At 35.1% G+C, this 144,179-nt stretch overlaps 3 protein-coding genes across 4 annotated transcripts; 2 read left to right on the forward strand and 1 right to left on the reverse strand.

Annotated features, from left to right (window-relative positions):
• Window positions 1-4,839: 4,839 nt before the first annotated feature.
• On the forward strand, window positions 4,840-8,098 carry LOC120352839. Its single transcript, XM_039435129.1, has 3 exons — window positions 4,840-6,098; window positions 7,008-7,706; window positions 8,079-8,098. The coding sequence occupies exons 1-3, from the start codon at window positions 5,315-5,317 to the stop codon at window positions 8,096-8,098; spliced, it is 1,503 nt and encodes a 500-aa protein (XP_039291063.1). The 5' UTR covers window positions 4,840-5,314.
• Window positions 8,099-25,521: 17,423 nt separating this feature from the next.
• LOC111057088 (WD40 repeat-containing protein SMU1) lies at window positions 25,522-63,150 on the forward strand. The gene is made up of 10 exons (XM_022344554.2): window positions 25,522-25,669; window positions 26,273-26,339; window positions 27,098-27,241; window positions 28,600-28,714; window positions 37,692-37,880; window positions 48,512-48,744; window positions 56,956-57,179; window positions 57,806-57,907; window positions 59,013-59,349; window positions 61,950-63,150. Exons 1-10 carry the CDS (start codon window positions 25,644-25,646, stop codon window positions 62,046-62,048), a joined length of 1,536 nt encoding a protein of 511 aa, XP_022200246.1. The 5' UTR covers window positions 25,522-25,643; the 3' UTR covers window positions 62,049-63,150.
• LOC120352707 (signal recognition particle 19 kDa protein-like) lies at window positions 62,405-94,841 on the reverse strand. Of its 2 annotated transcripts, XM_039434606.1 has the most exons (5): window positions 94,734-94,837; window positions 88,579-88,627; window positions 87,009-87,215; window positions 85,878-86,028; window positions 62,405-63,718 (listed from the first exon to the last, which is right to left on the reverse strand). In XM_039434606.1, exons 3-5 carry the CDS (start codon window positions 87,213-87,215, stop codon window positions 63,573-63,575), a joined length of 504 nt encoding a protein of 167 aa, XP_039290540.1. In that variant the 5' UTR covers window positions 88,579-88,627; window positions 94,734-94,837; the 3' UTR covers window positions 62,405-63,572. The 2 variants fall into 2 exon arrangements, with proteins under 2 accessions (XP_039290540.1, XP_039290541.1); XM_039434607.1 differs by lacking the exons at window positions 85,878-86,028; window positions 87,009-87,215 and having other exon boundaries at window positions 94,734-94,841.
• Window positions 94,842-144,179: the final 49,338 nt, after the last annotated feature.

A 144,179-nucleotide genomic window follows, 5' to 3' on the forward strand; every position in this document is an offset into this window, starting at 1 on the left:
TTTCTGTTTGCAGACGTTCTCCTCTAAGAGAAGACACATGGCAAACAGTTTAATTATGGGTTTAAACGAGCTAAAATCACCACTTTCTTTACTAACTTTATCAAAAGAGGCTAGCATAAATGCTATATACTATGGAGCAGATTTGAGCAGCATACCAAAATCAATGCAAACTCAGATTTTAGAATATGGTGAAAATTGTGAATTACAACGTGCCTCTCGCAGCAGCGGCAGACGTAATGGTGCAATACTTTCTAAATTGTATGCCATATGTAAGAGACTAGATATTAAAGACCTCATGAGTATGATTGCTGCTGAACACTTGTCCTGAGCGGATGTAACAGCATTATATCTGCATAATCTTGACTTTGAAGAAGAAGAAGATGGTGTCGATTACATTACGTTTGACAAGCAACAGTGTATAGATCTAACCAAAGATTTCCATTTGCCATCATGTTTGGAGCACCAGGGATTCTGTCCCTTAAATACTCTAGTAACGTTCAAATGTCGTTGTCAGGATTTTTTCGATATTACATCGCATATGTTTAAAATTCAAAACAGGATTAGATATATCGACCCATTTATTTTAAGAGAGATTAACCCGGAGAGATATCGTTCATTTGATAGAAAACCCGAAGAGTATACGTTTGATTTTATTATGAGAAACCTTATGTATTTTCACTACCTAAGGTAGTGCAGACACACTAACGTGAAAATACTAAATTAAAAAATATTATCATAGCATTTTTTTTTCTAGTGTAAAATTAAAAAAACATGACACCAAATGAATGATGGACCTGTGTCGAATTACGAAAAGATATGGAAAGTTTATGCAATTTAATTAGAGATATGAAAATAACCTACTCGTCATATAGTATAGCATTGAATAATGCTAGAAGGATTGCTAACAGTGGTTGGTATCTACCATTCCGATTATTGCACGTTGCTCCATGTACATATGAACATATTCTTGCGATGGATGGTGAAATCTGGTATTGCAATTGCATCAAATTGACTTTCCGATTATACCACTTAAACTTATATTTCACTCAAAAGTATACACTAAATTCACCGTCGTTTGTGAATTTTAATTGGTGGGCAGGTCTTTTTCCAAGAAGCACACCCACAACAACAACAACAACAAATGGAAGAAACTTAGGCGACAACTACGAAAATTTACTCGCAGACATAGGTAAAATCTATTGTTTGAAGGAAGAACAAGTACAAGATCAAACGTTATCATTGTGTAATAATCTATTTTGTACAGAATAAAATACCATGACTTTCACAGATGTCAGCAGCAGCAGAAGAATTAGTCAGAGCGATTTCAGCAGAAAACGCATCACATAAATTTATGAGCTTACAAGAACTGATACCTGATCAGAATTACCCCATGATCAGTGCTTCTGATTTGAAAACACAACATGGTGATAGAATTCTAGTGAAACTTGAAGTTGGTGGCCACAACAAGTCATACGTTTTACCAGAACGCTACTTCAAAGAGAAAATGTTCAAATTAGACGAAAAAGATAATAAAATCGACATGACTGGTTATTCAATGTCTGTTCAACCATATGGTAGAACATTTAATATTAAAGTAAACCAGAGCGAGTGTACATCATCATCATCAACACAATAGAAAAAAAAAACTAAACAGGTAATAATCTTTTTTAATCTATTGTTACTTTGTATGTAAATATTGTTGCTGTATTATGTTGTTTCTCCCATAGGTAATTTGTAGTAGTAACTACAAATATGGCGCCAATTAAACGGAGAAGATTGGCGCAAACTGCAGAAGAAGAAGAAGATGGTGTCGATTACATTACGTTTGACAAGCAACAGTGTATAGATCTAACCAAAGATTTCCATTTGCCATCATGTTTGGAGCACCAGGGATTATGTCCCTTAAATACTCTAGTAACGTTCAAATGTCGTTGTCAGGAATTTTTCGATATTACATCGCATATGTTTAAATTTCAAAATAGGAGTAGATATATCGACCCATTTATTTTAAGAGAGATTAACCCGGAGAGATATCGTTCATTTAATAGAAAACCCGAAGAGTATACGTTTGATTTTATTATGAGGAACCTTATGTATTTTCACTACCTAAGGTAGTGCAGACACACTAACGTGAAAATACTAAATTAAAAAATATTATCATAGCATTTTTTTTTCTAGTGTAAAATTAAAAAAACATGACACCAAATGAATGATGGACCTGTGTCGAATTACGAAAAGATATGGAAAGTTTATGCAATTTAATTAGAGATATGAAAATAACCTACTCGTCATATAGTATAGCATTGAATAATGCTAGAAGGATTGCTGACAGTGGCTGGTATCTTCCATTACGATTGTTGCACGTGGCTCCATGTACATACAAACGTATTCTTGCGATGGATGGTGAAATCTGGTATTGCAATTGCATCAAATTGACTTTCCGATTATACCACTTAAACTTATATTTCACTCAAAAGTATACACTAAATTCACCGTCGTTTGTGGATTTTAATTGGTGGGCAGGTCTTTTCCCAAGAAGCACACGCACAACAACAACAACAAATGGAAGAAACTACGAAAATTTACTCGCAGACATAGGTAAAATCTATTGTTTGAAGGAAGAACAAGTACAAGATCAAACGTTATCATTGTGTAATAATCTATTTTGTACAGAATAAAATACCATGACTTTCACAGATGTCAGCAGCAGCAGCAGAAGAATTAGTCAGAGCGATTTCAGCAGAAAACGCATCACATAAATTTATGAGCTTACAAGAACTGATACCTGATCAGAATTACCCCATGATCAGTGCTTCTCATTTGAAAACACAACATGGTGATAGAATTCTAGTGAAACTTGAAGTTGGTGGCCACAACAAGTCATACATTTTACCAGAACGCTACTTCAAAGAGAAAATGTTCAAATTAGACGAAAAAGATAATAAAATCGACATGACTGGTTATTCAATGTCTGTTCAACCATATGGTAGAACATTTAATATTAAAGTAAACCAGAGCGAGTGTACATCATCATCATCAACACAATAGAAAAAAAAAACTAAACAGGTAATAATCTTTTTAATCTATTGTTACTTTGTATGTAAATATTGTTGCTGTATTATGTTGTTTCTCCCATAGGTAATTTGTAGTAGTAGTAACTACAAATATGGCGCCAATTAAACGGAGAAGATTGGCGCAAACTGCAGACGGAGAAGAAGAAGAGCAGCAGACAACACCTGTTGTTGTTAGTGGAGCAGGAAAGGATCAAACAGCACATAGATATAGTCCATTTAGTTTATTAGAGAATGAATTTAGAGGGTGTTTGAAAACGTATTACTATAACAATTATGCACACAGTAAATCCGGTCACGAACCATTTATAGATTACAATCCAATGTTTAATGGTTTAAAAAATTATATTTACAATTTATTAGCACACGAGTTTCAGACAAGCGGCACATTGAAGTTTAATATTGTGGTAGAATCTACATACCAGAAAATAAATAGAGACAGTCAAGAAGTTGTTGAGATAGCTGATGTTGCTTTTAAAACAATTAATTTTATAGTTACATCATTAGACAATTTAGAAAAACAGATTCGCGATTCATTTTTTAATTTACTTATAGAAGAGACAAATTACCAGGGTAAATCCAGTGGTTGGTCCTTACGAAATATTGACGGGTTAATGCTGAGAATAAATAGATACAGACCATTGAAAGAACCAAATGGTTCTTCATATATTAAGCTTCCCAACAGTATAACGTCTAAACATTGTATCATAAACCCACAGAATCAAACAGATTCTAAGTGTTTTATGTATGCATTACTAGCGCGACACATTAAAGGTAGTTGTAAATTTCGCGTTGATAATCGTTATTTTCGTTTATTAAACAACAGCAATCCAATATATAATTTCAACAACATTGATTTCCCAACCCCATTAAGTCAACTGGATAGATTCGAAAAGAATAACCCGACAGTTTCTGTCAATGTATACGGTATTGACGATAAAAATCTAATTTATCCGCGACGAATTAGCGAATCAATAAGACAGGACCACTTTGATTTGTTACTACTCGTTGAAAAGGCGGACACCGATGATGATGATGAGGAAGAGGGCGGGGATGAGGGAACAACTGATGTAGCTACATGTAAAGTAGAAACCAAATCACACTATTGTTTAATTACCGATTTTGAAAAACTTGTTAGGAAACAATTAACAAAACATGAAGGGAAAATAATAATCTGCCGTCGATGTTTCACGTATTATACCCGTAGTCGAGATGGAGAGAGACGAATGAAAGAACACGAAGAATTTTGTTCACAGCAGAAAGTAACCAGGGTTTCTATGCCAAAAATTCAAGAGGACGGTTCGCCGCCATTTTTAGAATTTAAAAACCCATTGAGAAAGTATAAACTACCCCTAACCTGTTATGCTGATTTCGAATGTCTTCTCGTTAAACCAACATCATCATCATCACCAGCAAACTCAGAGTCTGATGATAATGAGGATGGTGATGGCGATGATGGAGAAATTGATAGCACTGCACAGAGAAGGTCAAAGGGAACAACAGCAACAAAAATAAAGCACAATCATGTCGTCATGTCCTACTGTTTATATTTCGTTAGGGATCAAACACAAATACCGGACAGTTCGTCACTAACACAGAAAATACCGTCACGTCCTATACTGTATAGAGGAGAAGATGCTGCCATTCATTTTCTAACCACTTTAACCGAATATGCTACCCAGGTCATACAGTCGTTAGATGAACATCATATTGGCATGTACCCATTGACAAGAGAACAAGAGCAAATGCATTCTGATGCAGGATTTTGCGACGCATGCGAAAAGCCTTTTGAAAACGACAAAGTTTATGATCATTGCCATCTCACTGGTTACTACAGGACTGCTCTTTGCAATGCATGTAACTTACAAAGACAACGCCAAACATACATCACAGTATTTCTACACAATTCAGCATCTTATGACACCCACCTAATTGTCTCTGCACTCGGTTCTGTTTGTAGTAATAAATTAACCGTAATTCCTCAGTCAAGTGAAAAGTACATATCATTTACTATACAATTGTCCAATCGACTCCATCTCAGATTTCTTGATTCGTTCAAATTTCTACCCGATAGTTTGGATTCGTTAACCTCTAACCTTTTACAACCGGCTGGTTCTACACCATCTATTGAGCAAATAGCTGCTATTCTCAAACACACATCGAAACATTTCGAACATCAAAGTTTACCTCTTGTATCACGTAAAGGAGTTTTTCCATACGAATATTGTGATTCTTGGGCTAAAATGGACGAGGAAAGTTTACCACCTATAGAAGAATTTTACAGCTCTCTTTGTGATAGTACAATAAGTGCAGACGATTATCGGCATGCACAAACAGTTTGGAAACACTTCAATTGTCGCACACTTGGACAATACAGTGACTTATATTTGAAAACAGACGTACTACTCCTAGCTGACATAATGGAATCTTTCCGCAACATTAGTCTCGAGACTTTCAAACTGGACCCAGCTCACTATTTCACACTTCCTGGTTTTTCTTTTGATGCTATGCTTAAATACACTAAAATTAAGTTGGAACTTTTAACAGATTACTCGATGTACGCATTTTTCCATTCCTCTATTAGGGGCGGAATAGTTACGTGTGTTCACAGACATGCAGTTGCAAATAATCACTATACTGGTGCACCTTACAATACAAAAAAACCCAACAGTTTTCTAGCTTTTCTGGACATTAACAATTTATACGGGTATTCTATGTGTGCGGCTCTACCCAGAGCAAATTTTGCTTGGATGAGTCGAGACGAAATAGACAATGCTGTTGCCAACATGAAAAATTGGAGCAAGGACCAAACAGTAGGCTATGTTTTAGAAGTAGACATAGAATACCCAAAAGACTTGCACGACGCACACAACGATTTTCCTTTTCTGGCAAAAAATCAAAAAGTTTTCCCATCCAATCAGACTCGACTCATAACCTCACTTACAAATCACACAAATTATGTATGCCACTATTTACTGTTGAAACAAGCTATAGAACACGGATTGAAATTGACAAACATTCGTAGAGGCATTTCTTTTGAACAAATAGCTGCTATTCTCAAACACACATCGAAACATTTCGAACATCAAAGTTTACCTCTTGTATCACGTAAAGGAGTTTTTCCATACGAATACTGTGATTCTTGGGCTAAAATGGACGAGGAAAGTTTACCACCTATAGAAGAATTTTACAGTTCTCTTTGTGATAGTACAATAAGTGCAGACGATTATCGGCATGCACAAACGGTTTGGAAACACTTCAATTGTCGCACACTTGGACAATACAGTGACTTATATTTGAAAACAGACGTACTACTCCTAGCTGACATAATGGAATCTTTTCGCAACATTAGTCTCGAGACGTTCAAACTCGACCCAGCTCACTATTTCACACTTCCTGGTTTTTCTTTTGATGCTATGCTTAAATACACTAAAATTAAGTTGGAACTTTTAACAGATTACTCGATGTACGCATTTTTCCATTCCTCTATTAGGGGCGGAATAGTTACGTGTGTTCACAGACATGCAGTTGCAAATAATCACTATACTGGTGCACCTTACAATACCCAAGAACCCAACAGTTTTCTAGCTTTTCTTGACATTAACAATTTATACGGTTATTCTATGTGTGCGGCACTTCCGAGAGCAAATTTTGCTTGGATGAGTCGTCATGAAATAGACAATGCTGTTGCCAACATGAAAAATTGGAGCGAGGACCAAACAGTAGGCTATGTTTTAGAGGCAGACATAGAATACCCAAAAGACTTGCACGATGCACACAACGATTTTCCTTTTCTGGCAAAAAATCAAAAAGTTTTCCCATCCAATCAGACTCGACTCATAACCTCACTTACAAATCACACAAATTATGTATGCCACTATTTACTGTTGAAACAAGCTATAGAACACGGATTGAAATTGACAAACATTCGTAGAGGCATTTCTTTTGAACAAAGCAAATTTCTAGAACCATACATAAGTTTGAACACACAGCTAAGACAACAGTCTAAGAATAAATTTCAAAAAGATTTCCACAAATTACTCAACAATGTGATTTTCGGTAAATCGTGTATGAATTTATGGAAACAAATGGATTTAAAGTTGGTTAATAACGAGAAATCGCTATTGAAATATATAGCTCGTCCCTCGTTCAAAGATCGTTTGATTTTTGGTAAGAACATATGTGGTATTACTCTACACAAGGAAAATATTTTGCTAAACAACCCTATTTACATTGGTTTTTCGATTTTAGATTTGAGTAAAACAGTAATGTATTCGTTCCATTATGATGTAATTAGAAAGATATATGGTCCCAGTGCCAAACTCCTGTATCAAGACACGGATAGTCTGATGTATCTGATTAAAACCGCGGACTTTTATTGGGACATAAGGACAAATGAAGATTTGAAACATTGGCTAGACACGTCAAATTATCCTGTAGATCACCCAGCTTATTCAACACAGAACCGAATGGTGGTTGGTAAGATGAAAGATGAATTTGCTTCTAAAGCTCCTTATCAGTTTCTGGGTTTACGGTCAAAACTATGGGCGTGCAGATTGTATAATGAAATTATTGGTCAACAGCAGCAGCAGCAACATTTTGATAAAGAAACAGAAGATAGATTAGAAAATGAACGTAAAGTAGGTCTAATTAAAAAAGCAAAGGGTGTAAAACGATGTATTTTGTCACGCGAATTAACAGCACAACATCCAAAGTCTAATCAATACATTTCATTTCAAGACTATTTTAATTGCCTATTCGAAGGTACAGAGGTGTACAGAAGCCAGAATTTAATTAGATCGAAAAAACATAAAGTAATGACAATTTCACAAAATAGGAAGGCGCTTAGTTGTCAGGATGAGAAACGGTATATCTGTAGTGATAAAATTAGTACATTAGCTTTAGGTCACTATAAAATTCCACTATTAACAGAAAAAGAAGAAGAAGAAGAAGATTTGCCTGTTGTGTCTTCTAGTAGCGAATAATTTTGTATTTGTTGTGTTGCAGATGATATCAAAAATTATTAGATTAAATGTTGATGCTGTCGAAGTAAGTTACAATATTGATCAACAGTGTATGAGAATAAGACACGCAGATTCCGCGATTGTATCAGCTTGTGTTCAACAAGAAAATTGTGGAACTTATTGTGTTAAATTCATATTTAAAATGAATATAAATAGGTTATGGTTTGAAGTTGAATTGACAGTGAGAAAAGCAGATTTTACATGTGTTGAAACAATTGTAAAGTCAAACAGTGCGTCATTTTACTTCTCGTCATTTCTTTTGAAAGGTACATAATTATTTTAAAGTGAAAGTACTCATCAACTTCAACATTATAAAGACTCTATAGTGTGTGTGTGTTTATTCGTGTTTTATATATATAAGTCTTTTCACTTATTGTTGTATGTTACTAACAACACTGACACTATATTTGATTGTTACATTCAGAAGAAAATCATAATGTTTTGAAACAAATGTATGTGTTTTTTGTCAAATCAAATTTGTGTCTTGTATGTCACTAACACACTCTAGTGTTTCACATGTTTTAGAAAATCTTTCACATATTAAAATTGTTTGTTATAAGATTTGTGACTTGTGTTTGTCACTAACACACTCTAGTGTTTCACATGTTTTTAGAAATCTTTCACATATAGGTTAATAGCACTCTTACAATACACTCAATCATGTTTGTTTATCAAAAGAGTAATCGAAAAAGTTTTTGTGTGTGTTCATTACCATAATGTGTTAATAAAAAAAAAAATACATAACTGAATCACACTGGCTCTCTTTCTTTCTTTCTTCTCTTTCCTTACTCAAACTACACTAAAGACACAACTGAAAACTGTGTCAGTTGTAGAGGAAAATCAATATAGCAAGTTTGTCTTGTGACAGTTTTTAGATGCCCTACCCCAATGGGTGGGGGAAAAAAGGGTAGAAAAAACAAATTATTCATTCCAACATCAATTATTCAGCTTCCATTCCTGCTGGGCTTCTTGTTAGCCAATCAATAGCTACAAAGGTAAGTGCAAAAGGTAAGGGAAGATGCGGCGGGGGTAAATTATGCAACCCGCAGTACACCAAATCAATACTCTCAGTGTTCTGGGTCTATGCCCTTACAAACCTTACTGGGGGGGGGGGTAAGGTGGAAATCAATAGCTATTATATTTCAATAGCCTATTAGATGTACAACAAATATTTGTGTGAGTGTGTCTGTGAAATCAAATACATGCTCACTGAGCGCTGTGCGCGTGCTGTGTAATAGATGACGACTGTTACTACTTCTTAAATATTTAATTTCAATAGCCAATATCATATTATGTCTGTGAAATCAATACTTGGAACGTGTGTGCACCCCCTGGCGGGGAAAAGATTTGGTGGTTATGTTGTCTAAAATCTTCTATAGTAGTAGTTTGAGGATAGAAAAAAAAAAATGGAGGGAAATTTTGTTGTGGCGGGAGTGCGCGCACACCCCTGCTTATGGCGGGGAACAAAAATGGAGGGAACTCTATTTGAGGTTAGGAAAGATGGAGGGAAATTTTAGGCGGGAAAAGGTCAAATGACGTCACTGAACAGCTGCTGATGACGTCACGAGGTCAAGTGACGTCAATGATCAGCTGATGAGGGGGGAGGGGGGAGTGGGAGGGGGTGAAAACAGCTGATTTGAATCTTACTCTGTCCTTTTTATCCTACTAAGGCCAATTAATGGCCTATTATAAAAGACAAACAGTTTCATTCCTTTGTGACATGTAGCTTTCTGCTCTGACAACTCTAGAGCTGAATTGAGGCGGTAGCTGGAATAAGGGCCTATAAGCCAAAACCTTGTTTTGAGAAAACAGCCTCCAAAGTTTTCAGATTACCACAGAATTTTGAACTTTTTTCCTACCTACGGAAACCTTGGTTTTTAATCAATTTCATTTCTTTATAAACCTCATCAATTAAAGAGTTTAGAGACAGAATAACTTTGAATAACTCTAAATATGATATAAAAAAGGCCTGCATGGGCCCTTCTTCCAGAGAACAAATTTTTCATGTATTTTATTGTTCTATGGAAGAAGGGCCTTCAAACCAAATACTTATAACACTTGAGATTTTAGTGGGAAACAGTTATTAAAAACATTTTACTATGAAAAGAACACTTTTATTCAACTAATAAAATACTGTACCACATTTATTCTGTATAAAAATATTACTATTTTTTGTTTATTCAATATTACAACTTTCAAACAGATTGGTGTAAAATTCTTTACTCTTGTTCTTCAAATACACAAAAAGGTCAATCAATATACAATATAAAAAACATATTTATTCTGAATAAAAATATTACTATTTTTTATTTATTCAATATTACAACTTTCAAACAGATTGGTGTAAAATTCTTTACTCTCATCCTTAAAATACACAAAAAGGTCTTTAATATCTTGTACTTTAGATTTTTTGATAGAGCCTTTTGGAGCTGGCTCTAATGTCAACTCTGCTGGAATATGTTTGGCGTACTTGAATGGGTCAAGTATCATATTATAGGAACTTGATACAAGCAGCATGCCACAAGGTTTGTACTTGAGTATACAATATTTTTGAATTCTGAAGGAACTATTCCTACTTAAAGGCTTCTTTTCAAAATAAGGTATAAGAGCCTTGTCCCAATCAAAAACAATACTTTGATCATTACGTGAAAGAATGAATGGCGATGGACTCTTTCTTGCTGATACTATTCTTTCAATATACGTTGCAGGGACCTCTACAGTTTCTAGCTTTCTCATATTATTTCGAACTATCCCAAAATTTCGATCACATTGTGAAAATGAATGCCCTCAAACAGAAAATAAGTGAACGACCTCAACCTTGTAACTTTTGGAGAGCCATGAACAAAATCTAAATCTGTTGATATGAGAAGTTCTTTAATATGATAAGGTGAAGAAAAGGAGGATGATAAGAATAATGAGAAAAATAAGAAGAAGAAGAAGAAGAAGAAGAAGAAGAAGAAGAAGAAGAAGAGAAGAAGAAGAAGAAGAAGAAGAAGAAGAAGAAGAAGAAGAAGAAGAAGAAGAAGAAGAAGAAGAAGAAGAAGAAGAAGAGAAGAAGAAGAAGAAGAAGAAGAAGAAGAAGAAGAAGGGGAAGAAGAAGAAGAAGAAGAAGAAGAAGAAGAAGAAGAAGAAGAAGAAGAGAAGAAGAAGAAGAAGAGAAGAAGAAGAAGAAGAAGAAGAAGAAGAAGAAGAAGAGAAGAAGAAGAAGAAGAAGAAGAAGTGGAAGATGAAGGGGAAGAAGGAGGTGATGGAGTAGGAGGAAGTGTGAGTGTTAACTATTGTTAACTATTATTAGGAGGAGAATCTCTTTTTTCAGAAAAATTATGGTTTCCATATCAGGCCTGATCAAGAAATAGTTTTCTGGTTTAATCTCTCTAATTAGAAACTACAACAAAATATAAGGGTGAATATATATTAAAGCATGCATACTGCGTGGGGAATTTTCAGTAATTATTGAGAATTGTATTGAATACTTGCTCTCATATTGTGAAACACATACTGTATTTCTCATTTATAATTTGTGAGAGGAATTCTCAAATGATACTTGTTCTTTTATTGTTAATCTCTCATTCTTTATTTTTTATTTGTGAAAAGGAAAACCAACTCTTCATGATCCAATAATAATGTATTTAATAAAGATGAATCATTAATTGAAAAGTAAGATTATGAATTCATACTATAAGTACCCTACAATATATATTCCTTCTAAAAAAATGATAATTCTCTAAGACAAGTGGATTGGTTGAATGCCTGTTTGAAAGACCACGAAAGGATGACAACCTCTTCAACCAACTCGGAGGGCATTTCTATTCTAGAAATTAAACTCTCATACACTTAAAACAGGATAATGTGTGGTAAATTCCAATTTCTTCCAAACTCCACATTATTTTCCTATAATTGGAGAGAATAGTTGGGCATATTTTAAGATATTTTTTAAAATTTCAATTTATTCAGTTTATGATGCTTTTATGATGTGAGTGTTATACTATCACCCCATACTCTCTTTTGTTCCATATTGGGGCTTTCTATCACATATAATGTGAGTGATGTATATGTGATAAAAATTATTTTTCTAGATTGTGCCTTGGTCACTGAGTAGAAATAATTTTGAAACCAAAGTTCTTTATCGAAAATTCAATTGTTGATCAATCCAATTGATTAACAAACAAGATCATCAAATATATTATTATTACCATCTTCACGCTTACCATCTTCATCCATTGATTATCCACATTCTCCTTCCAAATCACTAATGGAATGCCCTGCACTAGCAACCTTTATTCTCTGCATCCGCTCTTGAATTCACTTTTATCAAATTAATCTTAGCTTTCCCTTTATATGTCTTCTGCATTGAGATTGGTATTAGAATCAATTTTGAAAGGATAGATATTGGTTGAGCTTGCAGAAGAATATCACAATGAACAAAGGAAACAGCTCAAATGTGTAAAACTTAATAAATAATGAGAAAGCTCAAGATAACCATTAAAGCATTCAAGCCAAGTCTAATTATTATGATGATAAAACAGTGATTGGAAAAATATAGGCCTATATTATATCATTCAAAACATTACTAGGAGAAATACATTCAGTACCTTTTTTTAACTTTATATAATTGTTGAGATATTAAAACTTTGAATAAAAAACCTCCAGTAGAAAACCTTTGAAGCCATTCATCTTTTCAAATGTTGCCAAATTAAATCAGAGAAATCTTCTATAATAATTTGCTATATTAATTCTGTGATTGAATCTATTAATTCCTTATAGAGTATCTCTTCTCACAGTATCAAATGATAGTTCTCTATCTCCAAACCGGTATGCCCTCACATTATTGAGCATTCTGGAAGATCTAAGAGTTCAAAAGTGGATTTCTAAAAAAAATTAAGATAAATATTGTAGTTGTTGGTGGTACTTGAAATGCATGTTAAACAGCTCATCAGTTAATAATAGTCCAGTCACGAGATAGTGAAAAAGGGCAGTTTTGATAATTAATTCCGAAAACACAACATTTTTCGGGTAATGATTCTGGAGTATTGGATATCTTTACAAAAGTTGACCTTATTGATTCTTTCAAAACTCTTCTCAAGTGAGAGAAAAATGAGTATATTGTGATTCCAGGCTATTAACTATGTATTCTAACATCCTGCAAAAATTCAGCTTCACCAATATTATGGATAGGGTGACTTATGTAGTTTAAATGAATGTCATAATAGTAATACATCAGCTTCTTCTTTCTTTTCTCATGATATCTTATTCTCTTCATCTCCTACCTATTTTTCTTCATCTCCAAACTTATTTTTCTTCATCATCAAGTTGTTGCTCTTCTTCTTTTTCGCCTTCTTCTGCTTCTTACTATTATCTTTTTGTCATCATGCTCTATTATTTATTCTTCTTCTTCTACTCAAAATCGTCATTTTATTCTTATTATCTACTCATCTTCTTCTTTTTCTTCTCCTCTTCTTCATCATTCTATTCTTCCTCTTCTTCTCCTTCTTCTTTTTATTTTTTCTTCTTCTCATTGAAGAAAGAGAAGAATGGGAAGGAGTAGCAAGATAGAAATAAGAAGTGGTAGAACATGAAGAAGATTAGATAGTGGAAGAAGAAGGAAGAAATCTTCTTCTTCTTCTTCTTCTTCTTCTTCTTCTTCTTCTTTTTCTTCTTCTAGGAGGAGGAAGAGAAAAAGAAGAAGAAGGAGTAGCATATGAGAGAATTAGTGGATCATGAAGGAGGAGAAGAGGATAAGAAAGTTGAAGATATACTATACAATAGTGATAAAAAATAATTAATATTTAAAAGATGATGAGCTAAAAACTTCATATTTTCTTCTTCTTCTTCTTCTCTTTTTCTTATTCCTTTACTTCTTCTTTACATAGCATTCTCATTCTTACAGAACACAGAGTAATATAAATGATACAGTCATGATTCAGCTGTGAGTTTCCCAATCATCAGGAGAATGTTGGGATGAAATGCAAAGAAAACAGAAGGCAGTTGAATAATATTATTTATCACAATAGTCCTATAATTGCTATAATTGCTTCACATGTTGACAGGTGTCTGGTGCCGAGTTGACTGTGTGTGTGTGCATCTGTGTGGTGTGTGTGTGTGTGTGTGTGTGTGATAATGTGAAGGAGTGAGGGGCGACTACCTGTCAGTGGAGTGGGTGATAGAGTTGTTGTGAGGATGGAGTGCGGAAGGGGGGTGAGCGAGACCGGAGTAGGGTTCTGCGCGCTATCTACAATCTGGCAAAGGAACTACTCGATTACGCATGAACAGATAGTCCTATTCCGTTAGCCTTCTGTGCTATTATTAATTCTGTGATACCAGGTACGCGCAGTCGCCATTTTGAGTCACAGAAGAAGGAGCCAAATTCAAATTACATCCGTACGCTATGTTGTATGGTTTTGGACAGAATTTATATTGACATCACTGAAGGACTGAAGTGGCTTATAAAATTGATGAGAATATTTTTTCTAACAAGGATAAATTCAAAAAATGAATGTATTGTTCAAAACAAAATGAAATGATTTGTATAAAATTAAACAAAACCTGGTACCGTACAAAACTAGTCCAGCTACAGTCCTTCAACTCTGTGCCTCAACATTATTAGTTTTGGAAAGGTGCAGTCTTCAGAAAAAAGTTTCTATCAATCATAATTAATAGTCTACTCACTACTGCATGGATTATTATTAGATGTAAAAATTATCAATACCAGAGTATGGTAGGCCAGTAAATTATTTATATCAGTCCGATTTTGGATGAGAAAAAGATATAGGCCTAGGCTATACTACTGTAGCTTGCACAAGCTTAGAAGACTTGCCATTACTAGTGTTGTCACGATGTATATCGTAACTAGAGAAAGGAATTGAGTTTAGGACTCATTTATTTGATGCTCGGCTATCTTTGATAGAATCAAAGGGGTCAACGTGCAAGCCAGCCGCTGGCCTACCGCTCAGTGGTGCTGCGCATCCTCTCTCCCCTCCCTCTCGGTCACTGAGGGAGGCTCGAGAAACGCTAGCAGGAGGCAGTCGAGCTCAGAAACCCAGTGCAGGCAGTCGACTTCGGAAAGGAGTGCGAGCGGTCGAGTGAGGTGAGAAGGAAGCAGCGTGCAGCTAGCAACATCATGGTACGTCTCGTACCAGAGTGAATTCTGAATCCTTCAACGACTGGGAGTTGTGTTTGAGGCTAAGGACGATTAGTCTCGAACACTGTAAGCTCCATCGCTCAACATCCATTAGGACCAGTGCCGAACGACATTTAACCCGTTTAGACGACGGGCTACCAGTTTCGACCAATGGCGACACGTCAGGTTTTGGTCGAAACCTGACTCCCAATTGGTATACCACCAGTGGAGCATCGAGGTGCAAGAGGACCTCAAGGAAGGTGTGGAAAAGCCTTTCCCGTGACTCCGCGACCGATCCGAACCCCAGGAGAGGACCTGGTGCTCGAGGACTTAGACTCCGCGGCTGCGAGAGAAGTCCGGTGAACGGGCCCCCGCAGCGAGTCGATTCCATTCCGAATCGAAAGAGGACCTCAACTAAGGCCAGGGAAGGCCTTTGCGGGAACTCCGCGACTGATCCGGACCCCAGGAGGACACTTAGTGTCCGGCGAATCAGACTTAGGAAAGTCTGGAGCGCGAGCCGCCGCAACGCACTAATTCAGTGCGGAATCGAGAGAGGACCTCTAGAAAGGCTAGGGAAGGCCTTTACTAGAGCTCCGCGACCAACCCGGACCCCAGGAGGACAGCTGGTGCCTGACAACTAGGACTTAGGAAAGTCCAGAGTCCGAGCCGCCGCAGCGCACTAATTCAGTGCAGAATCGAGAGAGGAACTCTAGAAAGGCTAGGGAAGGCCTTTACTAGAGCTCCGCAACCAACCCGGACCCCAGGAGGACAGCTGGTGCCCGACAACTAGGACTTAGGAAAGTCCAGAGCACGAGCCGCCGCAGCGCACTAATTCAGTGCGGAATCGAGAGAGGACCTCTAGAAAGGCTAGGGAAAGCTTTTGCTAGAGCTCCGCGATCAATCCGGACCCCGGGAAGACACCCGGTGCCCGAGGACTAAGACTTAGACCCGACACAAAGACCTTTTTCACGACTGACACCGCAAAGTTTCTATTCCCTTCATTCCGCGACCAACCCTGTTTGGCAGTGCGAAAGCACGGCCCCTCTTTCCTAAAAGAGGAAAACATTTCTCCAAAACACTCAAGATCCTGTTTCAACCCCCGACTCGAACGAGGGTGGTTGACGGACGCCCCACCAAGACTCCCGTCCCCTGCCACGGCCCTCCCCAGTCGCCGACTGAGTTTAGCCGGCCCAGAGCGACACTGGGATCTCTAGTAGAGGAAGGTGTGGGCAAAAATCTACTCAGAGTGTATTGTAATAGTGAGTCTTCTAAGCCACTAGGATCGGTATTTTTTTAAGACAATATCAATATTCATTATAGAGAGTTCATGATATCAAGGAGAATTTGTAAGTATGCCTATAAACTAGGTAGGTAGTGATAATATTGTAAACCAAGCTACTGCTCAGCTTCAACACTTACCTATATGAGGTACCCTATAATAGGTATGGTAGCCTACAGTTTGTAAGTTCACATTACAATATTGTCAATTATCCATGTAATATTGTTTTGAGATGATCAATTAGTAAAATAGAAAAAGCTTTCAACGTAGCGAGTAATAAATTTTTGTGAAAGTACCTGGACAGTACCGTACCCAGTGTCTTTGACTCATGAAAAACAAATCAATATAATAATGCTCACAAACAGCTCATGTAAGAGTAAAAATGAGAAAATAGACCTTCACAAACAGACCGCATGATTGCATACCAGTCAGAATCAACAACCACGTGATACCATATGCAAAAGAGGCAAAATATGTGCCATTACTCTGGATGCCAAGCTTCGGTGGAGAAACCATGTTAAGAAAAAGTTGGATGAGCTCAACTACAAGTACAGTATCATAGAATGTATTGGCTGATAGGAAGGAATTCAAGCTTATCAATTTACAATACAGACAAATTCTAAGGCCTGTCTGGTTGTATGGTGCACAACTGTGGGGCTGTACAGCAGAGAGCAATATTGGCATCATCCAACGATTCCAAAACAAGTTTCTTCGAAATGCTGTCAATGCTCCATATTTCATCAGGAACGCCGACCTTCATAGGAGACAGTCAAGGAGATGATTGTAAAAACAGCAAGGACCTATGAAGAGGCTCTAAATGACCACCAAAATGTTGAGGCAATCCAGCTTTTGGACAACTCAACATTAATGAGGAGATTGAAAAGGAAGAAGCCAACAGATCTGGTGTAAACCACCAGGAGTGCTTAGTGAAAGTGGAAAAAATTAACATATCTATTTAGTGCAGTTATTATATTATGATGAGCTAATTACAACAAGGAGAAGCTATTACAAAACTCTCTTGTAAAATGAATTGAAGTAATTATTTAGGATAGAAATAAACTGATCGTTAGTCCTAGTACTAGTAACAGTGATATTCTATTAAAAAAAATAATTAAACTGTTATGTACAAGACTTTAATTGCTCAAACTCTTTTAAGAACCTTTTCAAAAAACCAATAATCTTGGAACTGAATGCTCCACTAATGGCTACAGACCTAGAATTACTATCTCATTTTCTTTGCTTGATTTATAAATAGGAGTGATTTTAGCTTCTTTCCAGATGAGAGGAAATTCATTGCTTCTAATTGACAAATGAAATATTCACAATAATGGTAAAATAGTTATTTCTTCAATTCTTTGATGAAAAATGGGTGTACCATCTGAACCACTACTTCTATCATTCTTCAAATATTTGAAAGGTGAAAGCGTTAACTACATCTATCTCACTCACTTCTCCTAAATTGAAACCTAATGTTTGAAAAATATCATTATCTTTGAGTAAATCTTCAATATTACTATTGTAATATTTACTATAATATAAGTTGCAGCTTCGTTGTGAACTAATTTGAAAACTTTTTGTGTAGTTGAGAAGTTGATATTGTGGTAATAATTCATATTGAATGAAAAAGACTAAGAAATTGTCAAAAAACCACTGATTTATTGATAATTAGAAAGACCGGTTTCGGTTATTACACCATTGTCAATCTCTGATAAACTCAATTCTCTGATAAACTCGAAAAAAATTCTCTGATTTTATCTCTGATAAACTCGTTTATCAGAGATTGACAATGGTGTAATAACTGAAACCGGTCTTTCTAATTATCAATAAATCAGTGGTTTTTTGACAATTTCTTAGTCTTCTTCATTCAATAATTTGAAAACGGTTTGACTCATTTTAGTGAAAAAAGTAACTGAGTATTTATAAAATAGGATTATAGTACCCTTTACTGACAAAGCAATACAAGCAGTTGAAACGAATGCTATGCTATGACTCAAAATGGCGACTGCGTGTACCCAGTCTTTATAGTTCCTTAAGTTACACCACAAACACTTACACAACAAACTCAAAAAAGTTTTCCATAACCTCTTTACGATGCGTGACGTCATTGCTGTGATGTCAAGATGGGTGGATTTGGCTGTATGTTTTGGCTTCATTGACTTTCAGTATGAATCACAGAATTAATAATAGCACAGAAGGCTAGCGGAATAGGACTATCTGTTCACGCTTAATCGAGTAGTTCCTTTGCCAGATTGTAGATAGCGTGCAAAACCCTACTCCGGACTCGCACACCCCCCTTCCGCACTCAGTCCTCACAAAAACTCTATCACCCACTGCACTGACAGGTAGTCGCCCCTCACTCCTTCACACTATCACACACACACACACACCACACAGATGCACACACACAGTCAACTCGGCTCCAGACACCTGTCAACATGTGAAGCAATTATAGCAATTATGGGACTATTGTGATAATAATATTATTCAACCGCCTTCTGTTTTCTTTGCATTTCATCCCAACATTCTCCTGATGATTGGGAAACTCACAGCTGAATAATGACTGTATCATTTATATTACTCTAGTGTTCTGTAAGAATTAGAATGCTATTAAAAGAAGAAGTAAAGGAATAAGAAAAAGAGAAGAAGAAGAAGAAGAAGAAGAAAATATGAAGTTTTCAGTTCATCATCTTCTAAATATTTATTATTTTTTATCACTATTGTATAGTATATCCTCTTCCTCCTCATGATCCACTAATTCTTATTTCTCTCATATGCTACCCTTCTTCTTCTTTTTCTCTTCCTCCTCCTAGAAGAAGAAGAAGAAGAAGAAAAAAAGGAAGATTTCTTCCTTCTTCCTCCACTATCAATCTTCTTCATGTTCTACCACTTCTTATTCTATCTTGCTACCCTTCCCATTCTCCTCTTTCTTCAATGAGAAGAAGAAAAAGAAAAAGAAGAAGGAGAAGAAGAGGAAGAATAGAATGATGAAGAAGAGGAGAAGAAAAAGAAGAAGATGAGTAAATGATAAGAATAAAATGACGATTTTGAGTAGAAGAAGAAGAATAAAATAAACATGATGACAAAAAGATAATAGTAAGAAGAAGTAGAAGGAGAAAAAGAAGAAGAGCTACAACTTGATGATGAGAAAAATAAGTTTGGAGATGAAGGAAATAGGTAGGAGAAGAAGAGAATAAGATATCATGAGAAAAGAAGAAGACTGATGTATTACTATTATTACATCATTTAAACTACATAAGTCACCCTATCCATGATATTGGTGAAGCTGAATTTTGCAGGATGTTAGTATACATAGTTAATAGCCTGGAATCACAATATACTCATTTTTCTCTCACTTGAGAAAAGTTTTGAAAGAATCGATAAGGTCAACTTTTGTAAAGATATCCAATACTCCAATCATTACCTGAAAAATGTTGCGTTTTCGGATTAATTATCAAAACTGCCCTTTTTCACTATCTCGTAACTGAACTATTATTAACTAATGAGCTGTGTAACATGCATTTCAAGTACCACCAACAACTACAATATTATCTTAATTTTTTTTTAGAAATTCACTTTTGAACTCTTAGATCTTCAGAATGCTCAATAATGTGAGGGCATACCGGTTTGGAGATAGAGAACTATCATTTGATACTGTGAGAAGAGATACTCTATAAGGAATTAATAGATTTAATATAGCAAATTATTATAGAAGATTTCTCTGATTTAATTTGGCAAGATTTGAAAAGATGAATGGCTTCAAAGGTTTTCTACTGGAGGTTTTTTATTCAAAGTTTTAATATCCCAACAATTATATAAAGTTAAAAAAAGGTACTGAATGTATTTCTCCTAGTAATGTTTTGAATGATATAATATAGGCCTATATTTTTCTAATCACTGTTCAATGTTCACTGTTCTAATCCAATCTCAATGCAGAAGACATATAAAGGGAAAGCTAAGACTAATTTGATAAAAGTGAATTCAAGAACGGATGCAGAGAATAAAGGTTGCTAGTGCAGGGCATTCCATTAGTGATTTGGAAAGAGAATGTGGATAATCAATGGATGAAGATGGTAAGCGTGAAGATGGTAATAATAATATATTTGATGAATTTGTTTGTTAATCATTGGATTGAACAACAATTGGATTTTCGATAAAGAACTTTGGTTTCAAAATTATTTCTACTCAGTGACCAAGGCACAATCTAGAAAAATAATTTTTATCACATATACATCACTCACATTATATGTGATAGAAAGCCCCAATATGGAACAAAAGAGAGTATGGGGTGATAGTATAACACTCACATCATAAAAGCATTATAACTGAATAAATTGAATTTTAAAAAATATCTTAAAAATGCCCAACTATTCTCTCCGATTATAGAAAATAATGTGGAGTTTGGAAGAAATTGGAATTTACCACACATTATCCTGTTTTAAGTGTATGAGAGTTTAATTTCTAGAATAGAAATGCCCTCTGAGTTGGTTGAAGAGGTTGTCATCCTTTCATAGTCTTTCAAACAGGCATTCAACCAATCCACTTGTCTTAGAGAATTATCATTTTTTTAGAAGGAATATATATTGTAGGGTACTTATAGTATGAATTCATAATCTTATTTTTCAATTAATGATTCATCTTTATTAAATACATTATTATTGGATCATGAAGAGTTGGTTTTCCTTTTCACAAATAAAAAATAAAGAATGTGACAGAATCCAAGGGCAGGGCAGTGGACTGTGGATGATAGTTGGTATAAATACCTACAATAGATCTTTGAATTCTGTACATAAAAATACTGATAGCTTTAGTGTGGTAAGTACACCATAAAAGACTAAATGAATCAACAATATAAGATTTAATAATAATAAGATGATAATAGTAGGCAGATGGCCACATACAAAAACTTGTATCAAGTATCTTGGGATCATAAAATAATGATAGGCAGGTGGCCACATACAACATTGAATCAAATATTTTGAGATCAATAAATTAATAATAGGCAGATGGCCACATACAAAGACAATTGTAAGTAGGTTAAGTCTTTGAATCCTTAAATAATAATAGGCAGATGGCCACATACAAAAACAATGAGTCAAATCTTGGGAAAATTACAACATGTGAAATAATGTAGAGAACTACAAAATTTAAAGAAATTAGGTCAATGACATTAATGACCATTGAGGTCTGACAATAACTGCAAAGGTATTAATGATAATACCTGAAATGAATATAATTTGAGGGCAATAATGAAAGTTATTACTAAGGTACAATAATAATGATTAAAAAATGACAATAAGCTGTAAAAAATGCTCAGCAAATAACATACATAAAAAATATATGTGGCATAGGCCTTCAGTGATTTTAATGTCAAGATAGACTTCGACCAAACAATTAATAGGCGTTACTGGCCTTAAAATATCCCCTAAGAGCTAAGGGTAGCTAATAAATATAATGAAGATTATCCAGGTAAATATAGGCGACATGGGCCTTCAATGAATTGAATGTCAAGACAGACATCAATTAGAACGAGTAATAGGCGACAGTGGCCTTCAATGAATCACTTGTAAAGCCAAGGGTAGCTGTCAAATCCAATAAATAAATAGGCGTCGGTAGCCTCAGTGAATCACTTGTAAAGCCAAGGGTAGCTGTCAAATCCAATAAATAAATAGTTGCTACTATTGAATACAATTATATAGGCGTCAGTGGCCTCAATGAGTTGAATGTCAAGATAGACATCAATAAAATAATAAGTAGGCGTCAGTGGCCTCAAAAAAATCACTTGTGAAGTCAAGGGTAACTGTCAAATCCAATGAATAAATAGGCGTCGATGGCCTTAGTGAATTGCATGTCAAGATAGACATTAATCAAATAATAAGTAGGCGTCAGTGGCCTCAATGAGTTGAATGTCAAGATAGACATTAATAAAATAATAAGTAGGCGTCAGTGGCCTCAAAAAAATCACTTGTGAAGTCAAGGGTAACTGTCAAATCCAATGAATTAATAGGCGTTGGTAGCCTTAGTGAATTGCATGTCAAGATAGACATTGATCAAATAATAAGTAGGCGTCAGTGGCCTCAATGAGTTGAATGTCAAGATAGACATTAATAAAACAATAATGATGTATACGTAAATGAAAATTGAAAAGAATGATTTACATAACCTGAATAAAAATTTGAAGAGGAGATGCGGCCAGGCAGACAGGCAATGACTCCGCAATACCAACAGGAACAGGACATCAGCAAGCGATGAAGTGATCTGGCCATGCTATGACAAGCATGAAAACGTCCACTACAGCAGGTGAATCCCCCAATGGAAAAGTAGGCTGGAGCGAGTAGAATTCCAAATGAATAATCCGATCTTCAAATTGTGGAATTTTTGGATTGATTTCCAAACAGTAGAGATGATGCACTTGAAAGTTTGAGGTTCACGAGGTGAAGCCAATTGTAGAAAAATGGCAACTGAAGCTTACATGAGGTTGCAATTTTTAGACAAAGTTAATCCAATTTTAACAGAGTAACTGAGTAAAGAACTCGATGAATAATTGAATCACACTGAAGAATAGAACAAACGAATTAATTTGAAGAATAATTCACACTTTAAAAGGGTTTTGTAGATCAAATGAATAGCGATGAAACGCTCACTCGCGGTTGCAATTTTAGACAAAGTTTATCCAAATTTAACAGAGTAATTGAGTGAAGAACTCGATGAATAATTGAATCACACTGAAGAATGGAACAAACGAATTAATTTGAAGAATAATTCACACTTTAAAAAGGTTTTGTAAGTCCGATGAATTCAGATGAAAGGTTTAGACCGAGCGCAGGAAGAACACACTCGACGACCTCCATGAATAGAATAGACAGGAAAAACTAAAAATGCTAGCAACAAAAACGAGAAGGTGGAAATGTAGCCACGTACGTGAAACGTCCACAAACGTTTGGTGAAAAAGTGGCAAATAACTAAAAGGTAAGATGCCAAAAGACAAGATTAAATTCTAAAAAATCGAATAGCACAAATATTAAAATTGCAACGGCAAACAATCCGACGAAAAAATACGAATAAAAGTATAGAAAACCAGCTGATGGAGCAGTGGCAAAAAACCGCGATTGAGACGTCACTGAACAGCGCAGACGCACAAAAGACACAGCGCGCAGACAGACAGACATGATGACGACATGATGTCTACGTAGTAGCGGAACGAATAACAAGTGAAACCGTTCCAATAAATGCTTTGTCAGATTTTACAGAATGAGAGATTAACAATAAAAGAACAAGTATCATTTGAGAATTCCTCTCACAAATTATAAATGAGAAATACAGTATGTGTTTCACAATACGAGAGCAAGTATTCAATACAATTCTCAATAATTACTGAAAATTCCCCACGCAGTATGCATGCTTTAATATATATTCACCCTTATATTTTGTTGTAGTTTCTAATTAGAGAGATTAAACCAGAAAACTATTTCTTGATCAGGCCTGATATGGAAACCATAATTTTTCTGAAAAAAGAGATTCTCCTCCTAATAATAGTTAACAATAGTTAACACTCACACTTCCTACTACTCCATCACCTCCTTCTTCCCCTTCTTCTTCTTCTCTTCTTCTTCTTCTTTTTCTTCCTCTTCTTCTCCTTCCTCTTCTTCTTATTCTACTACTTCTTCTACTACTTCTTCTTCTCCTTCTTCTCCTCTTCCTTCAGCTCCTCCTCCTCCATTTTTATCTTCATTTTATTCATCTCCATCTTATTCTTCTTCTGCTATTTCTTCGTGTCTTCTTATTCTTCTAGGAGGAGGAAGAAGAGGAGGAGAAAAAGAAGAAACAAAGAAATAGCAGAAGAAGAATAAGGAGAAGAAGAAGAAAATGAAGATGAGAATGGAGGAGGAAGAGGAAGAGAACGTGAAGAAGATGAAGAGCTGAGAATAATAGTGGAAGAAGAAGTGAGAATAAGGATAGTAATTATGAGAGGGAAAGAAAATGATCAGAAGTTCTCCTCTTTCTTCTCCTTATCTGTCATATCCCATCATCACTCCTCCTTCTCTTATTATTATTATTATCATTATTATCATCATTATCATCATCTCATCCTACTCTTTTCTACTAATGATCATCAAATAATATTTTCTTCTTATTTTTCTCATTATTCTTATCATTCTCCTTTTCTTCTCCTTATCATATTAAAGAACTTATCATATCAACAGATTATAGAAAAATATAAATTATATATATTCATAATTCAGCTCTAGAGTTGTCAGAGCAGAAAGCTACATGTCACAAAGGAATGAAATTGTTTGTCTTTTATAATAGGCCACTAATTGGCCTTTGGTTGTGCTTGCAATATTATTGTTGAGGCTTCCTCAGAAATGAGTTGAAAGCCTGGCAGGCTGCCAGATGCAGCTATAAAAAACCGGATCAAAAGACTGACACTCTCCTTCCATATTCCCATGCCAGCCCACTTTCCTCCTTCCACTCATTACAAGCCGTTACAAGCGACTGTTGACATGCTTATGCGATCTGGTGGGACAATGCAGAACTAACTTATGCGTGATATTATAAATGCACTACGTTGTTATTCTCATTATAGGAGTTTTCTCTGATTACAAGTAGCCCTATACAGGAAAGAGATAAAAAAAATTCGAGTTGAAAAGATTCAACATGAGAATCTCTACAACTAATGTTCAGTAACATTTTCACCTAAAATTGAAAGTAAGCTCAAAATTCGAGAAAATGTGATTATCCAATTGCAAACTGTTAATTCTATTTAAATGATTCACTATGAAGAGATAGCACCCCTCGTGTGTCTTCAGCGTTATTGCCCTGTCACCAGCTGGCTCAAATCTTTGAATAGTAGACTTGAGATGCGCGGGAACACTAGCGTCAGGTGATCAATTTTCATTACGGCAAGGAAAGTTGTGTGAGTGCGCCACACCAGATTTTTGTAGTTTAAATGCTAACGCCGTTCTCAGATCAATTATCGACAATCGAAACTGTCATTTGCTTTCGATGTATTGAATATCGATATCCAAAAAATTGTCCATCCTGAAGCCTGAAGACTTTTACAAAGAAAGTTAGGTTATATCGTAGCATCCTAAAAATCCTTATTGTGTGTAAACAATCTCAACTATACAGTTTGATTTGATTTTCTAGCAATAATGTCGATTGAAATAGAATCTGCTGAGTAAGTAATAACATTACAACATTTTTTAATAAGTAAGTTAGTATCAAGTATTTTGCTCAATAACCAAACCTTAAAGTATAAAAATGACGGCATCAATAATTAGGCTAAGTCTGACTAGTGTCTTATTTTATTAATTTGATGAATTAATAACTTTACTACAATAATGCCTTTTATCATATGATAATAAAAATACTGCAGTAATACATATAGAATTATTTTACTAATAATTTAGGCTACATTGTTTTGAAACTGCTCAATGTATGGAGTTAATGTTGGCCTATTCCTTTGGGTGTATAAATATTATGTAGGCTATATAAGATTTATAAAATGCTTATTCACTTTAAGTATTTTAGGTTTATCAACCTCACAAATCAGGCTTTTATGTAGCACAAAATAAGTTATATTTTAATAGTGCTTTTTGTTTTCACCATATTTTTTATGCTTATTGGACATTTTGCAATACAGTAATTCTAGGCAAAGTTGCCTAATATTTTCTCCATTATTTATAATAATTGAGTTTTATAATAAAAATGTTTTAGAAATACATCAATCAACATAATGTTTTTTAGTAACAATTCTAATATAGTTTGTTTTTTATTTCAGTGTCGTCAGATTGATTCAACAATACCTAAAAGAATCAAACTTGGTGAAGACACTGCAAACTTTACAGGTGAATGTTTGATTATTGTGATATCTAGGCCTATGCTTTTTTTTAGAAATTTGTGTTTCTTTATTTTTTCTGGGTATTTTCATATTGATTAATTCGGATGTAATATTGCCCGCAAAACGTAGTCTAAACTATTGCTCTCCTGTATTTTTCTTATAATTTGACATTCTCTATCAATCTCAAATAATCTTTGAAAAATTTCGTTATCAAAAAATAGTTTTGTTATAGAACAAGGAATTCAATTTCTACCTTTTTCTACGAGGGTAACCCAAATTATACTAGCAAAAAAGTATTCAATTCCCTCCCTCATGATATCAGAGATACCCGAACTGAGATATAAGCCGTTTTAAGAGTCGATTGGTGGCTGGTACAGTAGAGAAATGTTTCTATAGATGGGATAGCATTTACATCATTAATTTTTGTGATATTAGCTCAGGCCTACTTGGTAATTGCAGATTGGATATCACGAAGTCAATTAGTAGCTGATATGCGTGTGATGTTATTCATTGTTATAAAATATGTAATATGTTGTTTCTGTCATGTTTTGTTTGTTTTTTTAAATAATTGTTCAGCTGTATTCAATAACTGTAGTAGCCTAATAATTGTAGTAATAATAACTGTAGCTACTATTATATATATAACTCTAGTATTGTTTCGTAACATTTTTTGTATGTACCTGTCAATGTATTTGTCAAAATACTTATGGCAATAAAGAATATTATTATAATTATTAATTTTGTCCTTATGTTTAAATTTTTTAGGAAGAAACTGGAGTTTCATTGAATACAGTCGACAGTATCGATGGATTCGTCTCTGATATAAATAATGGACATTGGGACACTGTACTCAAAGCTATCCAATCCTTGAAACTACCCGACAAAAAACTAATTGATTTATACGAACAAGTAAGTACACATTATAGATCAAATTATTCCGTAATAATAATCATAATGAGTTTCTGTTCATGGCGTGGTCATAGGTATGGCCACAAGTGAACAAGTCAAGAACAAAAAAAACTCATAAGACAGGTCAAGAACAAAAATACATGTCAAAACACAAAGAGCAGCAGCAGAAGAAGCAGCAAGACTAATGCAAGAAGTATCCACCTACAGTCTGAGGATCACATTCATAGAACTCCCTCAGAGAATAAAAGGGGTTCTCCTGAAGGAAAGCCCTCAGTCTCCTCTTCAAGACCGTCTCTGGCAGAGTCCTAGCTGAAAGTGGCAGCTTGTTCAAAATTCTAGCTGGCTCGTAGATGAGGCTGCTCTGGGTCCTCCCTGTAAACGGGTCATTCACTATCCAACAATTCAACTACGTTGGGCCACCACGTAAGATCTTTTACCACTCACGCTCCGGATGGATAGTCGAAAATCCCCACTCATCTTCCAAATCGAACGTAACTAATCGGCTGACCTTGCGTGGTCAGTTGAGCAGTTTATCAGACTCGACAGCATTCGCCCCGCCTACAACAACCCCATTTATGTTCCTGCGTTGAATCGATGAACCTCAAGTTGTACAACATACCGTGTAGTGAATGGCCCGCTTGAAAACATTTATGTGACTTCATAGTTGAGATTACAGAGGTGTTGGTACTGATTGAAGAAGAAGATATTGAGGCAATTTTTGATAGATTGTTGCTAGAAGAATGGTAGATTATACCAATAGCATATAGTTGTTTGTTCATATTATCATCTCACCACATTATTCATGCGCTAGGACAACACTCATGAATATCATAGCGTGGATATACGCAAGTAGATATATTATCCAGCAAAAATTCCAACAGAAGTTCAAGTTATTCAATAATAGAACAAACATATTCTTCAAACCTCCAACATAATACACTATTAAACTATAGTAAAACACGAAACAAGTTGGATATCAATAAAAGTAATGAATATAGTATGATGTGGCTGGTTATTTCCAATTTCTCGCTTGATTTGATGCCAGAGCTCTTCAGATTGAACCTGATTAATTTCATATGGGACTTGGTATATCTTAACAACTGGATCTACGCATTTGAGACCAGCGGGCCATGTCCTTCGGAAACACAAGAATGACCAATGACCTCTGGGTATAGAAGCAAATGTTAACCTCATTCGGCTGCGGTCACACAGGTTATATGTAAAACTTCATATTAAACTAATATAAATAACTTTTGCATGCTTTGATTTGTTCGGCTTATTTATCCGATTCATCTTCCAGAATATGGAGTTTTGATTGTGACCTATTATATTGATAATACTTTTTTGTGTGACTGCAGGTTGTATTGGAACTAATAGAACTGCGTGAGTTGGGAGCAGCCAGGTCTCTGCTGAGACAAACTGATCCCATGATAGTCATGAAACAGCAGGAGCCAGAACGTTACATACATCTTGGTAACAAACTCTTTTCATCTTCCTTATAAAATAATATTTCAATTTTCTACAAAGATAAAGCCCAGATCTTTATTTTTAACATTGAAGCAAATAATATGTTTTAAATATGTTTAATCACAACTATTATAATTTCCATATTGGGGTTTCAATCATTCTTATCAATTCACATCTTGAACAATAATTTTTCAAACATTGTATAGTGTCATATTTCGCTATCTATTTTATACACTTGATTCATTATTCAATCTTGAAAAGCGCGATATTTCCAAAGTAAAAAAAGGGAAATATCGACAAGAAAATTTGCACGGGGGATCTATACAGCAAGCGATTAATCGATACGAAAGGAATGTGGAGGGAGATAATGAGTCATCATTTCTGAATTCTGAACAGGGTTGTGACTTCATTTACAAGTATTAGCTCAAGTCAGCATTCTTGAGAACTCGAGAACTTCAAAACATATCCGTATTGAATGAGCTTCAAGCATACATCCCTTCTTACTGATACTGTATCACTGGTACAATGATACCTTATGAATAGTTACATTTGGTAACCCCTTTTATAATGCTGATGTATTTGTTTATCTATTTCATTTACACATGTACAAAATCAAAACAATGATTGGGAGAGAAACAACAGAATTAATCCAAAACTTTTTCTCCCCCGAATTTAGATAGTTGATGAGCAGATCTGAATAAGGTTATGGTAATATCCGAATAAGGTTATGAATGGTAATATCTGAATAAGATCTGAATAAGGTTATATAATACTTCTTATTATATCTAACAAAAATTTACTGTCCAAATACATAAACAATAGAAATTTGTAATTTGGGTTAATTATAAATATAAAAAAATAAGTATTACCATAGCCACCTCTAATACAAGGCCCCGGCCTACGATATTGCAACGTCGCAGTGTAGGCCTAGAATCTAATACATGATTGGTAAAAAGATTTAAAAAATACCAGCTGATCTTTTTCACCAATCATGTATTAGATTCTAGGCCTACGCTGCGACGTTGCAATATCGTAGGCCGGGGTCTTATATTAGAGGTGGCTATGGTATTACACTACAAAATCCATTTAGAAATTGAAAAATATGGAAAAAGTTGAAAAATTTTGAGTTACAAAAACCACAAACACTATCACCATCAGAATAGCTGATTCTAATTTTATGTAGCTATGCATTGTTATTTACTAGCCATTAGTTTAGTTGTTTTTCGAGTCAGTCTGTTGCCAGAGCTCATAGAGCGTACATTGCTTTTTACTGTGTATTAGATGTATTAGTAGGTTGAAATAAATAATTCTTTTTTAAAAAGCCGGTTGGCGCCCGAACCACCCTCGCGATGTTGTTCGTTTGACAATATTAGTTTTTCGATTCATGTCGCGATCGCTTATTTCGACTTAGAAAAGGAAACTATCGGAGGACTTAGTGTGGTGAACCTTCAACTTCAACGAAACTTCTACACGGGATAACCACGCCACCGGACTTCTTCCATCTTGGTAACTCCTTCCAGAACTCTTTCATCCAACAACCGGAAGTAAATTCAGTTCCTACCATTGCTGCTACTGTAGGTAACGAATGAATTCTTCTACCTCAACTTCATTTTCTTCTGCTTCAACTTCCATCATCAATCCCTCCAAATCAGACTCTTCTACTATGGCAACTATTCCCAAACATCTGTTGGACTTCATACTCAAGTTCGATGGAACACCTACTAAAATTCCCAAATTTCTCAGATCCATTGAAGAACTTTTCGGACTCAACTGTAATGATACTATCGAAAAACTCAACGTGACCAAAACCACAGGCTTTTGTATACCGCTGCACTTCACAACTTAGAAGGCACAGCTGGTAGCATAGTTCAGAATAGTGAGTGCTCCAATGTAATCGAACTTATTCAAGTTATAAAAAAGCATTTTATGGATAAACGTACCGTTCCAGACCTCATAGCAGAGATTGCTATCATGAAAACTTTTCAACGTGAACATCCCCTTGACTTTCTTGACAGGCTAAACGAAACGCGAACCAGGGTAGTTACTCGCTACAAATTAGACGGTGTAATCCGGTCACTTACTCAAAAACCTTCTTGAACAACTTGACATGACACTTGTACAGTCACTTATTCACGGTGTTCATCCAACACTCGGAGCTCATCTCCAAGTCTACAAGCTCAAGAACTTGGACGAAGCCCGCGACACCCTTCGCAGTGATTGTAGTATTGTGCTCAATCAATTGAAATTTGCAGAATCTGTATCTGATAGTGCAGTGATCAATCCTCAATTTCGGCAACGTAACTTCTTTCAACCGCGATAAGAGTTTCCACAATTCAGGCAGTATTCACCTCAAAGTTTCCATCATCAGCCCTTCATGCACAATTTTGCTCCTTTTAACCAACATAGGTTTCAACACAACTAATTTCCAACAACCTCCACAAATCCAATCTCAACAGAATCTAGTACCATTCAACGCAAGATTTCAGCAGTCTCAAATTCAATATCTCCAGCCAAAATCCTTCAACAGTAACTCTCGTAATTTCCAAGGCGGTGCAAAAAACGTTCGACAGTCTCCAAATTGGAATTCTCAAAATACTTTCTCTATGTGTACTGGTTCAACCAATCGTAGCCCGGAACAATTCGTTCCACGATGTTCATTTTCTGGAAGGAAATAGCATTGATGAATCTTACGTAAATGACACTCCACTTGATGAAACTTATTTTATCATTCTATGCAAACTCAAATCGATTCTCTCACTTCAGCTGTAAACGAGTTGGCAGACCGTTTTTTAGGATTAGGCCCAGCTCCTTCGGGAGACCCGCCAAACAAATTCTAGTTTAAGATCATCAACAAATCCCTCCCGTACTTTGTTGATGATTCTAATCTAAAATGGCTTGTTGACACTGGATTGACGAAGAAATCCCGCTATTGTACCACCTGATTTGACTAGATTTAAGAAAGACTTTATCGTGAAGACATCTGCTGCTGAAAGAAAAAGAGACGAGCATATTTCTATGAACTCGTCAAAAGTGTTTCCAATGTATGCCAAGATTAAGATGTATTTTCTAAGAAGTATGACATTTTATTAGGACATGAAACTTTCAAGTGTACTCAATGGCAATGTTAATTTTAAGGATAAGACGTTAGATTATGATAATGGATCGAAAAAATTATCATTTGTAATGGATTCTAGTAGTAACGAAATTAAATTGAAATTTTATGTGATAACTGTCCCAGTTAGGTCTATTCCCAATGTAGGACGAGGATTGCTCAAACCTGTAACAAATGATGAATTTAGTATTGAAGAAGGTATAGTAGATCGTTAATGATGAATGTAAATGTCTAGCGTTTTCTCATGAACTCATGACCATCAGTCCTGAACCCATGGACAATAGATGAGATAGAAACTATTTATGACGGTTTGAGATATCGATAAGCGGTTTTCGCCATTCTTTTTTTCTTGAAATTTCGTATAGAAATCATGTATCGCATGACCACCTTCCTATTTTAAAAAATAAAGTTGCATTCAATATGGCGGATCCAAGATGGCGGACCAGATTTTTGAAGTGAGAGGGAAGTAGTATTTCTAATTTGAGTAGAATCCCCAATCACACCCACCGTAAAATAACCTTTGTGTATGAGATATTAAGCCGTTATCGGACTTTTCACCCACTCTGTATACAAGAAATTATAGGTACCCTCAAATTTTCAAGAAAGACGTTCAAATTGATATAGAAAAGTTGCTAAAGAACAAAATAATTCAACCCTCAAACTCCCCATGAAACTCTCCAATATGGGTAGTTCCCAAGAAAATGGATGCTTCTGGTCAAAAGAAAATTATAATGGTAATCGATTACAGAAAACTCAATGATGAAACTGTAGCTGAAAAATACCCTTTTCCAAATTTTTAAGATCTATTTGGAAAAATTTGCCGAGCTACGTATTTCTCGACGATAGATTTATATTCTGGTTTCCATCAGATTGAAATGGACCCAGAGTCTGATCAAAAACAGCTTTTTCAACAGAAGACTGCCACTTCGAGTTTCTAAGGCTTCCCTTTTGATTGAAAAATGCACCACCATTTTTTAAGCGTAATATGAACATACTATTTGCTACAATGCCGTAAATCATAAAGTAATTGAGGAATTCAACAATGAAATGAAAATAATACGATCAAATAATATGAAAATCAGTAATTACTTTAATTCATTGTGTAACGAATCAAACAGAATCATAATCCTCATTGTTATTTGACTCTCTCATGCTTTTAAATAATAAAGTTTCTGGTATTGTAACAAGTTTAGAATTTTGTAGATTGAATGAACTCCACTCTACTATTATTTCTCACGATGAATTTTTTCTCATGCATCGAAATTCGAATTTTAGCTTTATTTCAAACGATGTCAGTGTAATTTGGAAACTCATGAAAGTCCATTGTGCAATGTTAAAGACCACATTTCTTATTTCATTGAAGTACCGGCAATTTATGAAACATGTTTCCTGCTGTCATATCCTGTCATTCAAGAAAATGAAATAATAAAAACAATTGTACATCCTTCTCTTGTACTCCGTAATGATAAATTATTTTTTGGAACTTGCGAACTTATCAATGATAATTATTATTGTAGTAAAATTAGTCATATTGAAAACCTATATTGAACAATTGTTAGATGATAAGAGATTTAAATGGATGTAATGAATTAGTTTCAAAACAGGGATCTTCTTTAGTGAAATATATTAACATAATAAATAGTTTTATATTGTGTAATGTAAGTTCATGTATAATTTACAGTGCTGACAAGAAGATACATATGTCACTCTTTCCAAACAGAAAAACTAAATTGTTGAAAATTGATAACTCAGACTTTGATTGGATATTACAGACCAAATGAAGGGAAAATGAAGTTATTATACCAACTAAACTTATAGAAAATAAGAAGATGTCTAATTTTAGTTCTGATCAAGTACATACTGCAAACATAAAATTTCAACAACTTGATGTTAATGATGATTTACCTTTATGAGACAATAGAATCATCTATGTTGTTGTAATTACTATATTATTTATTTTAATTGTAATTTTATTGGTATTAATTTTTATTGAAAGAATTTGGCAGAAACTCTCCATTTCTAAATCAAATAATTGTAATTCTGGCGTAGATAACGATATTGTTAATACAGATTCCCAACAAATGTGTACAAGATTGCTATGTAACTAATACTTCATTTTTAAACTTGTACTTGAATTATTATTTTATTTTTGAAGCTGAGGGCAGCTTCACACTAAGGGGGAGGAGTTACATTTGGTAACCCCCTCTTATAATGCAGATGTAGCTATGCATTGTTATTTACTGGTCATTAGTTTAGTTGCTTTTTCGAGTCAGTCTGTTGCCAGAGTTCGTAGAGCATTCATCGCTTATAACTGAGTATTACACGCCGTGTCCCACGAAGAGGTTTACACGTTTGATTTTAAATTACGAGCCCATTCATGAACCGAACTTTTTTAAATTTTACACAGTTTACATAGTAGGTTCTGAAAATATTCTGGGAATATTTCAGCTCCCTAACCTTCGTAGAAACAAAATGGCGTCATATTGAAAATTTTACCCATTCGCTTCCTATGGAAACTACTTTCATGAGTTATAATCTGATTTGTTTACTACGTTGTGGTAGTCTTGGCTCATTTGATGGTACCATAAGTGGATCAAGCAATATTCCAACAAGATGGTGGACTATCTCATTTCGCATATCATGTTAAGCAATTACTAAATGACAAACTTCATGGCCGTTGGATTGGTCGTGGAAGTGATTTTTTTAGATTGGCCACCCCGATCACCAGATTTAACTGTTCGATACTCCTTTTTATGGGGTTACTTAAGGAAGAAGTTTAAACTCATAGCTTCAATAATGATAAGGAACTAAAACGATCAATAGAAGAGGAACTTCTCCGGATACCGCGGAGTTTCTTTGTGAGAGCTTACGAATAATTTCTTAAGCGCTGTTATCAGTGTGTTGCTGGATGGATGGGTTCCAATTTGAATAATTTTGGACTCAAATTTTAGGTAATTTTGGAGGTTTAGGTTTAGGCTATGTTCTAGATTTTTTTATTGAAAAGTCATATTACCTCAAAGTGCAACCAAAAAAATATTTTATAAAACAAAAACACTATGCCGCTATTTTGTTTCTACGGAGATTAGAGAGTTTAAATTTTCCCAGAATATTTTTAGAACCTACTTTGTGAACTGTGTAAAATTTGAAAAGTTTGGTGCATGAATGGGCACGTAATATAAAATCAAACGTGTAAACCTCTTCGTGGGACACGGTGTGTAATACTCAGTTATAAGCGATGAACTCTGGCAACAGACTGACTCGAAAAAACAACTAAACTAATGACTAGTAAATAACAATGCATAGCTAGTATTAGTATGTTGAAATAAATAATTTTTAAAAAAAAAAAAAAATTTGGTTATTCCAGTTCCTTAACTAATGATTACTTGATTAATATCCTAACCAATGATTATTCACACAAATATTTTGAATTTATTTACACTTTTTACTGTTTGAATATTTCATTGGAATAAAAACTTTTTTATCAAATTTTATTAATAGTGTTTCAAACCATATCAACTGGTTTATCTAATTAATATTAACAATTAGTTTATCAACTTTGTCATCTAGTTCATGATTATTGTAATTTTTTTCTCTTGATTACGAACTTCTAGTTAATGGATCTCTGATAACACTGTTACAACGGGTTGCACAAAAGTCTGTTAAATTATAATCTTTATTGAATTGCACGAGATCCAATCAAGCCTTCTTCTCGGGAAACCCTTCTTTCAATTTTACACAGTTTACATAGTAGGTCCTGAAAATATTCTGGGTATATTTCAGCTCCCTAACCTTCGTAGAAACAAAATGGCGGCATATTGAAAATTTTACCCATTCGTTTCCTATGGAAACTACTTTGATGAGTTATAATCTGATTTGTTTACTACGTTGTGGTAGTCTTGGCTCATTTGATGGTACCATAAGTGGATCAAGCAATATTCCAATAAGATGGTGCACAATCTCATTTCGCATATCATGTTAAGCAATTACTAAATGACAAACTTCATGGCCGTTGGCTTGGTCGTGGAAGTGATTTTTTTAGATTGGCCACCCCGATCACCAGATTTAACTGTACGATACTCCTTTTTATGGGTTACTTAAGGAAGAAGTTTAAACTCAAAGCTTCAATAATGATAAGGAACTAAAACGATCAATGGAAGAGGAACTTCTCCGGATACCGCGGAGTTTCTTTTGAGAGCTTACGAATAATTTCTTAAGCGCTGTTATCAGTGTGTTGCTGGATGGATGGGTTCCAATTTGAATAATTTTGGACTCAAATTTTAGGTAATTTTGGAGGTTTAGGTTTAGGCTATGTTCTAGATTTTTTTATTGAAAAGTCATATTACCTCAAAGTGCAACCAAAAAAATATTTTATAAAACCAAAAACACTATGCCGCTATTTTGTTTCTACGGAGATTAGAGAGTTTAAATTTTCCCAGAATATTTTTAGAACCTACTTTGTGAACTGTGTAAAATTTGAAAAGTTTGGTGCATGAATGGGCACGTAATATAAAATCAAACGTGTAAACCTCTTCGTGGGACACGGTGTGTAATACTCAGTTATAAGCGATGAACTCTGGCAACAGACTGACTCGAAAAAACAACTAAACTAATGACTAGTAAATAACAATGCATAGCTAGTATTAGTATGTTGAAATAAATAATTATTAAAAAAAAAACAAAATTTGGTTATTCCAGTTCCTTAACTAATGATTACTTGATTAAATATCCTAACCAATGATTATTCACACAAATATTTTGAATTTATTTACACTTTTTACTGTTTGAATATTTCATTGGAATAAAAACTTTTTTATCAAATTTTATTAATAGTGTTTCAAACCATATCAACTGGTTTATCTAATTAATATTAACAATTAGTTTATCAAACTTTGTCATCTAGTTCATGATTATTGTAATTTTTTTCTCTTGATTACGAACTTCTAGTTAATGGATCTCTGATAACACTGTTACAACGGGTTGCACAAAAGTCTGTTAAATTATAATCTTTATTGAATTGCACGAGATCCAATCAAGCCTTCTTCTCGGGAAACCCTTCTTTCAAATTAAAATTCAATAGGCTTTTTGCAACCGGGCCATCGGCTATTATATTCATTATCTTTTAAGTAAGCGTACTACCAAAAAGTATGTTGAAATAGTATAAGTAAATACTACCAAATAATAGTATTAATATAATATAGTATTAGTAAACATACTACCAAATAGTATAAATAAAATATTCATACTATGTAAAAATACTGACATTTTCTACCAACAACTTCAAATTGGCAGGCTAAATTCTTATAAAATTCACGCTTTACTAGTGTGCATTGGATTTTTTGGTAGTAGCTTAGCTATCACCATTGCAATCATATGTTTATTTTCAAATATCTGCGTTACTGCTACCAAATTTATTCGATGTCTTCTAAAAATGCTGTATTTTGTTTCTCTTGATAATCTATCTAGCGTATAATATATTTAAGTTCCAGTGCACTTGTTGTGTACCGTACCTGACTACCATGTTCAAAAAATGTCTCAACCTAGCTCGGTGAAGCCGGAAATTTGACTGCTTTATCATTATTTATTTATTGGATAGAGTAAACAATACAGTAGTCGGAAAAGAAAAATCAGGCTATTGCCCAAAACTTCTTTAATTTCCTAATTTTGTCTTACATTGTCCAAATATAATGTAGGTTATGTCCATTTCAATTCATACACTAAATCATCAATCTGAAAGTTATAAAAGTGTTCTATATAGTTTATTGAACTTCATCAAGTATTAGTTGTACTAACTTGCAACTTGAAGATTCAAATAATGATAGTATCGTGGAATGACATTGTAAAGTGAATGTAGAAATCTATGTGTGATTGTAGAAAACCTGCTGGCCAGATCGTACTTTGACCCGCGTGAGGCATACCCGGAGGGCGTGAGCAAAGAGAAGCGGCGAAACGCGATCGCTCAGGCGCTGTCCGGCGAGGTCTCAGTGGTTCCCTCCTCCCGTCTCCTCGCCCTGCTCGGTCAGGCTCTCAAATGGCAGCAGTACCAGGGACTCCTACCTCCAGGTAAAACAATCCTCAAGATTATTTTTTATAGAAATGAAATGGAATTATTACCCTTTTTTAGAAATCACCTTTTCATTCTCTATTACGAAACAATAATTTTCAAAAATTTTAAAACCATTGAAAATGTATAAAAAACACTTCTTAAAAAATGTTTTTTGGTCTTATAGCTTGAAAAAGTTTATTGTTTTTTTATGAAGAAGTAAAAGGTGATTTCTAGAAAATGGTACTTATTCCATTCTATTTCAATTAATTGAAGTATCTTTTTTATCTATCTACATATTTGATGAAACTCAAAATCAATTCGTGAATTGGAAAGGAACACCATGCTCAGCCTAAAACTGTTCCTTTTTCAAATTTGATAGAAATAGATCCAAAAGTAGTATTTTGATTCAGTTGTTACAAGGAATCAGATTTAAATGATTGGAAAGTTCTCAAAATTATTCGAATGTAGTAATATTCGATTTAGGTGTTGTAAGCAGTGAGTCGAACTGATAATTATTATTTTATTGGCAAGCTAATAAAGCTATTTGAAAAATTATTGAAGCGGTTCTTAGATTTCATAAGGCAATAATGATTATTTTTACTTGTAGTATTGGTTGTTTCACAACAGCATAACATCTATACTTTGTGAATTTGTTTACTGCTGTATACAATGTCATCTTTAGTATCTATATTTCCAGTTTCTCATCTAATTCTATTCTTTCAAAAAATGTCCATCCTAGGCTCATTAAACTACGAATTATTTATTCATTTTCATGTAAAACTGTTGTTAATTGGTGAATAAAATTTGATTTGATTTGATTAGCACTATCCTATTATATTAAACGAGCAATTTCTATATATATATATAATATATATATATATATATAATATATATATATATATATATATATATATATATATATGATTATTTATTGGTTAATATCGGGGGACCGAGCTTCGCTCTGGAGTGTAAAAGCATAGAAAATTGTTATATATGTTAAATAGAAAGATTGAATTTCATTTTCTCAGTCGTACAATTATTTTTACAGTTATATGAGGAGGCACAACAGGCTCATACCCAAAACTGTATCTTTTCAAATTTATACTACAGTCCAAATCAAAATCTAGGTTAAGCTACTATCACTCATCAAAATAACAATTTATTCACACTTCAAAAAAGAAACACATAATCAATTGCAAATATATATACTATGAATTCGATTTAGAATGATATACTATGTTTTTTATGATTTAAATTATACGATTGTGTGAGAGATGCCTTTATAAGTGGTTTGCTGTCTCCAGACATTCGACAACGTCTCTTGGAATCAAAGAAAGTCTTTAGATTTCCATGAAATAGTAGACCACGCTAGAACTTTAGAATCAGCATACCATGACTCACTTAGTTTCAACTCGTCCTCATTGCTACTCAACGCCGCACAGCCTGTAGTCAATCCTTAGTTGAATCTCTAACTCAGGCTGAGCCTGTTATTGCACAAGCTACTCAATCAAGAAAAAAACTCAAAGTATGTGATTACTGTGGCTTCAACTCACACTTCAGAAATGAATGCCCTGCTAGCAATATATTCTGTAGGAAATGTGGAATAAAAGGGCATTATGCAAAAATGTGCAGATCAAATCAGACCCACAAGAATGATAAACTAGTATCAGCAGCAGAAATCTGTAATTCATCACCTCCAGGACTCAGTAAAGCTACTGTACCGGCTTCTTTAAATGATTTTAGTGTAGCTGCGCTAATTGACACTGGCAGTTCCAGTAGTTCTGTTAATAAACAACTTGCAAAAGATCTGAAATTCAAAATTTACCCTCTAATGAACAAATTTGTATGGCTACTACCTCTCTCCTATCATCAGTTGTTGGACAATGCTCAGTTAACCTCTCAATTCTTGGCCACAAGCACAAAAATGTAATTCTCCTTGTTCTCAAAGATCTCTGCTGTTATGTATTACTCGGTCATGATCTATTGTCTAATCATTCAGGTATGTATATGTCTTTTGATGGAACAAAAGACCCACTATAAGTATGTGGTTTTGCCGCTGCTCAAGTCAAACCTGCTTCGCTGTTTCAGCACATTACTCCAAACACCAAACCTATTGCTGTAAAATCAAGACGTTACAATCAAACCGACATGGAATTCATTACTCAAGAGGTAGATAAACTAATAAAAGAAGGTATCATAGAGCCAAGTGACTCCCCATGGAGAGCTCAAGTGCTTGTTACTTCCAATGACATGGCGATAGATTACTCTCAGACGATTAACAGATTTACTCCACTGGACGCGTACCCCCTACCGAATATAGAAGAAGTAGTTGAAAAGGTTGCTAGATATTCTGTATTTATTACTATTGATTTTCGAAGTGCTTATCACCAGATACCAATTAGAAATTGTGACAAATTATATACGGCTTTTGAAGCAGCTGGCCGTCTCTATCAGTTTAAAAGTATACCTTTTGAAGTGACAAACGGGGTCGCTGCCTTCCAACGAGTGATTGATGATATCATTCAAAAGGAGAATCTCTCAAGTACGTTTGCCTATCTCGATGACGTTACTATTTGTGGAACTACAACAGAAGAGCATGATAGAAACTTGAAAAACTTTATGAATGCTGTGCACAAATACAAATTGACAATAAATATGGAAAAAAGCTCTTTTCCAAAATCAGAAATTAATCTCCTTGACTATATTATCAAGGACAAGACTATCCGCCCAGATCCTAACAGACTAGAATCACTGAAATCCTTCCCCCCGCCGACGAATGCAGCTTCAATGAAAAGAGTACCTGGTATGTTCTCTCACTATTCAAAATTTATTCCCAATTTCTCTGACAAGATACAGCCTCTAATTCAAACTACGTTCCCACTGAAACAAACTAAAATTTTATTGTTTGAAGCAATGAAACAATCTATACTCGATTCAATGGTAGTTTCCATTGATCCAGAAGCTCCCTTTGCTGTAGAAACCGATGCATCAAATAGTGCTATTGCTGCTACTCTATCACAATTGGGCAAACCTGTTGCTTTCTTCTCCCGCACCCTATCAGCAACAGAACGGCATCATCCAGCAATAGAAAAAGAAGCTTGTGTCATAGTTGAAGCCGTTCGTAAATGGCGCCACTTTCTTCTAATGCGACATTTCCAACTTATCACAGATCAAAGATCAGTCGCTTTCATATTTTCCAAACATCACCAGAGTAAAATTAAAAATGAAAAAATCCGTCGCTGGCGCTTAGAACTCTCCTGTTTCACATGTGACATCACCTACCGCCCTGGAAAAGAGAATGTAACAGCAGATGCTTTATCCCGAATGTGCGCTAACGTAACAAATAGAATACAAAACCTCCAGAGATACCATAAACACTCAGGTACAGCCAGATTTTATCACTGGATAAAAAGTAAAAATCTGCCATTCTCCCTTTATGAAGTACGACAGTCCTTAAATCAATGCAGAGTGTGTGGACTGTGTGCTGAAATAAAATCGAAATTTTACAGCCACAAAGGAACTCTGATCAAAGCTACATCACCATTTGATCGCCTCAACTTAGACTTCAAGGGCCCGATACCTTCAAAAACCAGAAATCATTACATTCTGACAGTGATTGATGAATACTCTAGGTACCTTCTAGCCATACCTTGCCCTGATATGTCTTCCACAACTGTTATTAAGGCCTTGGAAAGTATATTTTTTATGTTTGGAACACCAGCTTATATTAACTCAGACCAAGGACCATCTTTCATGTCTCAGGAACTCAAGAGCTACTTAACAATGAATGGGATTGCTTGCAGCAGAACAACACCCTATAATCCAAGAGGGAATGGGCAAGCTGAAAGATACAACGGGATAATATGGAAAACAGTTCAATTGACTCTAAAATCTAGAAAACTCCCAATCACTCACTGGTAGGACTGCCTACAAGAAGCACTCCATGTGATCAGGTCCCTACTATGTACATCCTCCAATGAAACTCCACACGAAAGAATATTCCGGTTTCCTAGACGAACAGGAAATGGCGGATCAACTCCATCTTGGCTCATCTCACCAGGACCCGTATTACTCAGAAAGCACGTGAGAACGTCGAAGTATGACCCGCTTGTTGAAGAGGTTACACTGCTTCAAGGAAATGGTGAATACGCTCACGTACAATTTCCAGATGGGAGAGAAAAGACAGTGTCTACGAGGGATCTAGCTCCCACTGTGCCCCTAGCCAGCTCGGAAGTAGAAGAACCACCATCATTTCCAGATCCTTCCAGAGTTCAAGAGCCAGAGTCGGAATCAAAGTCAGAAGGGTATTCCGGAATTGAACATTCAGTTCAAGAGCCAGACGTTAGTGAAGCTAACGGAAATCGAAGAAGCACAAGGACAAAAATCTGGTGTGGCGCACTCAGACAACTTTCCTTGCCATTATAAAAATCGATCACCTGACGCTAGTGTTCCCGCGCATCTCAAGTCTACTATCTGAAGATTTGAGCCAGCTGGTGACAGGGCAATAACGCTGGAGACACACGAGGTCTGCTATCTCTTCATAGTGAATCATTTAATAGAATCAACAGTTGCCAACAGTTTGCAATAGGATAATCACATTTTCTCGAATTTCAAGCTTATTTTTAATTTTAGGTGAAAATGTTACTGAACATTAATTGTAGAGATTCTCATGCTCAATCTTTTCCAATCGAAATTTTTTGTTTGAATTGTATCTGAAGCCTGATAATTGAAAATTTAAAATCAAACTTTGCATAGATGGGGTGGAGCTCCAGAAATTTTTACAGACATGGGACTTGTGGCAGTTGATGGAGCTTATTGATGACTATTTTAGGTACAACTTTAATCAAAATCGTTGGAGCCGTTTTTGAGAAAATCTCGAAAAACCCTGTTTTTGACAACATTTTTGCCATTTTAGCCGCCATCTTGGATCGCATTTGATCGAAATTGTTCAAGTCATTCCGTTAATTGGGAGATGAGATATCGTGTACACAGACGCGCGCGCACACACACACACACACACACACACACACACACACACACACACACACACACACTCACACACTCCAATACCCGAAAACCACTTTTGTGGACTCAGGGGACCTTGAAACGTATAGACATTTAGAAATTGGGGTACCTTAATTTTTTCGGAAAGCAATACTTCCCTTACCTATTGTAATAGGGCAAGGAAAGTAAAAAGGCTTCCAACTTATTTAAAGGACTATGAACATTGATTCTCCTAGGTGGAGTGGATGTGATGATATTGATCATATGATCTATAATCATATGCTCTAGTTACTAAGAGAATCAATTGCATGTTTTATTTTAGTTGTCATTAATGTTTGATAAAGCCTTGTTAATACATCAAAAGTTCCAATCTAGTTCACTAGTCACTAGGACTAACCATCTATTTTGTTCTCTTATTTTTTATCCTAAAATATGAATTTTTATTGTTAAAGTCTTCCATTGAAGCCAACAGTTCTAATCTATAATTTCTCTACTTTAAATTCTTTTGCTACACATCAATTTATACTTTTTTACTTTACTAGCACTACACCAAACTCAAAGGGCTTATAGGAATTTAATTTGTTGATTTCCTATGTTGAAATTGATTAAATGAAACTAGATGAATGATGAAATATTTCTAATGTTGGAATGACAAAATTGAACTCTGGATCAAATTTGAAATAAATTGTTACAATTGAAATAAACAAAGTATGCCAGTTTAAAACATCACAGGTGGCAATCAGATGATTCGTCACATTACCCCCCCGGGCAGACGATTTGGCCATCCGAAATTTTGAAGCTCTTTTTTTCCTGGAACAGGGTGGGAAGGCTGAGGTGAGTCGTCTTGAAGGATGTATGCTGGTTTCTCTGTAAATACATCACAGAGCACAGTAAATGGTGATCCAGGAATGGGTAAACGTTCCAATGAAAGAGAAGAATTCTCTGGTGTTATCTTCTAAAGATGGGTACCTTTGACATATTGTATATCCTTCGAAAACTCAGAGATGAATGATAATTGGTTGAGTTGAATTGGCGAAAGTTGATTGGTTGATTGTTGATTGGTTGAGTTTGTGGAGTTGATTGGTTGGGAAGCATAGACTAGAGGCTTGTGGTCTGTGCAGATAGTAAAGGGATGTCCTTCTAAAAGGTGGCGAAAATGCTGTACCGCTCTTAAACAGCGAGTTGCTAGCGATAGTATACTGGCCAGCAACTTTCTTTCAATGATAACTTTTTGAAGAGAAAGCAAGAGGTTGCCCTAGTATACTGGCCAGCAACTTTCTTTCAAAGAAATTTTTTTTGAAAAGAAAGCAAGAGGTTGCCATGTGCCTTAAAACAGTTGTAAGCATTCTCCAACTGAGTGGTTAGAAACATCAGTAAATAAACCAAGTGTTTAATTCTTGAATGATTACTCTTCTTTCCCATTCCTGAATTACATAGTACTGTCATTTATCCATACTTCATCAGGACATATTGCTCTCTCCCAGTCTAGATGTTTGGCGGTATTCAAAAGGTATTTTCTTTTTATTATGTTCACTACTTGATTGATTCTTCAGAAGTGTAATTTTCATTTTTGTAGAAATTAAGACTTGAAAGTGTTAAATGCAAAATTCAATCATTTTATAGTTTAATAAGAGTTTTAAAAATACATTTTTTTAGAGTTTGAAATTCTCGGCAAAAGTTATCCAATTGATGCTGTAATATTGTGAACTGTTCACGTTGAACAGAAATTTGTTCTTCATCCATCGTGGTGGATAACTTGAGTAACTAGGTAATTTTTAGGTAACTTTTACTCACATGAAAGACCTTTAAAAATGCTTTCTGTTGATCACGTCGGGGTCACCAATATAGGAATTCAATTTGTTGATTTCCTATGTTGAAATTGATTTAATGAAACTAGATGAATGATGAAATATTTCTAATGTTGGAATGACAAATTTGAACTCTGGATCAAATTTGAAATAAACTGTTACAAGTGATAAACAAACTATGCCAGTTGAAAACATCACAGGTGGCAAACAGATGATTCGCCACAGGCTTTGTTCTCTTCAACCTCCTTGTGAGTTCAGTTTTGTCTAGTAGTTGGATGACTTCGGTGTTGTCGTGTTGATGAATACGTGACTCATGATGGGCTGCCAGTCGTCTTATTTCACTGGTCACATAGGGGATGTGCAGATCTCGGTGCAAATCGCTGGTCCTTATGTACCAGGGCGCATTCACCATGTTCCGCAGTACTTTGTTTTGGAATGTTTGAATCTGATTGATGTTAGATGTTCTAGAGCAGCCCCAAAGCTGAATTCCATACGTCCAGACATGTTTTAGAATTTGTTTGTAAATCAATATTTTGTTGTCCAATGAGAGATGTGATTGTCGGCCCAACAGCCAATAGATTTTACTGTATTTGAGTCCCAGCTCGCTTCTTTTCATCTTGATATGCTCTTTCCATTACAACTTGGCGTCAAGAGTCATTCCAAGGTATTTTGCTGTGTTGCTGTGTGGTACTACATTCCCATTCTGATTTATTCAAATCGGATCATTGATACTTTTGTTTGTGATGTTGATTTCAATGGACTTCATCCCATTCAATTGAATTCTCCATTTTTTGGTCCAGTCACTGAGTTTGTTGCTCGCATTCTGTAGTTTTGTGGCTGCTTCTTGTACTGTTTCCCCTTCTGCCAGTATTGTAGTATCATCAGCAAAAGTAGCAATTGTCACTGTATCCAATTCAGGAAGATCGCTTGTGTACTGCACATAAAGAATTGGTCCAAGAACACTACCTTGTGGAACTCCAGCACTTATTTCCTTTAATTCAGAGACGTCGTCACCTTGTTTTACTCTGAAAAATCTGTTGGTTATGGATGATTTTAAAAGTTTCAAAAGTTGAGTGGGAAGAATTTTATGAAGTTTATTGATCAGTCCTTCATGCCTCACTTTGTCAAATGCCTGTGCAACATCAAGGAAGATTGCTGAGCCTAAACATTTTTCCTCTAATGAATTCTCTAATACATTAGTGATTCTATGTACTTGGTCCAGGGTTAAGTGCTTCTGCCTGAAACCAAATTGATGGGCTGGTATCAGATTCCTGCTACTTATGATGGGAGTTAATCTCTTCATTAGCAATTTCTCAAAAAGCTTTGAAATTACAGGTAGGAGAGATTTATTATATCTTCTTCAGGATCAATTTCTGATTGAATGTTGTTTGGCTTAAAAATTTCTTCTAGATGATTAGCAAATATATCTGCCTTTTCTCTGTCATTTCTTGCCCAAGTACCATCTGGTATTGGAGGGGATTGTGATATTCGTCGCTAAATTCTTTTTGTTGCTTTCTATAATGAATAATCTGTACTGGTATCAGCTGTCAAATTTTGAAGGTGAGTTATTAATGGATTCCTCAGTTAGCTTGTGTTTTGTTTTTCAAGATATTTTTGTCAGCAGGAAAACGAGACTGTTGCCATATTCTTCTTGCCCTTCATTTTTCTAAAACAAGTTGTCGAATCTCCAGGGGGTAATTGCATTCTTTTGTTTTCCTGGTGTATTGTCTGGTGTTTTTCCAGGCTGATTTCTGGATTTGCCACATGAAATAAATATACTATGTTTGCTACAATATTTGTTAATATACTATGTACTATTCTACACTTACAGGATCTATAGTGAGGTCCACGTTATAATGACAGTATTTGATCAACTTTGGTTTTGCTATCCTTGTCTATCATTCGACAAAGCCGGTGGTACTATCTTTTTCTAGGTCCAAAACGATGCCAATTATGTTTTTGACAGTGTAGAAATATTATTAATTAATGCAGAGAATCGGAATCGCTATTCTTCTATCTTTATCCACTGCCATTATAACGTGGACCTCACTATAGTTACTAATTTGGACTTTCTGAAGTAAAAATGTTTTCTAAAAAAAATATAAATAAACAAAAATAAGTTTTTCTTGCTGAAGTATTTTCTCGTGAGATCAGCTGAGGAATAACCCACACATGCACTCGCTCACTCACTTCCATTACGGTATCGACAGACGACAAAATTTCCAGATGTTTTTCCAAGGACGTATTTATCCTTTTAATGTCCTTCAGCGAGTTATCCCAGGGTTGAGACCCAGTGCAATAGAATTTTCATATCATAAACCTACTTTTTTCAAATTTCGTGAGAATCGTTAGAGCCGTTTTTGAGATCCGGTCACATACATATATATAAACATAAAAACATATAAACCGAAATTGCTCGTTTAATAGTATTTTAATAGTTTCAAACGGATCTCGAAAACGGCTCTAACGATATTCACGAAATTTGAATCATAGTAGGTTTATGATATAATAATTCGATTGCACTAGGTCTCATCCATCGGAAAACTCGCTGAACGACATTAAAAGGATAATTCATCCTTGGAAAAACAGCTGAGACTTTCGTCGTCTGTGGATGATAAAAAAGTTAGTGAGCGAGTGCGTCTCTGGAAAATTAAAATAATTATCTCATCCCCGAAATTCAAAAGCTGACTTATAGCCAGCTGTAAAATATAAACACGATAATTTTAAAGAATTGTGTTTATCAATAAATAAAGATAACGAGTAAAGCTTGGCGCCCCGATATTCTACGTTTAAACAGAAATCAATCAGCTTTTCGTTTAAAACCGGATGGTAACACATAATAATGGACACGTTAAGCGGACGGTCCCGCTTGCCTCAAAAACAGTCTTTAGGTAATGTCAGAGGCCCTGAAATTGATCAGGTGCGACCTGAAAACTGACACCAGACTTGAGCCAACCAGGTCACAAGATATTTATTCATTTATTTATTTATTTATTTATTTATTATTTATTTATTTATTTATTTATTTATTTATTTATTTATTTATTTATTTATTTATTTATTTATTATTATTTATTTATTATTTATTTATTATTTATTTATTTATTTATTTATTTATTTATTTATTTATTTATTTATTTATTTATTATTTATTTATTTATTTATTTATTTATTTATTTATTCATTTATTCATTTATTTATTCATTTATTTATTTAATACAGAACAACAAAGACTACAGGCATTGAGCCCAAAACAGTCTTCACTACCATTTACAATCGAATAAAGTAAGTTAATAAAAGAAATAAAAATAAGAGATACAGTACATGCAATTCACAAATACATAAGAAAGTTGATAAGTATGAGGACAGCATAAGTAATTGAAAGTAATTCGAGCATAAGTAATAAATACAGAATGAAGATAATAAGTTATGAAAAGAATACAATTGAGCATAGAAACAGGTTAAGGGAAAGCATGTGCCACTGTGGGAAGAAAATTGAGGAAAGCAGAGAAGAAAAAAGAAAAAGTTTTAACAACAACAAACAAGTATAAAAGTTAAGGGATTTATCATTCCCCCATCTTCGTCTTTGTTACCTAAACGTGAATACTTATTGGTTTATTTTTGTACATACCATACTCATTTTCTAATAATATTCTAGTGTTAAATTAAATAAAGTATGTTTAAATTCTCATTGCTTCAATGTCTGGATGAATGGATTTTGTCAATGTCCGGAAATCCGGGATTTTGCTATTCATCCATCCGGATGAATGAGAATGCAGCAGTAGATAAATTAAATTTTCTACCCTCGACCAGAGAAATTGATTGTTTGTTTTTAGGTACGACGATTGATTTGTTCCGCGGCAAGGCGGCGATGATCAGAGACCAGGAGGAGGAGAAGTACCCGACGCAACTGTCCAAGCAGATCAAGTTCGGCCGCAAGTCGCATGTGGAGTGCGCGCGCTTCTCGCCCGACGGCCAGTTCCTCGTGTCCGGCAGTGTTGACGGATTCATCGAGGTCTGGAACTTCACCACCGGCAAAATACGAAAGGATCTCAAGTACCAGGCTCAGGTAACCAACCAGACACCGTTCAATCCGATACTGAAAGCAACAGTGTATGGGCAGCATTGCTCAATTGGAGCTGTGAAGGAGTGATAAACCCCTTTACTGTCAAACTTTAACATATTAATTAAAGCTAGAATTTAATTGCTCATTAACCAAAGTGTTGGATTGCAGTAAATTACACTAAAATTACTCATTCCGTTTTGGGCTAGCGCCTGTTTTTCCATAGAAATATTTGTAATTCAGTAAGTTCAGTTTAGTATAGTTTTTTCGTTAACTTGTCTCTTTTCAATCCGTAGGTATAGAAGATTTGGGCTAGCACTTGTTTTTCCATTGCATACTGTAATCTTATTAAATTAATTAATTGCATTTCAATTAATTGCATTAATGTAATCTTTGTAATTCATAAGTTTAGTTTAATATAGATTTTCCGTAAAAAAACATTACAAATTGGCAAGACTGCCTGTCATGTTCAGATCATGGTTTATATCAGTGCTTGAATTTCTTTAAATTATTGTGTTTACCAGTTGTTTTACGGCGTTTTCTGAATTGGATGTGATTCACATACCATTTCTCACTGAACCTACCTGATTATTTCAGTATAATCCGTGCGTGAGTATTCTGAGTGCCGACTCCACAAGCACCTATACTGTATTCTTCACATAACATCTCTTCTTCCATAGATCAACACGATTTTACGTGAATATTATCACCTGCACAGCTGTTGTTTATCTCAACCCACCGGCCGGTCGACCCTGACAACCTGAGATGATCATTTGAGAATTTCCCCTCCTTGTGTACAATCAGGTGTGACGTCAATACAGAGGTCTGCAACAAGTTGCCCCTTCCCCCTGACAAGATTAATGCCAGCCATCGCATTACTGAAGAAAGCTGGTCAACTGTAGTTCGTTCGTCCAGAAGGAAAAAACGTAAACCACTTACTCCCGACATCATTGATCCAGATGATATCAAAGAACAATTGCCTCATCCCAATAAAGCAAACACACCAATAGCAGATAAAAAATCGAGAAAACTATCTAGAAGGGCAAAAATTGGGTGCAGGAAGGACGCACCATTGTGTGTTATGAGCAAGACTAAAGCACTATTAGTGAGTCGTTTTGCACCTATCACAACTAGTGATGTGGATCGGGAATATTCCCAGTGGGAAGGAACTTATGATTTGGCAATATTTCCGGGAATATTTCCGGGGCAAAGAGATTTTGGGAATTTATGGAAACTTATAAAATTGTTCTAAAAATGATTGAAATTGATCAATCCCACTCATATTTTAAATCAATAAATCATCATTCTATTTGATATTGATCAAGCTCAGTCACATTTTACATTGATATAATCAATAAATCATCATTCTTTGAGCCTGTTTTTGCTCACTCACTGTCTTTTAAATACTTGTATAGTCCAGTCAATGAAAGATTATAGAGGGAAATTTTTGGAACACAATTTTTGACTCCGTAGCTCTTTTAAGGGTAGTAAGGGGGTAAACATATCAAAAGTCCTCACTCCTACCTCCTGTGCTAAGGTGGGGGGGGGTGGTTTGCCATAATTTGTTTTTCTAACAATATGCGCCTTTCGGAAATTTTTGTCTAACACAATCATAATATTAAGCTCACAAATTATCTTACAAGTTTCATTTCCAACATTTTCCCATATCTCTCATAGTTTTCTAGGTATGAGCTCTCTAGGTATCACATTTTGAAGAAAAACCCTTCCGGCTCCGATTTTTTCATCTTTTTGGCCGTTTTTTTTTCATTTTTCACATTTTTATAACTTTTTAACGATTCATTGAAAAAATCTGCGCTAATCATGGGCTCATAGAGCATTATATTATTTCCAATTCCATCTATGGTCTCATTACTTTACGCATCTCCCAACGATTGTTGCAGCCGTTATGGTGTTGAGTGTGAAATCTTCAGTTCAACAACAATAGCTCAATTGCTAGGGAAATTGGCAGGGAATGTTTGGAACACAATATTTAACTTCGCAGCTTTGTTTGAACTAGTGAGAAGGTGAACATATCAAAAGTCCTCATCCCTCTACTCCTTGAGCTTAAGGGATGAGGGTAGTTTAAAGTTGCATTTTTTTATTTCTGGCTGACACGCATGTAACTGGGAAACAATGCATTTCAGCGACATGGCTAACTGAGTAAAAATGAAGCTAGATAAATTTCCAACAAGTTTTGTACAGTAGAGTTTTGTGATATCTTCTTTAGTTTTTGAGATATCAACTTTTAAAAGTATAAATTCTTTGAAAAGACAGTTATTCTTCCAACTTTTTACACTTTCAGGGCTTATTACTCAACAACAATGCATCGAAAAAATGTATTTTTTTACACAGGAGGTAGGTGTGAGGACTTTCAATATGATTACTCCCTTGCTATCCTTGAAAGAAGAGCTACGGGGTCAAAAATTGTGTTCCAAAATTTTCCCTCTATAATCTTTCATTGGCTAGACTATAGGAGTATTTAAAAGACAAGTTATAGAGCATTCAGTTCTCTTCAATTTAATTTATTATTTCATCATTTTATGCATTCCATAAATTTTTATAGCAGTTTTAGTGTTGAGTGTGGTAGGAGTGAGGAATTTTTATATGCTTACCCCCTCACTATCCTTAAAAGGACTGCGAGGTCAAAAATTGGGTTCCAAACTTTTCCCTCATCTTTTCCCTATATCTTTTTGAGCATTCGTTGCCCGGACTAGTATCTTATTACAAATTACCTAAGTGAGCCTCAATGACTCTTGAAAGGTTGTGAGCTTTGGAATTATTTTCTTTTTAATATTGAATTAAACTCGAGTATGTTCCTTGTTTTAGTTAAGCCTATTTTGCTGTATTTTATAATTTCTAATTTTTAGATTTATATTTTACTCTAATCTTTATTTAGGGGGTCAATTATTTCTGTGCGGAGAAATTGAATAAAATCATGCAATGAAAGTTAAATTACATTCAATACCTTGTTGACTTTGAATACCTGATTTACAGGCATTTATTAGTAAGTAAAAAAATCTTATTCAACTTGTAAGACATGGAAGTAGCATGATAATAGTGGTGAAATTGAATGATCTATTGAGTGCTCATGTCTCCTTTCAGTCTATGAACTTCAAATTACTGTTTTCTTTGAACTTATTACAATTTATAAATCACAACAACACTGGAAGTTGAAGAATTGTTGAAGGAGTCAGTTGGTTTCACTTTTGTCTCCTGCACAAAGCTCAAGTCCAAGTATCCTAAGTGCTATAGCTCTTTTCATGTTCTGGTCTGGGCTCAGTGTTTTCCGGAAATGTCAAGTCCAGATATTTGGCCAGAAGGAGTTCCAATACTTCCATTTTATGGTTCAATTAAAGACAGACTGCAAAAAGAGGAAGGAGATCAGGGACGCAACATCGTTCCCAACTTGTCTGTTTATGCAAACAATGAGAACCCATCTTTGGAAAAGAGGAGAAACGAGAACTCACAATGAAGTCCCTCAGTATAATAATTATACTATCAGAATGCACGCGGCTTGAGAACCAAGTCTTCTGAATTTCTCACATCTGCAGCTGCAAATGATTTTGATGTGGTGGCTATTACTGAAACATGGCTTAAGGAGTCTCATGTCAGTATTGATTACTTCCCTGACAGCTACTATGTTTTTTGAGCTGACAGAAGGTATGAAGTGGGAGCGAAGAGGCGGCGCCCTTATGACAGTTAAAAAAACCTTCAATGCTCACTGAAGGCCTGATTTGGAGTTGATACCGGAAGTGGTTTGGATAGAGATTAAACTGCTGAATCACCTACTTTTAATATCAAATCACTACTTTCCACCCTCATGTACTCCTGCAACCATGAGTACGTATTTCACTGATCTGGAAGAGAAGCTTAGTAACAGCTGCCATGAGATCATCATGCTTGGCGATTTTAATGCTGATTCAATCGACTGGGCTCACCTCACTCGAATTCCAACAGCCCACTTCTATGCCAAGCAGAAAGGAGAAACAGTACTACAGTTCATGGACTCCCTCTGCCTTGATCAGCTGAATACTCTTCATGAGAATGGTCGCGCACTTGACTTAGTCCTCACAAATACCAACAACATTAGTGTTACTTTTGCTGATGATTCTTTTGTGACTCCAGATGTCTATCACCGGCCTTCATCAGTGTTACCGAGTCAAATAACAACACCAGATAGAGCACCAACCACAATATTTATGATTACAAGAAAGGTGATTACTTTGCACTGTACAATATGATCAGAGACTGCTCGTGGGATGAGATTCTGAATGCAACTGACTCAGAATCGGGAGCTCTCAGGTTTAATCAGAGGATCATTGAAGTTATGGATGCCTGCATTCTCAAGAAGAACCTCTTACCATCAAAATATCCACACTGGTTCTCTCACACATCAATAAGTCTCCTTAAACAAAAGAAAAAGGCCCACTACAGATTCAAGAGAAGTCGACAACCTGAAGATTACAGCCGCTATTCTGAACTCAGGACCACTTTAAAACACCAACTCCAAGTCGACGAAAAGAGAATGATCAAAAAGGCTGAGAGTGATTTGATCTTCAAACCTTCCAACTTCTGGAAATATGTGAGCAATAGAAGAGCCGAATCTAAAAGTGCTCAAAATATCACTGTCAACGGTCAAGTCATTTCTGAACCAAAGCAGATGTGTGATAGTTTTGGTGAGTACTTTGCCTCAGTCTACCAGAAGCCCACCAATGTCACAACTCAACATGATTTTCACAGAATTGATGATAGAAACCAAACTGTATTTGGCACTCCACACCCACCTGTGATGATGTTATCTTGGGACTTAGAACACTGAAAGGTACATCATCTACTGGACTCTCTGGAATACCATCATTTGTACTGAAAGGAACGGCTGCCCTAATCGCTCCGGTGCTGGTAAGCCCCTTCAACCTCAGCCTATTGGAAAGGGTTTTCTCAGCCTCATGGAAAAAGGCTGCAGTCGCTCCAATTCGGAAGAAAGGTCGATCAACAGATGTTTCCAACTTCAGACCGATTTCTGTTCTTGATGCAGTGCCAAAGCTGCTGGAATTCTCTATGTACAAATACATCTACAACAAGGTGAAGCATACTATAACTGAGTCACAGCATGGTTTTCTATCAGGTCGATTCACCACCACAAACCTTGCAGGCTTTCTCTCTGAGGCTGGTCCAACTGTTGAGAATCGTGGTCAGGTTGATTTGATATACCTTGACTTACAGAAAGCCTTCAACAAAATGCCACACAAGATACTGATTTACAAGCTTCCCAAGTATGGCTTTGATGAGGCCATGACGCAGTGGATTCTGTCCTATCTTAGTGACCGCATATTCTGTGTGCGATTGCATGGTCTCAAATCAAGAGAATTCGTAGCAACCTCTGGTGTGCCACAGGGATCCATCCTCGGGCCACTGCTATTCAACATTTTTATGAATGATGTGGTTGACTCTCTACAGTGTAATGCACTCCTCTATGCCGACGATCTAAAGATTTATAAGAGTATCCAGTCTTCTTTAGATGCGTATTTGTTACAAGAGGACATAGAAAGAGTCAGCAGTTGGTCCAAAACCAACTTAATGCCCATCAACATTGACAAAACAGTTTTCATGACATTGACAAGGAAGACTAATCCATTATTCTATGCTTACATGATAGATGGAATACAACTGAAGCGAGAAAACACAGTGGTTGACCTTGGAGTTACATGTGACTCAAAACTTCTTTTCAACGAGCATGTTGACAAAACGGTTAGTTAGGCTCGGAGAAAACTTGGCATGATGAGCTGGATCACCAGAGAATTCAAGTCCCCACGTTCGTTTTGTTTGCTCTACTTCACATTAGTGAGGAATGTCCTGGAGTATGCCTCAGTGATCTGACAAAGAGAAAGAATCACTTGAACACAAAGAATCGAGGCTGTCCAGAGAAAGTTTATGTTGTGTGGAAGGTATTTCCCCCAGTTTCAAGGACTGCAGTTCCAGTACCGGGCGGAAGGCCTGCTATCTGACAAACTTAGAATCCTTGCAGTGGAGAAGGAGGAAAATTGATGCAAAGTTTTTCCACAAATCTTTGCATGGAGTTCAGGGACACTCTGTGGAGAGTGTTGGAGAGTGTTGGGATTGTTGTGCCATATCATGCGTTCAAGAGGCACCGACCCTTCAAGCCATGCATCAAAAGTGATGTCTCTCCAGTAGAAAGATGCACCGAGATCGCCAACATCTTGTCACCAGCTATTGACTTTTTTTACCACAAATCGACTTCACAAGGATGCTGAGTGCCCTTCGAGAAAGCTTTGACTGAACTTCAACTCAGCTACCATCCTGACGTGTGCAGCATACTAAGGCAATTTCTAAGCTGTTCTGCTGCACTAGATAACCATACAAAAAACAACTAATTGTTATAATGTATATCTTTGTAACTCACTTCTTGTTTTTTTTTTTTTGTTCAAATAAATAATCAAGCAATGATAGTATATGCCATGAGAGGAATTTGAATTGAATTAGTATTGAAACTGTGTCAGATTCTGTACATCAGATTTTTATTTTGTAAATTGCATTTTTCTTTTGAAATAAATATCTTTCTGTCTATATGCCTGTCTGAAACAAAATAAAACTCTTGAGTACATTATTCATTCATTAGATAAAAAAAGATCAAAATTGGTAGTACAAAAGCTAGCCCAAAACCTCTTCCTGAATTTATTTCATTAAATTGTCCAAAGTAGGTGATTTTTCGCCTTTTAAGTATAAAAGGTGAAAAAAATCAATCATAATTAAGACTATCCTTTTGATTTTCTCCAGTTATTTTTGGGCTAAACTTTTGAAGCGTCTTGGAATTCATCAATTTTGCTCGTAATATATCAAGCAATCTTGATTGTCATAAAACATTACAATGCTGAGACAAGCGTCAGTAAAAGATTTAAGATATCCATCCAGTTATGTAGAAAGCAATCACATTCGAAATAATAAATTTAATTCAATGTAAAAAAACAATTTATCACATAATCATTTACCAACCTAATCATGAAACAAACTAATAATAATAATAATAATAATAATAATAATAATAATAATAATAATAATAATAATAATAATAATTTCCTTTTTCCTTCGTCCTGGTACCCCCAGAAGAAGGGAGTTTATTATAGAAAATATAACAAACAAAAATGAAAAATACACTTATAAAAAGAAATCTTACAAACAAAACAAATGAAGAATAATAAAAAAAAGCAAGAATGACAAAAGATAAGAAGATTCCCCCCCCCCCTTCAGTAGAACATTTCAAATATTATAAACCAGACGAATTATAAATTCTCCAAAACCTTCTAAAGAAGGTTTGACTGGAGGAGTCAAGTTTTACATTATATTAAAAAAACCATAGGAATAGTACATTGATACAATCAATCAGTGATCCCAAAATAATAATTTTCAATTTAAATCATATCAAAAGAGAAATAGTTGTCAATCTTGGGTAGAAAAAAAAATTAATTGATACATTGATAATAATTCATTTAATTGTATTGTGTAGCAATAAAATAATAAAACAATGGGATTTCAGTTGTTGCTTATCACAAACAATAATACACAAGAAAAAAAATATAATATATATATATATATATATATATATATATATATAATATATATATATATATATATAATAATAATAATATATATAATAATAATATGATAATAATATGATAATAATACTGAGAGTCATGCCCACATAAGCGCTTAGGCTTGTGCGTGGGTAATGAGTGAGAGGGATGATGATGAGAGATTACGACTAATTTTTAGGTAATCGGGACCGACGACTTATCGTCTCCTCCGAGAGAACTAAACTCTTGGGTTTTCCTAACTCATCGATAATAAATCAATCGATGAATTCGTCAATTCAGTAAAAATGAATTTCCCTATCATACTTCACACCTGTCAAATACAACAATTCAATGATAAAAAGATAAAACTGGCGCACAAGCAAAACGCTCATGTGGGCATCATCCGCAAAAAAATACAATCATAAGACTGAAATTAGTCCATAAGACATGAGAGAAATTCCATAATATTTCATAGAAGCCAAGATAACTTTCATGAGAGTGAAAGTAGGGTTCAATAGTTGATTTAATGTGATAACATATTCAATAACGTATGTGAAAAAAGGTTGTTTAACCTTTTTAACACGATTCACTGGAGCAGCGTAGTAGTAATACTGTTATCTTATTTCAGGACAATTTCATGATGATGGAAGAGGCAGTACTGTGCCTGGGATTCAGTCGTGACTCGGAAATGTTGGCGAGTGGCTCGCAAGACGGCAAAGTGAAGGTGTGGAAAATCACGACCGGTCAATGTCTGCGCAAATTCGAGAAGGCTCACTCCAAGGGCGTCACCTGTCTTCAGTTTTCACGCGACAACAGTCTCGTTTTGACGGCTTCGTTTGACACAGTTATCAGGTTAGATTCAACTAATTATATTCTGACTCGTAACTCGTAATGTAACAAACAAAGATGCCGAAAGAATTTTTCAAACTTTTAATTGAAATCTTGCAAAAACAGTCTCGAGCTATTTATTTATATTTCATCTGACACTGTTATGGGGTTGGATCGAACAATATTGTATGACATATGAATAAATGTTCACAATCTTTAATAGTGCTCTATTATCTACTATCCATTTACATTCAACAGCATTTAGTCTTTGGTAATCTATAATATAATAAAGAAAAGAACTGGCTTATGCATGTAGAGGATAGAAAATACACGAATGACGAATTAACAGTCTGAAATACTGAGCTAATTAACTTGAAATTTTGCATATTCGTTCTTAATATTCACCGAGGAAGATTAAAGGCCTATTCTCAGTTCAGTACGTCAAGTTTTCAATTCGTCATGCTTCTAGTTCGAGAAAGGTAATAGATAAAATAGTGTATTCAACGGCTTCTACAAGCCCTTGCGGAGCACGGGTTACCGGCTAGTTAGTATTATGTGTAATCTGGGTTTTTGTCATTGTCTCAATTGATGAATCGTACTTATGGATAAATATTGTTTCGTCTCTCATTATTTCCAATGTTATGTTGCAGGATTCACGGACTAAAATCTGGCAAATCTTTGAAAGAGTTCAGAGGACACAATTCTTTTGTAAATGACGTCATATTCTCAAATGATGGCCACAACTTGTTAAGGTGACGATCCATTCTCTTCTTTTGATATGATAAATAAGATTCAAGTCGACGGTTTTGCATTTCTCTTTATGTTAAAATGTTTATATGTTGCGTATTTACGGCGAAACGCAGCAATAGATTCTCATGAAATTCGACAGGTATGCTCCTTTTTAAATTGCGCGTCGACGTATATACAAGGTTTTGGGAAATTTTGAATTTTAAGGATAATATAAAAGGAAAAGGAGCCTCCTTCATACGCCAATATTAGAGTAAAAATCAGACTATAGAATTATTCATCTTAAATCAGCTGTCGAGTGGATTATAAATTGCATGCAATTCAATATCTCAATGTAACGTCAGCTTAAAAATCAGCTGCTGTGTTGACTATTAATTGCATGCCTCATTGAATGCAATTTTTATGCACCATAAAATGAACTATTGATTGCATGCAATTAATTACTAAAATAACATAGTATTGTCTCTCGACCTTTCTCTGCTTTGAAATCGGGCTGACCTGTTGCCAGTATGTCTTGAAGGAGATTAGCTTTTGATGTTTGCATTTTTGATACACCAACCCCAACAGCCATTAGCCGTTTTCACACCGATATCTCGCCGGCACGACATACAGACAGGATTTAATCTGATGGACATTATAAGAGGAGGCTGTGGTTTATAACTGCGCGAGGTCTACTGTTCACAGAACTACTAGTACATTCTGGGAATATCAACAGTTTTCATCACTATATTTTTCCAGTAACATTCTGATTGGTGTTGTTATTGTATCGATTTTGTCGTCCACAGCCCAAAACTGTTACTTCCCCAAATTTTGATTTATATTGACCGACCAAAGAACTAAGTAGTAGAAGAAAACTTCAAGATTAAAACTGTCCAAAAACTGTGCCCAGACCGGGAATCGAATCAGGCACCTATCCAATTTAACTGCAATTTTTTATTAATCTTCCATCTATTAATTATTAATATATTTTTCACTGTGAGGTGATGGTGCATTATGATTCAAGCTATTATAAATATATTATTTTTTCACAGTGAACCTGACGGTGATGAATTTGAGGTGATTTATGAATCGAGCTACCATTAATGTAATATCGTTATGATTTGTTGACAGTGCATCATCGGACGGCACAGTGAAAGTGTGGAGCGTGAAGTCGACAGAATGCCTGAACACATTCAAGTCGCTTGGAGCCGGCGACATCACCGTGAACAGCATCCACCTGTTGCCCAAGAACCAGGAGCACTTTGTCGTCTGCAACCGCACCAACACAGTCGTCATCATGAACATGCAGGGCCAGATTGTCAGGTCGTTCTCCAGTGGTAAGCGAGAGGGCGGTGACTTTGTCTGCTCCACTCTCTCGCCCCGCGGTGAATGGATCTACTGTGTCGGTGAAGATCTTGTGCTCTACTGCTTCTCTGTATCATCCGGAAAACTCGAGAGAACTTTGAATGTGAGTATCGCTTTCTCATTGATAACAAGCAGGTAACCCGTGCTTCGCATAGGGGAAAATTTGGTGTTTTAAAATGCAATCTCCTTATGTCCTGAAAACACAAAAAATAGAATAATTATTCATCATTTTGTCAAAATTACGTGGATAATTTCTATCAGAGATGAATATTATTAGCAAAAAAACATGAGTTTGGTTGGTCTCGAACCCGCAACCTCTCATTAAATCAAATCAAATCAAATTCTTTATTTACACATTGTTGTACAAAAAAGTGAATTGTATCAAATAGTGTATCATCAAAAATAAAATTGAAACATATATGCCTTACAGTAGGCCACTACATCAATCATGTATATTATGAGTAATTTCTTATATTATTGTAAGGTTCCATTATAAAAAAACACTATAAAATGCCCATTTACCAAAAAATAAAAGATATCTTTTTTGAAATATCTGCGATTTCTACACTTTATTGCAGATGGCAGGTGATTAAAGAGCCCGATTCCCATGTAACCAGGCTTCTTCTCAAAAAGCCTTAACCTATGTGAGACAACACACAAGTTACCCACCCTTGTCTCTAGTATTGTGTTGGTGAACCTGTGAGTTTGTTGATAAATGTTCTTTATTATCATATGTTAGCAAGAGTAATTGATAAATATAGATGCAAGGCGCAGTCAGAATACCCTGAGTTACGAAAGCTCCCCACAAAATTGACCAAAATCAAGTCCAGCAAGGCATCTAACAGCTTTTTCTGTATGAGAAAAATGTTATCTAAATTTGTTTTACTGGCGCTACCCCAGAGTTCAATGCCGTAAACCAAATACGAATATATTAGTGAGTATTATAAAGTTTTTCCAGTACCAGGTGGAGTAATTTTGATTATAGTGCGTAACGAGAATATACTTTTTGAGATTTTACTAATGAGATTCTCTATATGCGGCACAAAAGTGAGCTTGCTGTCCAGTAGCATTCCAAGTATCTTCACTACATTCGAACTTTCTATAGGTTGAGATTCAAGAACGAGCATTGGCTGAAAGATCAAAGGCTTATTTTCAAACATAATCATATTGCATATTTGTTTTTATATACACTAAGGTTGATATCATTGAAATACTGGGCCACATTATTGCTATTTAGATTCATGTTCACCTCTACACTTCAAGACACTTATCGCTGAGTGGTATCTTCAGCATACAACTGCATACAACGTCATCAGCATATCATCAGCATAAAGAGTCACCCGTGCTACCAATTACGTCACGGAATAACTTAGGGAAAGCTCTGTTTGGGCTTTTATCGTAAACTTTGAATTGTAGTATGTTTTTATTATTAATTTTAAGATTGATTGATTAATATTAATGAAAATAGGCCTCATACCATCCACCGTAAAATTAGGTCTATCGATGAAACTAGGCCTATTACGATCCACAGTAAATTAAGAATCTTTATGCAAAATTTCAAGTCAATCAGTTTAGTTGTTCAAACGTGATGATGAGTCAAACATGTATTTCGTATTCCATACATGTAAAAGCTAATTCTTATCTTTATAATACTATAGATACCGTAATTTAATAGTCAAATTCTTGATTACATATTCTTCAAGATAAGAACAGTAATAAATGTCATTCATAATATTGGTAGCCTGGAAGATTTAAAATTATACAAATGTTGTTTGAAACGTAAAACCTCCCAGGTGGAAGACACTAAGCAAAACTTTTGTGACTTTGAGATTTTCCAATTTGCCCACCAGATTTTCATTTTTTAGTGCGATTATTATTTATTATTCTCATTATTGAGAGTTAGTTTGGAGAAAAAGTTAGTGCTGATTTTCGTAAGTTTTAAAAATTTCAATGACATTGGTCATCTAGAGCTGATTTTCATAAGTTTTAAAAATTTCAATGACAAAAATCTATAACAAGGTGAGATTAGTTTTGCTAGAAAGGTAACAAAATATACAATGGAAGAAGTTGATTGATTTCCTTTTGGTTTGAATGAGTATCAACCAGAAACGCCTTCTTTGTTAGTCACGCCATATTATTTTTCAGTTATCTATTTTAAAAGCCTTAATTCTTATATTGTTTTCAGCTCAAACTGATAAGTATTATTATTTAATTACAGTATATTATGTAAGATTGATTGTATAAAGAAAATGAATCCGATTATCACCATTTTTACAAACTCAGGAAATATTTTCTTCATTCGCAGCTTGAAGACATTTTCATGTTATCATAACTTAATCAATTCGTCTTTCCATACTGGTTTCGGTTTTGTACAATATCATAATATTTAATTTAATTTGCAATAATTTTATATTACGCTCAAGTTTTTTTCTAGCTCAAATCAAAATTAAACCCCGTGGATAGGAAATTGTCACGTATCATTCCTGTCTAAATGAAGTCTCTCTTATTCCTAATATCATATAAAAACATATAAAGCTCAGAAACTTAATATTGGAGTAAGATCTTTTCACAAAACCTGAGAAAATTATTCAAATGTCTTCAAAAATTATTGTTGGGCTACAGTGTAATTCTATAAAAATGATTTATTTTCCCACTAATGATTTACCAAGTATTAATTATTGTATTATCACATTAATATTACAGGTACACGAGAAGGATGTTATTGGAATATCGCATCATCCTCATCAAAATCTGATCTGCACTTTCAGTGAAGACGGTCTTCTTCGGTTATGGAAACCATAATTTCATAATTTATTTTTTATAAGACCTTGTGTGTATGAAAACTTGAATCTACCTTATTACATAATTCATTCACTGGCAGTATGTAATTTAATTTGTGTTAACTACAATAACTTTTGGATAGAATAAAACAAAAGAAAGATTTTTCTATTGAAAAGTGTCATTTGAAACTATATTGGTGAAATGATTATTATCATATTTCTTGTTAGTCTCTGATAGTATTTTTAATTTCTTATAGTGTATGACTCACATTGACATTGCAATCAATATAGCTTAGAGGATAGGTAGTATTGTTTTGAAGACTTTGAGATACTACCATATCAACAATGTTGTTAGTTTGATAGAAGTGACAATGGGCCATGTGAATAAAGTTGAGAATTTGCTTATACTTCTAAAATATTGAGCATAATATGCTTCATCTTCTATGAATAAATGTGAGCAAAACCTTTTGCTCATCAAAAAAATAGTTTGAGCATTTGATCAAAAGTAAAGCTTATGCTCAAGATTGTATGAATAAACTAGAAAAATTTGCTCAACTTTTGAAGCTATTCAACTATTCATATAAAAATGAGCAAATTCTTATGCTTCTACCTAATGCTCATGAACAAAACCTTATGCTCCATGCTCATGAGCATATGCACAGTTTTTATTCATACGGCCCATTATCTCAATTGAATTCACAATTTTAATCATGGATTGGCTCCCATTCATTAATCTTAATTCTTACAAATTGTATCATTAATCATTTGTGACTCTCAAGGAAAACTCCCTGCCGTGTTTGAATGTTGCAACGCACACAGAAGTCGGCCTGTCTTCATTTATGTATGCTCACGTCTGCATACAGACGTTTGATTTTCTCTCTATCTGTTGCTGCATGCATTCGCATTTAAGGTGGAATTCCTAAGCAACGATTAGCCGCGCTGTATTAATTGTAGTAGTCTATCATTGTATATTATTGTAGTCTATATAACATGTCGACTACAGCCCTTAATACAGCCGTCGTTAGAGTCGTTGCTTGAGAATTCCACCTCAGGGTGTAAACATAAAATGTACTCCATACTTTTGTAACATTATATTTCGGAATAAACTTGAATTCTGTAGAAAACCATTGTTTTACTGGAAATAAGATTAAAAATTGAAATTATTAAAACAAAAATAATATTATTTCAGATTTGTAACTATATCACTACAACACAACTCTTCTACTATTCTAGAGAATGAATGGCGAGTAGAAACATTGCGTTTTCATTGTATCATACTCCCAACCAACCTCATTTTGTTGATTCCTCATTTAAAACTCATAGGAACCTCAATAAAACACAAAGGGTTAAGAGGGAGGGAGGGCCGACTGCACTCTTCAGGTTAAAATAATGGCTGGCTGTCTAGCTACATTACTTTTTATCAAGTTAGGCATTCATGCACGGGAATCTATAAGTTAATAAATACAATAGAACCTTTTGGATAATGTTTTTATTTATATAATGAATATTTGTAACAAAAATAATGATAATAATAGTGGACTTATCGTCATCCTTTGCCCTTTTTCTTGGAGCCGCTGCTTTGGCTGCTGCTTCCCCCACTACTCTGCGTGCTCTGGTCGCTCCCTCCTTGTTTACTGGCTCGGCTCTTCAGCTTGGGAATCATATTGCACAGGTAGAGCAGAACCGAGTCTCCTAAACGAAACCGCAATAATTCAGTTGCTACAATAACAATGTTACCCTCTGAACATCACAACTAATGTTTCATCCTGAAGATTTTATTCTTGTAAGTTGTAGTGGGGGTGAAACGGTTGTAATAAACCACTGTACTTGAAATTGACACAACTATCAACTTATTACAAAAAATTAAGGACACTCAAATTGAAAAACCAGAGATTGTAAAACTCAAGTTCAATTTACTTCGTTTACAAATACAATGACACTCCCACACTATTACCAAGTGCATAAAAAAGACAATGGGCGCGTGACTGTGGATGGCTATTATGCCACCACTCACCTTCAATTTGTGGAATAAATTAAAATTGAACGTTTTATTAATTTTGAGCGAGAAAAATGAAATTTGAGACTGGAGAATGATATAAATGAAAAGTGAATTGTGACTTGTTTTGGCCCCTCCTTTTCGAGCGGAATAGATTTTTTTTTCAATTTCTATTGCAATCTAGTCTAAAAAGACTAATGAGCAATTTTTTCCTAATATAATAATGGGTTACATATTAATAAGATAGGTAGTTCTCACCAGGACTACTACTTCTAGCAACTAACTTGAAATTATTGACAAAAGATAATAATATTAATTAAGTTATGTATAGAAGATACACATTCACACTATCAACACTGCTCTGCTTTTGACACTTTCACTTCACAGCACCACACAATTCGAAGGGTTTGGTCCGCTTCAATCTGCGCTGCATATGTGTGTTGTCAAGAAGCTGAAGTAACGTCGACTTCTTTATTTTCATGCCGTTGGATCCTGTCTGCATGCTTGCGTGCGAAGCGCCCAATCTCTGTTGCAATGAACTCCACGTCCAGGTCTCTGTGGATGTCGACGTTCCGGCTGAATCTTGGAGCATCGACGATGTTCCTCAAAACTTTGTTGTGAATCGTTGAATTACATCAACATTGCTCTTGCTGGCACAGCCCCAGAGTTGGATTCCATACATCCATGTAGTAGCCCAGTCAATGAAGTGTTATAGAGGGAAAAGTTTGAAGACAAGTTTTGACCCTGCAGTTCTGTTTAGGGTGGTTCAAAGGTACCATTTTTTGGTTTCTCGCATATAAATTGAAAATTATGCATTTTACAGACATGACTATTCTATAAGATATTAACTTGAAGCTTACATAATTTCCTACAATATTGATCCAACAACTTTTTCTGTATCTCTTTCACTTTTCGAGATATCCGCTCTAAAATATGTAACATTTTTGAAAAAAACATTTTCCTTCAATTTTTTGCTCTTATAACTTTTCGAATATCGATGGGAAAAATCTATGCTGATCATGAGCCTATTGAACATCAAATTCTCTTCAATTTTATGTATAATTTCACAAGTTTACGCCCATCCCCACGAATGTTGCAGGGTTGCAGCAGCTTCAGTGTTGAGTGTGATATCTTCAGTTATGCAAAAATAGACCAATAATCGACAAAGGAATTTGGAGAGAATGTTCTGAACACAATTTTTGACTTTTCAGCTTTCATGGGACCAGTTAGGGGGTGAACATATGAAAAGTCCCCATCCCTACCCCTTGTGCTAAAGGGATGTGGGTGGTTTAAAAATTGAGCTTTTCAATGTTTTGCTTACACGCTCATATCTTGAGAAAAATGCGTTCAACTGACAAGACTAACTATTCAGAAATGAAGCTTGATAAATTCTCTACAATATTTGTTCTGTGGTGATTTGTGATATCTCCAACAGTTTTCGAGATAATTATACGCTCTTAAAAGTGTATTCCTTAGTCAATTATTGGTTTATGTTAAGAAGTACTATGCCATCTAGTAGTGATTGTGTCAACTACTTGAATAATTGAAAGGCAATTACATTCCCCTCCCCTCCTTTCTTGACCATGGCTGGGTGCGAACTAGACCAGTTCTCGTCTAGACGTCTCCAAGTCAACACATTCGTGTCATCTTGCGATCTTGTGTCATTTCGTGACGATCTCACCTCAACTTTCCGTAAGTTTTCTCACCTATGTTATTACAGTCATTGCTTACAAATTAGTAAACTCGGTCCTCCGTAAATTGTCATTGTGCTATCTCTCACATCATGGTCCAATCGCGGGCTATGGATAGAATTAGTAAGTTCGGAAAGTTGTGTTAGGTACTAACGTTTATAACTCGTGAAAAAGTGTATTTGTGTCTATCATTACTTATCAAAGTATTGGTTACTTGCTCAAACGAGCATAAAAGTGAAAAAGTACATACGTGGTTTTGTTTTCAACAAAAACATTACAAACGTTCAGTGTAGTGTTTGTTATTTCGTGATCAAGTTTCAAAGTTTTTATCGATCAGTGTTTCGATATTCCAACCGTGTTATTCAAAAAGAATACAAAAATCTGTAAAGATTACCATTTGTTTCACGTCGTTACCGGTATCGTGTCAAAAGTTATTGAATTTCACAAATTTTCCTGTTCTTGGAATTTGCATAATGACGCTTTCCACCATTACTTTTCGTTTTCGTATCCACCCGTGTTCGTGTCAATTCGTGCATCATCGCGATTCATCGGATCAACTCATCATCGGCAGACTTCGGATCTACATCTCCAGGTAAAGCACATCGGGTCAAGATTCTCCTTCCCCTCCCCTTTGTTCATCTCTCTAATTGCATTTCATTCCGTAGCACCTAAAAGCGCTGTTATGCCATTGTTTAGTTGCTCTCGCCAGCATTAGTTATTGTCATATGCAAACGTAAACAGATAACAGGTGTATGATCTGGATGTAAAGAGCAGTGGACTTTGGTAATAAATTAATGAAACAACTAAGAGTGTTATTTCTGAATCTAACCCAATCATACATAAAGTTTTAAATGATTGTTGTACATTCAAAATTGATCAGAAATTGAATGCAAAACGATCATTAAAGTTACTGGTAGCTAGATAGCTTAGGGAAAATTAATTAATATATGAATACTAGGAAAGGTCAATGCCAAATGAGAACAATAGGTTTATAATCATACACAAATATATTTTGATAAATCAAAGATTGGTGCAAGAAAAAACTTGAACATACAAAAGTTCTAGAAGTGCAAGTAAACATATACTGAGTCAAGAATGATTGTCAATAATAATGATTCAATTGATGAAATTCAAAAAAATTAATATCCACACTTTAAAATGTGATGTTTTTCAAATGTGAGCAATCACCAATCAATGTGATGCTAAAATTTCTAAATACTTCTGAGTTGTAGTTACAAGTAAGCAAAATTTCAAATAAAATAGATGAGAACTATAGTATTAGAAAATATTAAAAAGGATTGAGTGTGAAAACCTTCTAATAAAATTTGATATAAGTGATGTCACTGGAATGCAATTTTAACGAGAAATACAATACTGATATACAATCTTGAAAGTGACTTATAATGCAGTTATGACTTATAGTGCAGTTAATGAAAGTATAATTGAATCAAATCTAATTGTAAAACTTGAATTAATCTTCAAAATTGAATACGATGTAATATTTGAATACTGAGTCACTATGAGAATACTGAGAATACTAGTCAGAGAGAATTTGAATAGGAATGAAGTAGCTAAAGGTGATAAAATATCTAGTCATACACCAGATGGTTTCAATGATTTTTTTATTGACAGTATAGATGAAAAATTGCGTTCAATAGCAGATCCTGTCCATGACGTTTTTCATTATCTTGACAATTACAAAAATTCAATGCCAAACTCTTCAAAACCCTCTTTCTCTTTTCATCTTACTAGTGTTGAGCAGGTTCATAGTGTAATACTATCCTTAAAGAATAGTGCTTGTCTTGATGTGTATTGCTTGAATTCTTACTTGTTGAAACTGGCTTCTCCCCATATTTGTGAAGTTCTGTGCTCTCTGTTTAATGATTGTATTCTTGATGGCGTTTTTCCTAATTGCTTAAAAATTGTCAAAATAATTCCTCTTTTCAAGAAAGGTTCTGCAAGTGAGTATAATAATTTTAGACCGATTCTATCATTCCAGTTATTTCTAAAATCTTTGAGGTAATTTTGTATTGTCAGATTGTTGAGTTTTTTGAAAATAACTCATTGTTCTCCGATAGTCAATTTGGGTTCAGACCTAATAGAAGCACAAATACAGCTATATCTGAATTCATGGAAAACTGTATCTATTCTATTGATGAGAAGTGTAATCTACTAGGCAGCTTCTATGACATGAGCCGAGCTTTTGATACAATATCTCATCCCATCTTATTACAAAAGCTCAAATTCTATGGTTTTGATGACATGTCAACCAATTTAATTGCCTCTTACTTGAGTGATAGATTCCAATCTGTTTTTTATGATGGCTGTTTTTCTAATTATTTAAAAGTGTTATCAGGTGTTCCACAGGGTTCCACACTAGGTCCTATCCTCTTCATTATATATGTTAATGATCTTCCTGCAGCAATCAGTTGTAAAAATGTAAAACCATTTATGTTTGCTGATGATTTAGCTGTTCAAATAAAAAAAAATGGTCTTTCTGGTAGCTTACATACGGTTAATGAAATAATTGAAGATTGGACAGCTTCTAATTCATTGTGTCTTAATAAGGAAAAAACTCAACTTTTGGAATTTGGATTTAGATTGCAACCTGACAATGCAAAGTTTCTCGGTATTGCAGTTCAAAGCAATTTAAAATGGGGCTTACACATCAAAATATTATGTGGCAAACTGTCGAAGGGAATTTTTATGTTAAATAGATTAAAGTTCATTGTTGATAAGAGTGTTTTAATTTCAGTGTATTTTGCTTATCTTCATTCCCATTTGTATTATGATGTTGTTGCCTGGGGTAATGATACGAATGTAAATAAACTATTTGTGTTACAGAAACGAGCAGTAAGGGTCATTGCTAATGTGAATAGCCGTTTTCACTGTGTAGATTTATTTAAAAAATTCAAGATTTTGACAGTACCAGCTATTTACATTCTTGAATGTCTTATGTATGTAAAAATTAATTTAGCAAGTATTTCTGTAAATAGCAACGTTCACAATCATTACACTAGAAATTCTGAATCGCTTAGAGTGAACCAGTGCAATTATGCAAATACATTGAACTGTTTTAAGGAGTTCGGTATAAGAGCTTATAATAAGCTTCCTGCACATTTAAAAGAGCTAGAAGTTGGTAATTTTAAAAGAGCCATGAAAAAGATGTTAATAGAAATATGTCCATATAGAAAAGAGGAGTTTCTAATTTGAGGGTATTTTGTTTGATGTTTGTATGCTTGTGTTTGAATTTTTATTTCTATGAATGTAAATACTTTTTATTTACCATGTTAAATTTATTATGACGATGCTATGCATTTGTATATAAATGTTTTTTGCAATAAAGAAATCTTGAATCTTGAATCTTGAGATACTAAAGATAATATGTAGCCTAATGTTACAAAGATTCTTGTGAGTCCAGATTGGAGAATAGACTTAAGAACAAATTGATTGAGGCTGTTAAAATTGAAATGATTAACTAGAGTTTGTAAAAAAAGGCTTGGAATTGCCAAACGTTAATATTCATGATAAAAATTCTTACAAATCCAAACAAGGGAATGGAACTAAGAACCAAAATAATTGAAGCTGATAATTGTAATTGTTCTGAACAAAGCTCAGGCTAGAGCTACTAGAGGACTGTAATTTACTATTCAAATTATCAAATTCAAACAAGGAGCAAAATTTAATCTTCAATTTGAGCCAGGTTATTGGTACAGCTAAACTCTGCATTAATGAACAATAAAAAGAGCAAAAACTCACCAGATTTAATCCAATTTTGTCTACTTGCCCTTCGAAGCCTTTATTAGGTGTTTTGGTCAGATTTGAGGTGGGAAGAAATCTGGGAAAAAGATAGGTTTTTGCTTCCAGGCTGTTTTTTCACGTTCAACTTGCAGGCTGGTTCTGTACTATGTTTGAACGAAGCTCAAACTGATTCTTTATAAATTCAAAACTGATGCAAATTAATTCAATTTAACACTATTTACGCTGTTATATTTATAATTCACACACACGACACTTAAACAATCAATTACTAGAAATTTCCGATGGAAATTACATGACAAAATACAAATTTGCTCTTGCACAAGACGACGGGCTGATAAATCAAGAACAACGACTGAACAAGAATGACTCGGGCTTTTTTCTCCTCGACAAACCAAACAGCTGGACGATCGACACTAGCGCACAAGCCTGCTACGGGCAGAACTGTAGTCTGGGATTTGGCGCTAGAATTCAAAAAATGCTCTGGCCAGACCATACCCCCGCCTCTGAAAAACTATTTTTCAGCCAAGTTACAAAAACTGAAAAACCAAAGAAAGGAAAAAAAATCCAGACATGCCGAAGAAGAACAAAAAAAAAAACACCAACACAAAAAAAAAACAACACAAAGAAAAAATGCAACAAGCACAACAACTATTGAGTTGGGAGTGGATACAGTTTTGTAACTGGTCTTTTATAAATACCAGTTTTTAGGCGAACACTTGCCACTCAAACCTCGCCGTCACTTCCCGGAAACACCTGTTCGATGACAACCCAGTGGCCACTGCAATGGAGGTGTGTTTGGTTGGTCCACTACCACAACCGTTCCCACACCGATAGAAGTGGGTGATTTCAACCATTTTTTACGACTTTGGAGTTCGTGCAGGTACTCTCTTCTCCATCGGTTCCAGAACGATTGAATGAGTTGACCAATCAATTCATACCTGGTGAGACGATTCACAGGGACACTGTCCACGTCCCGCATGGGACAAACGACTGCCGACGCGAATCACACCTTTATCAATGAATGGAGACAGGCGATGAAGGCGCATAGAACAATCTTCTCCCTTCTCCAATTGCACAAATTCAGATGAAAAATGTATCTTCTGCACCACTTTACATAGATACCTCTCAGCAACATCGAAATCTGATTCCTCTGATTGGGGTAAGATTCGTAAGAATTTGAGAACAAGAATTACAATTCTCAAAAGACGACCATAATCCGAACAACGACCAATCAATGAATATACTGCATTGCTGTTACAATCAGGAGATTTTGTGACTGTCAACACTGATGGTTTTTTCGCCTCCGGTGGATCCACGATCTCTTCCATTTGAGTTCGGACGGGCCAATCGCATTCGTCCTCTGCTAACCATGATGGACCTGAGAGCCACAACGGAAAGTTCACAAGCTCAACTGGTGATAAACCTCTAGACAAACAGTCAGCGGGATTTTCAATTCCGGCAACATGCATCCACTCCTGTATACAAGAATCCTGTATTTTTGCGACGCGATTACCAACAAAAGTTTGCCATTTTGCGGATGGAGCATTAATCCAACACAAGGTGACTGTCGAATCAGAGAGTGCGACAATACGAGACACATGACAACGTTCACTAATAATAGTGACTACTGAATTCATGAGTTCTGCCAACAAGAGTGCCGCACACAACTCCAAACGAGGTATTGAAACAACTTTAGATGGTGCTACCTTGGACTTGGAACACAATAATACAACTCTTGACTCCTCGCTCTCCTTCTGCGACTTCACATAGATAACTGCACCATAACCCGACATTGATGCGTCACAAAAACCAATCAAACTGATGTGAGAATCCTGAAACAAACCAACGTGACGTGGAACAGCAAATTTTAATAATAGAGGCAACTCTTTTTGACAATTCTCCCAAAGAGTGCATATAGACTCAGGCGGCTTCTCGTCCCAATCCACTCCTAATTTCCACAGTTTCTGGACAAGACACTTGAGAAATACTGTAAACGGTGACAAGAGACCAAGAGGATCATAGATACGAGCCATCACTGACAGAATAGAACGCTTAGTAGCGACGACCTCACCACACTTGACGGAAAACTGAAACAGATCAGTACTAGGTTGCCAATTCAATCCCAAGATAGCCAAGGAGTTGTCTGCTTCGAAATCCTTGTACGAAAACGATTTCTCTTCCTCCGAGAATTTCTCCAGCATTGATGGTGAATTTGACGTCCACTTTGTGAGCGAGAAACCTCCTCCCTCAAACAGCTGCTTGGACTGATGATACAGCTCCGCGGCCTCTGACTCTGTGGCGACAGATGTGACTAAGTCGTCCATGAACATGTCTCTTGGTATTCTCGCCTTGGCTGCTGGAAAACGATTTCCATCCTCCTCTACAAGCTGGTGGACGGTGCGAAGTGCCAAATATGGAGAGCTTGAAACACCAAAAACAACACAATTGAGCTGATAAATTTCGATCGGATCCTCCGGCGAAAATCTCCACAATACATGCTGATAACGACGGCAGGAATCCTCCACTAATATCTGTCGATACATTTGTTTAATGTCGGCAGTTAGTGCGATTGGGAACAAACGAAAATTAACTAACAAAACAAAAATGTCAGTCTGCAATTTGGGACCAGAATGAAGAACCTGGTTCAATGACAAACCCGATGATGTTCTGGAACCAGCATCAAATACAATTCGGATGGGCGTGGTAGTGCTGCTTGCTTTCACGATGGCGTGATGCGGTATGTAGTAACCACCTCGGTCTGTCTGATCTGCTACAAACGACATGTGACCCTGACGCAGGTAATCAATCAATATTTCATGATATGAAATACAAGTATTGCTGTCATGCTCTAGTCGTCTCTCCAAACTCAGCAGTCGGCGTTCGGCGACAGCATACGAATCTCCCAAGCTGCTGGGCGGCTCTGCAAATGACAAGGCAACAACAAAACGACCAGAATTCACACGATGTACAGACTTCCGAAAATTTACCTCACACTCCAACTCGTCTGGTTTCAGTTGACAGCTTGGTGCAGGGCACGATTCCAACTCCCAAAAACGTTCCACAAAACTATCCAATGATGGACTACAGATGGCTGTAAAACAATTCGACACATTCTTTGTTGAAGTGAGAATCGGCGCTCTCCCCATCAGAATGTGACCAAAGACACTATTAACAGTCATCAATTCATGCGATTCACCTATACTAGGACTCCCACGTAGCAAGTGAGGAACTAACTCCGCACCAATGATGCCATCTATTCTACTAGGAAGGTAGAATTTGTCGTCAGCCAGTGTGAGATTTTCAAGATGATGAAGTTTGGATCTGTCGATTTCACAAGAAGGCAACTTGTCGATGATTCTATCTACCACTGTGGCATCCATCGAAAACTTGACAGTAGGATCCAACTTCGACTGAATCGACACACAAGTACGACCTCAAACTTCACTAGTACCACCACCGAATCCACGAACAACGGTTTTCATGGGCTGGAATGGTAGTCTCAAACGCCGACACAATTTGGCTGTAACAAAATGACACTGACTCCCGGTGTCAATCAAGAAACGAACATCACAAAGCTGACCATTACAATCTCGAATATGTGCAGTGACGGTCGACAACACAACGGTCGAATTTTCTACATCACTGGATGTAGAACAACAACTAATAGGTGATGTGCCACCTGCCTTGGAGTTCGACGAGGACGCAACACCTTCATTGGAACTTGATCTGGAAAAGTGCAATAAAGAATGATGAGATTCTCGACATTGAGCACACTGAGTTTTACTACGACAATTTTTACTCAAATGATCCACATCAAGACAACGAAAACAACAAAACTTTCCTTTAATCAAACAATAACGATCCCAAGGAGTCATTTTCAAGATACTAGCACAATCTACTAACCGATGACCCGGTTTTGAGCACTTCAGACAATTGGGATTTTTACTAGATGCATTGTTAGATGAATCATTGGATTGAACCACAAACACCTTTGATTTATTATCTTTTTTGTGCTTCATATTAAACGATTCAGTCTGTTTCTCATCAGAAGGAAGAGTCTTAATTTGCTTTTCAATGAATTTGACATAATCGGCATAAGTTGGCATAGCCTTGTCACGTACGGCCGATTCAAAATTTCTACGAGAACTTGGATCCAGCAATCTCAAGCCATGATAGAGGAATATCGAGTCTGACAAATCAGTGAGTCGCAATCTCTTCACTGCATTGATGGAACTGCAAAACCCATCCAAAATCGCAATACAACCTGCCTTTGATTCTGATTTTATTGGACGAAATTCAAAAATTTGTTTGAAATAGGCATCGACTTGCGCTCGTGGATCGTTATAGCGGGTCAATAATGCCTGCCAAATTATTAGATAATTATTAGCCAATGGTGGCAAATGATGACAAATATTTGCTGCTTGTCCAGTAAGTCTACTTACAAGATATTGGACCTTCTGCTGATCGTTCAAACTCTTGTTGTCATGTACCAATGCCTTAAATAATTCATAAAACACCGACCATTGAGTCTGGTTCCCATCAAATTTTGGAAGGTCGATTTTGGGCAGTACTGACTCGGACACGACCGGCTGTGCACTAGCTGCTGGAGCTGCCGAAGATTGAGCAATAGCATCAGTGGCCTCTTTCTGTTTGATAGTGTTAGCCGCTACTTCAATATACTGAAACAGATCTAGATGTGAGTCATTGAATGCTACAACATGGTCTTTATTCAACTCAAGTTCCAACTCATTAACCACTAATTCTGTCTTTTCATAATCCGAAATGGTCTGAGACACCCGAGGATACAACACTAAAAATTGCTCAGCAACTTTTGGATCAGAGACATTTTTAGACAGGTCATAAATTTTTTGCAATCTGGCATACAATTGTTCCAGTTTAGCGCGATGAACCCTGATTTGTTTCTGTAATTTTTCCTCCATCCTGAACTCATACACAAAACAATTCAGCCCCGACAATACAAAACAACAGACAAAAAACAAGAATGAGTTCAAAACTAAATGGAAGGGAGAATCACGACTAGTAAGTTATCAAAGTTAAACTTTGATTATCAATTCACAAGACAAGTTACTGCTGAAGACAAAACTATATGATTAGATAATGTTCTTCCAAAAACTCACAAACAAATGATAACTTGTTGAATTGAACAAACAAAATCATGCAGGTGATTAACCTTCACTAACATGTACAATACAAAATGGACAATACAAAATCCAACAAACAAATTCCTGAGAAAAGAGCACAATGAGCCTAGTTTCAGGAAAATTACAATTTTAACTGAAATAAATTTAATTTCAGACAAATACAAATTGACAAGAAACCTTGCTCCTGATATGAAGTGGTACTTGAGTGTTTTCAGAATGAATCAAATCCAAGAACTCAGGAGAATTACTGCTCCATTTATTCAACTTGATATAAGCACAGTTTAGAAGATCACAAAGTTGTGATTTTATTTCACAGATTTCTTCCAACGAATTAGCACCTGTGAGAAAATCGTTGTGATATATATCATCACGAATAGCTGCTGCTGCCAATGGATATTTATCTCCTTCATCTTTCGCCAGTTGAATGAGAGAACGTTGAGCAAGAAAACCAGACAGTTTCAAACCATATGTGATTGTTTTGAGCTCATAAACGACAATATCATCGGAAGGATCTTCACGAAACAATATGTGAAGGAAAGAACGATCCTCTTCATCAACGAGGATAGCACGATACATTTTCGTAACATCACACGTGAATAATACGAATGAGTGAAGTCTGAATCTAGTTAACACATCACATATTTCATTTAACAATTTTGGACCTGAATGAAGAACTTGATTCAACGAAATGTGACTCTTTTTAGCAGACCCATCAAATACAACACAAACCTTTGTTGTAGGTGATGACGGATTGAATACATAAAAATAAGGAATAAAATATTTACCTGGTTTTTTAGCAACTTCCATATGATCCAAAAGAAGATACTCTTCCATAAATGATACGCAATCAGATTTCAAACGAGCATCACGCTGCATATGACACTCCAACGACAGAAAACGATTTAAAGCAACATCATGAGATTCATGAAACTTGAGTTGATTAGTGTCAACTTTGAAAGGGAGACGAACAACATATCTTCCTTCAGTATCATGCGTGTGAGTTTCAGCAAAATGTTTCTCACAAAACTCATCATCGGGACTAGGAAATTTATGATTAGGAATTTCTTCACTTTCCCAAAACTTATGAACCAAATTATTCAAAGAGTTCTCAGAGGTGGGACACATCATTAATGCAGTCAATGACTGATTAAGAAGACCGGAATGGTTTGGAAATTCACCCAAAATAATGTCACCAAACACGGTAGGAATCACGCAAAACGAACACTCTTCACTAGATGAGACTTGACTATGATGACGTAATATTTTGTTGAATAACTGACATCCCAATAGAAGATCAACGGAACGTTGTTCATAGAACACAGGATCAGCAAGGTTGAATTTTTTCAACTCATTTTGCACTTTCGAACTGAGATAAATAGGGGGCAATGAACCAACTATTTTATCAATCACGTAAGCCTCAGCTTCTAAACGAGGGTGATTTGAGCCCTTAGGTTTCAACAAACATTTCACAACACCAGAAGAATTCCCTACACTCGAGGAATTCAAACCAGAGAAATTTTGTTGACAATCATGAACAGATAAACCAAGTTTCATAACAAGATCTTTTGTGATGAAATTGGCAGTACTACCAGAATCAATCATTAAACAAACACCAATAAACGAACCAGATGAATTTTCAATAACTTCTTGAGCAGTACCTAGAACAACACTCGTTTTAGGAATTAAACTAACAATTGATGACTTATCAATAACATTATCAGTGATACCACAATGCTTAGAAGAATTTGAATTCTCAACAACATTCATAGTGCTATCAGTTTGAGTGATCGAATCAACGGATTTCGATTTCAAAGCAACTTTAGAGATGTTATCAGTAGACTTCTGATAACGGCTATTATCACTACTATGAGGATAATGAAGTAATTTATTATGCATACGACCACAATAACACAACGATTTAGACTTGCATTGGTTTACAGCGTGAAATTTGGAGAAACAATTGAAACAGACTCTTAATGATTTAATAAATTCATTCCTAGCTTTTGGATCTCTTTTCAAGAAAGCAGGACATTTGAATAACGAATGATTCGTTGAGTTGCAAAATGAGCATTTTGTTTCAGCACTATAATTCAATTCACAAGTAACTAAGCTGCTTTTATTTCGAACACTGTTATCAGCCTGAGTAGATAAGACAACCTTTTTCTGAAAAGACTTATTTTTCGGCTTTTCGATAGATTTTTGTTCATTAACAGATGGCACATCAGATGCAGATAATTGATAAGATCCAACTCTCTTATTCACGAAATCAATCAACTGTTGACAAGAAGGAAAGCTCTTATCAGCTACCTCGAGCTCAACCGATTCAGGTGATATTTTGTCTAATTGACGAATAGCTAATGAGTACAAGATATAATCAGCCAAATCAGGAACTTTCAAAGATTTCAGAGTGGTAATACTATCACCTACTTTAACAAGAAAATCTTGAAGCGAGACCGCTAAATAATGAAGAAAGACCACTTAATTACTCTATAATAGTGCCAGCCTACACTTAGTTTTGTTCATTCGCTTATCATGGATCCGAGAAAGTGGTTGACTGCTGACAACGAGTTGGAAGTGAGGTTAAAAAACTGTATTGATTGGTATGATGAGTGTGAAAGTGCAATTAGGAAACCAACTCGTGAAAATTATAGTTTGGCGAAACAATTAAAAGACATTTTTCTAAGCATGGTTAATTTAAATGACATAAGAGACTATCTATGTTATTATCGTCCTCATAATTTGTGTATAGATAAGTTAATTAAAATTGAAGATGAAATTATGAATAGTTGTGGTGAAATGTGTAAATAAACTTTTTCTGTGTTCAAATGATTTTTCATTCCAATATTCCCACTCACTTTTTAGTTTAGTACTCGCTCAGAGCTAGACGTGTCAACAGCAACGTGTGTGGTGTGATCTTTTTTATACAGCCGAGACACGACTGTCTTCAAGTTGTAGGTACAACACGTGCATATTGTTAATTTATAGAACAGACACACATGTCAAACATCTGGGAAGCCATTAACATGCAGTGTTATGGTTTTTCAAAATTCAAAAAATTAACTCGTCTCTTGATGGGAATTTCATTTAACGAATTTGATTCAATTGCGAAGAATATTAAATTTTCAACAGGATGTCAAGATGTTGATTTACCGTTAACAAAAACAGAAAATGTACACTTTCCAATTTTATCTGAAATATTCGAATTGCTCTCTATACTATACTAGCAGCCATCTACATTATGATTGTACAAATGATTCAGCATTATCTGTTGTTAAAAATTCCGATGAACTTTGGAAATGCTTGTATGATATTGCAGATAAAAAATGTAAAAGAACTTAGATCATTGACCTCTCTCTCTGGATTCACTTTAATATGACAGTATAGACTTGAGAGAAGGAATCACTTTAATATGACAGTATAGATGTAGAGTGATAGGGAATTTCTCAATTCACTTTAATCTGTCAGTATAGATGTAGAGTGATAGGGAATTTTTCAATTCACTTCAATCTGTCAGTATAGATGTAGAGAGAAGGATTCACTTCAATCTGTCAGTATAGCATTAGATGTAGAGTGAAGGATTCACTTTAATCTGACAGTATAGCATTAGATGTAGAGTGAAGGATTCACTTTAATCTGACAGTATAGCATTAGAGAAAAGGATTCACTTCAATCTGTCAGCAAGGGAATTTTTTCCCCCTCAAAGGGAAATTTTTTTTTCCCTCACTTTCTCCATCCCCTCATCTATACTGGGCAAGGGGAAGGGGTTAGAGAGAGAGAGAGAGTGAGAAAGATATCTCTCTCTCTTTTCATCCCCCTCATCTCCACAGGGCAAGGGGAAGGGAAATCTATTTTTAGAAAGAGAGAGAGAGAGATATCTTTCTCTCTTTTCATCCCCCTCATCACCACTGTGCAAGGGAAAGGGGTTAGAGAGAGAGAGAAAGATATATCTCTCTCTTTTCATCCCCCTCATCTCCACTGGGCAAGGGGAAGGGGTTAGAGAGAGAGAGAGAAAGATATATCTCTCTCTTTTCATCCCCCCATCACCACTGGGCAAGGGGAAGGGGCTAGAGAGAGAGAGAAAGATATATCTCTCTCTTTTCATCCCCCTCATCTCCACTGGGCAAGGGGAAGGGAAATCTATTTTTAGAACACCCCCCACTCTGCGGGCGGGGGGAAGGGGCGGCGGGATGGACGAGAGGAGGGAGGGGGTTTTGGAGCAAAAAAGTGCGTTTGAACTCTTAAATCCCATCTACTGATCTAACAAATAATTATTAATCTCAAATCGTCCTTTCCTGTTTCCAAGTAGATTTCAACAAAGGTGAATTAACATTTCAATATACAGAACTCTTATACTGACAGATTACAATTTCTATGAGAGTTACAAGGTTCTGTTGAAATTAACACTACAATAGAACATTACTCCATCATTTTCAATGTATAATCTTATATTGTTATAGTTATAAGATTGTTATTCTTAGTTTGCAACACAATAGAAATAGAATAAAGTTAGAAATAAATGTATGAATAGGTAAATACATAAACAAATAGGTAGATTAATGAAAGTATTGAAGTAATTCCATTTTAGTAGCCTATTCAGTATTTTTCCTGAATTAACAATAGTCTATTACTTGATTCAGCATTGCAATCACTTTGAATCCCGAAAATGAAAATACTGTAGTCAATTTGTAAAATAAAATGAATTTCATCAACATTTTGTAAAACAATAGAAATAGAATACTGGTACTGTGAGATAATATACTGGAGATAATTATAATGAAGCAATATAATAGAGATAAAAATTGAAATGACAATGTGAATTATGTTTTCAGTACATTAATATTTTTTGTGTACATATTCTGAACAAAAACTTTAACTTCAACCAATATTTTAGTTTGTAGGATAGGGTTTCTCTCAATTAGTAGTTCATACTCTCTTTTCTTTGGAGGTATTTTATTTTTTATATGGGATGAAAAGAAAGCTGCGACAATCCTATTTTCTTCATCCTCCCATTTTACGAATTCTCTCTTGGCTTTGGATTTTGAAGGAGAATTGAGGATTTTGGAGATTTTGAGGGGGGATGCTTTTGGAGAATTTTCCTCATTCAATACTACATCATCTTCAAAGTTGTCAACTTCTTCTTCACCTGACGATTCAGCATGCCCCTGCTCCTCTAACAAATTGTCTTCAAGATTAGCATCTATCTTGTCGAGGGCGAGCCCCTTGTATTTGGAAGCTTCTCCCTTCTCCATAGCTAACAATAGCTTCACAATCTTCGAGGTTTGAAATACATTGTCAGGTGATCGGTATTCATTTCGATGAATGTTCACTGTATGACCCATGAACGAGGACAGCTGTTCAACATCTTGCTCACTCATATCAAACAGCTGTGAAATAGTTGCTAAATGCTTCCTCAAAGATTTCGACGAAAGTGCGTCGGGTGTCTTTAGGTTAGCTCTATTTGCATGGTCTTTCAAAACTTTATACCCAACAATTGGGCTATCAGATGCAAGTGTCGGGAACAGGTAAGGATTAGTTTCCCTTACAAAGTTGTCCCTAAATTCAATCAGAATTTTTATTTTTTCCTGAACATCAAGAGAAAATAATACCGGAGTGGTTCTTCTCTTTCCCAGTATTACTAATCTTTTGAATTTTTGCAAAAGTATTCTTTCAGACGGCTTTATCACATCCTCAAATTCTTCATAGCATGAATCAATTCTTACTGATTGGTAGAGCTCCACAGTGAGCCTTTGAAGCTCACCCACCTTTTTCCTACATAATAGCATCACTCTGCAATAGATGACCTCACTTAAAGTCTTGGAAGCCAACTCATTATTTGAGTCAATCTTAAGTATTTCTACTGCTCTATCCCCTTTGGCGATTAGATAATCTCTAAATTTTTTTAGGTCACTTGCCAGTGGCACAATAGTAATTTTGTTCATTTTATTTTGTTGAAGACAAGATGAGGCAGCATGGGAAAGTTCAACATTCCAGTTTGATACTATCAACATTCTAGTTGTTTTCAATTCCTCTTCAAGTTCAGAGGCCGTTTTGCCTGGTATGCAAAACCTCCTCTTCAGAACATGGAAGATGGCTATTCCACAACACTCGTTTAGAGAAGTGCCTATATTGAATTGAATTGAATTGAATTGAATCGCTGCCTTTATTAAAAACCTAGGAGGGCGAAGTTACGGCGCAGCCGGCCCTCTCTTACATTTAACCCTCCATACAATTCTAAGTTACAACTAAAACAACATCATAAACAATGAACTAAAGTAAAAGAAAACAATAACTTAGAAAACAAATTAACAAGAGAAAAAATATATGTATATATAAATATAATAATTATATTTATTTTTGATTATATTATAATCATTTATAATTATATATAAATATAATAAAAAAAAAAATAGAGAAAACTCGAACTCCTTTTGAATTTAAGTATGTAAAGGGGTTATGCAAAAGGAAGAAGAGAAAAGTGAATACAGTTGAGAATTTTCAGTCCAAATCCATAGATTATTCAGGTAGAAGAAAGCAAAGAAGGGAAAAGAAAGAAAAGAAAAAGGAAGGGAGGAAGAAGGAAGAAAGAGAGGAACCACACATACACACACACACACACACATACAGACTTGAATTACGGGTTAGGGAGCATTCCAGCCGAGTCCACCACCTCTGATCCACCGCAAGACAGCCGCACCGAACCGGCGATGCCCCTCAACTAGCTTCAGCTCAGCAGGCAAAGAATTCCATAAACTACAGGCTGTCACAAGGAACGACTTATTGAACATAACAGTCCTATGTGTTGGGACAGCCAGCAGATGTTCCTCCATGGCTAAAATCACCCAAGTAACGGTACTCCACTGCCAGATACTTAGGCGTTTTGGTTTTCAATATCTTATGCAGGAAGCACAAAGCATGATGTGATCTACTCTCACGCAGCTTCATGAGTTCAAGTCTGTTAAAGTATTTGGTCACATGGTCGTCATGTCTCAGGTTGAAGATAAATCGAACACAATAATTATGTGCACGCTGCATCCTCTGCAAAAGTTGAACTGTCATGTCAAGAGTCACAATGTCACAGTAGTTGAAGATTGGGAAAATCAGAGTCTTGACCAGCATAACCTTTGTTGGAAAGGGAATGAAGTCAGAGATCCTCTTCAATGTCATGATCCCCCCAATGACCCTGTTACAAGTCTGAGTCATGTGGCTGGTCCAGTCAAGAGTCCTTGTTATTGTCAGTCCCAAATTTTTCATGTCAGAACTGTATTCCAATTGAATGTTATTCAATGTTATGTATGGTCCATTAGATATGTCAATTGTGTTTAAAAGTCTTGAGTAACCTATCACTATAGATTTCGATTTTGTCTCGTTACTTTTCAGTCCATTATTCTCAGTCCACTGTACCAAACGAGTCAAGTCAGCATTGACCTCATCAACTGTGACGCAAAGTCATTTTTCTTGCAGTGTCAGTATATTTGTAAATCATCTGCATACAGGTGATGTCTGGTCTTAAGTAGAGTGCTTGTCACATCATTTATGTAAATGCTGAACAGTAGAGGACCCAATACCGAACCCTGAGGAACTCCTCTGTTCACTTCACGCCACCGTGAAGAGGCATCCTCAACTCTCACACACTGACACCGACCCCGAAGATAGGACCTCACCCATGCCACAGTGGAGTTGGAAAAACCCAATTTTCTGAGTTTGTAGAGTAGAGTAGGATGGAAAATACTGTCGAATGCCTTGCTAAATACTATTAGGACTAGAACTGTTAGCTCTCTATTATCCATGGCCCTACGGATGTTGTCAGTTACTCTGAGGAGTGCAGAGGTGGTGCTATGACCGCTGCGGATCCCCGATTGAAAGTCACCAATCAATCCAGAGCCATGGACGAATGTGCTCAATTGGGAGTGAACAATGATTTCCAGAGCCTTTGACAAGACGGACAATAAGCTAATAGGCCTGTAATCAGATGGAGAGAGAGGGTTAGGGATCTTGTTCAAAGGGATTACAATGGATGACTTCCAGTCATCAGGAAAAACCGACGTTAAAAGTGAGGTATTGATTAAATGAGTGAGTAAAGGAAGGATGAGAGGAAGGATAATTTTGATAAATTTGATTGGAATACCATCTGCACCAACAGCATTACTCTTTACTCTATGAACAGCCAAGAAGACCTCTTGCTCCGTGACATTGGAGAAGTAGAAATCCTCATTTGGATGACAATCAGGCAGAGAGTCAAAGTGAGCACGAGCTTGGTCCAAACTTACAGGGATGTCAGTGAAGAAATCATTGAGATCATCCAGCGAGTGAGCAACAGTCAGTACCTGCCTCTCCTTGCCAGCTCCAATCTCCCTCAGAGCACGCCACAAAGATGAAGTTGATGATCGCTTTGAGGAGATCGAGTTTCAGTAAAATGTAGCTTTAGAATTTCTAATTTTTTGCTTGCAAGAGTTTCTCAAACGCTTATAATGATTGAAATCATTGGGGCTTTTTGACGCTCTTGCTTTTTTGCACCAATAATCTCGATCCCTCATTAGCTGGAGTATCTCATCAGTGAGCCATGGAGCAGGATCCCTGGTTATTCTACGATTTTTCAAAGGAACTTGTTTTTCAAAAAGAGAGATTATATTGTGATTCAAAATGTTCAACATAACATTAACATCATTAGTATGGAATATGTGTAGCCAGTCAAGGTTAATTGCATCATTAAACAAGTTGTGGTAGTTAATATTCTTATAATCTCTATAAGTGATTATTTCAGGTTTAGGCTTAGGCCTCTTGATATTATAGACAAGGAATATCATATCATGTGCAGAAAGGCCTGGAAAAGGGATCTGCCCATGGCACACAGCTGACTTCTTATCAGCAACTCCAATAAGATCAAGCAATGTGTCAGAGGTGGATGTATGGTGCGTAGCTTGGAGAGGCAGCAAGGTCATACCATTCACAAAAAACATAGTGGTCAGTTGTATTTTGTCATGAGTATCAGGTCCAAGTAAGTCAGTATTGAAGTCACCCATGATAGCCACATGTTCATAGGGCACCATCAGCTCAAGTAGTGCTTCCGCAAATTCTGACATATACCCAATATGAGGCGACCTGTAGCAAACTGCTATTAACATGTAAACCTCAATAAACATGTATTCAGGTCTAGCTGCACGGGAGGTATCAGAGGAAAACTTATGAACAGGCAACAGAGAACGCTTGACAAACGCGGCAACCCCTCCCCCATTCTTGTGTAACCGGTCATTCCTAATGAGCACATAATCCTCGAGTGCAACAAGTCGATTAGGGATTGTCAGTTTTAGCCAGGTTTCAGATATAAGAATGATGTCACAATCTTTGCCCTCAAAAGTGTGCCTAAATTCATCTATATGGCAGAGAACGGATTGTGCAGTGACATGAGCGACTTTAAGACGATCAGGGAAAGGAGAGACAGCCTGCTTGAGGGCATCGCTGACACTCAGTGCGGCCGCGCCATCATCCTGCTGTATAGACAAGGTGGCTGCAACGAAGCAGCAAGGCAGAAGAGAGGGGTGAAATGGCGAAACAACAAGAAGATACAAAAAAGACACTTACCACATTCATACTGACACACACACACACACAAAGAAAGAAATGAGAGAAGAAATATAGAAATCATATGAGATAAAAGAAAAACAAAATCAAGTGAAGAAGTCGAGTGCTATGAACAATAGGATAATGCTGTATTAGATGGCCAAGGCGGTTCGGCTCCATTGATACAAGCATACTAATACTGTTAATCAAATACAAGTACCACAGGAATAGCGAATATTGAGAAGAAAAAAGAAGCAGAAGGCTGATAACTTAATCAAAATACTGTAATTAGCAAAATATTTACAGAGAGAAAAAAATATTTATATGCACATACATATATTATAGGCAACAAACTGAATACTGCTAGTGTATGAGCGGTTACTTATTTCCATTGTGACACAGAGAAATGAGAAGATCGCCATAAAAACATACTTAAACATATCCTAATATATGATAATAATAATAAAAGAATAAATAGTCGAAAATAATAATAGAAAAGTGAATAATGTTATCATGTACTCCTGACAAAGAGGTAAACCCTACCGATTAGGAAGAATTAGGACAGAGAACGGAGGCAACATATAAGTTAGGCGTAGTCATGATAATGGGATGAGAAAGACAACTAGATCACAATCACGTGAAATTCTACTCTTCATTCACACACAGAAATATAATGCAAAAGTAACATCAAGATAATATATGGATTTGACTGAATGGAAAGGTTCTGTTGAAGAGAAATGTTATACTGAATCATACTACATTCATCTATCCGACCGACAATAAAGAGAAATAAAGTAATAAAATTCTAAGAAAAAAACAAATAATAATAATAATAGTAATTAATGATTCATTGGATGAAATTAAGTGGACAGAGAGTATGAAATATGAAATCAAATGAATATGCTGTATATTGTGTTGAATAAATGGAACAAATAAATTAAATAAAATCATATCATTAATGGAAATTTAAAACTCAAAGCATAAAAAATACATTTCTCAGACATGGTTGGCTGCACTATGCTTTCTACCCTCAGTGTCAGTCCAATAAATAATTCCATCAAAGGACCATATGTTTTTATATCCAAATTTTTCAACCATTGGATTATATAATTGTATTCTTTGTTGTGTTAAGTCCTCCCTTATAACAACGCCAGTACCCTTGAGCTTTTTCTTCTGAGAGAAAACTGCATACCGTTGACGATAGCTAACGAATTTGACAGTGATGGCGCGGGGTCGGGGTGGAGGGGTGTTGGACGCGACGGTCAGCTAAAGCCCCACGCGATGCGAGGAGCGATCAATGTCTTGCAGCTCGATGTTAACACCCAGCTTATCTTTACAAACATCGATCACTAGTTGATCAGTATCTTCCTTGTTTGCTTCTGGCACTCACATTGTAAAGGTAATATGCACTCCGAATATGCGAATACAGTTTCTTCTTTGATACTGCTCTGAATTATCGGCACGATCGAACGATTGCTTGACTTTCTCATCACTGAGCTTAAGCTGCTCTTTCAACGATGACACTTCTTTTTGAAGATCCACTTTTTGAAGAATAGCAGACTTCAGAGATGCTGTCAACCCCTCAATGACTAGGGAAGACACGCCGGACACAATGTCTTTAACTAATTTGTTATATACATTGCTGTCATTTAGAATTTTAATCACGAAATTGTTCTCAATACCTGAGATAACAGCTGGTGATAGAAGGCGAGCCGGTTCAGAGGCAGAGCCTTGCTTCGAAGCCGTAGATGTTGTCTGCTGTGGCACCTTATCTTTCACAGCTGATGAGGATGACTGCGATGATGACGATGACTGCTTATCTGCTTTGCCTGACTGAGAACAAGTCACAGTAGTGTGTTTTGGTGAATTCATTATTAATTTTCGTTTTAAGACACAATTTGCAGCCACAACACGAAAGTAACAGGAATTATAAACTGACAATTTAATAAAACAAAGAAAACTGCACATGACGGTACGTATAAAAATTAAAAAATCCAACTTTTAACTAACGAGAATCTATGAAAAATGAGGAGCTCGAATCTGACACAGCCTCTACTCGGATTCTATCATTATCTGTGATATTACAAATATATTCGTAATACGTATATTCATAGCATATGTTGGAGATGCATATGAATTGTCAATTATATTGTACCCAGCCTCTATCCTTGCAGATGCTACAAGTGTTTCAAAACACTGGGGTCTTAAAGCATGGATCAAATTCCTGATCAACGGATCAATTTTCTTAGCAGTTATAAGCAGTCAGCCAAGCTTTCTCATTTTTCTTGAGCAAACTGCAAATTGATGCCTTTTATAGTGAGTTTGCATGAAATGAGAGCCATACTCACATATCAATGTGTCTTTTTGGGCTGCGATTGTTACCTCATCAGGCCTTATTATTGGAAAAATTTTCTGTCTTAATTGATGATCAGCTTTAAACTCATTTGTAATCATTGCAAGGCCTGCTGCCTGAGCTGCAGCCCTGGAACTTGAACCAGGGTTCAATGGGCATTGTTTTCTATGATTCCAGAGCGCAGATCTCTTATATAAACCTAAACAAAAAGTGCAAGGCAAAGGACCTTTTGTTTCGTTATCATCACTACTTTTTCAAACTCGACGAATGTTCCCAGTTTTGGTCGCAAGAAAGTTACCTTTTTTCCTTAGGATTGACAAGAGGCTTTTCCTTCTGCTACTATTTTTCTTGCAGCTCATAATTTGTTGAACTTCCATCTCTATTGAGTGGTTCCTTATCACATGTCAGGCAAAACCGGTAATCATTGTTTCACAATAAAACTGTAGTCTCTGTTTCTTACCAGCTTTGATGTTTTTTCATTTTCCTCTTCCCCCTCAATCTGTTCACCGTCAATGATTACAGAATGATCTTCACTGTAATCCTGTGAAGAAGCTAAAGGTGGTGGAGATGGTGATGTTGGTTGTGATGCAGTTTTGTTGATGAAATAGGCCTCATCTTCTTCATTAGTCAGCTGCCACGCATTGGCCAATGCTGCTCGCATTGCCATCTAGGGGCACAATCAGAAGTTGAAAAAAATTTCACTTGTATGATTAAATTTATTATTAATTATGAACTCTAAATCATAAGAAGGGTATAGCCCTTCTTAATATATTATATTATTAATTATTAGAAGGGTGGCTACAAGAAGTATGTTTTACCAAATGCTGCCACTTGTTTAGCGGGATGTATAGAATGATTTTAATTTTCAATTTTGATTCACCACCTTCTTACATCACTGGGATGAGTGGTAAATCAATCAGTAAATAATTCATTTGACAATCATCCTCTTCACTGGGAATTCCTCCACTGAATAGAGTGGATTGACCGATTCATTAAAAATAATTGACCAAAGCAAAGCTGAGGTCTTAGCTTCAACTTTATCGAATTTTGTATGTTTGTTTGTACCTCAGTATTGCAGTCGCAAGTATTAGTTATTGTCCAATAAAATATTTGGTATACAAGTACTTCAAAACAAGAGGCGTCGACGTATATATTATAGGGCTTTTTGAGGATAATACAAAAGGAAAAGGAGTCTCCATCGAACGCCAATATTACCATAAAAATCTGACCATAGTATCATTAATCATGAATCAGCTGTCGAGTGGATTATTGATTGTAATATTAATTACAATTAATATTAATTGGACGCATGCAATTAATTTCTCAATGTAACTTGGTAAAATTCAGCTGTTGTGTGGACTATTAGTTACATGCAATGAATGACGCATGCAATTAATAACTGAAAGTAACATAGTATTTTCTTTCGACCTTTCTCTGCTTTCAACTCGGGCTGACCTGTTGCCAGTATGTCTTGCAGGAGATTAGCTTCTGATGTTAGTATTTTAGATACACCAACCCTAACAGCCATTAGTCGTTTTCACACAGATATCTCACCGACAGTATGGACAGAGGAGGCTGTGGTTTAACACTGCGCGAGGTCTACTGTTCACAGAACTACTATTAATGTGATAATCTTTCTCTCCACAAAACTCTCTCCATTAATCATAAACACCTATGTCCACACTTGGTCGATGCACTTTACACATGCATTTCATCATTCAAATTTTTGCCTGATTTTAATAGGATGTGTGAAGCACTAGACAAAAAGCAAAATGAACATTGAGACAAAACGAAAGTTGGAACGAAAATTGTTCAAGATGGATATAGCTAATGATTGATCATTCTCAGGGAGAAAAAATTCCGAGTAATTAAATATAATGCTAGAATGTTTTTATAGATAAGATTTTACTATGCTACTTTATGTATACTACTGTACTTTATGTACGGTAGCGCACCGTCTCTACCGTCTTGTGGTAATAGAACAATAACAACAAGCTCTAGGAGGAATACACATTTCTGAGATAACTTACCTACTTCAATGTTTAATAATGCCAGAGCCTTCTTTCTCCTACTGCTCTCCTGAAATAAAGGAATAATGGGCTATTGTAAGCATTATGGAAGAACAGTTCTTTGTATCATTTAAAAAATTGGAAAACTTGTTTATAACATATCATTCAATCTATGTTAAAATTCACTGTGAATTCCAAATCGATTTTTATTAGGTAGAATAAATATAGATAACTATTGATATTAGTCATAGTACTCATGGATAAATCTGTAGAAATTAGATAAGTAGCCTACCTCTACTATGACAATGATTTCTGTTGAAGTATACAAAATTGGGCATTTTCTTTATTGATTTATTTCTAGTTTGTTATAGGTGTATATTTGCAAGGTGAATGATTAATCATCTTCTGTCTCCATTCGAAGGCAGCTTGTAGCCCAGTCAATAAAAGTTTTTTAGATCTGAAAATTAAATAAAAGCTGAATCTCTCACCATCGATAGAACCCTCCCAGAGGGTCATTCTCCCAAAAGTCACAAGAAATCCCCCTGGAGCTTACCCACCTAACCGGGCTGAATGAATTTGAAATTTATAATGGTAAAATTGGCAACGTTGCTGGCTGCCATAAGTTGCCACTGGCTGCCACTTGTAGGGTATCATGGAGAAATATACAAAAATATACATGGCTGCCATAAGTTTGGGAAGTTGATGGCTGCCATTATGATAGGACAATGGTACAATGTTAGCAAACTTTTCATTTATTGATATTATGACAATAAAAAAATATATAATATATATATATATATATATAATATATATATATATATATATATATATATATTTAGCTCTGGAATCTACTTTTTATTGTCATAATATCAATAACGAAAAGTTTGCTAACATTGTACCGTTGTCCTATCATAATGGCAGCCATCAACTTCCCGAACTATGGCAGCCATGAATATTTTTGTATATTTCTCCATGATACCCTACAAGTGGCAGCCAGTGGCGACTTATGGCAGCCAGCGACATTGCCAATTTTACCATCATAAATTTCAAATTTATATATATATATATATATATATATATATATATATATATATATATATTGTCACATTATTTTTTTCAATAACGGGTTGCCCTGCTTGGCTGCAGTTGATAGAGCATGAGTAATAAATTATATTATACCAAATTCTTACTGGCTGGCCCAGAAGCTCCCACAATTCTCTGCTCTTGCCGGTTACTGACGTTGGCTGCTCCAACAGTTCACAATTTCTGTTACGGATTTGTCAAAATCTGCAAGTATAGATGCGAGAATTTGAACTGCTACAACTTAATGCTATAAATTTGAGACTCTTCTGGTCATTTTTGATGATATTGGATAATTTATATAAATCTCAGGATTGTATTATTTCCAAAAGAATATAGTCAGATGTTGATCTTATTAATACTTCAATACTGGTAACTAGATAGATTAAAATGAGATTGGTCATGCATGGAGGTAGGGAAACAAATATAGGATACACCATAAAAATTTATATATGTTTATTACACAAAAATCAACAAATAAATAAATATAGATATGTATAGAGCAACAAGCAAAAATAGTAAAAAAAAGAACAAAATATATATCAAAAAAGAAAGTATCACAGATTTGCTCACTAGTTTTTTAGCACAAAAAGTTACCATGTGCTTCTTAAATCATTAACCATATGCATTTAGATTATGCAGCTGAGTTATCAACTTGCTGCTGCTTGTCGACAAAAATCTCAAATATATCTTCTTTCCAAATAATCAAAAGTAATCAATTGATAAATTATAAATCTCAAATATATTAATATATATATATATCTCTGTATATATCTCAGGGCTGAAGGTTCGGCCTCTGGTGGAAATTAGATAACATGGAATTCTGGTGGAATTCATCCCATGAACATGAGCTTCATTTATATCTTTATAATTTGCTAATAAATTGATGATTGAGTGAGCATATATATATTACAACATTAAATTAAAATATTTCTTTCATCTATGCATCCTCAAACATGTAAATTTGATATAGTTCTTAATTAGTAAAATATGTTTTTTGAACTTTTTAAGACTTGCGCAAGTTTTATATTAATTTCAATATTTATATAACCCTTCAACGATCTATCCTTTCAACTCTTTGTTTCACTCGAAGCACTGAGGGCGCCCTAGATTTATATATTTCTCGATAAGTATCACTCACATGCTGAAATTCTCAAGATGATGGTGGCGATCTGAACTTCCAGTCGTCTTGGATTTTCTGGTGGCTGAAGTCGTCGTCTCCAAGGGAATAAATAAATATCTAAAGGACTTACGCCTTAATACCACATCACTAAGCCTTATGAAAATTAATTGATGAATTTAACTTTAAATCTTTCAAACGTACAATTAAACAAAAAGGGACTTGTGCTCTATAAATTTAGTGGCATTCCATGGTGGCGTCTGGCAAGAAAGTGGGCTCTCATCTACCCCTATTCTCTAGGATCATACTTCCTTCTTCCAAATTTGCATATATTTAAATATTCAACTACTACACCGTTATAAAAATCAAAAAGTCCGTGCCAATCTGCTAGGCTATTATCTATATCTTAGGTATTACATTTTATAATTACTTGGAATACATCTGATACATGAACTGAGTAGTGATAACTTATAAATTCTCATCATTTATATAAATTCTGATGGTTATTCTTGATTCGGCTCATTATTGCCGCTCATCAACTACTGCAATTTGATTGGTTTATCTAAAAATTACACATGTTTCCATGCGCCTAATGAATATACATACTTCCTTAATATTTTTATTTATTTTATGTATTTTGTACATGCTCATTTTATACAATAAATTTTTATAAACTTTCTAAGTTGTTTTTCCTTTTACAATAGCATGTCATGTGGTTACCAAATCCTCTAGTTGAAAGCTATTTGTTTACAACAAAAATTTGCCAAAGGTGTCTGGCTAGATTTAAAATTACACAGCTTGGTCGATTATTCAGGTTGCCTGCCGACCAGTAAGTATTATAGCCTAACCTCAAAATTCCATTATTTTATATAATATAATGAATAGCAAATAAAATTCTTTCCTATTTGGATGTCCTAATTGTAGCCAGGATACCCATTATTATCTAATCTTTCATTTGTTGCTATTGCACCCGGCGAGCAGCTACATTGCAATAGAGCAGCTGTTTGCTCAAGACCCATAAAATCCTTTCATTTAGCAATTTTGCTTGCTAATAGAAAATAATCTATTACAATATATATATATAATACTGACAGAGGTCAATCATTTGGTAATAATTGCAGAAACAGGTTTCAGTATCGAAACAGTAAACAGTATTACAAAGGAGCACATTATGACAGCAGAGATCATTGGAATAGTTATAATAAACAGGATGTAAATTTCAGGAGACAGGACGAAAATGATCAAAATCATCATAAAATAAACACATTATACACAGTGGCACATGCAATAAAAACAAACCAACACCAACCTGCAGATAACCAACAACCAGAACAAAGCCACCAACGCAACAACCCGCCACCAAATAAAGAAATCAAACATGCATCAGAACCAGTCCATAAAAAACAACAACCTATATTAAGTCTACTATTTCCCCCCGAAGACCTAACACCAGCAACCAACCCACTACCGAAGACAATCTACAGTATCAACACAGAAATAATTAAGGTTACCAATAATAAAAACAAAAAATGATATACCGCTTCCATACACTGAACCTGTGCCCCAGCATTCAACCCCCCCACAGCAACCCAAGTTTGAGCAGCCACATGCCTCACCTACGCCCAAGCATTGTTGGATCCACCCGCGGCACACTAAATTCAAAGAGCAAACCGCCACCAAGGAAAGCAGGATGTGTGACCGACAGGATGACGTCAGAGTGGAGCATTGGATCCAACACAAGAAGGCCCACCAGAGGAAAAGACGAGGAAAGCCTCACATAAGAGGATATCGCCCCCATGCAAGGTTCAAACACCGTCAGAAATGCATCCAGAAACTGGACAACCATGGAAGGAAGGCAGCATGCAGACAACACCAGGATGAAGTAAGTAATGGGACCAACATGCACCCGAAGCACACGCGGTTCAAGCAAGCAGCTTACCGTAGTTATTGCAGTTATAGGATAAATAAAAGGAATATGCTCAAAGTAAATGGAAAATTAATAACGGATTCAGGCCTAGAAAATGATGAACAAAATTATTATATGGAACTATGGGATGATACACATCCCATCGAACACCACACAATGCAATTGTCTAGTTGACGAGTTATCCACTTCGACCAGCTAAACCAGTACCTAAAATAAAGAAATGGAAAATTTAGAAGCCATCTACACCTTCTTCATCACTCACAAACTAATTAAATAGTAATTATTCCAATTAAAAGCCAATTTACCGTGCAAGTCAAAGATCCCAAAATGGCGACAGATGAGTTAACAAGACTCCATTAGAATCGGTTGTCCACTGTTCCAAACCATCAACAGCCAGTGCCAAATGAATCATAACCTACAAAACTATCTTTTCCCAAAATATTCAAGTGTCTTAAAAATGTGAATTATATGTAAGATATTATAAAAAGTACCTTATTATTATCAATGTGTTATCTAAAGAGAGAAAATTATCTGCCAAATGATAAAACCGCATTGTTCAATCAAAGTATATTAAGCCAAACTTTCATGTGTTTTAATGAATAAGAATTTCTTGTTGATAAATTACCAAAGACTAGCTATTAATATTATTTATTGTGTCAACATTGTCACGTTATTTTTATAATTAAATAACGATTAGCCTCCTGCTTGGCATCAATCGGTAGAGCATGAAAATATTTTAATAATTATAAAAAATCAGGTTGTGGTTTTCAATAGGATACAGTCTCATAAAAATCTTTATAGGCCCAGATATGAGCTTCCACAATAATACTGATAATTTATTAAAAAAAATATATATAACACTTATCCTATAGTAGTGAGGAATAAAAATAAATCGTACACCATAAACAATTTGATACATATATTAACAAATATCTCAAAAAATAAATCAGAGCAAAAATATATAGAGCAACAGAAATATATAATATAAGACAAAACAATAATCGAAATCAATAAAATATCACAGGCTAATACTATTCTTTAAGTTTTATAGCACGAAACGCTACCATGTGCTTTCATTTTTATGATCATATGCAGTTATTTGCATGTAGCTGCGATATCAGCTTGCTAATACTTGTCGACTTGGACAATTCTATTTAGAATAAATTCTCATATCAGCATGACAAATTGACAAACTAGTAATCCCAATATATATATTAAATTCTATAGTTTCTAATAGATTCCTTTGTAATAAATATATTTTATCTCAGGGTGCGAGATTCGGCACCTGAAGGAATAAATAGAGCAATTCATCTAGTGAATCAGAGCTACATCAAATTATCGCAAATTATATTGCAGAAATCAATGATCATATGAATATTGTATTAACAGCCTAGATCTTAGACTTCTTTGATTGATGGATCTTTTTGGATATATGGATTGATTCGTTATTACCTAATAAAATACCTTTTATACTATATTTACTTGCACAAGTATTTTTACCAAATTCTTAATTTATAAAAAACCCTTTGGACTAGCTAGCTTTGATTCTATTTAATTTCGAAGCACTGAGGGCGCCCTATCACTATTTCAATATTTTTCACTCACGTGCCGGAATTTTCTTATGAGCTGCTGATGTCGATCCAACTCCTGGTGGTCCTGGATTATTGTAGCTGGAGTCGTCTCTTCCAAGGGGTTAAAAACTATTTGAAAATGACTTTTGCTTTATATGAGCATCACAAAGTCTTATGAGAAATTTAGTAATTCAATTTAACTTCAAATTATTACAAGGTACAGTAAGATATTACACTCTATAATTTTTGGTGACCTCTCATATGGTGGTAGTTGGCAGGCGAGTGGGGTTCTCGTTTCTCATTTTTACAATTTTCATTTCCAATTTCTAAATTTACATAAAATTTGAATATTAAAATTTATTACATTAAAATTTGATGCGCAAGATTGTGTAAGTCAGTATAAATTCAGCTCTACATTTTCAAAGTTTTTTTCAATTTTGGTGAATCGTGAATTAGTTCTGTGTGTCATATTACGTACCGTGTAGTGGTGGTTCATTGTTGTAGGCAATTGAATTCTTTGTAAATAGTGTGTGGGCACTCCTAACTCTAATTTTGTTTCTCACTGTGTGTTTAACCTAACTTTTGACCTGTTATTCTCAATGACTGCAACACTGTTGTTTTGTCAAATCACGCTTATTGATGCTGTATACATCAAAGAATGAAAACAGATATATAAATTGAGTGCAGCATGGTTTGTTCTTATCGGTTTCCGTGCTGTTGACTGATTCTCTGGCAGCTCAGCTGTATGAACTTTTGATTGTTGGTGAAATCTCTCGGTTTATCGCTTAGATAAAGTACCTCATACAACTAAGGACCTATAGATATAGGCCTACACCACAACAGGAGATTATAGTACAGGTAGTTTATTCTTGTTCCCGTTCATAGCATTTCGGCGTCGCTGGTTGCCGTGACAACGTAGTGCTGCGGAGTAGCGCTACATTTGAAAATTCGCATATCGGCGTCACTGGTTGCCATGACAACGTAGCGCCGCGGAGTAGCGCTAGATTTGAAAATCTGCTTGTCAGGCTGTAATGGATATACGCTTTTGACTTCAAATAGTTTATTGTTGTAAAGCCTATCAGCCTATAATCTATTGTCTTTACATGTGTGACAATCAACCTGTGTTTCTTCTTTTCTCAATTCCTTTCCTATATTTCCTTGCTGTTTCAGGAGCTTCCGCTTTCCCGTCTTGATCGCTCTCTTGGCATTTTTATTTCCTCTCTATTCCCAGTAACCCACATTATCAAAGCTCTTGTCATACCAGGCAATGAATTATTGAAAAGTTTCTTCAAGTTATTTTCGTGTTGGTGTATTTTATTTTTTAATTTGACACTGCAAAATGAGTAAAATGCTAACGAGGTCACTTTGCAGTGAGATTTCTAGATTGTCGAGTGAGGATGGTGGGCACCTGAGCGAGGGACTGATGCATGATGAGGTTATTGAGTTGGCCATAGAGTTACATGGCACACTCGGAGTCATTTCTTCACGCTATTCAAGTGACTCAATAGTTGACATTGTTCCTCATTTGATTTATACATTGAACCGTCTCGATGCCTGCTTGAAAACCAACTCGGATTTGCAGTTCAACTTGACAGAGGTTTCAGAGGAGAACTCTTATCTCAGGAAGAAATTAGATGAGGAGATACAGAGGAGAGTCCAAAGCTTTGAGGAGACTTTGAGCATTGAGGAGGAGTCTGAAAATGAAATAAAAAAATTGAGACTGAAGGTAAATGATTTGTTGGAGTCTGAGGATGAATTGAGGAAGATTATCAGAGAAAGAGAAGCCATAGTCAACGAAAACGGTGCACAGTCAGTAGTAAATGGACTAGAAACTGTTGAATGTAAGAGTTTTGTTAATGAGTCAACTCAAACGAAAACAAAGATTACATGTCTAGACTGCTCTAATCTTCAAAAAGAGTTGAAAGGGAAACAACTAGAATTGATGGAATTGAGACAACGTCGCTGGGAGGATGGGGTTGAGATGGAGGAGAGATTTAAGAGGGCTTTCTCAGGACTAGAAGCTAAGAACTTAGTCTCTGAATGCTCTGGTGTATCCGTTGAAGATGCTAACAAACTACAATCACAAAGTAGCAATCTTAGTAGAAGAACTCATGAAGCTAAAATAAGATGTTTCTCTGCCAGTCAGGGCAGGAGGGTCTCCAATATAATTCGTTCAAAGAGTGATTATAGAGTTTTCCATATGATGAAACCGGGCGCAAAATTTGAAAAGGTCACAGAAGAATGTGAGAGTATATGCTCTGATTTGGACAAGAAGGACCTTGTTGTAATTATTGCAGGAACTAATGATGTTGCCTGCAATGAGGCTGATAATTTTATCCGATTGTACAAACGGAGACTTGAGGGGTTACAGCATACCAATGTTTCAATTTTCTCAGTGCCGCATCGCCATGATCTTCCCAGTTGGTCTTGCGTCAATAAGGAGATACGGAGAACTAATGAAAGTTTGGAAAAATTATCAAAACACTTCTCTAACGTCCACTTTACGGATTTGAGCTCTTTGGGGCCGCGGTTCCACACTTCACATGGTCTACACCTGAACTATCGGGGGAAGAAATATATCAGTGAAATCATATTGGATATTGCTGCTTCAATCGGAACAAGACCTATATCAACCAATCCAACAGTTTTTCCTGTCTCAGTGAGCTCAGTGCTCCATTCTGGTCGGCTGGATTCTTCTGAAATAGTGGATAATGGTGTACTGTCGGCTGGTGAGTGCCATGAAGAAACTGATTTTTTAGAAATTTCCACATCAGACAAAATCTTGAACAAGACTGTGTAACTAAGACTGAAAAAGGTATAGAAGTCATGAACTCTGATAATAATAATAATAGAAATAACATTTGTTATAGTAGAAGAAATTCATCAAACAAATCAATAATAGGTAATTTGAACATAGACATGACAAAAAGTACTCGCTCTAGTAGAGAGGTGATTAATCTTCTTACCGCTTATAATTTCTGGTACATGGTTGATTTTCCTACTCGGATCACCGAAACTACAGAGTCAGTCATTGACAATGTTTTTACAAATATTGACAGCTCGATAATCAGTGTTTCTGGAATAAATACACAACTATCTGATCATGATGCACAGCTTGTTGAGTTAAAAATAGATGAGGCAAAAAACAGTAGAAAAGATAAATTTATATTTAAATATTGTAGAAGCTTCTCTGATGACAACATCTCTATGTTCATTTCAGCTTTAAGTCAGGAAACTTGGCTTGATGTATTTAATTCCGACGTCAAATGTAAATATGATACTTTCAATAAAGCCTTCTCCCATTACTTTAATACATATTTTCCAAGAAAGTTAGAGAAACAGAATATTAACCAAAAGTCATGGATAACACCAGAGTTGAAAGTAGATAAGGAAGAACTCATCCATCAAACCAATAGTGCAAGATTATCCAAGGATAGAACAAGAAATATTAATCTTAGGGAAAGATCTAGGATATTAAGGGCAAAACTAATCCAAAGCAAAAAAAACTATTATGATAACAAAATAAAAAATTCCAAAAATGTTATAAAAGAGACTTGGAGAATAATAAACACGGAGGTTGGAAATAAAAATAAACTTTTCAAAAACCTAACTTTAAAAAGTGGAGAGCAGATTTGTTCTAATCAAAAGAAAATATGTGAACTTTTCTTGAATTACTTTTCGAAAGAGGAAATAGATATAGGAGACTCTCAAAACTCAACACAAAGTGATGGTTTTGCAAATGTCATTAATCAAGAATTTAGATTCAAAACTATTGATTACATGAAACTTGATAAAATTATCTCTAGTTTGAAATGTAAGTACAGTGCAGGATACGATGACGTACCAATCATCATCATTAAAAAGGCCAAAAAAGTTTTGTTGAAGCCACTGCTACATCTGATAAACTCTTCTCTTATTACCGGAATATTTCCTGAGCAGTTAAAAATTTCAAAAATTATCCCAGTACATAAAAAGAATGATGAAAATGATATTAACAATTACCGTCTGATTTCTCTATTACCAGCAATTTCCAAGACTTACGAATGTGTAGTTTCTGACCAGCTTCTTGAATATTTGGAGAAAAATGAACTTCTCAACTCCTTCCAGCACGGGTTCCGTAAAGGAAAATCAGTCAAGACAGCAGCAACAAAATTTATCGAATCTGTCATTGACTCGATAGATAACTCGGAAAAAGCAGTCGGGATATTTTTAGATCTCACACAGGCTTTTGATAGCATTTCGCACAGGATTTTGCTTGGTCGTCTTAAAACTTTAGGGGTGACAGGTGTATCTTACAAGTGGTTTGAATCATACATCATGAACAGGAAAATGTTTGTTCAAATAAGTCATATGAATCACAAGGGATTCAGGAATACCTTCAATTCAAAAATGAGAACAAGTAGGTGCGGTGTACCCCAAGGCTCAATTCTGGGACCAATTCTCTTTATCTGTTATCTGAAAGGTATACCATATCTCGAAGGCAATAGTGAGCTAGTTTTGTATGCTGATGACGCAAACCTAAAAATATCAGCCAAATCCCAGAATGAAATTGAGATAATAGCAGAATCAAACCTCTCCACTTTGGCAAAACATCTGATGAACAATAAATTAATAATTAATATGAGTAAAACGAACCTATTGACATTTACTACACAGCAGGTAAAAACATTTTTTCCTTCAATAAATTTGGACAACAAAGTCATTTCTCAGTCCACCTCTACCAAGTTCTTGGGATTAACAGTAGATCAAAACTTGAATTGGACAGAACATGTCACAAGGGTTTTGTCACGGGTATCGAGTGGATTATATGTTCTTAGAAAAATGTCTCCCTTTTGTAAAATAGAAACGCGGAAAATGATTTATTTTGCCTACATACACTCTATAATATCCTTTGGTATAAGTCTTTATGGATCTACTTCAAATCAGAACATGGATTCAATTCTCAAATCACAAAAACAAGCTATAAGAATAATTTTACACCTAGACCCCATAGCATCAGTTAAAGAACATTTCGCTCACTTGAATATAATGACAGTTTACAGTCTTTACATCTTTGAGACAATTATGTGTGTGAAAGAAAATCTTGGAAATATTTTGACGTTAGGACATAATCATAGGTACAGCACTAGAAACAGAGATAAACTTTTACATTTGCAAAGCCATAGACTTGAGTTCTACAAGAAGAAGCCCACATACATAGGAGCCAAGTTCTATAACAAGCTACCGACGCGAATCCAACAAGAGCTGAATCCCAATAAATTCAAATTGGAATTAAAGAGATATTTAACTGAAAGAGCTCTTTATAATATCGAAGAATATTTGAATAAATGAGATCAGATCCTTTGAGTTGAATTGTATTGTATGTTTGTATTGTTGTATTCTGTAGATGTTTTATTTGTTATGTATTTTATTTTTAATTGTATCTAATCCCACTATTTGATTGGTGCATGCAAATTATTACAGTATTCATGCGCCCAGTAACCTCCTACTTCCTTAATACATTTAATTATTTTTGTTGGGGTTTTTAAATATGCTTTTTACATGCCAAGTAATTTTTTATAGATTATTAGTTGTTTTGTATCTTACAATAATTAGCCACGTGAGACTTTTAGTTCCTCAAGTTGCATACTGTTTTGCCACAATAAATTTTTGTCAAGGTGTTTGGTCAGATTCTACGTTGTATGACTCGGTTGATCGTTAGGTCGCCGATCAGTAAATGTTTTATGCCTAATCTCAAATTTTCAATATTTTATATAATATTATATAGTAGCAAAAATTATTTCCATTCCTCTTCGGCTGTTGTACAATTTAGCCAGGATGTCTGATATTATCTAATCTTTAACGTTATCATCTTTAGCGATATTAGCCTATTACTTCACTTACACCTATAAATCAATCAACTAGGGATTTTTATTTATCTACCCAAATTAAATATGTTACAACATAAAGCCCAAAATTAATTAAGAAAGAAAAATTAAATGTACAAGTCATGATACGATGGAGAAGCAAATAGAACTGTTGGATTTTTACAAGCCTGAGAATTATAGTGTTGTTGGGTTGGCTATGATTTTGCACCAATGTTCAAAAAACTTTGACGGCATGTTGCCTCAAAGAACCGCTTCCAGCTGAGGGCGGAAAGATTATTCAGAAAAGATGTTTACGTTTATGTGTAGAGGAGGAGATTATTCATATTTGTGTATTGTAGGTAGTAGGAGATGAGCCGATGTAAGGCGCATTATATTTGAATGGAATTCATTTGTTATTATACTTATTGTTGAACTTTTAGAAGACACGTTTCTCACTAGATTTATTAACAGGCTTTGTAACTTGTATGATTCCTGATCCAAAACCACCAGGATCATAAAAAACTATATTGTACTCCCAAATTATCGTTTTGTATCAGAAATCAGAGGGCGCATTATATGACGTTGTGTCTTAGCACCATAAAATAATATTGAAGAAAATAACTGAGCTTCAATAGAGTTGTAAAATTGAAAGAATGAATAGCCTAGTCAAGGTACCGCTCAAATAAAATCAAATATTATTTATGATAAAAAAGTAATCATGTTATCTATTCCTAGTCAAGGTACTGCTCAAATAAAATCGAATATTATTTATGATAAAAAGTAAACATGTTATCTATCAAGCGATAAGAAAACCATGCAAAATTGTAATTAAACAATAATGAAAATTCTTTGGCAGAAAATAAAATTATAAAGCAGCTTGTTTATTATTGGCAGATTATAAAAAAAAAGATTGCTTGTACAATTTGAGGTTAGAATCCTTTGTTTTGATTTAATACATCAATTGACAATTTATTGAATCAATATCTAACAAATCAGCTAATTGCTCAATCGACTAATATGAATTAAATTATAATTTTTACTCACAAAATATATATATTATATATTAGGGAAGGTTTATGTAATAAGATAACAACGACTATTATTGTTACTCGAATATTTATTGAAATCTAAAAAAGTATGAAAACCAAGAGTACACAAATCTCACATAAAAAATTGAATGTATATCGTATTATAGCTTCATATATTGAGATTCATTCATTGGAATGCTCTCAGGCTGTTGTCTAATTTATTTATTTATAAACTTTTATTTATCTTTGTATAACAAAGTTGGAGAAACCCTGAATCTTGAGTAACCAATTACATCATGTCATACTAAGCGATAAGCCAATCAGAGGAAAGCTTATAAATCGTTTAAGGAAGAGATGAAATTTTTCTGATAATTGCTCTCTCTGGATTGTGATCTCGACCTATGAGGAGCACATGGAGAATCGGGTCTTCCTTCCAATTAATTTTCAAAAGCATCAAGCCAATCCCTTTTTTAAATGTCAAGTATATGTAATTAACGTTTGATTATTTGTGAACTCAGTGTTAAAGAGTTTTTAATTGTAATTGAGAATTGCTCTCTCTGGCTTGTGATCTCGACCTATGAGGAGCACATGGAGTATCGGGTCTTCCTTCCAATTAAATTCTAAAAGCATCAAGCCAATCCCTTTTTCAAATGTCAAGTATTTGTAATTAACGTTTGATTATTTGTGAACTCAGTGTTGTTAAAGAGTTCTTAATTGTAATTTATTCCCGTAAATATATCTTTAATACTGATAGAAACTTGTAAGAAACCTGGACCATACACGAGCCATGCAGAGACAGAAGGATCCGGCTAATTAATTATTGGAGATAATAATTATTTTACGAGAACTTCGAGAACATCATTATAGTGAGTGTGCAAATTATCTTGAATGAGCTCATTTAATAATAAGGCCTTTATCAGTGAATTGGGGGATTAATTAAAGCGCTATATAAATTTTTTATTCAAATTTAAGAAATTCGCAATGTGTCGACCACTATCATATAAGTTATAAGAGCTCTTTTATGAATTCATTTGATGTATGTAGGAAGCTTATTTCCATGCACGGCATGAACACACAAACCCTGAGATTGTAAATTATTATTTTTATTAATTATTATTCATTGATCAAAGTATGTTCTGTTAAATCTATAGACTGAACAGGTTCCAAGTTGTTAAGTTCTGAACTGACTCGAAGTCCACGTACCAGTATAAAATATATATATATATATATATATATATATATATATATATATATATATATATATATATATATATATATATATATTTACAGCTCACAATCTTGTGAATGCTAATAAATCTTGTGATAATTATTCAAATATTAGAGAATTTATTCATTAAAAGAAAATTATATTAATCAAGAAATATTTTGTATATATTATTCTATGGGAATATATTTTATGTTTTATGTCAGCATACAAGATCTTAGAAGTTTTATTTTTTTCCTAATTCATCTCGTGATATACAGTTTGAGCTGTCTTGGTACCAAGCATTTTTAATCTGCAGCATATATGATTAAGGAATTAATTAAGATTGATCTTATTCAGAGCATTTACTACTTATCATCCTTTGAGAAAATCCTTTTGAGAATAATAAATAGAAGACTGTATTGAAGGTTGAATAACTCAATAGGAGAGGAACAATATGGTTTTAGGAAGGGCAGAGGCACTAGGGAAGCAATTGGCTTGTTAAGAAGTATTGGAGAGAGATTTGTAGAGAAATAGAGAGAGGTTTTTGTTACATTTGTGGATCTGGAAAAAGCATTTGACAGAGTCAGATGGGACCAACTTATGGATACTCTGAAAAGAAGAGTTGTGGAATGGGAGGAGAGGAGACTAATCAGGAACCTGTATGTCAACCAGACCAGCAGATTGAGAATTGAGGGCGAAATTGGAGAAGAGAGTAGAATAGGAAGAGGAGTGAGACAGGGATGTTGTATGTCACCAATCCTTTTCAACGTTTACCTAGAGGATATATTGCAGGAGTGTTTGGATGGCAAAAGAGGAGTCAGCATTGGAGGAAGACACATAGAGTGCATAAGATTTGCAGATGATATGGCAATCCTGGCTGATAGCTGGACAATGATGAATGGAATGTTGTGAAATGTGAATGAGGCTTGTGAGAGGTATGGAATGAGGATAAACGTCAGGAAGACAAAGTGCATGAGAATTGGTGCAGGGGAAGCAAGAATGGGGAATGCTGTACTGGAGGGTGAACAGTTGGAACAGGTATCATCTTTCAAGTATTTAGGAAGCATAATGGAAGAGGATATGAAATGCAACAAAGAAATCAAAGTAAGAATTGCTATGGCAAAAACAGCATTCAATGAGAAAAAGAGAATTCTTTGTAGCCAACTGGACAAGACACTAAGGAAAAGGCTAATAAAGTGCTATGTTTGGAGTGTGGCACTGTATAGTGCAGAAACTTGGACGCTGAGAAAGGAGAATAAGAGGAGGCTTGAGGCATTGGAAATGTGGATATGGAGGAGGATGGAGGGGATCAGTTGGAGGGATAAAGTTACAAACGAGGAGGTGTTGAGGATGGTTGGGGAAAGAAGGAGTCTGCTGGATGTGATAAAGGGAAGAAAGAGGAGATGGCTGGGACATTGGATGAGATGGCAATGCTTGTTGGTGGATGCCATGGAGGGGACCATTCAGTGAAGAAGAGGATGAGGGAGAAGAAGATAAAAAATGTTGGACGACATCAAGGAGGGGATGAGCTACTATGCAACGAAGTGACTGGCAGAGAATAGAAGAGAGTGGAGGGCTGCTGCCATATAGAAGGACCTGCTTACGAGCAGAAAACTACAGACAGACAGACAGATGATAGTAATACTATTCAGCCAGCAAAATCTCACTGATATTTATATTAATAAGTCTACAGTATATCATATAAGAATCCAGAGAACTTCAAGAACTGGCATTGTAAGTTTCAAGGAATTTTGAAAGGATAAATTGGTGCATACCTGTATTCATGACGAGCATTTTAAGGATCAACTAGAAAAACTATAGTTGATTTTCATTATTCTCGATTGAATATATGGTTACTGATAATCAGTCACCAACTATCTCTTTGACTTCCTTATTGGTATTCTTCAATATCTTCACAAAAGCAGCGGTAAGAATATTATTGATTGCCATTCATTGAACCCTATGATGATTCATTATATTTGGATTATTCATGCATCTACTACTGAGCTAGAGCTGTGGTTTGAACCCAGCATATTTGTGAGCTGGACGGCCTTAACTTTTTGCAAATTTATTTGAAAGCTAGGGTCTTGGCAATTGCTCCAGTATATATCAAATATACCGTACCACATAAGAATGGCACCACAAGCGTGAGGCATGATGAAAAGCTTACCTGCTCAACTTTACTATCAATGCTGAATAGAATTGTTCATAAAACTGAAAGCTGCAAGAAGCAAAATCAGAAGTTGATTCAACAAGGTATATCTGATGATCTATTGTAAGTTTCTGGCTAAAATAATTGAGTTGCTCTTCAAGTTGAAATTTTTCAAGCTGCATAAATACAGACAAACTGTATCACACGAGTTTGATAACATAATTCTCAATAATAGAGAAAAATTGGATGGAAATTTCCATGAAATTTATTGCAAAATTTTTGATCTTGATTCTTAAATCTAAATATTGTATGCTGACCAGGGTTATAGGCTATTTTAAATATAAGAATATTATTGATATTAAGGAAGATAAGGCCCTACTTAAAGTCTTAAGAGCTATATTAGTGGTAATTTTCTCTGTGTTTACTACCATACCTGAGTCACATCGACGGTCTATGTATGTGTATTTTATGTACATGACACTTGAAACTCTTAACACCACACAATTTTATCCGAAATAGGCACTGTCAATACGTTCATTTTAATATTCCTGAAATTTGGTAGTATACTTGGCGTCTTATTTGAAGTATTCCATATAATATCGTCACCATGAACCAGTCTCCGGCTAATTCACAAATTTCCTACTTTAGTGACCATCCCCAAAACCCTACAAACATGACACCAGCTGATCAACAACCGCAGGACAATGCAGCAGAGACTCCACGGGAGAGAGAAGGAGGCAGCATATGCTCCATCAATTTCGACCCGCAAAACCTAGCCCAATTGTCTTCTACTGGGATCGATAATGCTGTTGATGCTATAAATACCGATGAGAGACCAGCTGGTGGAGATGAAGGAGTGAGGGCGTCCAACCTGGTACCGACGTTTCCACAGACCACTCCAAGCGTCGCCGAGGGAACAGAGAATGCCGCCACCCAATCGCCATCCGATGTGGCCAGCCAATCACCATCCGCCACCACCAACCTGGAAAAGCACAATATTACATTAGACTCTTCAGTTGGCTATGCTACAAATCACCTGATGAACGATTCCTTGAGCGAATTTAAACTCATGCTCAACCAAGCCATAGCAGAGTTGATGAAAGAGATAAAAGCAAGCCAGGATAAAGGGGCAGAAAATACCAAAACCATCCAAAAGGACATCAAAGCTGTACAAGGAAGTGTGGAAAAAATGGAAGAGAAGGTTGAGGGGAAATTCTCTGAATTCAAGGAGGAAATGAAAAATATGATAGACATTAAAATAGATTTGCAATCTACAGTTATAAAAGAATTAGAAACCCGTATAGATGAAGTCACCTGTCAAGTAAATGAGCGGTTGGATGAGGTTCCCAAAGAAATGAAAAACAAGTAGGCATATTAGGCAAGGAGCTAAGTACCACTATCATGGGAGTCACAATGGAGAAAGTATTGGAAAATAAATGTGAGATAGAGTCAAAGGTGGAGGAAAATAATAATAAAATAGGAAAGATAACTAAAGAACAGAGTAACATGCAAACATGTATAGCAAACCTAACAGAAGAAGGAATGAAATCAAGGGAGAGATAAGGCATGTTAGAGAATGCCATAGGTGGGCAACAATTAAAGTTAACCAAATTATACAGTGAAATGAACAAAAATAAAAAAAACTATGGATAATAAATGGACCACAAATGGGGAAAGAGTCTCCAGAATAGAGACACACATGGAAAATATCCCAGCCAGCAGAATGCATTATATGCCAACTGAACTAGTAAATGGCACTCAGCTTTTCCAAAACCTTGGAAAATTTGATAACTCAAACCGATACATGCAACCTAGACCATTTGTTGATCAAATAAGAGCCATTCAGGAACTGATACCCACCTCTTGGCTAGTATGGCGTTTCCAATTGTCCAGTCTCCTACTCAGTGAGCCACTGATGTTCTTCCAGAGCCGGGTGCGAGATCTTAAGAGCCTGGAGGATTTCCTCTCCCAGTTCCTGCAACAATATTGGAGCAAGCATAAGCAGTTGGACACACTATCAGAAATTATATCATGCACATATGATAATAGAGGCAGACAATCCTATACAAAATTTGTGGCTAATGTAATGTATAGGAATTCTCAACTGGACGAATCTCTAGCCGACTCATCACTGGCCCACATATTGTTCAAAAAACTTCCTTTTTGTGTTTGCATGACATTAGCTGTGCCACCTATCTCTAGTTGCAAAGAGTTGATACAACGTTTGCACCGCATTCAATCAGTTACTTCTGAGCCAAACCACATAAATAATTGAGCAGGAAATTTTAATCACTCTCAACAAAATAATAATTTCAGACAAAATTATAATAACAAAAATCATATAGCAAATGCTGGAGCAAATGCGCGAAATACTAGATATTCTGAGAATACTGACAGAGGTCATTTGGTAATAATTGCAGAAACAGGTTTCAGTATCGAAACAGTAAACAGTATTACAAAGGAGCACATTATGACAGCAGAGATCATTGGAATAGTTATAATGAACAGGACATAAATTTCAGGAGACAGGACAAAGATAATCAAAATCATCATAAAATAAACACATTATACACAGTGGCACATGCAATAAAAACAAACCAACACCAACCTGCAGATAACCAACAACCAGAACAAAGCCACCACCACAACAACCTGCCACCAAATAAAGAAATCAAACATGCATCAAAACCAGTCCCTAAAAAACAACAACCTATATTAAGTCTACTATTCCCCCCCGAAGACCTAACACCAGCAAAACCAACCCACTACCGAAGACAATCTACAGTATCAACACAGAAATAATTAAGGAGTTACCGAAAATAAAAACAAAAAATGATATACTGCTTCCATACACTGAACCTGTGCACCAGCATTCAACCCACCCACAGCACCTCAAATTTGAGCAGCCACATGCCTCACCTACGCCCAAGCATTGTTGGATCCACCCACGGCACACTAAATTCAAAGAGCAAACCGCCACCAAGGAAAGCAGGATGTGTGACCGACAGGATGACGTCAGAGTGAAGCATTGGATCCAACACAGGAAGGCCCACTGGAGGAAAAGACGAGGAAAGCCTCGCAAAAGAGGTTATCGCCCCCATGCAAGGTTCGAACACCATCAGAAATGCATCCAGAAACCGGACAACCATAGGAGGAAGGTAGCATGCAGACAACACCAGGATGAAGTAAGTAATGGGACCAACATGCACCCGAAGCACACACGATTCAAGCAAGCAGCTTACCATAGTGATTGCAGTTATGGGATAAATAAAAGGAATATGCTCAAAGTAAATGGAAAATTAATAACGGATTCAGGCCTAGAAAATGATGAAAGAAATTATTATTTGGAATTATGAGATGATAAAAAGTGTGCAATAAAATTGAGAGAAAGAATGAGTTGCTTATTGAAAACGGGAGTATGTGATTGTTGTTTATTAACAGGTTATGTTATGGAGAATGTAATGAAAATGCTGATTTACTTTGTTATGATTATTGGAATGACTATGATGTCAATTGAAGAATGTGTTATTAATGCAATGATGGATGAGGGCATGCCATATGCTGAGAATATTAATTCTAGGATTTTCAAAGATACATTTATACCCAAGAACGTTCATAATACACAAAGTGAAGAACCTAGGCTATCACAGATAAGAGAGTTGATGGAGAATCGGTTGTCTGAACCACCAGACTATTTACAGCAATATCAGAGTTCAATGTCTCTAGCCTCAAGCTGTATTATCATAACATTCTAAGATAAGAAAAGTAAACAAAAATATTATGATGGAATTGTCGCTCACCTTACCAGTTGCCAAATACGTACCTATATCGAACACCACACAATGCAATTGTCTAGTCGATGAGTTATCCACTTCGACCAGCTAAACCAGTACCTAAAATGAAGAAATGGAAAATTTAGAAGCCATCTACACCTTCTTCATCACTCACAAACTAATTAAATAGTAATTATTCCAATTAAAAGCCAATTTATCACGCAAGTCAAAGATCACAAAATGGCAACAGATGAGTTAACAAGACTCTAATAAAATCGGTTGTCCACTGTTCCAAACCATCAACAGCCAGTGCCAAATGAATCATAACCTACAAAACTATCTTTTTCCAAAATATTCAAGTGTCTTAAAAATGTAAATTATATGTAAGATATTATAAAAAGTACCTTATTATTATTAATGTGTTATCTGAAGACAGAAAATCATGGTGTACCATTCATTTTATTCCCCAATACCATAGGATACAAATTATATATATATATATATATATATATATATATATATATATATATATATATATATATTTGTTATTTGTTAATTATCAGTATTAAATTATTGTGAGAGCTCCTGTATGAGCCTATTAGGATCTGGGTGAAATTATATCCTAGAAAACCACGACCAGATTTTATAGTTATTAATTCTCATGCTCTACCAATTGACACCAAGCAGGAGGCAAAGCATTATTCCATCAAAAAATAACGTTACAGAAACATGTTGTATCCAACGTGGGACTGATAATGAGAACAGAGCTCATTGAATGATTATTGAAAATAAGTCAAGACTATATATTGATGATAATAACTAAAGACAAGTCTAGGCATATTGAAATTTGTTGTGGATGGATAATAGATATAAGAGTAAATTGGGGAATGCAGGCAAGTTACAAACTACTGTTTGGGAAACAATAGCTTTAAACAAGAAGAAATTATTTTATAAAATTTCTACTATTATTGTGGAAAATATATTTTAGAGAGAGCTATTATATTTTATGGGCCTAAACTGCTGAAATTTATCTAGTCATAATTATTTTATATATAAGCCGGTTGGAGAACAGTATAAGCCACAGTTTGTAAGCTGATCAGGAATCAACATTCCAATATTGGAGTGCTAGGGCATTATAAAAGACTTAAGTTATAAATACCTTGATTAGGGTTATCCAAGCACTTTGCACACAACTGTTTCACTGTAAATCCTCATTTGTGTCCTTACAAAATACCCCTTGCCCATTATTCATCACTTTTAATTGGCATTTGACACACATTAGCATAATGGAACACACTCCCGCAAACTCTGAAGTTTCATACATGTACGGCGGTTGTACAGACCCCACTTTGTCGACTCCCAGCACATCAACCCCCTTCATGGTAGATGCCAATATGCCACGAGAAAGGGAACCAGGAAGTGTCGGGTCGATAGTTTTTGATCCACAAAGTCTGCAACCTCTATCATCCACTTGAATCGACGCCGCTGACGCACCATTGAACCAGAGGATAGCAGAGAATTACCAAGGTAATAATGGAACAAACTACCAGTATGTTCACTATCATGCTACAAAATTCCATGAGTAATATGATGCAGGAGATTAAAAAAGAAAACACAGCAATTGAAGAGTCAAATAAATAGGGTCTGAAAGAGGCAACGGACGCCATACAATCAATAGAACGGAGGTTAGATGCTATCGATAGCAAGGTAGAAAGTAATAGGGAGGAGCTGAAGGTAATGATAAATTTACAAAAAAAGAGTCAGGACAAAGTTACGGCAGGATTATCAGAAAGGTTAGATACAGTTACTTGTGAACTAAATGAAAGGATAGATAGTCTAATAATACAATCCACCGCACCTATTCAGGAAATAACAACCAGCATTAAAGCTGATTGCCAACAGGAAATCAAAAAACAGATTACAGCCGCTAACCAAAATATCTCAACTACAGTGGATGAAAATACTAATAGTATCACAGCTATGCAAAATAAACAAACCAGTATATAACACAAATGAACCAATTGCAAGGTAATCTTAATCAGAACACAGAAACATGTAAAGCTTTAAATGGAACTCTGCAAATACACAAATCCACTCTAACACAATTAAATCAAGAGGTAAAGACTAATAAAATTGCAAGTAATAATCAATGGCAGATGGCACATGAGAAAATAACAGCATTAGAAAGTCATATCCAGCAACAACCTCATGGAATTCAAGCAGACGGCATAAATCCACACAGTATACTGCAGGGACTGAGTAAATTAGATAATATGGATTGCCATTTGCAACCTCAACCATTCATTGACCAAATAAAATTAGCACAAACTCTTGCACCCACCTCTTGGGGTATGTGGTGACTCCATTTGACCAGCTTACTAAGTGGCCAACCCCTGATGTTTTTTCGGAGTAGAGCCCATGAGTTTACATCATTGGAGGAGTTTATTGCTGTCTTCCTGGAACAGTATTGGAGCAGAAGTAAACAGTTGGACATACTAGCGGATATCATATCATGCGATTTCAATCCTAATTTGGATGGTGCATGTACCACTTTCGTCACTGCCCTACAGTTCAAGAATTCTCAGCTGAACAAGCCGATAAACGAATCTGCATTAGCGAGTATTATTTTAAAGAAGCTACCTTATCAAGTTAGAATGGCGCTCACCACTCAACCCATAACTGATTGTAAACAATTAATAAATCATCTATATGGCATACAATCTGTGATGGCAATATCAAATCACCGGTCAGATCAAATAATGTATACACAGAATCAACATAATTCAAAAATTAATCAGTATGCCAGGCAAGTTTATGAATCGGTACCATATGATCGCTTCCGACCTACTCCTCAATTTGAACGCCGCTATGATCTTAAACAAAATAATAATTGGAATAGTAGAAATTTTCAAAATCGCCCAACAAATCTTTACTCACAGCAAAATAATCGCAGGAATTATGATGGCCGTGATCGATTAAACACAAATAATGGTTATACTCATAATAGTTACAATAGAAGCTATAACCTGCCACCACAACAAGTCAGCACAAATCACACCGCCGAACATGCAACTATAATAAACCCACAACAAGAGCATACTGATCATAGAGGTAATATATCACTAAACATAGAGAAGACTACAAATATACTCCCAATATAACACATACAAGCTCAGAAAAAATAGATAAAGAAAATAAAGATACCTCAGCCTCATATACCACCTTTGTGAACGACTTACCGAAATTATTATTAGAAGAACAGAAACCAACACCAAAAACCGCCGCCCACCATGCACATAAAACAAACCGCAAGCAACAACCCCTATTAAGCATACTGTTCCCCACCGACGATCCATCACCGCAGGAAGAGCAACCCACCACCAAAGAGTCACTACTAAAAATAAACAGTCGCCAGGAGGAGACCGCCACTATGCATCCACGCACAGGACCTGCACACGTGCATCAATGGACCCCACCGAGGCACACCAAGGACAGGAAGGACCGAGAGGACAGCATCCAGCACCGAAGGAGTGCCCCATTGCAAGGCCCAGAGACAGAAGTGCCCGAGGAGGACACTTGACCGACATCAGGACTGGGAGGACGGACTACAGGACCAAAAGAACCAGCATCGCAAGGCCTGGAGGCGGAAGAGACGAGGGAGGTACTGCACGTGCCGATGGAGGCCACATGCACGCTTCAAGAGGCAGAGGAGGACACCGAACCAGCACCGAGGAGGACAGGAAGGGACCACTGATGGCATGCATCCACGGCATATACGCTTTAAGGGAGCTGCTCAGTGATGTGACCAAAAAATGGACCAAATAAATGGGATAAATCCGAAACATGCGTGGATGATAATAATAAAGTGGACTACTTATGGAGATTGACAAAGGATAGAAGGTGTTTAATAAGATTAAGAGAAATAAGGGATTGTAATAAGAGAGTGAAAGTACTTGGCTACTATATGTTGAGAGGTGATATTATTAAAGAGATGTTAAATGTTCTGATATATTGTGTAATATTCGCTCTAGCTGTGATATGGATAAAAGACTGTGTTGTGGATATGATGGAAAATATTGTATTGTTGTTATTAAAAGAATCTACTATTGATGATTGGAAAGCTAATATTACAAAAATGTTTATTGTTGTGAGCGGGGGGCGTAAGCAGATAAGGTCTGCGAATTGTTGTGATATTTGAGAGTGTTTTTGGTGGATAAATTATAGATTATGTCGATATGTTGAAGAAAGAATTTGTATTAAAAACATTGTTGATTCTCAAAATATTTTGAATTCAAATTTGGGGCATGTGTACATGTTTGCACATATCAAAATCTGATGGGTAAATAAAATCCCTACTTGAAAGAAATTTATAGGTCTAAAGTGGAATAATAGTCTTGTATTGCCAAATGCAATAACATTTTTGAAAATTAGATAATATCAGGTATCATGGCTAAATTTAGAATGGCCAAATAGAAATGGAAATAATTTGCTACTTATATAATATTAGATAAAGTATTGGAATTTTGAGGTTAAGTGTAAAATATCTATTGATCGGCGACATAATGATCGATTGAGTCACATAACGTAAAATGTAGCCAGACACCTTGGCAGAAATTCATTATAACTAAATGGTATGCAACTAGAGGAACTAAAAATGCACATGGCTAATTGTTATAAAGCGAGAAACAACCTATAAACAATAGAAAATTGTATTGCATGTAAAAAATGTACTAAAACCCAAGATAAAAATAAATTAATGTATTAAGGAAGTAGGAGGTTCGTAGGCGCATGTATACTGTAACAAATTTGCGTGAACCAATCAAATGGTAGCAATCAATGGGCGGTAATAGTGAGCCGATTCAAATTTATTTGTATATATTTCTATAAATGATAAGAGTTTATGAATTATTGTTGTTCAGTTTATGTATTGGATATGGCCCGAAGATAGATATAATGTCAGATATGTGACATAAGTAATAATTTAATAGATTGGCATGAACTATTTGAGCCTTGAATGGCGTAGTAATGAATTATTTAAATTTTATGTAAATTTGCAAGTCGGAAATGAAAATTGTGAAAAAGAAAAGTAGAACCTGCCCACTTGCCTGCCAACCACTACCATGGAATGTCACCAAAATTTATAGAGCACAATATCTTTTACTGTACATTTTTAATGACTTAAAGTTTAATCAAATTATTAATTTCCCATAAGACTTTGTGATGCTATAGTAAAGCAAAAGTCATTCAAATATTTTTAATCCCTTGGAGGAGACGACTTCGGCCACAAATAATCCAAGACTACCAGGAATTCGGATCACCATCAGCAACTTATAAAAAATCCAGCACGTGAGTGATAAATAGTTAAAATAAGAATAGGGCGCCCTCAGTGCTTCAAGTGAAATAAGAAATAAAAGCAAGCTCATCGGAAAGGTTTCAAAAATTAAGAAATTAATAAAAATACTTGCGCAAGTCTTAAAATGGTATAAGAAATATTTTATTGAATAGGAACAAGTCAATTCATATATCAAGGGATACACCAATCAGAAGAATATTAAGTTCTAAGCTAGTAATACTAATGTTCACATGATCATTGACTTTATAATATAATTTGTATATAATTTGTAATAAAGCACATGGTAAAGTTTCGTGCTATAGAACTGGAAAATAGTACTGATCTGTGATATTTTATTTGATTTTGTTCTTGTTTCATTATATATTTTGTTGCTCTATATATTTTCTATATTGATCTGACTTTGAGATTATTCGTTTGATATATGTATCAAATTTTTCATGGTGTACCATTCATTTTATTCCCCAATACCATAGGATACAAATTATATATATATATTTTTTTTTGTTAATTATCAGTATTAAATTATTGTGAGAGCTCCTGAATGAGCCTATTAGGATCTGGGTTAAATTATATCCTAGAAAACCACGACCAGATTTTATAGTTATTAATTCTCATGCTCTACCAATTGATGCCAAGCAGGAGGCAAAGCATTATTCCATCAAAAAATAATGTTACAATATGGCTATATTTCAATAAAACCAGTTACAATATGTAATTCCATTGAAAAATTAAGAAATCAAAATGAATTGGATTGAAATTGGATACATGATATTCAGAAAAGAACACTAATAACAGTCCTTTGCATTCGCCCCCTACTTTCAAATAAAGACTGATAAACAAAGAACAAATTAGGAGAGAATAGTACATAATTTGTTATGGGAATAGAGATTACCAAAACTAGGAAAAGATAATCAGGAAGTACTTTCTTCAGAATAATAGTTGAGCTGCTATCAACAAAATTCTTTCACTCTGAAAATATGGGTAGATTCTTATACCTGTATAATTGAGATATTCTATTTTCAGTTGTCCAATATAGGCAGTTAGAAAAATATTCGATTGTAGGCTAACACAGCTGTGTTTGCTCATTCATTCGCCTCATCAGACTATCGCTCGACTTTTACTATTACAGGGAAATAACCCTGATGATAATCTTTCTCCACTGCAATTTGAAAAAAAAAGACTAGTAAGAGATAATCAATGAAAGAGAGCGAAAGCAAAATACCATTGTATATCTATCGACAAGCAGCATGAATCGATATTCCAGTGAATTTGCTTTCTCAATATTCTAACATATCATAATTAACCAAATTGTATAATGAAATAGTAGCCCATCCATAGAATACCATACGTTGACAACTGCTTTGAGTTTCAGCTAACAAATTGAAAACACATTCAAGTTACAGAAGAATACATCTCATATCACAATATTTCAAAATCAAGATAAAGTAGCCAAGAAACTCTCCAAGTCCTTATCGGTGTTGACAATAGAACTTTTTCCCTTTTCAACTGGCCTAACCTTTATATTGCCGGTTCTGTCACCCCACACATATTTTAGATTCTTTTCTTTTTGAATGTTTTTCATTTGCGATAGTATTTTTCTACGCAACCCAGTCAGTGATAAGTTTACAAAAACCGGACGCTCTTCAGTCTGGAAACCAACGTCACGAGTAGAAAGATTCCTCTTCAGTTTTTTCTTATCAAGGACTCTGTGCGCATCATCCCGTCGGACGAATTTCACTATGATACCGGGAGCGTGTTGCTTAGCCCCCTTAGGCAAGCGGTGGCAGCTGTCAATCGCCTCCGGACCAAGTTCCACTCCTACGGCCTTACATGTCGCCAGCACCAAGTCCCTGGTATTCTCTTCATGTGCACTAGGAATACCGTGAAACTCGAGCATATTTCTATGCCAATATTGTTCCAGCGAATCCACCTTATCATTTAACGTATTTATATTTCTCTTTAGTGTTGTATTTTCAGTTTGTAAGCTTAATATAGTTTCCTGTTGAGCCAATATAATACCCTCAAGCCTGATTAAAGTTTCATTATTTGTACCCAGTCTTTCAAGACATGACTCTAGCGATTGTTCCAATCTAGATTGACCCTCTTTAAGATTTTTATCAAGTTCTGCCAAGGCTGTCTTGAAACACACAGCTGATACATCTGACCGTATGCTACTGGTGGATGTTGTTTTTTTAACTGGCGATGCAACTGACTCATCATTTCGTTGGCTACGTGCTTTAGCTTGACATGGCTTACACGTCCACGCACTTGACACTAGAAGACAAGTCTAGAATTAGTTTCTAATTCGGAGTCCATTAATTTATTGCCACCAACACATTGTGCGTGAAATTTACCAACGCACACAGAGCAGGTCAGCTTGTCCCTAGCCTGTCGATTGACTGAAAATTTACATATTTCACAGTTACTCATTTTTCACAGTATCAAGATCTCGACGTTTAAGAAACGTTTAAGATAATTATAATGAAGTGATATAATAGAGATAAAAATTGAAATGACAATGTGAATTATGTTTTCAGTACATTAATTTTTTTGTGTACATATTCTTAAAAACTTTAACTTCAACCAATATTTTAGTTTGTAGGATAGGGTTTTTCTCAATTAGTAGTTCACACTCTCTTTTCTTTGGAGGAATTTTATTTTTTATATGGGATGAAAAGAAAGCTGCAACAATCCTATTTTCTTCATCCTCCCATTTTACGTATTCTCTCTTGGCTTTGGATTTTGAAGGAGAATTGAGGATTTTGAGGGGGGATGCTTTTGGAGAATTTTCCTCATTCAATACTACATCATCTTCAAAGTTGTCAACTTCTTCTTCACCTGACGATTCAGCATGCCCCTGCTCCTCTAACAAATTGTCTTCAAGATTAACATCTATCTCGTCGAGGGTGAGCCCCTTGTATTTGGAAGCTTCTACCTTCTCCATAGCTAACAATAGCTTCACAATCTTCGAGGTTTGAAATACATTGTCAGGTAATCGGTATTCATTTCGATGAATGTTCACTGTATGACCCATGAACGAGGACAGCTGTTCGACATCTTGCTCACTCATATCAAAACTTTATACCCAACAATTGGGCTATCAGATGCAAGTGTCGAGAACAGGTAAGGATTAGTTTCCCTTACAAAGTTGTCCCTAAATTCAATCAGAATTTTTATTTTTTCCTGAACATCAGGAGAAAATAATACCGGAGTGGTTCTTCTCTTTCCCAGTATTACTAATCTTTTGAATTTTTGCAAAAGTATTCTTTCAGACGGCTTTATCACATCCTCAAATTCTTCATAGCATGAATCAATTCTTACTGATTGGTAGAGCTCCACAGTGAGCCTTTGAAGCTCATCCACCCTTTTCCTACATAATAGCATCACTCTGCAATAGATGACCTCACTTAAAGTCTTGGAAGCCAACTCATTATTTGAGTCAATCTTAAGTATTTCTACTGCTTTATCCCCTTTGGCGATTAGATAATCTCTAAATTTTTTTAGGTCACTTGCCAGTGGCACAATAGTAATTTTGTTTATTTTATTTTGTTGAAGACAAGATGAGGCTGCATGGGAAAGTTCAACATTCCAGTTCGATTTCATTTCATTTTCATTTCATTTCATTTATTCAACTCAAAACAAAACAGATACAAAAATAATCATATACAATTTGTGATATATTATCCCTCTAGCTACAAGCTATTTGAGGGATTAAAAAAATTTATTAATAACTAAGTACAATGTTAAACTTATCCTCTATATACATTTTTCAACTGTACCAAGTATTTTCATTAAAAAAGAGACTAAGATATTTTTATTTTAAATTAAATATGTTCTTCTTCAACTTGCTTTTGTACTATTTCAATAGATTTTATAACCTAGACAGCTTCATTGATCCTTTCATAGCCTATTATTTTCCTTGACTCCTCTTTGTTAATTTGTTTACAACTTCAATTCCACTAACCAATAACACAACTAATAAACTGGATCTATGTTTGGTGGCCAAAACATTCACGTTTCATTCAGACTAATAAAACATCAGTTAAATATAACTTCAGGTAAGAAGTTCATACTGTATAATTATTTTATAACCTTCTTTGGCATCTCGATGAATGTATTCTAATTTTACTTTTAATCATTCATTCTCATATAGTATAATTTTAACTTTGTTTGAACATCACGTTTTCTATCTAATATTCTTAATTCTAGAGGTAATGCATTCAAAAGACATGGTATTCTGCATTCAGGGGCTCTTTTCCCATATGCGTTATTAAATCTTTGGGCTCTGTAGTTTCTATGTCTTAATCTATATTCAATTCCATTTATTTCTCTGTATTTATCATTAAATAATTACGAGATAAGTCAGTAAACTTAGCAAGAGCCTCAAATGTCATAATTCCCAGAAGCTGTCTTTCAATACCATTAAATAGGGTTCTTATTATTCTTTTTGTGGTATTTTGCAACGGCAGTTTTAAATATGTTGGTGCCAAATAGTAATAGATTCTATCTATATTCTAGTTGTTTTCAATTCCTCTTCAAGTTCAGAGGCCGTTTTGCCTGGTATGCAAAACCTCCTCTTCAGAACATGGAAGATGGCTATTCCACAACACTCGTTTAGAGAAGTGCCTATATTGATAGCATACGTTGGAGATGCATATGAATTGTCAATTATATTGTACCCAGCCTCTATCCTTGCAGATGCTACAAGTGTTTCAAAACACTGGGGTCTTGAAGCATGGATCAAATTCCTGATCGATGGATCAATTTTCTTAGCAGTTATAAGCAGTCTGCCAAGCTTTCTCATTTTTCTTGAGCAAACTGCAAATTGATGTCTTTTATAGTGAGTTTGCATGAAACGAGAGCCATACTCACATATCAATGTGTCTTTTTGGGCTGCGATTGTTACCTCATCAGGCCTTATTATTGGAAAAATTTTCTGTCTTAATTGATGATCAGCTTTAAACTCATTTGTAATCATTGCAAGGCCTGCTGCCTGAGCTGCAGCCCTGGAACTTGAACCAGGGTTCAATGGGCATTGTTTTCTATGCTTCCAGAGCGCAGATCTCTTATATAAACTATGACGTTATTCTTTATATTTAAATAACGATTAGCCTCCTGCTTGGCATCAGTCGGTAGAGCATGAAATATTTGATATAATTATATAATTAGGTTGTGGTTTTTTAATAGGATTCAGTCTCATAAAATCTTTATAGGCCCAGATATGAGCTTCCCCTATAACTCTTGTAATTCATTAAAAAAATAAATATATATAAATATGATACTTATACTATAGTGTTGAGGAATTAAAATAAATTGCACACCATAAACAATTTGATACATATATTGACAAATAATGCAAAAATAGATCGAGGCAAAATATATAAAGAGCGATAAATATAATATAAATAAAAATAGAGCAATAATTGAAATCAGTAAAAAATATCACAGGCTAAACTTTATACTCTAGATTTATGGCACGAATCATTACCATGTGCCTTTATCTTAAAATCATATGCATCCTTTTGCATGTGACTGCGATATGAGCTTGCTAATATTTGTCGACTTGGACAATTCAATTAAAAATAGGTTCTTTAAGATCAACTTGATAAATTGGCAACTAATAATCCAAATATATATATATTAAATTCTCTAGTACTTAGTAGATTTCTCTATATTGAATATATATTTTATCTCAGGGTGCAAGATTCGGCACCTGATGGAATAGGTAGAGCAATTCATCTAGTGAATTAGAGCTATAACAAACTATAGCAAATTATATTGCAAATATTAAAGATCATATGAATATGTTTTAATAGCCTAGATTTTATACTTCTTTGATTCAATAGAATTTTCTGAAATGTATTGATCCATTTTTTCCTTCAATAAAATACCTTTAATACTAATTTTACTTGCGCAAGTATTTTTCATTAAATTCTTAATTTATAATAAAACCCTTTCGACGAGCTAGCTTTGATTATTAGATAAATTCGAAGCACTAGGGCGCCCATCACTAATTCAATATTTATCACTCACGTGTCAAAAATCTTCTTATAAGCCGCCGATGTTGATCCAACTCCTTGTGGTCCTGGAATATGGTAGCCGGAATCGTCTCTTCCAAGGGGTTATAAAATTATTTGAAATTGAAAATGACTTCTGCTTTACAAGAGCATCACAAAGTCTTTTAAGGAATTTAAATATTTGATCTAACTTTAACTTTTACAATTTATAGCCAGGTATTACGCTCTAAAATATTTAGGGTCCTCTCATGGTGGCATTTGGCTGGCGAGTGCTGGTTCTCCTTTCTCAATTTTACAAATCTTATTTCCAACTTTCAAATTAACATAAAATTTGGATATCTTAGTCCTCCACCATTTAGGTTCAAATAGATCGTACAAAAAATATCAAATTATTACTTAGGTTGTGCGTTTAATAATTTCTTTGCCTTCGGGCCATATCTATAACATAGACTATACAATAATTTAACATAGATTCCGAACATTTATAGAAATATATATAAATATTTTTGAATTGGCCTACAATTGCCGCCTATTAACTGCTATTGTGCTATTGGTGCATGCAAATTTGATTCCGTATTCATGCATCTGGTACCTCCTATTTCCTGAATACACTTAATTATTTTTATTTGGTTTTTTACTTATGCTCTCTACATGCTAGCTAATATTCTATATACTAATATTTATATCATGCTACCTAATAGTTAGCCACGTGATCATGTGTTCTTTCACATTGCATACTGTTTTGTTGCAATAGAGCTCTGCCAAGGGTTTGGTCAGATTCTACATTGCTCGATTCGGTCGATTGTTAGGTCGCCGATCACTGAATGCATATACCTAACCTCAATCTTCAAAATATTTTATATAATAATATATTTATTAGCAACAAATTCTTTCAAATACTTTTTAGGTTTTTTGTACCGTTTAGCCAGAACAAGCTGATGCTATCTAATCTTAATTGTTATCTATTTGGCGATATTAGCCAGTTACTTTATTTCAGACCTATTAATATTTCGATTAGGGATTTTTAACTACCCAAATTCCGATACTTTACACGCGCCCCTGGATTTGAATTCAAAATATTTGAGAATCACAATGTTTTTAATGAAAATCCACCCTTCAATACATCGATATATACCATACTTTATTTATAAATTATACTCTCAGACTTTTATCACAGTTCGCAGACCTATCTGCTGCATCTCCTTTAGACCTTTATCAAATACAATAACAAATTCTCCTCCTCAACATACATAAAATATCATAAATATAATCTTCTAAACGCATTCCTCCTTACAACACTTGAAACATAATATTTTTAAATTTGCCGCTCGCAGGGCCGCCAACCTAACTACACACATTTCTTGATTCTCATAATTGATTCTTTTCAGACAATAATTTCGATGTACAAAACTTCTGGGCTTATATTTTATAGTACTTCTTAGGTCTTAATATAAATAATTTTCTATACATCAGGTACAATACTTTTCTTTTGCTAATGGCTCTTTGGTTTTGGGTAGCTAGCATTCACTTTAGGTTTTTTCAAGGTACAAACATGGCATAACTAACGGTAATAAATATAAAACATATAAATAAATATACTAACATTAATAATATAATAAATAACAGTAATAAATAACATTTTTGGGTTACAATACTTTTTTATAATCATATGTTTAACAGACGTTACATATTTGATTTAGGTGGCTTTGCTCAGCTGGTCGCTGTCTCTATCTTCATACTGCTTACGTCATAACTGGTTGTCGAGTCTTGCAAGTAACCTAATTTCTACATTTTTCCTCTTTAAAGGTAATTAACAATTTTAAATATACTATCCCCGCTTGTGTCCTTTTTTATTTGATGTATCTAATTTAATTACATAATTAAAAATTATTCTTTTGCTTGTTGCAGGCTTTGGACAGTTGGGAGAAATCGAAAATCTGATTTGTTGACACGAGGTTGCTTCATCAATATTAAATATATTAAGAAAGGTCAGTAATTGGCTTGATAGTGGTGTTTTCCTTTGACTGCTAATCATATTTACTTCAAATTCTACGATATTGCATGTAGAAATGTTGTGGCTTTCCCGTATCTTTTTGTTTCCTGCTTGTAGCTATACTGTAGGCTGTTCGGTTATCTGCTGTCCAGTTGTTGAGGCTGTCCTAATTGATAATTTATCTTCATGAATATAAAGCCCCGGTATCTTGTATACTTTTTTAAACAATTCCTTGATTCATTAATGGTAGTTCCTTTCAATCCATTCTTATTCCAATCATCATGTAATTTTAATTCATCTTTCCTCTTATATTCATTTAATATTCTTGATCTCGGTTCATTATAACTCATTATGCTCAAGACAATAAACATTTTTATAATATTAGCTTCCCAATTATCAATAATAGATTCTTTTAATAATAACAATATAATATTTTCCATCCTATCTACAACACAGTCTTTTATTAATATCACAGCCATTATTACAAACATTACACACCATATCAAAACATTTATCAACTTTTTAACAATATAATCTCTCAACATATAATATCCAGGTACTTCCACTTTCTTTTTATTACTTTTTATTCCTTCCATTCTTCTCAAACACCGTTTATCCTTAATCAATCTCCACAAGTAGTCCACTTTATTATTGCCCATGCACGAATCCATAGTATTCCTATCAGTTCCGTTTCTGTCATATTTCTTTGGTCCATTTTGCCGGTCACACCGCTGATTATCTGTTTTAAAGCGTATGTGCCGCGGATGCATGCCGTTGGTGATCTCTTCCTGTCCTCCTCGGTGCCGGTCCGGTGTCCTCCTCGGGCGTTTGAAACGTGCATGCGGCTGGTATGCACGCGCGCGGTTCCTCCTTCGTCGCTTCTTCCGCCTCCGGGCCTTGCGGTGCATGCTTCTCTTTCTGTCCTGTAGTCTGTCCTCTCGGTACTGATGTCGGTCGAGTGTCCTCGGGCGCTTCCGTCTCCGGGCCTTGCGATGGGCGCTCCTCCGGTCCTGGATGCCATCCTCTCGTTCTTCCATGGGGTCCTTGGTTTGCCGTGTGGTGGAATGATGCGCGGGTGTAGGCTCTGTGTGCGGATGCATGGTGGTGGTCAAAACAGGTAGTATGGTGGCGGTCTCCTCCTGGTGACTGTTTGGGTTCTCCGGCGGTGATTGGTCTTCTGTGGGAAACAGGATACTTAATAGAGGTTGATGTTTGCGGCTGGTTTTTGGTGGTAGTATATCTGGTGTTGGGTCGTTGGGTGTTGGGTTCTGTGTTTTTTGTTGATTTAATCCTGTTGCATGCGCTATGGTGTAGTTTGTATTTATTTGAAGAGGTGGTGGTTCATAATTTCTATTATAATTATTCTGAGTGTAATCATTATTTGTGTTAAATCAATCACGGCCATAATAGTGATTCCTGCGGTTGCTCTGCTGGGCATAATGGTTGGTTGTGCGATTTTGAAATTTTTCGTTATTCCAGTTACCATTTTTCTTGTGCTCATAGCGGCGTTCAAATTGAGGGGCAGATCGGTAGCGATCATATGATACCGGTTCATAATTTTGGCTGTTATACTGATTACTTTTTGAGTTATGTTGATTCTGTGTGTATCTCTGGTCTGAACGGTGGTTTGACCTTGCCATCACAGACTGTATGCCATATAAATGATTTATCAGCTGTTTGCAATCAGTAATGGGTTGAGTGGCGAGTGCCATTCCAACTTGATATGGTAGTTTCTTCAGAATAATACTTGCTAATGCCGATTCGTTAATGGGCTCGTTCAATTGAGAATTTTTAAACTGTAGGGCAGTGACGAAAGTGGTACATGCACCGTCTAAGTTAGGGTTGAAATCGCATGATATAATGTCCGCTAGCACGTCCAACTGTTTACTTCTGCTCCAATACTGTTCCAGGAAGACAGCTACAAACTCATCCAATGATGTAAATTCATGGGCTCTACTCCGAAAGAACATCAGGGGTTCGCCAATCAATAAACTAGTCAAATGAAGATGCCACATGCTCCAAGAGGTAGGTGCAAGAGTTTGTACTAATTTTATCTGATCAATGAATGGTTGAGGTTGCAAATGGCGATCAGTATTATCAAATTTGCCCAGTCCTTGCAATATACTATGTGAGTTGATGTTATCTGCTTGAATCCCTTGAGGTCGTTGTTGGATATGATTTTCTAATGCTGTTATTTTTTCCTGTGTCATCTGCCATTGACTATTATGTGTAATTTTATTAGCGTTTATTTCTTGATTTAATTGAGTCAGAGTGGATTTTTGAATTAGTAGAGTTCCGTTTAAAGCTTCACAGGTTTCTGTATTTTGATTGATGCTACCTTGCAGCTGGTTCATTTTTGTGGACATATTAATCTGTTTATTTTGTATTTCTTTAATACTGTTAATATTTTTGTCAACTGTAGTTGTTAAATTTTGATTGGCAACGGTAATTTGTTTGTGGATTTCTTGGTGGCAATCGGCCTTAATGTTATTTGTTATATCCTGAGTGGGTGTAGTGATTTGTGTGGTTAGGTTATCTATCCTTTCGTTGAGTTCACAGATAACCGTATCCAACCTTTCCGATAATCCTGCCGTAACTTTATCCTGACTTTCTTTCTGTAGAGTTATCATTGCTTTTAATTCTTCCCTATGATTCTCTACTTTAGTCTCAATATTATCCAACCGTCGTTCTACTGATTTTATAGCGCCTGTGGTCTCTTTCATGCCCTATTCCACTGTTTGTTTATTTGCCTCTTTTATTGCAGCAATCTCTTTTTTAATCTCCTCCATCATATTATCCATTGAGTTTTGTAACATAATATTGAACATACTGCTAGTTTGTTCCATTATTACCCTTTTAAATGGATCTAGCTCTGTGACTGAAAATAGACTTTGTTTGCTCAGATGTGACTCGGCCTCTGGGGATGCGGGTTCTGCAGGCTGCTCCTCGCCCCCTTCAAAGTTGATCTCTGCTATCCGTTGATTCAGTGGTGTGTCAGCGGCGTCGATTCGAGTGGATGATAGAGGTTGCAGACCTTGTGGATTGAAGACTATCGACCCGACACTTCCTGGTTCCCTTTCTCGTGGCGTATTGGCATCTACCATGGTGGGGTTTGTTGTGCTGGGAGTCGACAAAGTGGGATCTGTGCAACCGCCGTACATATATGAAACTTCAGAGTTTGTGGGAGTGTGATTCATAGTGTCAAATATGATAAATGCTAATTAAAAAAGTGATAAATAATAAGCGAAAATGCTTAAAAAAGAGACACAAACCGGGACTTACAGTGAAACAGTTATGTGCAAAGTGTTTGGATATTCATACGACAAGGTATTTATACTTAAGTTTTTTATAATGCTCTAGTGCCCCCAATGTTTAGTATTAATTCTTGACTAGTTTACAGACTGTGACTTATTTTCCAACTGGCTTAAATACATAATATATTCTTGACTAGAAAGTAATAGCAGTTTAGGCTTATAAAATATAATCTCTCTCTATAAAACATATAATTTCTCTTTATTTAAAGCTATTGATTCCCCAAAAAGTAATACAAATTTTACTTCGCCTGTTTTCCTCAATACTCGTATAAGTTATCTATAATTTTCAATATGGGTATTGACTTAATTTCAAATAATTATTCAATGAGCTCGGCTCTCATCATCAGCCCCACGTTGGGCGCCATGTTTCTATGACGTTATTCTTTATATTTAAATAATGATTAGCCTCCTGCTTGGCATCAGTCGGTAGAGCATGAAATATTTGATATAATTATATAATTAGGTCGTGGTTTTTTAATAGGATTCAGTCTCATAAAATCTTTATAGGCCCAGATATGAGCTTCCCCTATAACTCTTGTAATTCATTAAAAAAATAAATATATATAAATATGATACTTATACTATAGTGTTGAGGAATTAAAATAAATTGCACACCATAAACATTTGATACATATATTGACAAATAATGCAAAAATAGATCGAGGCAAAATATATAAAGAGCGATAATATAATATAAATAAAAATAGAGCAATAATTGAAATCAGTAAAAATATCACAGGCTAAACTTTATACTCTAGATTTATGGCACGAATCATTACCATGTGCCTTTATCTTAAAATCATATGCATCCTTTTGCATGTGGCTGCGATATGAGCTTGCTAATATTTGTCGACTTGGACAATTCAATTAAAAATAGGTTCTTTAAGATCAACTTGATAAATTGGCAACTAATAATCCAAATATATATATTAAATTCTCTAGTACTTAGTAGATTTCTCTATATTGAATATATATTTTATCTCAGGGTGCAAGATTCGGCACCTGATGGAATAGGTAGAGCAATTCATCTAGTGAATTAGAGCTATAACAAACTATAGCAAATTATATTGCAAATATTAAAGATCATATGAATATGTTTTAATAGCCTAGATTTTATACTTCTTTGATTCAATAGAATTTTCTGAAATGTATTGATCCATTTTTTCCTTCAATAAAATACCTTTAATACTAATTTTACTTGCGCAAGTATTTTTCATTAAATTCTTAATTTATAATAAAACCCTTTCGACGAGCTAGCTTTGATTATTAGATAAATTCGAAGCACTAGGGCGCCCATCACTAATTCAATATTTATCACTCACGTGTCGAAAATCTTCTTATAAGCCGCCGATGTCAATCCAACTCCTTGTGGTCCTGGAATATGGTAGCCGGAATCGTCTCTTCCAAGGGGTTATAAAATTATTTGAAATTGAAAATGACTTCTGCTTTACAAGAGCATCACAAAGTCTTTTAAGGAATTTAATAATTTGATCTAACTTTAACTTTTACAATTTATAGCCAGGTATTACGCTCTAAAATATTTAGGGTCCTCTCATGGTGGCATTTGGCTGGCGAGTGCTGGTTTTCCTTTCTCAATTTTACAAATCTTATTTCCGACTTTCAAATTAACATAAAATTTGGATATCTTAGTCCTCCGCCATTTAGGTTCAAATAGATCGTACAAAAAATATCAAATTATTACCTAGGTTGTGCGTTTAATAATTTCTTTGCCTTCAGGCCATATCTATAACATAGACTATACAATAATTTAACATAGATTCCGAACATTTATAGAAATATATATAAATATTTTTGAATTGGCCTACAATTGCCGCCTATTAACTGCTATTGTGCTATTGGTGCATGCAAATTTGATTCCGTATTCATGCGCCTGGTACCTCCTATTTCCTGAATACACTTAATTATTTTTATTTGGTTTTTTACTTATGCTCTCTACATGCTAGCTAATATTCTATATACTAATATTTATATCATGCTACCTAATAGTTAGCCACGTGATCATGTGTTCTTTCACATTGCATACTGTTTTGTTGCAATAGAGCTCTGCCAAGGGGTTTGGTCAGATTCTACGTTGCTCGATTCGGTCGATTGTTAGGTCGCCGATCACTGAATGCATATACCTAACCTCAATCTTCAAAATATTTTATATAATAATATATTTATTAGCAACAAATTCTTTCAAAACCTTTTTAGGTTTTTTGTACCGTTTAGCCAGAACAAGCTGATGCTATCTAATCTTAATTGTTATCTATTTGGCGATATTAGCCAGTTACTTTATTTCAGACCTATTAATATTTCGATTAGGAATTTTTATATACCCAAATTCCGATACTTTACAAAACCTAAACAAAAAGTGCAAGGCAAAGGACCTTTTGTTTCGTTATTATCACTACTTTTTCAAACTCGATGAATGTTCCCAGTTTTGGTCGCAAGACCTTTTACCTTTTTTCCTTAGGATTGACAAGAGGCTTTTCCTTCTGCTACTATTTTTCTTACAACTCATAATTTGTTGAACTTCCATCTCTATTGAGTGGTTCCCTATTACATGTCAGGCAAAACCGGTAATCATTGTTTCACAATAAAACTGTAGTCTCTGTTTCTTACCAGCTTTGATGTTTTTTTCATCTTCCTCTTCCCCCTCAATCTGTTCACCGTCAATGATTACAGAATGATCTTCACTGTAATCCTGTGAAGAAGTTAAAGGTGGTGGAGATGGTGATGTTGGTGTGATGCAGTTTTGTCGATGAAATAGGCCTCATCCTCTTCATTAGTTTTCTCTCTGGATGAATCAGCCTCACTGGAGCTGGTGGTGGGTGCATATTCTGGGTCTTTGTCTGAATCAACAATACTCAGCATAGATGGTGATGTTGGTATGTATTGATCAGTTGACGAGGTGTCCTTGGTTGTTCCTAAAATAAAAATAAACAATATTTTATAACTTCAATTGAAGAGAAAATACAGAGTAAGAGTATTCCCTGAGAATACATCACTTTTCTCACAATGGATTTCTTATCATTTGGAATGGGAATCAGATTTCAAATATATTCTCAGAGAATCAGTTTTTATATATTCATTCTGTTCAATACAAAACAATATACAGAGTGAGTCATATGTTTGGAAACCCAAAGATGTATATGTATGGAAATCAGAAGATTGTTGTAAATATAATACTGCAACTTTCAGGATACATTATTGGTAGAATACATTGTTTGAAGCTGGAATGCTAAAATGATAATTGAACATAATATGAGAATAGGCAGTTGTTTACCAAGTATAACATTACAATTTACTTTTGAGAAGATTCCATCCTTTACCCTGTTGACTGTATGTATGACAGAATGAATAGCTGGTATCATACAAGTTACTTGAACTGGATATTGGTTTCTTTTAGCTGCATAAATTATGAAACTAAGGAAGAAGTGCTTACCTAAGTTCCTCTCAAGCATTGATTCATCTTGAAGATATTCACTGTGAGGCTTCTAAAGCATTGATTTGCCTGGAAGATCTGCACTGTGAGGCTTATCAGGCATTGACTTGTCAGGAAGATGTGCTGTGGAAGGTTTCTCAGGCACTGATTTGTCTGGAAGATCTTCACTGGGAGATCCAATGGGAATGTGGTTTGCACCATCTCCATATCCTGGAAAATAATATGATAATCTTTAATAATGTAATATGATAATTATTTAGGAATTTGATTTATCAATAAAAATATGAATTACGATGAATTACGAGGGCTATTTTTTCAACTTCTGATGTGGTATAAAAAAGAAACTAGTGAGAGTAATTGAATGAATTTATTATCAAAAGTTATTTACATTATTAGTTACTTCTCAACATGGTCACCATTCAGATTGAGGCATTTTTCATACGTGGGTACTATAATGTTTATACTTTAATATGATTATTTGGAGTACTCATTAATAAAAGACTGTTAGACACTTGATTCTTTATTGACTTATTACTTTTAACTAACAAAAAGACTTTACAAAACTAGACCACCCGACTGGCTAAATACAAAGACTTCACTCCATTGCTTTTTTGATGTCATGAGCAGGATGCCCAACACTACAGGTACAAGCTTCTCAATACCTTGTTCATAGCTAACTTCTATGCGTCTCAATACTTTGTTCATAGAAGTTAGCCGCCAGTGATTTGAGATGGTTTTTCACAGCATCTTGCAGCGCATCGTCTGTTCAGAAGCTCTGCCCTCCTAGCATTTTCTTCAGTTCTGGGAAAAGATGATAGTCGCTTGGTGCTAAGTCTGGGCTATACGCCGGATGGTCAAAAAAGTCCCATTTAAACCCATCAAGAAGACGCTTTGTCACAGCAGCACTGTGAGGACGAGCATTGTCATGAATGAGCACCACTCCCGATATGAACATTCCTCTCCTTTTGTTCTGAATAGCTCTCCGCAAACGTTGTAATGTACCACAGTATCCTTCCGCATTGATTGTGGTCCCTAGCTCTAAAAACTCTACAAGCAAAACACCTTTTTGATCCCAAAACGTGGTGGCCATAATCTTTTTGTTGTTGAAAGTTTTTTTGAACTTTTTGGGTTTGTTTGAAGAGTTTGAATGCATCCATAGTTGGGACTGCTGTTTCGTTTCTGGTGTGTCGTACAGAGCCCATGTCTCATCTCCTGTCACGATTTTGTTCAAAAAATCATCGCCATCAGCTTCGTAATGGTTCAGGAAAGACGTTGCTGATGCCATTCGACGAGCTTTGTGGTCATCAGACAACATTTTCAGCATCCATTGAGCACAAAGTTTTCTGTAGCCTAACTGATTATTTACAATAGTGTATAGACCTGATCTTGAAATCTCAGGAAACTGATTGGATAGCTTTGAAATCGTAAACTTTTGATTGCTTCTTACAGTTTGGTCAACTCAATCAACAAGGTTATCATTTGCAATCGACTTCCGTCCTTTGGCCCCTTCATCATGAATGTCAACTTGTCCATCTTTAAATTTCCTACACCAATCATGCACTGCACTGTCACTCATAAAGCTTTCACCATATACTCGTTTCATTCTCGGAGAATTTCTGCTGCAGATAACCCTTCAGCTTGCAAAAAACGAATTACACTTCGCAACTTACACTTGGCGGGAGATTCTATCATATTAGCCATGTTTATGTGTCGCTAGATGAACTGGTAATGACAACAGATGTCCAAAAACGAGTGAGGTTATAGTGTTAGATGTGCATAGTCAGCTGCCACACATTGGCCAATGCTCCTCGCATTGCCATCTAGCGGCACAATCAGAAGTTGAAAAAAAATATCCCTTGTATGATTAAATTTATTATTAATTATGAACTCCAAATTATAAGAAGGGTGTAGCCCTTGCAAGGTGAATAATTAATCATCTTCTGTCTCCATTCGAAGGTAGCCCAGTCAATAAAAGTTTTTTAGATTTGAAAATTAAATAAAAGCTGAACCTCTCACCATCGATAGAACCCAGAGGGTCATTCTCCCAAAAGTCCCGAGAAATCCCCCTGGAGCTTACCCCCCTAACCACCCCCAAAGTTGAAAAATGCAGGTAATCACGGGAAATCAATTATCTCTGTAACCATTGATCAGAAACAGTTCTTTTATACATTATTCGATTCGATTCCTTAAATTATGGACTACAATATTAGCTATATCATTTTTTTCAATAAAACGAACAGTTTTCTTGATGAAATAATATATATGTGAAAATTTAGGGCGATTTGATTTTCTTTGTTTTCTTCGATTAACTTCGAAGCAGGTAATTTAAATAAAAATGAGCCAAATAATTAATGTAGCCACTCTCATTGCGAACTCATTCGGCTTATTCTCTTCGCCATAGTAAACAGCAAACAGGAAATTAATTATCTCTGTAACCATTGATCGGAAACAGTTCTCTTATATGTCATTCGATTCCTTACATTATGGACTACAATATTAGCTATATTCATTTTTTTCAATAAAACGAACAGTTTTCTTGATGAAATAATATATATGTGAAAATTTCAGGAATTTCTGATTTGTTTTTTTCTTCAATTAACTTAGAAGCAGGTAATTTTAAAGAAAAATGAGCCAAATAATTAATGAAGCCACTCTCATTGCGAACTCATTGATGTATATTGGTATGTATTTGTGATTCAATTCGATGCTGTGGAAGGGGAAACAGTCGACACGGTATGATGTGGCTGATTCTCTTAGCCATAGTAAACAGCAAACAGGAAATTAATATTATCTCTGTAACCATTGATCAGAAACAGTTCTTTTAAACGTCATTCGATTCCCTACATTATGGACTACAATATTAGCTATATTCATTTTTTCAATAAAATAAACAGTTTTCTTGATGAAATAATATATATGTAAAAATTTAGGGAGTTTGTGATTTATTCTTTTTGTTTTCTTTGATTAACTTCGAAGCTGGTAATTTTAAAGAAAAATGAGACAAATAATTAATGTAGCCACTTTCATTGCGAACTCATTGATGTATATTGTTATGTATTTGCGATTCAATTTGACGCTGTGGAAGTGGAAACCCCCGATGCGGCTGACTCCCTTCATCATTTTAAACAGAATATAGTAGGCCTACTGCTTTCTACATTGCATCTCATTTACACTACGGCGCTTGAAACAATTAATTTTGTCTATTGTTTTGACATACACTGAATCTAGATTTTCACTTTTCAATATTATAATTTTCTTGATTCAACCAAGCTGATGATAAAAATCATGATTTCGTTGTCTGCCAACAGAATTTAATATAAATTAAATTTGAAGTGTGCCTTCTCAATATGAGCCATAGGAATCACAATTTGAGAACTCTAGTTACAGATATTGATGTTTTTCAATGAAATTTGATGATATATTATGTGTCCGACTCCTTCATCTTATCCTTATTTGGTGAAAAATTAAGATTCAACAATTTCTTTTCATAGTTTTTTTGTGTTTTTTGTTGTTTGATTACTCTTTATAATTTAAACAGTTTATAATGGAATCAATATCATCAGATCATGAATGTGAACAAAGATAATAAAAGGGTTTTACTGTTTATCCCTGTGATACTGTTTAAAATGTTCAACAGTGAAAAAATTGAAATTGATAAAGTTGAAAATGTTCTACAAATGAAAGTAGATTATTTTGTTGCTCATTCGGTTTGAATATTAACAAATGGTCAAACTGAAATATAAAAATTATGTACAATGCATATTTTTTCTGATCAACTCAAATTAAAAATGATAGTATCAAGCCGAAATGAATTGAGCAAACGAATTCCAAAGTGCCTATCCACTGTTCAAATTGCACTGTGATTTCCTTTACTTCCAAATGAATTGAATTGCTTGACTCTTCAATGTAACAATCATTGTAAAAACCAATGGAATGTGAACGTCATTCAAATAGCATTTAAATTTGAATTTTCAGATCATGAAATTCATAACAAACTAATTCTTGAGAGAATAGTGATGAATTGCAAAAAATGCATGTGACATTGAATACAAAGTGGTACAATGAAAGACAACATCCATCAATTTGATATTGGACTTATCAAATTCTTATTACCATTCCTTTAAAGCTTATATAATGTAAAACCAACATTTCCAATTTTCAACATTTTCTACTGGAGTAGAACAAAAACATCGATAGAAAATAAAGAAGAGCTCATCATAACCACAAAATACTTGTACTAGAATTCACTTGAATTAACTCTCTTCAACCCTTCAACGATCACATCAATAATCAATGAACTAGATTGGAAGAATGGTATAAAAACTATAAAATTGATAATCAGGTACATTTTTCAAATAGCATCACCCAACTAAATATGTGAATGCCAAGTCATAAGAGATCATGTACAATAGATTTAATTTGAATGCCTCAACATATAAATAGAAATTGATCTATTCTTTTGGTGCCCAAATCAAAATCAATATCAATCAACATTAATCGACATCAAGAAAAGCTTCTGCCAACCTTGTAATGCCAGTATGATTCTGCTCATGCTTTACTTCTATTTATAAAGTTCTCATTAAGGCCCTTGTATACCGTAATGAATGACAAGATGCGAGTGGAGTTGAAGAATCGATGTGTTAACAAATAATAGAAGATGATGAATCATCTTTCAATTCATCTTATATGGTTGGCTACTTTGTACTTAGTTCATGATTATTTACGAACTTTCCCCAATGGACCATACATATGGTTTCCAATATTGAATCTATACTTATAAAATTCTTATCTCACTGATCACAATTTCTGGTAAACTACTGGATGGATTGCAACAAAACTTAGAATATAGCTTCCTTATACGTCCTAGGTGCTCACTAAGAAATCTTTTGGCGATATTTCAACTCTAAGGGTGGTTTTTAAGGGTTTAAGTAAAGTAAATTTGTATGGCTTTTGTTGGTGGGGAGTCCCTTGTGGGAAGGTCCCACCACCTGAATATATCATTTGAGCCATCAATGGGCCTTACGACTGTCATACTTCAGCCGGGACCGACAGTTTTAATGTGCCCATCTGATAACACGGGAGTGATCTGATTAAAAAACTTTTGGTTGTGAGATCGTTCGAACCCGGGATCTCTATGCTGCTACGCAAGCTCTCTATCCATTAGACCACAGGTTTAAAGTTCATCTTTTAGCATGAATATTCTTCTTCTCCCAATCTCTTAATTATAATTGAAATGTCCATATCATATGTAACTATAGAACTATAATCTAGAGAGAGTACCTATTCGAAACAGTTGATAATTGGCGACCAATTAATAATTTTGTCAGTTTGGCATTAAGTTGAGATTATTTCATTAGGTTGGCACCAAGAACATCTGGAAGAATAGGTTCAGGAAGTGACCAGATGATAGCAAAAGAAATTTAAAATCGATCTCTCCAAACATATGGTAGTTGAATGTAATGTTCATCGTGGGGTGATAGGAATGTGACTAATTTCTTCAGCTTCTGTTGTATTGGTTCCTCTGTTGCTCTATGGTTGTACGCAGCCATGGCCTTGAGAGAGACTGTGCATTAATTAATCTGTTAATTCATAATCCGGACTGAATACCACAAGAACCAATCAGAGAAGCCTTCTATTCAAAAACCCTTCTCTGATTAATTCTCATGAATCAATGAATGACACAAGACAAACCTATTGATATTGATAGATCACAAGTAAATTTTAAAGTTGTCAATTGAGTCACATTGTAATATTACATTTTTTCTCGATTAAAATCGAATCTTCAATCCAAGATCTATAAAACTTGATAGTAAATATCAGAGTAATCTTATGCGGACAACTTTTTGACTGAGAATTTATCATAAATAATTGTGTTGCATATTCCATGGTATCACCGAAACAGAGTAAACAGAGTTAACAGAATTAACAGATCATATAGAGGATATATAAATTTAAAATAACAGTTTTGAAATAAAGTTTTATTGAGAACAAATGTAAAATGTAAATTCTAAACTTGTAATTTATAATTTTTTGGTGACTTGTTCATGAAGTCATCACTGATTTTGAGGTGTGGTTCTTTGCTCTGTACTTTGTGCTTGTTCTTCTCTAAAAAATGGTGGCTGGCTATTGAAAAGTGTTTTGTGCTCTCTGAATATTTTTCTGTTTAATTGAAATTTTTAATGTTTTAAATTGAGTTTTGAACAGTTCATAGTGTTCTAATTTTGTCTATAATTGTTTTGTGTGTTTACAAGCCTATAGCCATTGTTTTCAACTATATAAACTGGATAAGTATTTTAGCTTGTAATGATGCTAGGATGTTTAAGTGTGTAAGGTATTATTTTTTTAGATTTGTGTTGTATATTGCCAAAATTCTTCTGAAGATTATAAGATGGTTTGCTCTGAAAATTGGATTTCTCATTCATAGGCGATAGATCCATTCATAGTTTATCAAGAATCTACCACTTTGGAGCCGATAACTTTCCTTAGGTTAATAGGTGAAAAATGCTATCCAACCTATTTAGGAGAAATTGGTAGCACGGAAAATGTTACCCCTGTGGTGGGACCGAATTACAAAATAAATATGTCCCAAATGGTACACCATGAAATCCCTGGTTATAGAAATTATGTGTAGGCTGATGTCTTGATAGGTTATGAATGAGATGCTGCTGAGTGGGAAATCGGTTCAAGAGAGATCAAGTCCTAATGAATTTATTATCTGTGCAGACTAGCAAAATGGCATACAATATGAAAAATATTAAAAATGATGATGAGTTAATAGCTGCCTTAACACAACTGTTTGATAAGCAAAATGCTAAGATTGATAATTTGAAACAAGATCAAAGTGCTAGGTTTGATGATATGAAGCAAGAATTTGCTAGCATAAGACTAGAGCAGGTTAGTATAAACCTTCTATTAAAAGATACTCATGAAACATTGATTGATAATCATGAAGATGAAAGCAAATTGAAGCAGGATGATAGTAGTGTTGAGATACAAGATCAATTATTTCAAGTTTCAGATAATGTAGGCCTAGTTACTGTTATTAAAAAAGTAAATCCTAGTGAGATAGTAGAGGTAGTGAGTAATGTAGTAGGTAGGGAGTTGTCTTTATTGAAAGTCAACAGTAAAGAAAGTAGTATTGCCAAATTGAATAGGAAAACAGTAATTAAAGTGAATGTTTACATGAGACAGGTTTCTGTAGAGGTTAGGAACAATGTAAACAAAATGAATCTTGCTTTGTATCAAGTTGATGAATTCAACTTTCAACTGAAAATTGAAAAGGTGTATTCAGAGCATTATCTAGTGAACATGACTGACTTTTGTAAGCAAAATGGCTTTGTTGAAACAAATGAACCCATGAAAAAAATTATGTTCTTGGAGAAAACAAAGCACAAAGTCACCATTGATGTGTTAGTATTCAAAGGTTGTTTCAAGTTACTTACTTACAAGATGATGACAGTGAATCACATGATGAAAGGGTATTCCCCAGCACACAATGATTAGGAATCCTGTGTTATGCTGGGATTCAGAATAGCATAATCGCTACGCAGTGTATGGTAAGAGTCCATAATTGTGTCTTATTTCTTTCCTGTAGCCTATTTTTCTTGGCCCTTAATCTTTTCAAATTTCGATTCTTTCCTGTCTTTGTGTAATGTTCAGTAAAATTCTTCTATAATGCATATCTTAACCAATCTTGTCCATAGTCATTTAAATTTGTATTTTTCTGAAATAATTTTGGAAGTTAAAATAGTAGCTTATTTTCCTAATCTTTAAATTGTTGATAAAACTTAACTTTTCTAAAATCTATCTATTGTAGTGTAAATAAATGTTTGCTTGCGGTATATTTTTTCATCATATATTACATATTTTAATTATGTCTATTTTTTGTCAGGTATCATATTAGGTAACTAGGTTTTTCAGAGCAATTTATGTCCCATTTTCTCATTTCCAGTATATTTTTATTAAATATACTTCCTTATGAAAGTTTAGAACTGACATGTAGGATAGGCTCTAATTAATCTTTCTCTTCCTTGTATTATTTAGGAAATTTATTTACCCAATTTTCTTTTTCTCTTGTTTGTATTTTCTAGGGAACTCATTTACCCATTATTCATCTTGATCGTCTTTGTATTGTAATCTTGAAATGGTTTGTACTTATTATACAGTCTTCAAATTCTGAAATTATTTAAAAAATAAATGGTACAATTTAGAACATACTGAAATTTAATCTTATGTATAAATTCTTTTGTTATAATAATAAAACTTCAAAATTTGAAAGTGTTAATGAATTGTGTCGCCATATATATATGAGATGTTCAATATAAATGAAAGTCAACTTGAATAATGTTTCCATTAAATAAAAACGTCTTGTCATATTATCAATTGAAATGAGTTAAAAGTTAAAATTTCTCTAAAGTTTTTGTAATTGATGTCTTTTTCTAAATTTTGAAAACTGTTCTATAAATTTTGATATGATTGATTATCGTTTGAAATGGATGCTGGAGTGTATGTAGAATTTTTAGTGGGGTTTGTTGATTAGAATTTTGCTGGTATGTGATTGTTTTTTGAGATGGAAACCCATTATTGCCTAAAGAAGGAATAACAGAGGTTATGACTTAGAGAGGCAGTAATGATATAATATTTTTTGTGTTGATTACTTATGTTGATTGTCATATATGCAAAATAATGATTAATAATGTTGATTGCCATAGATGCAGATGATTACTTATGAATATTGATTGCCATTGAAGCAAAATATTATTGATGTTTTGAATGATTTCTTGTTTAATGATTGATAGTAAAGTTTTGTCATGAAATGTAGTTTGTGTTTAGAACATTGAAAAGTCGAAATAAACTATAGTATCCAACAAACAATGATTAATAATATTGAATAATTTGCTTTTTATAAGATATTTGAACAGTGAATAAATGGAAATGAAATTATTTTTTTTATTAAAATTTTGTAATTGATGTCTCCAAATTTCACAATTTATGTATTGCTGACTGTATAATAAGATGTTAACAAATTTCATTTTTATATTGATTATATACTTAGAAATAATTTTCATGTGTATTAGTTTGTATTGGTAGCCTAATCAAAATTTTCTTTTTAGTTCATAAGCATTTTAAGATAACAGGTACAGCATGGACATTAACATTGAAATAATTATCACGTGAATCTCGAAATCAGCAACAAGTGAACGCCATGAAGAGTGTTAAGAACATTTGGGTGATTTTCGAACTAGTGTGACTCATCAATTGAATATCTACGCCAATATCTACACCAATATCTACACCAATATCTATGCTGATGCCTATGCCAATGCCAATATCTAGGCCAATATCTACACCAATATCTTCACCAATAACTACGCCAATATCTACACTGATGCCTATGCCAATATCAACACCAATATCTGCTCTGATGTCAATGCCAATGTCAACGCCAATAACTACACTGATGTCTACACCAATGTCGATGTCAATGCCAACGCCAATATCTACTCCAATAACTATGCCAATATCTACACTGATGCCTATGCCAATATCAACGCCAATATCTGCTCTGATGTCTACACCAATGCCAATATCTACATTGATGTCTATGCCGATGCCTGTGCCAATGCCAATGCCAATATCTACGTTGATGTTTACGCATGCCTGCGCCAATGCCAATGCCTGCGCCAATGTTGATGCCAATGCCTATGACAATGCCGACACCAATGCATATGCCAATGACAATGCCAATGCCTATTGCTGACCATGTAACTCAACACTACCACATTACCTGGAGGTAATTGCCATCCATGTTCACATTCACAACTTTGAATTCAGAATAACAGTCACAGTATCATGAAAGAAATTGATTCAAAAAATCATCTCCTAAATTATTCCTGTATGCAGAACTCTAAACCTTGAAAGCTGAAAATATCAAAAAACCAAACCTTACCTAAATTAATCCTCACCCAAGTTAATCCTGTATGCAGCGTCTATCTCTTTTCCAAAAAAACAAATTACATTGTCATTGCAAGCCTGAAATGTACATTGTATAATTACAAATATGATACAAAATTTACGTGACTGTATCAAGTTTGGTATGCAGCCGTCTACTACAAACATGAGGCAATGCTAACTGAGATGTCACCTGTATCGAGTTTGGTATGCAGCCGTCTACTACAACCATGAGGCAATGCTAACTGAGATGTCACCTGTATCGAGTTTGGTATGCATCAGTCGACTACAAGTATCAGCCCAACACGCACGTAGTGTTCAAGAATCTACCATTTTGGAGCCGATAACTTTCCTTAGGTTAATAGGTGAAAAATGCTATCCAACCTATTTAGGAGAAATTGGTAGCATGGCAACATGTTAGTTTACATCCAAATTTTCATCCCTAAGCTTTTGGTTTCAAGCTAAGATCAAAGAAAGAAATCATATAATGGTAGTCAATAATCAAAGCGAATGAATAAACTCTATTCAGATTCTTGCAAATTCACATTAAAATGATCCCACTTTGATATTTATGATTGTAGAGTTTGGGACATGTGGAATCAGTCACAATAGATGTTATACTATTATAAATGGAGTCTCATGTATGAATGGACTTCCATGGAAGAAAGAATCAGTGGATTGGCTGCTTTTACACTTTTGGATGAGTAAAACGAAAAGTAAGTGACAGGCTATGCCAAAAATTCCAAAATAAGCAAGAGATCCATGGATACCAGAGTCATCAAATTCCGAATCAACCTAATTTGGAATTCAATCTTCAATTGCCGAAGCAAAAATAACTTGATCACTGCTAATTTGATAACTGTCAACGGGAAATATTGATTGCCAATGAATAAAGTAGAGGGTGACTCTTAAGCCCTGCCTCATATCCTACAAAATTTGCTGCAATTAGACTACTCTTCTACAGAGCACTTCCAACACATCAATTAATTATTTGAATGATTTGACTCAATAATTTTTATGCCAAGTTGTGGCCTAATCTCAAAAACGATTATAACAATTTTGGTAGGATTTAGATTATAAATGTTTCACAAAAATAATCTTATATTTTAAATCCCGTAGCGAAGCACGGGTGCCCTGCTAGTATTCTATATTTTCTATCCTACTTGATCAACTTGTGATTACGAGGGTTTTTTATGCTTGCTTACTCTTCCTTAATTTGTATGTTTGCATGGCTTTCATCTTTATATTCTACTGAATTTTCATATTGGACTGTATAGATATGTAGATTCAACTAGTAAGAATGGAAGAAAAGCTACTTCACAGAGAGAATCATAGAAAGTTTCAACTGAACAAGCCCAATGTATAATTTTTTGATGCCTCAGCCATCATATATATATTTGCCTCAAACGTAGGTAGGGTCAACTGGGGTAAATGTGATATACTCAAAAACTCGGGGCTATTATGATATATGTAAAAAAATATAAGTAAAATAATGATGAGTAATAAAAACACAAAAATAATTTCAAAAGATATATATAGTATACTATTATGTCAGAATTACAGAGGGTTCAAATTAATTAATTTGATAACATTAAAAATTGAAATGCAAAGTTATGATTTTTTTAGGTAAAAAACTTTTCTGCGGCAAGTCAAAACTTTTGTCACTACACCCTTATTATTATTCAACCTCAGTTTACTTTACATGCAATATTGGATTAAGGAATGTTTAATCAACATTTTTCTGCTTTCAAACTTAAAATAAGTCAACTTTAACCAAAAAACACTTTAAAGTTGGGGGGCTAATATGATACAGCCAAAGGGGCTATCATGATACACAAGAAGGGGCTATTGTGATAAATAAAAAATCACCTGATATCTTTGTTTGTGTGTGTGTTTTTTTGTTTGGTATTGGTATTGGTATTTTTTGGTATTGCTATCAGCTGTTTGAAGAGCATAGTAGAATCTTAACCTCTAGCTGAATACATTATTGAGTTGGACCTTCTGTGAAATTATGTTTATGTCTATTTTATTAGTTTTTGAGCATTGAAAGTGGATATTGTGGAGTGATTTTGTAGTATAAAGTTAATTTCAAAGACATTGTAAACAAGATTGTTTTTATTGTGAGCAAGACTGATATTTTTTTAATTTGTGAAAAATAACGTGAGGTACCGGTATAGGCTTAGGCCTAAAAACTTTTACAATGGTGCGAAATTACAAACCAAAAGACACAAGAAAAGTGTATTCACAGGAATTGCTTGATAAAGCAAGAAAAGAAATTATTGAAGGTAAGAGTTTGTTAAAAGTTGCTAAAGAACTTGAAATTGAAAAAATGTATTTGTGTAGATACCTGAAAAAGCAGAATAATCCAGATTGTGACCAAAAAGGTAAACCAGGACATAAACTTGCTCTAGGTCTAGAAGCAGAAGCAGCATTGGCTCAACATTTGAAATGTATGGCCAAAAATGGATTTGGATTAAGTAAAACAGAAGTTTTGGACGTTGTAAGAGACTATGTAGAGCAAAACTCATTGAAAGTGCCTTTCAAAAACAATAGGCCAGGGCATGATTGGTTTAAAGGGTTTAGCTCCAGACACAGTTTAAGCTTGAAAAAACATGAGGCCTTGGAAAAGTGCAGGCGTGTAAACACGAGTGATCCCTTTGTCATCTACGAGTTTTACGACCTTTTCGAACAAAAAATAAAAGAACTCAACATTCAAGACAAGCCCTCACATATTTGGAATTTGGATGAGACTTCTCTTTGTTCAGACCCATCACGAGTGAAGTTGGTTTCCGGGGTAGGACAAAAAGCCCATCGGATCCAAGAAGGAAGTGGAAGAGAGAATACAACGGTATTGGCATGTTGCAATGCTGCAGGCAAAGTTTTGCCTCCACTGATTATATTCCAAGGGGCCAATTTATGGTCTACTTGGAAGGGACAAAACGATTTGCAAGGAACTTTCTATGCTTACAGTGAAAAGGGGTGGATGACAACAGTGATATTCCATGATTTCTTTGTAAAGTTTTGTCAACATGTAAAAGAGAGACCACTACTCCTAATTTTTGATGGACATCTTACACACCTTGATATTGCAACTGCCAAATTTGCTAAAGAAAACCAAGTAGACATTATTAAGTTACCATCGCACACAACTGACATATTGCAGCCTCTGGACAAAACATGTTTTAAGACTCTGAAGTACAACTGGGATTTATCCATTCTTCAGTGGTTCAGGCAGAATCAGAGGGAAATGGGAAAAGTTTGTAGATTTACTTTGTGCCCAATGGTATAATGATTTGCCAGCTGACAACATAAAGTCTGGTTTTTCATCTGTTGGCTTATGCCCATTCAATAGAAATAAATACCCAGTAACCCGCTTTGACCCAGATAAGTTAACACGATATTATGAAGAACAGCAAAAGAAGAAGAGTGAACAACAAAACGATGTAGTTTGCACAGAAGAGTTGGTGTTGCCGAGTACATCTACCTGTAGTGCACCAGCCGAGCTCACTACCTCTCAGCAATCAGGCCTGCAAGTGAATGTAGACCTTCCCACAACATCTGAGGCTTCTTCAATCTCACCAGGGAGTTTTGAGTCTCTGCTATTGCAAAAAATAAATAAAACGACGAGAGACAAGCAGACAAGAAGACGACTGGATACGAGAGCAAAAGTTATTACAAGTGATGAATGGATAGGCCTAGAGACAGAGAAAGAAAAAAGTGGAAAGAAACTGAAAAATCAACCTAAATCCAATAACAAAAAACCAAAAGATCCTACCTTGATTGAGAACATAGACCTAGATGTGGGAATTGCAAGTAAAAAGAAAAAGAAAATGTCTAAGAAGAGTGACCTGTGGGCATATTCAGATTCCGAGAGTGATGATGACCTGTGTCAAGACCTTTGTCAAGATGAAAGTGACTGTGATTGGGAGGAATTTCGTAAAATCACTGACATGGAAGAAGAAGAAGACCGAGAATTTGAATAACTTATTGCCCCACAAGACAATAGTCCAATCATTTACAAGCCTCAACTAAATGATTGGGTTGTTGTCCAATTCCCATTGGAGAAATCAGTGTCTCATTTTGTTGGGCAAATTACAAGTTTTCACGACACAGAACCACAAGTGAAGTTTACAAGAGTAAGAGAGAAAACTTCAACAAGTACGACCTTCAACTGGAAAGAACCAGAAGATTTGTCTATTGTCGAATCTACTGACATTATAGAGCACTTGCCAGAACCCCAGCCTGGGCGAAGGGGAGAACTCATTTTCCCTATGACTTTCGAAAAGTACAACATGCAATAGACCTGAAGAGGAAAATGTAAATAATGTACATATCAAGTTTTATTATTATTAGCCGAGTTCCTATTTTAAAAGACTAAAGTGATTTATTAAGAAGAAAATCAAGAGATGAAAATGACGAATTGGAAGCATTACAGTATAAGGCAGAATAATGACACTACACTATGAGGCACAATAACAACAGTAGAAGGGGTATGACCTTGAGGTTGTGAATGAAAGTCATACATAATTTCGCTTCTGGGTTTTGGAAGATTTTGTGTTATAAATAGTCACAGATAAGTACAAATTTTGTATTAATTTCATTATTAATTGTTTCTTGATCACGTTTTATCATTTTGTTTTAGATTTTAATTCTCAATTCTATTTTATAAGCCAAACATCGTTTAGAGGTTATTTTGAGGTTAGGTTTTCGAGATTTAAAAATAAACATAGATAGTTTACTTGACTAAAATTATAACCACATTAAAATCCTATCATTTATTAATCAATTATTATTATTGCTAGTAATAGAATTTCTTAGATAGGAAGATGAGCTCAAGTAGAACACCGAAGGTTATTAATAGGAATGTACACATAGTGGGAGTACTTACGCGTTCCCAAAACCAAAATTCAAAAACGCCAAAACCAAAAACCCCAGTTGCTCAAACTACTTTAGCCGAAAAAGTTGCTCAACTACAAAGTAGCCACACTAATTTAAAAAACCAATTAGAAGTAACTCTGAAAACGTCTGAGGAAGAAAGGTTAGGGATGGTAGAAGAAATTAAATCTTTGGAACTGATTATAAAATTACAAGATGAAGACCATAAAAAAGAAATACTAAATCTAAAAAATCAATGTCGGAGGAAATAAAGAAACTAAAATCTAAATTTGATAATACTAAATGTATGATAGAACCTCCATCCAAATGCAAAAAAATAGAATCTAACCTAAATGATGGGAAATGCTCTGAAAATGGTCGAAATAAAACGTACAGTGAGGTTTTGAAGACAGCAACCAAAAATATAGCTGAGGGAAATAAAGATAGGAAAGGGAGAGTTCTGCTACTGACGTCCAGTCATGGACGTGATTGCAGTGATCTCCTTGATAAAAGATTGAAAAATAAATTTGATGTCCAATGTTTTTTCAAGCCAAGTGCATCAATTAATGCAGTTGTAGAGTCAGCTAGGGAACAAACTGAAGACTTTGATGAAAATGACTATCTAATTGTACTGGGTGGCTCAAATAATATAAATGAACCTAACTTGAATCATCTTCCTCAAGTAACAGAAAAAATCAAGGAAATTGTGCCACTCAGCAAAAAAACAAACTTAATAATAAGTACTATTCCTAATAGGTTTGATAGGCCAGAATTAAATGAAGCAATCAATTCGACAAACAAATTAATCCATAATACAATCAACAGCCTAAAAAATAAGAATTCTAAACAACTGGGGATTTGTTTTCTAAATGAAAGGCTGAAAAGACATAACTTCACTAATCATGGGTTGCATCTAAATCGATCTGGCAAAGTAATCTTTTGTAATAGATTGGCAGAGCTGATTGAA

Source organism: Nilaparvata lugens, chromosome 8 (assembly GCF_014356525.2).
Source record: "Nilaparvata lugens isolate BPH chromosome 8, ASM1435652v1, whole genome shotgun sequence".
NCBI classification, from domain to species: Eukaryota; Metazoa; Arthropoda; class Insecta; order Hemiptera; family Delphacidae; genus Nilaparvata; species Nilaparvata lugens.

What these genes read in the sequence shown, in the direction of transcription:
- LOC120352707 (XM_039434606.1), bottom strand. Translation starts at nt 87,215, where the DNA reads ATGGCAATGCGAGCAGCATTGGCCAATGCGTGGCAGCTGACTAATGAA. An exon ending in ATGAAAAAACATCAAAGCTG is followed by an intron (nt 86,029 to 87,008) that starts GTAAGAAACAGA and finishes ACTTGTTCTCAG; the next exon opens with TCAGGCAAAGCAGATAAGCA. An exon ending in ATCACCAGCTGTTATCTCAG is followed by an intron (nt 63,719 to 85,877) that starts GTATTGAGAACA and finishes GGTTTCGTTTAG; the next exon opens with GAGACTCGGTTCTGCTCTAC.
- LOC111057088 (XM_022344554.2), top strand. Translation starts at nt 25,644, where the DNA reads ATGTCGATTGAAATAGAATCTGCTGA. An exon ending in AGAACGTTACATACATCTTG is followed by an intron (nt 28,715 to 37,691) that starts GTAACAAACTCT and finishes GTGTGATTGTAG; the next exon opens with AAAACCTGCTGGCCAGATCG. An exon ending in CCAGGGACTCCTACCTCCAG is followed by an intron (nt 37,881 to 48,511) that starts GTAAAACAATCC and finishes GTTTGTTTTTAG; the next exon opens with GTACGACGATTGATTTGTTC.
- LOC120352839 (XM_039435129.1), top strand. Translation starts at nt 5,315, where the DNA reads ATGGACGAGGAAAGTTTACCACCTATAGAAGAATTTTACAGCTCTCTT. An exon ending in ATTGACAAACATTCGTAGAG is followed by an intron (nt 6,099 to 7,007) that starts GCATTTCTTTTG and finishes ACATTCGTAGAG; the next exon opens with GCATTTCTTTTGAACAAAGC. An exon ending in AGATAGATTAGAAAATGAAC is followed by an intron (nt 7,707 to 8,078) that starts GTAAAGTAGGTC and finishes GTTGTGTTGCAG; the next exon opens with ATGATATCAAAAATTATTAG.